The sequence below is a fragment of the Hyperolius riggenbachi genome, chromosome 1 (genome assembly GCF_040937935.1).
Source record: "Hyperolius riggenbachi isolate aHypRig1 chromosome 1, aHypRig1.pri, whole genome shotgun sequence".
NCBI classification, from domain to species: Eukaryota; Metazoa; Chordata; class Amphibia; order Anura; family Hyperoliidae; genus Hyperolius; species Hyperolius riggenbachi.
In genome coordinates, this window is record NC_090646.1 from 318544686 (window position 1) to 318688864 (window position 144179).

Consider the following 144179-nt stretch of genomic DNA (forward strand, 5'->3'; position numbering starts at 1 on the left):
TCAGTGGACATACCCAAGCTATTGGGAATCACTAGCGAACTCAAAGTGGAATGTCGTGTAGGGCCCCCTCAAGTAAAACGCAAAGCTAAAAACCAAGAATGATTATGGCCAGATATTTGGACTTTGCAGACAAGGTAAAGCTGATGACGGCTTAAAGAGCAGCCTCCTCTGATCTAATTGGTCGTTATCTGTTAGCTGATGTGCAACTTTAGTCATATGGGCAGTCATATGGGCCTGTCTTATAATGGCTAACCTACGTGAACTCTGTCTTCACCAGTTAAGCTTTATGTCAAAGCTGTTTGTTTAAAATTATGTTGGCAAACCTTAATCAAAATAATTTTAATGATTACTGCTGTGGGGGTGGGTCCTCAGAGTGTGATGGGGAGATCTGTACAAGGAAGAAGTGAAGTGATTTTGCGGTTATGCAAAGTTTGTATGTTTATTATATTTTTCTGCATCTATGGTGATATGGGAAGGGGGAGAAGGGGGAATTGTCTCTGCATGCTCAAATGGAGTCTGATCGATTTATAAGTGCCAGATACAGTCGCATCCATCAGTAGGACACCGGATAATGAGAGTAATTACCTGGAATGTGAAAGGATTGCAGTCCCCAAGTAAAAGGTCAAAAGTCCTTGCGCACCTTAAAAAGATGCACCCGGACATTTGTATGTTACAAGAAACCCACTTGGGGACTGAACAAATGCATTACCTTAAAAAGGGCTGGGTGGGAGCAGTCTATGTTGCTCCAACGGTGAACAAAAAATCGGGGGCAATCATATTAATAAACAAACATCTCAAGCATCAATGTTTGCAACAAGATCAGGATGTCAATGGTAGATGGGTGCGGCTGCATCTGCAATTAGCCACAGAGCAAATAACGATATGAAATGTATATGCCCCTAATGATGACAACAAGAAATTTTTGACACCCTTGTAGGACAAGTTACTGCAATAGCACATACATCGTTAATCGTAGGGAGTGACATGAATTCAGTTATAGACCATAGGGTAGACAGAAGCTGCTCGAATGCAACTCCACGCCAAACAGATAGTAGACTGACTTCTTTACTAGAAGCAACCACCCTGCTAGACAGCTGAAGGTATCTAAACCCTTTTGATAGGGAGTATACTTTTTTCTCCCCAAAACATAACACATGGTCACGAATTGATACGCTGTTAATAAATGCCAGTATGGTTAATAGAATTGATTCTTGTTCAATAGGAGATATATTGATCTTGGATCATGCTCCAGTGGTCCTAGATCTTTGTGATCTAGCTCCACGAAACTGAATTTGTATGGAGATTCCCCACAACTTTATATGGAGATGAAGCATTCAAACAGCTTCTGCATAGTTGGTGAGGCGAGTACGAGTATGATAATATGCAACACAAGTCAGCACCCGTACTATTTTGGGAGACAGCAAAATCAGTACTGTAAGGATCCCTCCTGTAGCATATTCTGTCCGTTGCAGTGGAGCTGCAAACGGACAGTTCTGGCTTATCTGCTTGCATTCGGTTGTACATTTACAATGGGTCCCATTGTCATTTGCAATCACTCTGCAGTTCTGGGCAGCTCAGGATGCTGTCATCATTCCACCAATTGCTTGTTGCAGCTGAGCTGCGGCCAGATAGCCCTGGATTTCCTGCATGCATGTTGTTACATAATTTTGCATGTATTTCTTATGGGGGTCCTTTGCATTCACAGCCAGCTAGCAAATGGTAATCAAGCCTGTTCAGGATTGAGTGATTACCATTCAGCTGTGTGGAGATTTGCATACCTGCATCCACTGGCTGATGCCGGCATAAAAGTCTGCCTCCCATTTCGAACCTCGCCCATCATAGTGGTCACTACGCTGATCTACTGGGCACCTTGTTACTCTGTATAGTTCTGTTATTGTAGTTCTATGCAACCTTATTACTTGTGCTTTAGCTAGTTCTTGATAAATATATATGCAGACTTGCTAATATATATTTATCCGTTAGTTGAGTAGTTTGTTATTTTTCTTATTATTGTGTATTGCCTAGTTCCATGCTTGATGGACGTTCGCTGCATCCGCGGTGGATCAGTGAAGTCCATTATCCAGATAGTTTGGATTCTGCCATCACCACGTTGGTGACTGGTAGTATTCCTGCTACTCTAGTTTCTGGGAACGTAACTATAGGCTGCAGTTGCTATTAGTTATGTTCTATCCTGTAATCTTGCCTGGGTGAATGGTTGCTGGTGACTGTTGTTAGCCAGCTTGCTCTGCTTCTGTGGACATGACTGTGAGCTGCGGTTGCTACTAGTTACGCTCCAATCTATAGTCCTGTCTTGTACCTGTCTGAATACTTGCTATTGCTCAGGCAGCACAGTGCGAACTAAGGCAGCGCAACATCGCACTGCGCTGCCATTGTGTTTTATTTGTAGCGATATCGGAAGCCCAGAGCTGCAGTTGCTCTGGGCAGCCTGTGTAACCTCTTCCATTATCCAGCTATTAGCCTTGTTGTGCTGGGTGGTCAGAAAGTATGCCCCCCCCCCCCCCCCAGCATTACAGGTACTAAGAGGTCGGTTTATATCCTATGAGACAGCAAGGAAAATACAGCTTACCCAGCAATACACAGAAATGGTTGGTCAAGCTAGGAAGTCACAAAAAAAATTATATGATAAATCCCTCACCACAAGCAAGAGAATGCTGGATGTGAGATAAAGCAAAGGCAGATTTATGGTTCACAATGAGAGCGAATTTGCAAAAAGCACATTCAGAACTATTATTTCATAGATTTGGAAACAAGGCAGGCAGACTAGTAGCAAATATAGCATCCAAGCAGCTCAAGAAGCAAGAAATCCCGATAGCATTGCTAAGCGAGAGCGGTGTTCTTGAACACAATCCCAAAACGGTTAATGATATCTTTGCAAAATTTTATGCTAAATTGTATAAATCAGATACTATGAGCCGACCTGACTTAGATGATATGCTAGCACATATTAGACTGCCCACTGTGACAAGCTCTGAGGCGGACATGCTGAATGCCCAAATAACCAAAGGAGAGGTCTTACAAACCATAAAACATTGGCAAATGCAAAATCCCCAGGACCGGATGGTCTTCCAGCGGAGTTTTTCAAAATTTTAAAGCAAGATGTGGCAGACTGACTGGTACAAGTTTACAATCATATACCGGTACTAAGAACGGGATATTATCCTGCAACAGGTCAACTAGCTTATATTAAACTTATTCCAAAAGATGGAAAGAACCCTACTTATCCGGGGTCCTATTGGCCTATCTCACTATTAAACCAAGATATGAAAATCTTGTCAAAAATATTGGCGGATAGATTAGCGCAGTTAATACCGAAATTGGTGCACCCAAATCAAACAGGGTTTGTACGTAGCAGAGCAGCAGTGAACAATGTAAGAAAACTTCTAACCATCCTAGAATATGTAAAAGCGTATCCACGCACATATAAAAATACAGCTTTCCTTGTGCTTGATGCGGAGAAGGCTTTTGATAACATGGAGCGGGATTGGCTGCAGGTGGTTTTGAGATGACAGGGCATCTCCAGAGCTTTTCTAACTGCAGTACAGGCTATGTATACTAAACCGATGGCCAGAATTGTCACTCAGGGGTATACCTCAGCTCCCATACATCTAACCAAAGGGACAAGGCAGGGATGCCCATTGTCACCGTTGTTATTTAACTTGGCTTTAGAACCACTAGTATCCATTCTGAGACGCCGTATTCCTGGGATACAACACAACAAGCACTGTTTGCAGATGATGTCCTGCTGTTTTTGCAAGATCCTATACAGCAAGTACCAGAGGTATTCCAAATAATAGAAGAAATGGGACCCCTGGTGGGATATAAAGTGAACAAGGATAAAAGTTTTCTTTTTCCACTATCCAGTCAGGCTCAGATAGGACACTGGCAACACCTAGGGGTAGCAATTAACACTTCAAGCTTTAGATACCTGGGAGCAAATATACCCAGAGACCCAGCAAACGTATACACAGAAAATTACTGCCCACTGATTAAAAGCATTATAGGACAATTAAATAGGTGGCATAACCTACCTATAGGTCTAGTGGGAAGAGCCGCCCTGATAAAAATGTTTTTGATGGGTCGTCTGCTATACTCCCTGCAGACAATCCCACTCCTTATCAGACACAAGGACTTACAAATATTAAAAACTGCCTTCACCAAGTTCCTCTGGAGAGGGAGAAAACCAAGAATAGCGTTTGACAAATTGCAATGTTCCAAAGATATGGGGGGTTCTAATTCTAATTATCTTCTAGAAGCTGAAATGGCTTAACCTTGGTCACCAGTGGGTCTGTTGCATGCCAAAATCAAACAATTACCCTTGAGACTAAAACTAAATGCAATGTTCCATGATACTATTGCAGCATGGCAGGCTACAACAAAATTGTTCCAACTCCCTGCACGAATCTCTAAGTATCTACCAATTTGGGGAAATCCCAATTATCCTCCAAGTATACAACAATCAAACTTCTCCACTTGGGACCAGAAGGGAATAAAAACGTTGGGGCACATGCTAGATATCAGAAAAGGAGACTGGAGATCCTTTGCTGACTTGAAACAAATGTACCATTTATCCAGATGTGATATATTCCCATACCTCCAGATGAAATCCTTGGTGCACTCATCACTCCGACAAGTTGAACCTATTGCAGAAATAACTACCTTTGACTCCTTTCTTGGGCCAGGGCAGGGGAGGACTGGGACCTTTTGGCCTGGAGGGAAAACACAAACTAGAGGCCCGGTTTCACAGCAACCCCAGCCCAATTGACGTCACATGCGCCTCAAGTGCTTTATACCGGTAGTCATGTGGTAGTCGCCAATGCAGCAAGGATACTCAAGGGACAGCATGACAGGTAAAGTTTCAATGCACAGGCACCATGGGGCACATAATACACTTTGAGGGACAACGGCCGGGGTTTCCATCGTGTTCATAGTTTGTTATTATCACACTTCATGACCACATCGGCACATCGATACATTCAACTACTTTACACCCAAAATAAGTCAAATTGTTATATGGGCATGCTTGTGGTGGCACAGATTTTCATCCGATTGGATAATAATTATGAAGCGATTGGTGGATCAGCCAGCCCTAAATCATTGAATGAGAGGCAGCCTGGGGGGAAATCTCCCCCCTTCCCCCCTGGCCAGTCCTCCCCTGGGCCAGGGGAAGGCACTAAGTCTTTATCAGACCTATACAGAGGATTACAATCCTAGGTACAAAAAAATAAAAATCAGATCTTTCAAGCATGGAACAGCACATTCCAAGATGATGTCTTACCAGATAAAATAATGTTAGGGTGGAATGTAGTGTGGAAAAATGTTGACAGCAAAATATGGAGAACTTCCCATTTACTATTAATGCATAAAGTGAAGTTCGCATTCAGTATCAAATACAAACAACCACCAGCACATTATAGCCCGTACTGCCCAAAATGTGGACTTAAAGATGCTGACCTATACCATTGCATATGGACTTGCTCTTATATCGACCGGTTTTGGGATAAAGTACTCCAATACGCTAATAGACTATGTGCAAAAGATGTAACGAAAGATAAATATCATTGCATTTTCAATTACGTTCCCGATGAAACAGACAAACCACATTTACGCCCATCACCTTTATTTCACATTTTATTGATAGTCGCCCGGAAAGTAATATTCAGGAAATGGTTAGACCGTGATCCTTCTACTGTGGGCATGGTAAAACAAGAACTTTGCCGCTTGTTTATATTCGACAAAATGAATGCTTTACAGGCAAAAGATAAAAGAACAAGCTCCTTCAAAATTTGGAGAAAGTTCATTCTTACTCAGCTCACGGATACAATACAATACAATAATACAATAACATTTCTATAGCGCTTTTCTCCCATAGGACTCAAAGCGCTTAGGCTCTCTCAGATTCAGTAATTGGTAGTAGGATGAAGTATTCACACAACAAAAGTTATAATTCTGCAAATGCCAAACTGAACAGGTGGGTTTTCAGTCTGGATTTAAACACGGCCAGGGATGGAGCTGTCCTGATCTGTTGAGCTAGGGAGTTCCAAAACGTAGGGGCAGCATGACAGAAGGCTCTGGGACCAAAAGTTTCCAAGTGGACTCTGGGTATGACTAGATTATTAGAACCTGTGGATACAGAGCGTATAGCGCTGATGGGGTACTTTACATATAGCAAATGGTATCTAACAGAGCAACTCCATGGTACTCTGAGGTCACTGGAGGTATCCTAACTCACTATATGTAATCAAACAAAAATATGTTTGAATGGCCAGAATTTGAACAGTATAGCATGCAGAGACAAGAAGGGGGGAGTTTTGAGGTTTTAAGGGGGGAGGGTAGTCTTTCTAGGGAGGTAATGGGTGGGTTGACAGGAGAAAAAAAATTCCAAGGCTCATAACTCAAGGCATAGACAAAGATGTTTGATTTATTATAGACTTTAATTTTCACTGCACAAATGTTGTACAAATGTCTTGATTTTGTGAATTATCTTGCAAATGGGTGTAATGCTTTGGTAAATAAAACGTTTTTGAAAAATTTGCCTGTCCATTGAAGTCTGTGGAGGTTTGCCCAGGTTCGCCCAGATTCCAAAATCTGATGTTCACGACATCTCTAGCCCCGAATAGTAGGTTTAGCGGCTTCCCAGAACAGAAAAATTATCTTTTATATGATCCTTGTTTCCCTCCTTGTATTCCCAACACCACTGCAAGAGGAGTTGAGAAAATCCTTCGTCCTCATACAAGTAGGATGGGAATTTCCAGATAATGTCAGACCCTTTAGGAATTAGCGGAGAGTATTCAATTTGTATGGGGGCATGATCAGAACTAACTAAATCTAAAATAGAAGCCTGGACAATTTTTGGCATAGCTTGTGGTGAAACCAGAAAATAATCTAGTCAAGTCCAGATGTTGTGTGGGGCCGAATGAAATGAAAATCCCTCTCCATCAGGGTGACCTCCAGCTATCTTTTAACCCAGCAGATAAATAATTCTGAAACAAGAGTGATTTAGAAACAGATTACTAGTTGGATTTTTCCTAGATTTATCTTCATGAAGATTAGCTACAGCATTGAAATCACCTCCCTGAATGATTCTAGTAGAAGCAGTAGTTAGGTTTGCAGATAGTAAGGTAGCAAAAAAAGATTTGTCTTCTTCAGTGGGTGCATAAAACATTGATTAATGTTATAATTTCCCTGGCCAGCTGCCATTGGAGGCTTACTCACCTACCCACAGCATCATCTGTTTGAACATTAGCGACTTCTCCTTGTACACTTTTATGCAGCAGTATAAGGACACCTGCTTTGCGCCCTTGTGCTGAAGATCCATATACCTGTCCCACCCATGACTTGGGCATAAAATTAAATTGTTCCTTGGTCAGGTGGCTTTCTTATAAGAAAGCTATATCTGATTTCAGATTTTTTTAAGTGTTGCGGTACTATTGAGCATTTTCCTGGAGATCAGAAGCCTTTCACGTTTCAGGATGTTATACACAAGGACATGATGGCAATAGATGAGAGCAAGGGAGTTGCTAGCCCCAAAGATCAGTGGCACATGCCCTGGATCTATTCTGGGGTGCCTCGGATGTCCCCCAGGCAGCGGGTGGAAGTACTTGGTCTCCTGATGGCCGGCCATTTGGTCTCCTGATTCTGCAGACATCTTCTCTTCTGGGCTTCTCCTCCTAGTGTCTGATAATGGGTCTAATGCTAGAGCTCAGATGCTAGCCAGTGTGGCAGTGGTGCCTCAATGGCAGGCATGCTGGGTGCTGTGGTGCCTCTATATGAGCATACTGGGTGCTGTGGTGCCATGCTGGGTACAGTGATGCCTTTATGGGTGCATGCAAGGAGCTGTAGTTCTATGGAGGCATGCTGGAAGTTGTGGTGCCTCAATGGGAGGCATGTAGGAGCATGGGAGGGGACCCACTAGAAGGTCAGGGAATGCTATGGAGGACTGGCATCAGGCCAGCTCACCCAGCAGAAAGCCAGACCAGCCAGCACAGAAGCCAGGTAACTCTGCCTAGTTATGTTTAACTTATAGAGAGAGCAGGAAAAAAATCGGCACAAGATGTGCGACTGGCAGATCGGGAGATGCAGGTGCCGGCAGACAATTGTGCCTCCAGTGAACAAAATTGGCAGGATCAAAGAAAGAAAAATGTATCCGGGCACCAATCGCTGAAAAAGTCACCTTTTTATTATACTCCTGACACCTTCAGTGATACATACAAAATCTAGCCTTACAGCTGTTTCACTGGAAGACCCGCTTCTTCAGAGGCAGCAGAGGCAGCAGATACGTGTATCTGCTAGATTGGGTATCTGCTGCCTCTGAAGAAGCGGGTCTTCCCGTGAAACAGCTGTAAGGCTAGATTTTGTATGTATCACTGAAGGTGTCGGGAGTATAATAAAAAGGTGACTTTTTCAGCGATTGGTGCCCGGATACATTTTTCTTTCTTTGATCCTAGTTATGTTTAAGTAACACTGCTTATTTATGTGATATGTAGAGATGTCCCGAACGGTTCAACCGTGAACATCGGTGGTTCGCGTTCGCGGCGAACCACAAACTATATGCGAGTTCGACCCGCCCCCTATACTACATCATTGGGCTAAACTTTGACCCTCTACATCACAGTCAGCAGACACAGGGCAGCCAATCAGGCTACACTCCCTCCTGGAGGCCCCCCCCCCCCCATATAAGGCAGCTGTGTCGGCCATTATCTCACTCGATGTGGCTGCAGTAATTAGAGAAGGGAGAGGATCCTGCTGTAGACATAGGGAAAGCTTAGTTAGGCCCTTGTTAGGCTTGTTAGCTTTCTCCTTGCTGATACTTATTGCTAAAAAGCACCCCACAACAGCTATTTTGAAAGATAATGTTGTTCTTGTGATCTGTTTTTGTTTTTTGTTTTTGTGTGGCCCACTGACACTTGCATATACAGCCCTGTCAGTCAGTCACAGATGGCCCTTGGTAATTCCTACTGTGCCACTGCCAGGCCCAGCACATTCAGTGCGTACCTTTTCACTGCACGTGTGTGACAGCTGCACATTTGTAATACCAGTTCGACCGTGCATACCTGTTCACGGTACCTGTGTGTGTGACAGCCGCACATTGTATTGATACCAGTCACTGCATACCTGTTCAGTGCACCTGCGTGACAGCACACAGTGTTATATTATATACCAGTCACTGCATACCTGTTCACGGTACCTGTGTGTATGACAGCTGTACATTTGTAATTCTAGTCACTGCATACCTGTTCACGGTACCTGTGTGTGTGACAGCTGCACATTTGTAATACTAGTAGAGATGGCCCAAACCTCCGATTTTCGGTTCGCAAACCTCCCACAAAAGTTCGGTTTGCGCGAACTTTCGCGAACCGCAATAGACTTCAATGGGGAGGCGAACTTTGAAAACTAGAAAAATTTATGCTGGCCACAAAAGTGATGGAAACGATGTTTCAAGGGGTCTAACATCTGGAGGGGGGCATGGCGGAGTGAGATACACGCCAAAAGTCCTCGGGAAAAATCCGGATTGGACGCAAAGCAGCGTTTTAAGGGCAGAAATCACATTGAATGCTAATTTGCAGGCCTAAAGTGCTTTAAAACATCTTGCATGTGTATACATCAATCAGGGAGTGTAATTAGAGTACTGCTTCACACTGACACACCAAACTCACTGTGTAATGCATCGCAAACAGCTGTTTGTGTAGTGACGGCCGAGCTGGACTGGTGCGCACCATGGCGAGATTGCTCTTCCTCACTCAGTGATATCAGGTAATGTCTGACTGCCTTATCAACTTTTGATGGTTCTTTCTCTACCATTGTTAAAGCTTACATCTATTTTTTAAAATGACATTTTCTACTTGCTGTTCAGTACCTGCAACGAGAATCTATTATGGAGGGCAAGTCTGCCATTGTGACCACGGGTAATGGCCAGGGAATGAGGGTTCGATTCCGGTCCAGAGTGGGAGCCTGAGACCCATGCTGTATAAGTAATGTACCTGCCCTGACCGTGCTTTGCAGACCAGCCATCTGTGGTCAGATGGACCCTTGACCCAGCGCAAGACGAACCAAATCGTAAGCATTTGCCAACAATGTGTTATGGAGGCAAGTCTGCCATTCATTCAACTGTGTGAAACTTTCAATGGTACTTTCTCAGTACCATGGTGACCACGGGTAATGGCCGGGGAATCCTGGTTCGATTCCGGTCCAGAGTGGGAGCCTAAGAAACGGCTACCACCACCACACATCCAAGGAAGGCAGCTGGCACGCTGTGGGCAAAGGAGCAGGAACGGCTACCACCACACATCCAAGGAAGGCAGCAGGCACGCTGTGGGCAAAGGAGAAGGAACAGGCTACCACCACACATCCAAGGAAGGCAGCAGGCATGGCATGCACGTCCCAAGGTAGTGACCAAAAATAACTATAGAAGGACTTTCAAAGCCCTGCTGTATATGAGATGAATCAACTTTAAATCCTTTAACGAGAATCTGTTATGGAGGGCAAAGATGACACCACTTGCCTATAACGAGAATGTGTTATGAAGGGCAAGTCTGCCTTGCAACCACGGGTAATGGCCGGGGAATCAGGGTTCGATTCCGGTCCAGAGTGGAGCCTGAGACCCATGCTGTATAAGTAATGTACCTGCCCTGACCGTGCTTTGCAGACCAGGCATCTGTGGTCAGATGGACCCTTGACCCAGCGCAAGACGACCCAAATCGAAAGCATTTGCCAGGAATGTGTTATGGAGGACAAGTCTGCCAACATTCAACTGTGTGAAACTTTCAATGTGTGAAACTTTCTCAGTACCATGGTGACCACGGGTAATGGCCGGGGAATCCTGGTTCGATTCCGGTCCGGAGTGGGAGCCTAAGAAACGGCTATTATCTCCACACATCCAAGGAAGGCAGCAGGCACTCTGTGGGCAAAGGAGCAGGAATGGCTACCACCACACATCCAAGGAAGGCAGCAGGCATGGCATGCACGTCCCGAGGTAGTGACCAAAAATAACAATACAGGAGGACTTTCAAGACCCTGCTGTATATGAGATGAATCAACTTTAAATCCTTTAACGTGAATCTGTTATGGAGGGCAAATATGACACCATTTGCCTTTAACGAGAATGTGTTAAGGAGGGCAAGTCTGCCATCCATTCAAGTGAAAGGTATGCACTGACTGCCAGGTATAATACAATGTGCAGTCAAAGATGCAGTGAAAGGTATGCAGTGACTGCAAACAGCCATTTGTGTAGTGACAGCCGGGCTGGACTGGTGCACACCATGATGAGAGTGCAGGTGATGGCGGCTTTCCAGCCCATATGGTCGCCGAGCTGAGGTAGCTGAATGACAGAACTGTGACTGTCCAGCTGATCAAATTTGGTCTTTCCACAATGAAGCAACTACCTTATTATCGTGGGTGCAGGCAGAAATGCTGTGTGTGGGGACTGACTTAGTCTTGGGGCGGGCTGTAGCCCTCCGAGATCCATGCCTCATTCATTTTGATAAAGGTGAGGTACTGAACACTTTTGTTACTTAGGCGACTTCTCTTCTCAGTGACAATGCCTCCAGCTGCGCTGAAGGTCCTTTCTGATGGACGCTTGAGGCAGGGCAAGACAGAAGTTGGATGGCAAATTGGGACAGCTCTGGCCACAGGTCAAGTCTGCACACCCAATAGTCCAAGGGTTCATCACTGCTCACAGTGTCTACATCCACACTTAAAGCCAGGTGTGCACTTGTCACACACAGACAGATACCGGACAGGCACAGTGACTCTGTGTGCGCTCACGTAGGTAAGTGGGTGCACTGTGAACAACAGGTAGGTAGGTATATGCAGTAATGGGTATTACAATGTGCTCCTGTCACACACAGACAGGTAGCGGACAGGCACAGTGACACTGCGTGCACTCAACTCACGTAGGTAGGTGGGTGGGTGCACTGTGAACAACAGGTAGGTAGGTATATGCAGTAATGGGTATTACAATGTGCTCCTGTCACACACAGACAGGTAGCGGACAGGCACAGTGACACTGCGTGCACTCAACTCACGTAGGTAGGTGGGTGGGTGCACTGTGAACAACAGGTAGGTAGGTATATGCAGTAATGGGTATTACAATGTGCTCCTGTCACACACAGACAGGTAGCGGACAGGCACAGTGACACTGCGTGCACTCAACTCACGTAGGTAGGTGGGTGGGTGCACTGTGAACAACAGGTAGGTAGGTATATGCAGTAATGGGTATTACAATGTGCACCTGTCACACACAGACAGGTAGCGGACAGACACAGTGACACTGCGTGCGCTCAACTCACATAGGTAGGTGGGTGCACTGTGAACAATAGGTAGGTAGGTATATGCAGTAATGGGTATTACAATGTGCACCTGTCACACACAGACAGGTAGCGGACAGGCACAGTGACACTGCGTGCGCTCAACTCACGTAGGTAGGTTGGTGCACTGTGAACAATAGGTAGGTAGGTATATGCAGTAATGGGTATTACAATGTGCACACCTGTCACACACAAACAGGTAGCGGACAGGCACAGTGACACTGCGTGCACTCAACTCACGTAGGTAGGTGGGTGTGTGCACTGTGAACAACAGGTAGGTAGGTACAGTGGTTTGCTAAAGTATTCGGCCCCCTTCAAGTTTTCCACATTTTGTCATATTACTGCCACAAACATGAATCAATTTTATTGGAATTACACATGAAAGACCAATACAAAGTGGTGTACACGTGAGAAGTGGAACAAAAATCATACATGATTCCAAATTTTTTTTTTAAAAAAACTGCAAAGTGGGGTGTGCGTAATTATTCAGCCCCCTAAGTCAATACTTTGTAGAACCACCTTTTGCTGCAATTACAGCTGCCAGTCTTTTAGGGTATGTCTCTACCAGCTTTGCACATCTAGAGACTGAAATCCTTGCCCATTCTTCTTTGCAAAACAGCTCCAGCTCAGTCAGATTAGATGGACAGCGTTTGTGAACAGCAGTTTTCAGATCTTGCCACAGATTCTCGATTGGATTGAGATCTAGGCTTTGACTGAGACATTCTAACACATGGATATGTTTTGTTTTAAACCATTCCATTGTTGCCCTGGCTTTATGTTTAGGGTCATTGTCCTGCTGGAAGGTGAACCTCCGCCCCAGTCTCAAGTCTTTTGCAGACTTTAAAAGGTTTTCTTCCAAGATTGTCCTGTATTTGGCTCCATCCATCTTCCCCTCAACTCTGACCAGCTTCCCTGTCCCTGCTGAAGAGAAGCACCCCCAGAGCATGATGCTGCCACCACCATATTTGACAGTGGGGATGGTGTGTTCAGAGTGATGTGCAGTGTTCGTTTTCCGCCACACATAGCGTTTTGTATTTTTGAGAAAAAGTTCCATTTTGGTCTCATCTGACCAGAGCACCTTCTTCCACACGTTTGCTGTGTCCCCCACATGGCTTGTGGCAAACTGCAAACGGGACTTCTTATGCTTTTCTGTTAACAATGGCTTTCTTCTTGCTACTTTTCCATAAAGGCCAACTTTGTGCAGTGCACGACTAATAGTTGTCCTATGGACAGATTCCCCCACCTGAGCTGTAGATCTCTGCAGCTCGTCCAGACTCACCATGGGGCCTCTTGACTGCATTTCTAATCAGCGTTCTCCTTGTTCGGCCTGTGAGTTTAGGTGGACGGCCTTGTCTTGGTAGGTTTACAGTTGTGCCATACTCCTTCCATTTCTGAATGATCGCTTGAACAGTGCTCCGTGGGATGTTCAAGGCTTTGGAAATCTTTTTGTAGCCTAAGCCTGCTTTAAATTTCTTAATAACTTTATCCCTGACCTGTCTGGTGTGTTCTTTGGACTTCATGGTGTTGTTGCTCCCAATATTCTTTTAGCCAACCTCTGAGGCCATCACAGTGCAGCTGTATTTGTACTGACATTAGAATACACACAGGTGCGCTCTATTTAGTCATTAGTACTCATCAGGCAATGTCTATGGGCAACTGACTGCACTTATACCAAAGGGGGCTGAATAATTACGCACACCCCACTTTGCAGTTCTTTATTTGTAAAAATGTTTGGAATCATGTATGATTTTCATTCCACTTCTCACGTGTACACCACTTTGTATTGGTCTTTCATGTGGAATTCCAAAAAAACTGATTCATGTTTGTGGCAGTAATATGACTAAATGTGGAAAACTTCAAGTGGCTGAATACTTTTGCAAACCACTGTATATGCAGTAATGGGCATTACAATGTGCACCTGTCACACACAGACAGGTAGCGGACAGGCACAGTGACACTGCGTGCGCTCAACTCACGTAGGTAGGTGGGTGCACTGTGAACAACAGGTAGGTAGGTAGGTATATGCAGTAATGGGTATTACAATGTGCACCTGTCACACACAGACAGGTAGTGGACAGGCACAGTTACACTGCGTGTGCTCAACTCACATAGGTAGGTGGGTGGGTGCACTGTGAACAACAGGTAGGTAGCTATATGCAGTAATGGGTATTACAATGTGCACCTGTCACACACACATGGTAGTCACTGAATGTGCTGGGCCTGGCAGTAGCACACACGCACAGTATGGATTATCAAGGCTGTCTATGCAACACAAGTGTCAGTGGGACACACAGAAAAAAAATAGATCACAAGAACAAGATTAGCTCTCAAAAAAGCTGTTGTGGGGTGCTATTTTAGCAATAAGAATCAGCAAGAAGCAAGCTAACAAGCGTACAAGAGCCTAACTAATCTTTCCCTAGGAGAAAGTCTGCACTGCAGCAGCCATCCCTTCTCTATTTACTGCAGGCACACCAGTGAGTATAATGGCAGACGGGGCCTGCCTTTTATAAGGGGGGGGGGAGTGGCTCCAGGAGGGAGTGTAGCCTGATTGGCTACAATGTGACTGCTGACTGTGATGTAGAGGGTCAAAGTTGACCCCATACCTCCCAACATTTTAAACTGTGAAACCGGGACACTGGCCACACCCCTAACCACACCCCTACCACGCCCCCTACACACGCCCACCATCGTTTTTTGAAAAAAAAATTAAATAATATTTATGCCATTATTTTGTTTTAATTAATATACCCTCACCCTGCCCGTGGGTGGGGAGGGGGGGTAAGGGTGCCCGTGGGTGGGGAGGAGGGTGAGGATGGGTGCACAAAAAAAAATGATCGAGGCGCCAACCACGCGTGGTATGCGGGATGTGGCCATATCATTACTACCTCCCTCCCTCCCTTGAGATCTGCCCCCCCTGTGTCCCCGTTAGCAGAGTGCGCAGCGAGCGGAGCGGGCTGTCATTACCTGCGTCCATGCACGGGTACCGATGTCTTCATCCAGCTTCCTGCTTCCTGTGACGTCACAGGAAGCAGAGTGAAGCCGGACATCGGTACCCATGCATGGACACAGGTAATGACAGCCCGCTCCGCTCGCTGCGCACTCTGCTAACGGGGACACAGGGGGGGCAGATCTCAAGGGAAGGAGGGAGGGAGGTAGTAATGATATGGCCACATCAAGCATACCACGCGCGGCTGGCGCCTCGATCTTTTTTTTTTTTACTGCTGCCCACTGCCGACGGGACTTGGGGGGCTCATACCGTGACAGCGGGAGAGCCCCCCCAAATCGTGACAGTCCCGACGAGATCGGGACGGTTGGGCCCTCTGGTTGACCCTAATGGTGCACTATGGGGGAAAACCAAACTTCCGGAAAAGCTTGCGGTTCTCCACGATTGCTAACCCCGGAAGTTCGCCGGGAACCGTTCACCGCCAAACCGTTCGGGCCATCTCTAAATAGTAGTCACTGCATACCTGTTCACAGTACCTGTGTGTGTGACAGCTGCACATTGTATTGATACCAGTCACTGCATACCTGTTCAGTGCACCTGCATGACAGCACGCAGTATTATATTATATACCAGTCACTGCATACCTGTTCACTGCACCTGTTTGACCGCACTCAGTGTTATATACCAGTCACTGCATACTTGTTCACGGTACCTGTGTGTGTTTCAGCTGCACATTGTATTGATACCAGTCACTGCATACCTGTTCATGTTCACTTCACCTGCGTGACAGCAGCACGCAGTGTTATATACCAGTCACTGCACCTGTTTACTGTACCTGTGTGTGTGACAGCTGCACATTGTATTGATACCAGTCACTGAATACCTTTCACTGCATCTGTGACTGCACATTGTGTTATACCTGGGAGTCAGTGCATACCTTTCACTTGAATGGATGGCAGACTTGCCCTCCATAACAGATTCCCGTTAAAGGCAAGTGGTGTCATCTCTGGCACTCAGCGTTGGGTGAAGGGTCCATCTGACCACAGATGCCTGGTCTGCAAAGCACAGTCAGGGCAGGTACATTACTTATACAGCACATTATGTCCTTCCTTGGATGTGTGGTGGTAGCCGTTTCTCAGGCTTCCACTCCGGAACGGAATTGAACCTTGATTCCCCGGCCATTATGGTGTAGAAAGTACCAAATAGAGTTGACCACACAGGTAAATGGATGGCAGACTTGCCCTCCATAACAGATTCTCGTTAAAGGATTTCAAGTTTACTCATCATTATACAGGGCCTCGAAAGAGTCCTGTATTGTTATTTTTCGTCACTACCTCCCAGAGTCGGGACTTGCGTGCCATGCCTGCTGCCTTCCTTGGATGTGTGGTGGTAGCCGTTTCTCAGGCTCCCACTCCGGACCGGAATCGAACCCTGATTCCCCGGCCGTACGCTTTCTTGAACAATGGTAGAGAAAGAACCATCGACAGTCTGAGCAGCGATGAACCCCTGGACTACTGGGTGAGCAGGCTTGACCTGTGGCCAGAGCTGTCACAATTTGCCATCCAACTTCTGTCTTGCCCTGCCTCAAGCGTCCTGTCAGAAAGGACCTTCAGCGCAGCTGAAGGCATTGTCACTGAGAAGAGGAAAAAAAAAAAGTTGAAGAGAAATCGAGAGCCCAATATGGTGTAGTATGTCAAAATTGATTGGATAAATGAAACAGTGAGATGGTTATACTCACAAACACGGGCTACCACCTAGGTAACCACTCATTAGGCAGGTGAGGAGATTAGACCTGTCCTCACTCAGGATTAAGAAGTCGCTCTCTGTAGATAGGAAGAAAGGGGGTAGATCACCCCTCCACCTGGGGTGGACTCAAATATATTGGTAGGTGAACAGAGGCGCCAGAAGGATAAAAGTACATAAAATTTTAAAAAAAATTGCTGGAAGGAAGTGGTGGACTTGCCTCCGTTAAAGCAGACACCAAGGAATGTAAATATATAGATATACACATTTATTGAAAATACCCCAAAGATGCAAATCTTTGGGGGTATTTTCAATAAATGTGTATATCTATATATTTACATACATTTTTTACATTACATTACATTTTTTACATTAAAAATTTTATGTACGGGGGCGTGGCCTGAAGCTCATGGCGTGAGGACGTGCGGTGGCAGAGCTCCCGTCCAGCGGCACATTTATAAGTATCCTGACCACTTTTAAGCGCATTGTTCCGGCTCATAAAAGTGATTACTACCCTCTCTGAAGCACCGGGCCAGGAAATGGCAGCTTCCCGAGCCTCACAGGCTGCGGCCAAACTAGAAAAGTTCCGCCGAGACCACGACAGCACGAGCCAAGATGGCGTCGCAGCATCAGATCCACAAACCTCAGCCGATAACACTCCTGCTCCAGAGCAACCCGAACCCACCCTCGCTCAGGTCCTGCAAGCAATCTCCGACTGCCAATCGTCCCTGACTTCCATTACCTCCACCCTGGAGTCAGTGAAAACGGATGTTACCTTCCTCCGGCAAGACCTACGCGCCCTAAAAGACCGGGTAGGCCAAACGGAACACCGCATCAGTGACTTGGAAGACTCCGTACGACCTCTACAAAAAGAAATGGGGCAGAGCCAAAAAGGTATTAAATCCATTGCCGACAGGCAAGAGGACCAAGAAAACCGCCAACGCCGCTCCAATGTACGGATCGTGGGCCTCCCTGAAAAGGCTGAAGGCGCCACGCCGGAGCAATTCACAAAAAATCTCCTTAAGAATCTGTTTGGTGAGCATACCTTCTCCCATGTCTTCGTTATTGAACGCGCTCATCGAATTTCTCCTAACGTTCCAGCGCCAGGCCAACCGCCACGCACTTTCATTTTCAAACTTTTGAACTACAGAGATCGAGATGCAGTACTCCGTGCGGCGCGCGAAAAAGGCCCTATCTCATATGAAAACACCACCATTTCCTTCTACCCAGACTCCACTGCAGAGGTGCAGAAACAGCGTGCCAAGTTTATTAATGCCAAGCGTAAACTCCGTGATGCACATCTCAAATATGCAATGTTATATCCCGCACGCCTCAAGATCTTAACCGATGAAAAATCCTTTTTCTTCACCGAACCTGAGGATATCATTACCTGGCTTGAAACCCGTGCCCGAAGTTCCGCCCGCACCTCACCTCACCGCTGAACTCCTACCTTGACCACTGGGTAACTATTACCATAAACACTGGCTTACACACAACCCCTACAGTATGCTTCAATTATCCCCCCTCACTACCACTATGATATACGGCACGATTACAGATGCAAGTATGACTGTCTCACGATGCAACTTGCAGTATTTCAAACTCTGTCAGGTACTGTACCGGGTGGGCTGATCTGCTCATCTCTGAATCCGGATTAGGTATACTTCTGCCCCCTAACTAACGATAAATCCCTGCAACAAACTGGCAGTCTCTGAGTTACACTACTACCTCAGGACTTGATCGAGGTCTCCCCACTTACATACCTCTATCCTTAACAACTACGTTATATATACTTTGTAGATTTGTGTTGCTCTAGGGTTTTTTTTTTTTTTGTTTTTTTTCATAATGTGAATTTACCTACTGTTTATTATAATCGTAATGCTACCTTAAATGTACGCCAAACCTGACCGTTGGTCCCACCTATAACTACATCGGGTCTCTCCTTAGTTAAAAACCTATGAATCAGCCCGCTGCGATACTACTCCTTTTAGTATATATATTTTAGCTCACATGCCCACGTACCTGAGCACAGTGAAACATCACTCTATATGTCCGCTATCATATACGCTCACTTGATTTTAAGACACTAAAGCTAGGTCTTGTATCCCCCTTTAATATGCTGGACGGCGCTGCCTCCTATCGCCCTGTCACCACCCCACCCACTCTCCTTAGTTATATATGAAAGGATATGTAGGTATATATGTATATATATATATATATATATAGTAGTATATAGTATAGTATATAGATCAATTTCATATACAAGCATACATGTATCTATTCAGTGTGATATTAATGTGTCTATAGAACAATCAGCCACCCACACACATCTGTGCAGGAAGAGCTGGCTGGCTGCATGAGGTAGAGAATAGCCAAATTCTTCTCTCTGGGCAAAACCCATAAAATGCCCCAAATGGGGACATCTGCAAGGTCATAAATAACATGTTTTCCCCGTGATCATTGAACTGTGTTAATTCTCGTAAATCACATGACTTTCTGTAATTATGGTGACATATGATGATATACTGCGCATGAGCAAAATCCTGTATTGAGTAGGATATAAGGAAAGCAATTGTAATAAACAACCAGCATAATTTGTGCTCACAGCTCCTGTGTGTGTGTGTTCTGTTAACCTCTTTATGTCCTAGCGCCAGGAAATGAAGTAATCTAAAGCATCTGATATCTGACATGAACTTAAATAGATACCACTCCTTTCAGCTGAGGGCTCGTCGCGGATGGTCTTCTTCAAGAAATCACGTAAGTAATATGACTATATTTCTCTTTTTATTTTTTTAAAGAGAGAGGTGTCTATATTATTTATGTGAAATTTCTGTTGATACCAAAACGAATCCGGTGTTGGAGTTTGTGTTTTTTGATAGTATAATTTAATTATATAGATTATAAGGTTTTTAGAAGGCCTTAGTTTAAAAAAATAAATAAAAATTAGGGAGAAGGTAGACTTTTGGTAAGTCTATTACACTTCTCTTAGTAGGTCTAAGGGAAATATAGATTTTTTGGGAAAAATCTAGCAAATTTGAAGTCTGATCAACTTCAATAAATTTTCTTTTGGTAAGAAAATAGAGTTCATTTGGGAAATGAACAGGACACCATATGGTATAGATTTCTGGGTAGTTGTAGTTCTTCTTAGGTTTTGAACGGGTTTATTATAGGTTATTTTTGTAAGGTTTTTATAATGTCAGATAAGATTCAGATGTTTTAGATTATTTGTCTGTGTTTGTTTTGTAAATAATAATCTGTTTTATTAGTAAGGTTTAAAAAAAAAAAGTTATTAAATTCTGAGAAACAGTTTGGGTTTAGTGAGGTTGTAGAAAGAAAAAAATCCCTAGACAAAGTTTGTTTTGTTCTCAGGAGATGAGAATTATAGAATTATTGATAAATAGTAGTTATTGATAAAAATAGTGTTGATAAATTTTAAAAATATATAAATTATAATTTATCTAGATAAGAATTGTCTATTGGTACGGCAATATCTTATATTTGACACATAGATTTAATAGAGGGCCAATAAATTACAGTATAAAACTGAAATTAGATCAATGGGTCAAAATATTGTCAAAATGTTTCCTATCCCAATCCCTAATATAGATGAAATTTATGAACCTTTGTGTTGCCAGAATATCTGGAAGAAAAATATTTTGTTCATCTTTGGGTAGAATATAATATATTATATTAGTCTTGGGCTGTCATTCCCTTGGGGGGGAGAAAGGAATAATAGTTTAATCCATATACAATTGGTTAAAGAACTATGTCTAACGGTGATTAGAATTATATATGTCCAAGTCTGTCTTGTTTGTGTGTTAATCTTGACTAGTAATGTGTGTTTTATGTCTGTTCTCCGTCTGGTTGCGCCAGCGATGATAGAGTATTATATAAAGTGTTATAAGATCATTACTGTATTTTCTGAAGATTTCTGAAAGATGATTAGTAAAATTAATATTGAAGACACTCATGAAATTCGGATGAGAGCGGTCACTTATCAAAATCTACAGTATAAATTCTATGTACGTACAAACCTGGTTTCAGATGCCATATTTAACAAATATCTGGTTATACTGAGATTTGTAAATTGACCGTCAGAAATTATCTGAATTATCCATGGGTCATTTAATATAAGCTTTTTTGTAAGAGAACATTTCCGAAATACAGTAATGTAATTAATTCCTGTAAATTAAGGTATAGTTATACAATAACATGTATCATAATGTATTCATATGTAGTGAGTACAAATTGACACATATGTGTGTAAATTGAGAGATTGTATTGAGTACATGCTTGTGATATGTATTATAGAAAGGTGATACCCGCAGGGACGTAACAATAGGGGTTACAGAGGTAGTGGCCACACCGAGGCCTTTGGTTCACAAGGGCCCTGAAGGGTCCACCCTCTATAACAGTATTAGCTCTCTATTGGTCCTGTAGTGGTAATAATCACTTCTATAGATGCTTTGAATAGTAACAATCCTTAACACACTGTTCCCAATCCCCTTCTTGTATCTCTGACACTGTACTTTGACAAGTTTTGGCGCCCTGTATCAATTGCTATGTTAGAGTTCTTGAGGGGGGGGGGCCCTAATGTAAAACCTACACCAGGGCCCGCAGCTCCTTAGTTCACCCGTGAAAGTATGTGTTGAAACTATGGGTATAGGTGCCTCATAAAATAGATTTTCTTCTTTCTCATTAGGGAATTACTTCTTTAAATTAGTTATTCTAATTAGACAGATACTGCAGAGTTATGGGTAATGATTTTTTAGCTAAATGCAGATGTAATTTTGAAATAGTCAGAAATACTTAAGTTGGTTTAATAAAAAGTGTTAAAATTCCCCTTTAAGCTTGAAAGGATTAAAAATGAGGACATGTCATTTTTAAGTGATCTAATCTAAACCCGCCAACATCTGTGTGGGTTCCTCTTCTGAAATAGTAGTATTTTTAACTCCTTTTCTCTGTTAATAATGATTTCTGCATATATACGGATGTATTCTTAATAGTTAGAAATAAAAGAGTTAAATTGTATCGAGATAGGTTCGGGTCTGTGACAAAGGATTCATTTTTTTTCTTTAATTGGTGTTTCCGGGTGGCTGCACAAAACACCTGCTTGTGGATTTTTTTTCTTTTGCCAGCAGAGAAAAAAAAGAGGAACTAACGTACTACTTTGTAATTCCTCACTACTAAAGCAGAGAAAAAAAAATGCATTTAAAAGCCTTTCTGAATAATACAATATATCTGTATACACGTATACATGTAATATGCGTATATACGTATATAGGAGTAGAAAGGAATTTTATGAGTTATATTATCGGAGTATTTGGAACAGTGAATAATTTATATAAAAATATTCCTTTTTGTCCCTATCTTTCTTTAATATACCTGCTTCTGTGTTCACTACACACGTGGCAGTCTTTAAATAAGTCCAAAAGTCTAGTATAGGAAGTTTTTTGAGAATGATTTTTTTTCCTGAAACTTAGTGTCCTTAGATTAAAATTAGATTAATTCACTGATACCAGCGGTCACCCCGGTCTATATGTATGTGAATGAAGTTTCTCATATTACAGAATAGATTTGTCTGTGTTTTTTTTGGGTGAGGAAACTGAGTGCCTGGGGGAAACCCATGCAAATACGGGGAGGACATGCGGACTCCTGGCAGATGTTGACCAGGCAGAGATTTGAATAACATTGCAAGGCGAGAGCACTGGCTGCTATGTCACCGTGTTACCTTAGTTTCATAGTGTAAAGTGAATTGAGTTTTTAGTACAACCTAATTCCCTTAGTCTAAAGTGGATTAATTAACTGATGGCATTTGTCACCCAGACTTATACAAGTGAGTAGAGTTAAATCATTTCCCCATGGCAAGGTAGTTTGCCATAAGTTTGATAGAATAATGTTCATATTTGGACAGAATTTATATAGCTTGTAGCTTTGAAGCATATAGATTCAAATGATTTACTCAATAGGTTTCCATGGATAAATCCTTCTTGAATATTGTATCATAGTTGGTAGGCTGTATTTTTTATAAATCGCAGCAGAAAAGGCATTTAATGTTGTTTGCAACTCATTTGAAATGTTACTAGCTCTTGTAACTAAGTGGTGTCTGATTTAATTCTTCACTGGCCTGGTCAACCAGTTGAAGAAATTTTCTCAGCCTCTTCGCCATCTAGAGGTTGATAAGAAAACTGCTCCTCCTCCAAGCCACACTAATAAAGCACAGTTATTGTAACTTCAATATTTCTAAATGCCATGCAACTATTGGAAAAAAAAATAATGCATTGTATACTGTCTGTACTTATATTTTAGTGGATATTGTGAAACTGTGACAGCCATATTCATTTGGGAAAATGTATGGAAAACATTGAGGACATATTAAATAGTCAGGACAGGTATACAGTTTTAGGTCAATTAAGATCGCATGTGTAGTTCTGGGTCACGATTGCTGTTTATTTCATATCACGCTTTAGATTATGGGAATTCCTTTCCAATAGTGGGGTTTTGACCTTAATAACCCCTCTTCCTGTTAATAAATCCATCTCCTTTAAATTAATATCTCCTCTCCGGGTGACACAACATCTTTGCGTGTATGTATTAATGACATATATTAGCAGAGAGTTGTTTAAGGCTCTGACTCTAAGTCACTCGTGGTTTTAGTGAGAATATATGGTTTTTTGTAAGCCCAAAATCCTTGCACGCAGCATAGGAAAATAAGTACATTTTTTATCCTTAGGAAAATAGTTTATTTTAGTTTGCTTGAACTTTTTGACAAACTGTAGAGTTATTTGATGTTGTCATACTATAGATTTTTCACTGTTCTGAAGACTCTAGAGAGAAAAAATGCACTGTTTTATAGTGTGCTGGTTAGAAGCTTTACCTCTGACAGGATTTTAATTTCAGTTCTGCTTGATCTGTAGTTCAGTGTCTGTTTAGTAAGGAGGCCTTAGCCTAGTCTCTGTAGTGCTGTTCTTTGTATATGTGCCTATAGAAGTGTGTCTCGGGGACAACCATAGCTGTAGTACCTTAAGCGCACTATGGGGAAAAGGACACCATAGATGTTCTTTGTATGTCTGTAACTTTAAATCTGAAAGGGGACCCAACCCTATTACAGGGAGACAGTGCTGGCCACTGTTCCGCTGTACTGGGACCCTGCTCATAGTATGCCTTATAGCTTACTAACTCTGACCAGACATTAAAATAACTTTAATGTATGGTCAAATGGGGGAAAGGAGGTATATGGAACGGTCATGTTTGTTTGTTGTCTATACACATGTCCAGCCCTGTCCAGGCCTAGTGATCTGTGTCATGTCATTTCATGTAGTGGTGTAGTAAGAAGGGGTAGTGAGGTAGATATCGCACTAGGGCCACCTAAGTTCTTTAAATACATCACTATTTAGGGTTTGGTATGATTGTGGAAGGTATGATGGAATGAGAGTGTGACTTGTAATGGAAAAATGGGAATTCATTATGGTGTAAAAATTCATTGGGAATTTATCCTCTCTGCCATGTATGGAGTCACATACTCGCACGGGTACAGCGACACGACGTCATGCGAACGGGGTATTGCGAGAGATCCGTTAGGATCATAGAAAGATCCGATAAGTATGTTTTGAAGTTCATGGTGGAGAGTATGAATCATAGTAGTATTACAAGTACTAGGAAAAATAAATGACTTATTGGATTTTTTGGGAAAAACATGATACTCGCACATTTTTCTTTATTCTTTCAGAAACAACTTGCCAGACATCTATCCTGAGGAGGATAAGACTGCCTGACTGGAGTCCATCCGGAGGTAATCCATCCAGATGAATCCATCCAGAGGGAATCTCTGACCAGAAGCTATCCTGAGGTTATCTTTACAGAAGGATTTTCTACTGGTTCCACTGTATCTACTAAGTCCTGAATCCCAAGTAAAGAAAAAGAGACTATTAATCAGGTGGACAGTAACGCGTGCTCTGATAAAAGTTTCAAGGTTGGTTGTGTCATCTGTTGAAGAATGGAACAAGATCTGGATCTCAGACCCAGGAAGATTGTATGGATTGTGGGACATTCTTATGTGTATTGGGCCCGTAGGAAAGCTATTAATAGTAGCTATGGGGAAAACCTTGGGTTATCTAAAAATGACTTCTATTGGTTCAGTACTATAGGGGTGGGCTACGATATTAAGGATATTCTAGATGGAGAGTTAGTTGGAAGTCACATTATGGGTTAATGCTTTCTGAATAGTAAAAAGCCTTTATTTTGCTATATCATTCTTTAAGTAAAGATTAGGATTAGGGTTTTTGTAAGTTAGATAATGGGTTGATATGTAATGAGCTGATATTTTTTTTTATCTCAATTACTAAATAAGGCCAAGTGCTGATTATCCAGGGATTTTTTCTGATTGCCATTTTGGAGTCGGGAAGGAATTTTTCCCTTTCTGGGGCTAATTACACTATGCCCTATAAGGGTTTTTGCCTTCCTCTGGATCAGCAGTGAAATGGGCCGGTGTGGTGCTTTGTTTTGGTTAAACTTTATGTACACACATCTTTCTTCAACCCAGATAACTATAAAATTGTATATTTATCAGACAGTAAAATGTATATATATATACATACATACTCATATGTGTTACTACACATATAATTCAGCAGGCCTGATCTCAGTGGGCGATTTTCAGGGAACAAGTCTCCTACTTTTTGATACCTTGGTCTTTAGTAGATTTAATCTGGCCATAATTGTTTTGTGAAGGGTCCATGTTGCTATTGTGTTTTGTCCTATCCTGATTGTGAGTATAATTGCTGAGTGTCCATATGTGTGATTAGCAGAGTCCTTCTAGTATGGTTAAATCTGAAGGTAGCCATCATTACAGTTGTCCTGTTAGTCCTGACCTTGAAAGAGTATCTTTGGCAGCGGTTGCTATTAGTTACATCTTTTTCTGCTTTGATTTGTAGTGTGTCTGTATAGATATTTACCATTACGGTGGTAAAAAGTCAATTAGTTAACATTCCCTTCCCTTGTTGAATCAGAGTTGTATCTGTTTGTCTGAAGCAAGCATAACAGGCTTTGGTCAGTATGATTGGTGTGATGGACTACAATTTCACAGCAACACAGTTGCCTTGAGCAACCAGATTGGTATATTTAATATGGGATAATTGGAAGGCCAGAGATGTTGATGGTCTCATGCAGCCTTGTTCCCTAGACTTCTGCTGTGATCTGTATTCCCTCTCACAGATATGTCCTGGACTGAGGCCTGTAGCTACGGTTTTGATTTGTTTGGTGAGTTCTGGCAGTACTCCTGTATTTCTGATCTCAGCCTCTGTACTCTGGGCATTAAGACCTGAGTATGATTGTAGTTGGGTTGGTGTCCACCCCCTGTTTTAGCAGGAGTGTGTGACTTAGAGTAAAGGATACAGAGATAGCTTGGAGTACAGTGGCTGATGGAGGGTGGGAGGTCTGCCATGCCTCACAAACAGTTTATGAACTAAATTGTAGAGTCAAGACCACCCTCTCCCAAATATAGCCACCTTATGCATGAGTTAGTTGCTACCATATGGGTTTCTGACCTTGACCTACCTAAGGCCTAGTATTTAGAAAAGTCCTTTTCTAAAATAGAGCAGATGGAAGTTTCTCTTGGAGTAAGTGCTGAGATAAGAAAGCTTCTTATATTGATCTAAGAGAAATATTCCTGGCGCAGGCTAAGTTAAACACATGAGTGTACCCTCACATGTAGTCCACATAAGATCTTTACTAGATCACATCAGGAAAGAGAAATGTTCTTGGTTCTGATCTGGTTCTGATCTGCATCAGGAAAAATAATTATTGGGTTTTTTCCTGAATAATTTCTGATTTGGTTCTTTTCTGATTTTTTTCTGATTTGTTCGGCCATTAGATTGGCCAACATTGTTTAATTGATTATTTAAGGTTACAGGTTAGTTAATCATTTTCTTTGTTATGAGTACTTTACCAAATAGCTATTCGTGGTTTGACCATTAGGAGACTTCGACCAAAATTTTGCCCACTATGATGCTAGCTCTGCCTGTTCTAGGTATTGGTTTTAGTATGGTCATCTTCTTCCTTTGGAAGAAATGACCAAAGGGGGGACTGAAAGGATATGTAGGTATATATGTATGTAGGTATATATGTATATATATATATATATATATATATATATATATATAGTATATAGTATAGTATATAGATCAATTTCATATACAAGCATACATGTATCTATTCAGTGTGATATTAATGTGTCTATAGAACAATCAGCCACCCACACACATCTGTGCAGGAAGAGCTGGCTGGCTGCATGAGGTAGAGAATAGCCAAATTCTTCTCTCTGGGCAAAACCCATAAAATGCCCCAAATGGGGACATCTGCAAGGTCATAAATAACATGTTTTCCCCGTGATCATTGAACTGTGTTAATTCTCGTAAATCACATGACTTTCTGTAATTATGGTGACATATGATGATATACTGCGCATGAGCAAAATCCTGTATTGAGTAGGATATAAGGAAAGCAATTGTAATAAACAACCAGCATAATTTGTGCTCACAGCTCCTGTGTGTGTGTGTTCTGTTAACCTCTTTATGTCCTAGCGCCAGGAAATGAAGTAATCTAAAGCATCTGATATCTGACATGAACTTAAATAGATACCACTCCTTTCAATATACAGAGAGTGTTCTTACACAGATCAGTCCACTTCTGTGTGATCTAGATGAGCCTTAGGCCCTAGATCACCCATCTGATTTGTTATGCGTTTTGATTGGATAGAGGCTTCACTTACCAGTTACAGTGAAGCAGGGTGTTTACTGGGTTTTTTGTTGGTATATTACGTGTTACTCATTGACCAATCTGCTAAAAGTATAATTCCTCTGACTATACCCATTGTACTCCCCCCCTTCCCCCCCGGGACATGTATACTCACTAACTTCCCCTGCACACTTTGTCTCATATACCCTTAAATGGCATCCACTGCTGCTGCTCTTAAAATAATTTGCTGGAATGTGAGAGGGCTTAACGATCCGATAAAGAGATCAATCATTCTTAACTACATGCATAAACACAAACCAGACATATTGGTGCTGCTTGAGACACACATCACTGGCAGTAAATCTAAATCCCTTATGCGCCACTGGGTGGGCAAAGCCTTTCACTCAGACTTCACCCAATACTCCAGGGGCGTATCTATTCTTATTAAAAAATCCACTCCATTTCACCTAATTACCTCCCAAATTGATCAATTTGGCCGATTTGTTTTTCTACATGGCCTCCTGCACGAGAAACTAATCTCCATGCTGGCCTTCTATATTCCTCCCCCTTACTCCTCATCCCTCCTTAAAGAAGGCCTACGCTTTACCTCCAATCTTCCCCAGTGCCCAAGTATATGGATGGGAGACTTCAATATGGTATGCAACCCTTTCCTAGATCGCCATCCACCGGCCACTAATAAGCCTACTGCCTTCTCTCTCCTGATGTCTGAGATGTCATTACATGACACCTGGCGTCTCCTCAACCCAAAAGCTCAACAATTTACCTGCTTTTCAGCAACTTATAACTCTCTCTCCAGACTGGATCACTTTTTTGTGACCAGCTATTTACTGCCACTGGTGAAAGATATAACTTTTCTACCTCGAATTGTCTCGGACCACTCTCCAATATGTCTGTCCCTGGCATGGAATAACTCCCCCACTGATTTTGTATGGAAATTTAATCCATTTTGGCTCACCTTGTTCCCCTCGGAGGACTGGCTCATAGACAAATTACACTCTTACTTTGACGCCCATAGGGAAGAAATTAATAAAGCTCTGGTTTGGAACACTTTTAAGCCGTACCTACGTGGCCTCCTTTCCAGTGCTGTATCTTACTACAAAAGGGAAACCAATAAAACTATTCTAACCCTACAAACCCAAATTCCCTTGTTGGAACAGAACTATGTGGCCGATTCCTCTGGGGCGAACGAGAGAGCATGGAAAAAAGCACAATCTCAGCTTTCCCTCCTGCTCAAGGAAAAATCACAAGCTAAAGCCTTCTTTCACAAACAAACCTTCTACGAGCAGGGGGAAAAGACAGGTACTATACTGTCCAGACTGGCCAAAGACAGATCCACATCAGGACACATTCTCTCCATTAAAAATGACTCCAACATAATGATTACAGGCCCCAAGCCTATAAATGTGTGTTTCGCCTCATATTTCCAGGATCTATACACCGCTAGATCTGAGTTTACACGTGAGGACGCCGAGATCTTCCTTTCTGAAATAACCCTTCCCCGATTATCCCCAGAAAATATGGAAATGTTAGACGCCCCTATTACTTCTGATGAAATTGACTTAGCTATCCACTCCCTCCTTAACAAAAAGGCACCCGGCTTAGATGGTATCCCCAGTGAAGTGCTTAAACGATTTTCCGAAATTATTTCATCTCCCCTTCTGCAAACCTTTCACCATGCATTTGAGCAGGGTATACTCCCCTCCTCCATGCGGACGGCTTTGATTGTGCTGATTCCCAAGCCTGGAAAGGACTTATCACTCTGCGATTCATATCGCCCGATTTCCCTACTCCCAACAGATGTCAAAGTTCTGGCCAAAATTCTTGCCACACGGCTAAACAAAGTTATTCTGTCCCTTGTACATGGAGATCAGACCGGCTTTATGCCAGGCAAAAAAACATCACTTAATATTCGTCGGTTGTTTGCTAACATTCAAGCTCCCCATGGCAATCGAGGCAAGCGCATAGTTGTTTCCCTAGATGCTGCTAAAGCATTTGATGCGGTCGAATGGCCATTTTTACTTGCTACCCTTTCCAGGTTTGGGTTCAGTGACAACTTCATTCGCTGGGTACAAATCCTTTACAGTAACCCTTTAGCTCAAGTTTGTACGAACTCCAATATCTCTGACCCATTTCCTATAGGTAGAGGGACTAGGCAAGGCTGCCCCCTCTCCCCCTTATTATATGCCTTGTCTGCTGAACCACTTGCTTGTAAAATACGGAAACACCCTAATATCATTGGATTCAAAATTGGTGGGCTGGAAGAGAAAATAAGTCAGTATGCTGACGATACTATTTTATACTTAGCCGACCCCCATAAATCCCTAGCCACTGCATTTAATCTTATCTCTGAAATGGGAGCATACTCAGGCCTGTCCATCAATTGGAGCAAATCCGCCATCTTATGCCTAGACAGCCTGGAGATCTTGGCGTCCTCACTTCCCTGTCCCCTGCAAATTGTTCCCTCTTTTAAATATCTTGGTGTTGTGATTCGGGCCTCCCCCTCTGATTACTATCTGGACAACGTGGCTCCCCTTATCCAATACACCCGTGATAAACTCTCTTCCTGGACAAAACTTCCCCTTTCGGTTATGGGACGAGTCAATTTAATTAAAATGGTCTTAACCACTTGATGACCCACCCTTTACCCCCCCTTAAGGACCAGCGCTGTTATTTGTGATCTGTGCTGGGTGGGCTCTACAGCCCCCAGCACAGATCAGGGTGCATCCAGAGCGATCAGATCGCCCCCCTTTTTCCCCCACTATGGGGATGATGTGCTGGGGGGGTCTGATCGCTCCTGCCTGCCGGTGTTGCGGGGGGGGGCACCTCAAAGCCCCCCTCCGCGGCGAAATCTCCCTCTCCTACCTGGCCCCCCTGGTGTTCCGGGCTGCACAGGACGCTATCCGTCCTGTGCAGCCAGTGACAGGACGTCCCCTGTCACATGGCGGCGATCCCCGGCCGCTGATTGGCCGGGGATCGCCGATCTGCCTTACGGCGCTGCTGCGCAGCAGCGCCGTACAATGTAAACAAAGCGGATTATTTCCGCTTGTGTTTACATTTAGCCTGCGAGCCGCCATCGGCGGCCCGCAGGCTATTCACGGAGCCCCCCGCCGTGAATTGACAGGAAGCAGCCGCTCGCACGAGCGGCTGCTTCCTGATTAATCAGCCTGCAGCTGGCGACGCAATACTGCGTCGCTGGTCCTGCAGCTGCCACTTTGCCGACGCGCGGTATGAGTGCGCGGTCGGCAAGTGGTTAATGCCCAAAATCCTGTACATACTGCATAACTCTCCCATACACCTGCCTACTGCCTTCTTCAAACAACTTAGATCTCTGATGCTTTCTATCGTCTGGAATAAATCCCAGGCTAAGCTCAAATATACAACACTACAATGTCCCACTACGCTAGGAGGTGTAGCTTTACCCTCTCCCTTCTTATATTATCTGGCATCCCAATTGGAACAAATTTCCCACTGGTTTACATCCAACTCTCTACAATCCCCTGAACTGTTGGGGTTCTCTGCCACAGAACAAGCAAACAATCTACCGTTTGCCCTCCTCAAAGGCACTCTTACCCATAAAGACCCCACTAACACTATTCTGATCCAAGCCACACGAACCTGGCATGAAGTAAATAAAATAATCCCCACATCCATATGGGAACACTTTACGCCTCTATGGCGGAACCCCAAACTGCCAGAGCTATCTAAGCTCACTAACACCCTACGCTGGTCTGACAAAGGTATACAATACCTTGGCCAGATTCTCCAAAACAAATGCCTCCTTCCCTTTGATGCTCTATCTGCTAAATTCTCCCTTCCTCATCATTTCCAATACATGTACTTCCAATTACAACATGCTATGCAGGCTCAATTTCCCTCAAGTTTCCCATTAACAGGCACTTCCATTATTATGGAAGCCATTAAAGATGGACCATTAACTCACCATATTGGTGCTCTCTACTCTATACTATCAGAACATCTGGCTAACCCAGTGGTAGAACAATCCAAAAATAAATGGATACAACAGGGAACTCAAATAGACGAAGAGGAATGGGAAGATAGCCTCTTAGCTGTCAAACAAGTATCTCCATGTATCAAAGATCGCCTCACACAATTGTACATTACTCACCAAAGCTACCTTACCCCTAGTCGCATCTCTAAATTCAACCCCAACACCTCCAACCACTGCCCTAAATGCAGCGCCTTCAACCCCACCTTTATGCACCTTCTGTGGCAGTGTCCTCCAATAGCAGACCTATGGAAACAGGTAGTCTACTTCCTTCATGAAGTAATGGGATCACCAATTGCCCTAGACATTAAGAGCTGTATACTAAATATTTACGACGAAGACATTAACAAATTTGACAAAACCTTCTTGATAGAATCCACCTTTATGCTCAAACAATGTATAGCGTTCAGATGGCTCTCTCCAACTGCCCCTACATATGCTGATTGGCGTAGTAGGATCAAAAATTCTCTACCCCTTAAGAAACTAGTATACCACCACAGAGGCTGCCCCTCGAAATTTAATAAGATATGGGACCGCTGGATTGAGAACCCAGGCGGTTAACAATATCCAAATCACAATGTTTATGCTGTTGTTTGTTCTCGTTTCCTATCATTGTATCTATTTTCTCGGATACCTCTCTCCTTACCCCCCTCCTTTCCCCCTCCCCTCTCCCCCTCCCCTCTCTCTCCACACCTACACTCACCTCTGGATGCCAACGAAATTTTCCTTCCTGACTTTCCTACCCTCCTTCCCACTTCCCTTTCCCTCTCCTGCACTCCCTGTGAAGTCATGGAGATAGTGGTACTATTGTATAACTTCTACCTGTATACTATTTGTATTACTTACCTGTTGTCCAATTCTTTTCAACGACTGTATACTGTATTCTCTGTACCATCCCTGTTTTATATTTCAATAAAACTTTTGGTCAATGAAAAAAAAAATTTTTTATGTACTTTTATCCTTCTGGCGCCTCTGTTCACCTACCAATATCACTGAGAAGAGAAGTCGCCTAGGTCAAAAAAGTGTTCAGTACCTCACCTTTATCAAAATGAATGAGGCATGGATGCCGGAGGGCTACTGCCCGCCCGAAGACCAAGTCAGTCCCCGCACACAGCATCTCTGCCTTCACGCCGTGTGACTGCCTGCTCCAAGACTAAGTCGGTCCCCAGTCCCAACACAGCATCTCTGCCTGCAGGCCGCATGACTGCCTTCTCCGCCACCACCAACAGGGTCCCGAAATCCAGGCGGATTCCTGAATTTTTAAGGCAGCTGCTAGCAGCGGCCACTAACAAAACCAATAACAATTTTTTTTCTGGTGTGTGTACATGCCTGCCTATTTTTCCTGGCTGCACTGCAGCTGCAACAACAAAACAAAAGGCATGTACAATGGTTTGCAAAAGTATTTGGCCCCCTTGAAGTTTTCCACATTTTGTCATATTACTGCCACAAACATGAATCAATTTTGAGAAGTGGAACAAAAATCATACATGATTCCAAACATTTCTTTTTTTTTTTTTTTACAAATAAAGAACTGCAAAGTGGGGTGTGCGTAATTATTCAGCCTTCTTTGGTCTGAGTGCAGTCAGTTGCCCATAGACATTGCCTGATGAGTGCTAATGACTAAATAGAGTGCACCTGTGTGTAATGTAATGTCAGTACAAATACAGCTGCTCCGTGACGGCCTCAAAGGTTGTCTAAGACAGTGCTGTCCAACTTCATGGGCATGGAGGGCCATTTTTTTTTCAGACCCCATGGTGGAGGGCCGAAGGTTCTTGCTAGAGCCGCAGAACACCCCCCCCCCCCCCCCCGGAACAGAATGCAATTAAAGGACAGTTAGATTGGCAGCACTTTTCACAAAATGCAATTTAAAATAATGGTGAAGAAAACGCGAGGGTTCCGTTGAGCCAGTGGCGCAGGGACCAGGGTCGCAACGGTCGCCTTGGCGACCGGGCCCGGCTCCTAAAGAGGCGGGGGAGGGGCCCGGGGGGCCCATGTTTGTGCGCTATTGGGAGGGGGGGCGCTGTAATGGAGGGGGGGAGCCGCAGCCGCGGGGAGGGCAGCCCGACCTCTCCCTCCCTTCCTCTCCCCGGGCCCCCCCCTCAGATGCAGAGTGACGCGCACGGAAGCGCTGAAGGCAGAACTCACCTCCCTGCGTTCCAATTGCCGCTGGTCTCCTCTCTGCATAGATGCTGTTACACACGCAGCTTCCGGCTAAACAGGAAGCTGCGTCTGTAACAGCATCTATGCAGAGCGGGAGGAGACCAGCGGCTATTGGAACCAGGGACGGAGGTGAGTTCTGCCTACAGCGCTTCCGTGCGCGTTACTCTGCATCTGAGGGGGGGGGGGGGGCGGGGAGAGGTCGGGCTGCCCTCCCCGCGGCTCCGGCTCCCCCCCCTCCATTTTGTGGGGGCAGCTACCTACCTAATCTATCCTGGGGGGGCAGCTACCTACCTAATCTATCCTGGGGGGGCAGCCACCTACCTAATCTATCCTGGGGGGGCAGCCACCTACCTAATCTATTCTGGGGGGGAAGCTACCTACCTAATCTATCCTGGGGGGGCAGCTACCTACCTAATCTATCCTGGGGGGGCAGCTACCTAATCTATCGTGGGGGGCAGCTACCTAATCTATCCTGGGGGGCAGCTACCTAATCTAACCTATACTGGGGGCAGCTACCTAATCTAACCTATACTGGGGGGCACCTACCTAATCTAACCTATACTGGGGGGCACCTACCTAATCTAACCTATACTAGGGGTCACCTACCTATCTAACCTATACTGGGGGGCAGCTACCTAATCTAACCTATACTGGGGGGCAGCTACCTAATCTAACCTATACTGGGGGGCAGCTACCTAATCTAACCTATACTGGGGGGCACCTACCTCATCTAACCTTATACTGGGGGACACCTACCTCATCTAACCTTATACTGGGGGGCACCTACCTCATCTAACCTTATACTGGGGGGCACCTACCTCATCTAACCTATACTGGGGGGAAGCTACGTAATATAACCTATACTGGGGGGCACCTACCTATCTAACCTATACTGGGGGCACTTACTTATCTAACCTGTATTGGGGGCACCTAGCTAGCCTATACAGGTGGCAACTATACTGGCTACCTATATTGGAGGCACCTACCTAACTAACCTATACTGGGGGCACCTACCTATCTAACCTATGCCGGCAGCGCCTGCCTATCTAACCTATACTGGGGGCAACTATACTGGCTACCTATGCTGGAGGCACCTACCTGGCTAACCTATACCGGGGGCAACTATACCGGCTTACCTATGCCTGGCTACCTATACTGGGGGGACCTGTAGCTGGCTATAGGGATTCGGATATGTGTGTGCGTCGGGTGTTGCCGGAGGAGGGGGGGCTGTTGTCGCCGGGGGGGGGGGGGGCCCACATCCAGATTCCGCATAGGGGCCCAGAGGTTTCTAGCTACGCCACTGCGTTGAGCGGCGCGCGTAGCACGCCGCGCCGAAAAATGGGTGTGGCCATGGACCAGAATGCGGTTGTGGCCACGGGTGGAGACAAACTTACATGAACTTAGCAATGTGGGACATTAGATTAGGACAGTGGTGGTGAACCTTTTGGAGGCCGAGTGTCCAAACTGCAACCCAAAAGTCACTTATCTATCGCCAAGTGGCAACAGCAATTTAAACTACATACAAACGTTTTAACTCATACATGAACATTATGGAAAATCCAAGTTGAAGATAAACAATTTCATCCATCCTACTCCTGAAAAATGTATGTATTTTTTTAGAACCTCCCATTTTAATTTTCCGTTTTAAAAAGCTAAAAAAGGTTTAATGCTATTGTCTCATGATGATGATTCAGCTTTTCCATAGTCTCGCAGTTCGCAATCATGTGACCCCCAACAAGACAAATTCAGCAATCATGAGGCCCCCAACAAGACAAATTCAGCAATCATGAGGCCCCCAACAAATCATGAGGCTCCCAACAAGACAAAATCAGCAATCTTGAGGCCCCCAACAAGGCAAATTCAGCAATCGTGATGCCCCCAACAAATGAGGCCCCCAACAAGACAAATTCAGCAATCATGAGGCCCCCAACACAACAAATTCAGCAGTCATGAGGCACATAAATAGAGAGCATTTCACATAAATAGGCAGAATGCCCCTTTAATATGGTAGACACCTCTTACCTGGCTTCTGTATTCTCCTCTACTGGCTGCTGTGCCTGGCTGGCCTGGCAATAGTGTTTTCGGCCAGATTGGTGATGATGTGTGGGCTGAAAGGCCTTGCGGTGCTGCTGTGGCCGGGCTGGCGATGATGCTGTGGTGTGGCCGGATGAGGTAGTAACAGGTGTCCCCCCAGTTAGATAGTGACAGGTCCCCCCCCAGTTAGATAGTGACAGGTGTCCCCCCAGTAAGTGACAGGTGCCCCCCCCAGTTAGATAGTGACAGGTGTCCCCCCAGTTAGTGACAGGTGTCCCCCCAGTTAGATAGTGACAGGTGCCCCCCCAGTTAGATAGTGACAGGTGTCCCCCCAGTTAGATAGTGACAGGTGCCCCCCCCCCCAGTAAGTGACAGGTGCCCCCCCAGTTAGATAGTGACAGGTGTCCCCCCAGTTAGTGACAGGTGCCCCCCCCAGTTAGATAGTGACAGGTGCCCCCCCAGTTAGATAGTGACAGGTGCCCCCCCAGTGACAGGTTTTCCCCCAGTCAGCGTCCATTGCCTCGCTCCTGTGCTCCGCTGCAGCTCAGACCTCACAGATCGCGGCGACTGAAACAAGCAGAGCGCGTGCATAACACCCGCGCGGCAGAACGTCACATGCAGAAGTGATTGATTTTACTTCCGCATGTGACCTACTCCGTGCGAGTGTTATGCGCGCGCTCTGTCTGCCTCCTGTCGCCGCGATCTGTGAGGTCTGAGCTGAGCTGTGAGGCAGCGGGGACACAGGAGAGGCCACACAAGAGGGAGCAGGCATGGCGCCCATAGCGCACGCCATGCCTGCATCTCAGGGAGAGGAGCGGGCCGCAACAGGAGGCCTGGCGGGCCGGATGCGGCCCGCGGGCCACCAGTTGGACAGGGCTGGTCTAAGAGAATATTGGGAGCAACAACACCATGAAGTCCAAAGAACACACCAGACAGGTCAGGGGTAAAGTTATTGAGAAATTTAAAGCAGGTTGAAGCTACAAAAAGATTTCCAAAATCTTGAACATCCCACGGAGCACTGTTCAAGCGATTATTCAGAAATGGAAGGAGTATGGCACAACTGTAAACCTACCAAGACAAGGCCGTCCACCTAAACTCACAGGCCGAACAAGGAGAGCGCTGATCAGAAATACAGTCAAGAGGCCCATGGTGAGTCTGGACGAGCTGCAGAGATCTACAGCTCAGGTGGGGGAATCTGTCCATAGGACAACTATTAGTTATGCACTGCACAAAGTTGGCCTTTATGAAAGAGTGGCAAGAAGAAAGCCATTGTTAACAGAAAAGCATAAGAAGTCCCGTTTGCAGTTTACCACAAGCCATGTGGGGGACACAGCAACCATGTGGAAGAAGGTGCTCTGGTCAGATGAGACCAAAATGGAACTTTTTGGCCAAAATGCAAAACGCTATGTGTGGCGAAAAACTAACACTGCACATCACTCTTAACACACCATCCCCACTGTCAAATATGGTGGTGGCAGCATCATGCTCTGGGGGTGCTTCTCTTCAGCAGGGACAGGGAAGCTGGTCAGAGTTGAGGGGAAGATGGATGGAGCCAAATACAGGACAATCTTGGAAGAAAACCTTTTGAAGTCTGCAAAAGACTTGAGACTGGGGCGGAGGTTCACCTTCCAGCAGGACAACAACCCTAAACATAAAGCCAGGGCAACAATGGAATGGATTAAAACAAAAACATATCCATGTGTTAGAATGGCCCAGTCAAAGTCCAGATCTAAATCCAATCGAGAATTTGTGGCAAGATCTGAAAACTGCTGTTCACAAACGCTGTCCATCTAATCTGACTGAGCTGGAGCTGTTTTGCAAAGAAGAATGGGCAAGGATTTCAGTCTCTAGATGTGCAAAGCTGGTAGAGACATACCCTAAAAGACTGGCAGCTGTAATTGCAGGAAAAGGTGGTTCTACAAAATATTGACTCAGGGGGCTGAATAATTACGCACACCCCACTGTGCAGTTATATCTTTTTAAAAAAAAAAATGTTTGGATTCATGTATGATTTTCGTTCCACTTCTCACGTGTACACCACTTTGTTTCACGTGTTTCACGTGGAATTCCAATAAAATTGATTCATGTTTGTGGCAGTAATATGACAAAATGTGGAAAACAGCAAGGGGACCGAATACTTTTGCAAACCACTGTGCATGTGTCAATTCCCCTTCGTGATCGTTACCTTGCCGCGGTGAAGGGGCTTGCGTATCACAATGAAGCAATGACCGCCGGCTATATGAGTGTGCCCGGGAGGGGGGGGAGGGGGCACACCCAAGATAATAAGGTTGTTGCTTCATTGTGGACAAACTAAATTTGATCAGCTGGACAGTCACTGTTGTTCTATCATTGAGCTAGAAGTACACTAATTACACTCCCTGATTGATGTATACACATGCAAGATGTTTTAAAGCACTTCAGGCCTCCAATTTAGCATGCAATGTAATTTCTGCCCTTAAAACGCTGCTGTGCGTCAAATCCTGATTTTTCCCCGGGACTTTTGGCATGTATCCCACTCCGCCATGCCCCCCTCTAGGTGTTACACCCCTTCAAACATCTTTTCCATCACTTTTGTGGCTAGCATAAATGTTAGTAGTTTTCAAAGTTAGCCTCCCCATTGAAGTCTATGGCAAGTTCGAAAGTTTGCGCGAACCCGAACTTTTGTGTTCGAGGTTTGCGAACCTAAAATCGGAGGTTCGAGCCATCTCTAGTGATATGGTGCATTTTTAGCTTTTTTTGTATTATTGGAGAGGGGGGGCTTCATCCACCATTTTGCTGGGCAGGCCTAATTATGATCATTTGACTTCACTTTTTTCCCAGAAAAAAATCCTCCAACCCAGTCTCCGAAGTCGAGTTCCCACCGCATTTTAGGCTAATATAAACGAGCCATGATAAGAGAAAACTTTGCAACACACGTAGTTCCCTAATAAAATGATGCTTAGAACACAACTTTGTATGAATTAGCTGAGAGTGCTTCTCTTCTCAGCACCCCCTGCTGTCAAAATGTAGAAATATCAGTTATGTAGAAATCAACCAGAATTGCCATCGGAGAGAAGAAAGAGCCTCAATCGCTGTTTTAAAAGTGTGCGTAGTCCCTGTATCATCAATAGTCAGTTATATCAGTAATTATATGTTATAATTATCATCCTGATAAAAATTTAATTTTTGCAGCAGAGCCTGCTCATCCCCCTCCCTATCAATGAGTTGTAAGCCTGGCACAGGCTAATTCAAGATTTTGTTTGTGGTAGAACAAGATGAAGGATAGTATTTAAGATGATAAGAAGAGACAGAGGCGGAAGAATTAGCTGCTCCGGACTTTTTTCATTTTTATGAGTGTATATATCACCATGCAAGATGTACCTGATTCTTCAGAGAGCAATGAGGTTGATCAGGGGTACCCAACCAACGGGCCGCGGCCCACTGCCGGTCCGCAGTGGGTCTGACCTCTCACCCCCCCTTCCCCTGCGGCCGCCGCTCCTGTTACCTTATGAGCTGGCGGCCGCTGCCTCTTTTACATTCTCCCGTAGCCCCTCTCCTCTTTGCAGCATCTCCTATTACAGCAGCTTGTCCTGCAACTACTGTAAGGAGGGAATGAAGCAGGACAACGGTTCTCATGGTAACGGCGATGTTACATAGTTACATAGTTATTTTGGTTGAAAAAAGACATACGTCCATCGAGTTCAACCAGTATAAAGTACAACACCAGCCTGCTCCCTCACATATCCCTGTTGATCCAGAGGAAGGCGAAAAAACCCTTACAAGGCATGGTCCAATTAGCCCCTAAAGGGAAAAATTCCTTCCCGACTCCAGATGGCAATCAGATAAAATCCCTGGATCAACATCATTAGGCAAGTAATTGTAGCCATGGATGTCTTTCAACGCAAGGAAAGCATCTAAGCCCCCTTTAAATGCAGGTATAGAGTTTGCCATAACGACTTCCTGTGGCAATGCATTCCACATCTTAATCACTCTTACTGTAAAGAACCCTTTCCTAAATAAATGGTTAAAACGTTTTTCCTCCATGCGCAGATCATGTCCTCTAGTCCTTTGAGAAGGCCTAGGGACAAAAAGCTCATCCGCCAAGGTATTATATTGCCCTCTGATGTATTTATACATGTTAATTAGATCCCCTCTAAGGCGTCTTTTCTCTAGACTAAATAAACCCAGTTTATCTAACCTTTCTCGATAAGTGAGACCTTCCATCCCACGCATCAATTTTGTTGCTCGTCTCTGCACCTGCTCTAAAACTGCAATATCTTTTTTGTAATGTGGTGCCCAGAACTGAATTCCATATTCCAGATGTGGCCTTACTAGAGAGTTAAACAGGGGCAATATTATGCTAGCATCTCGAGTTTTTATTTCCCTTTTAATGCATCCCAAAATTTTGTTAGCTTTAGCTGCAGCTGCTTGGCATTGAGTACGATTATTTAACTTGTTGTCAATGAGTACTCCTAAGTCCTTCTCCAAGTTTGATGTCCCCAACTGTATCCCATTTATTGTGTATGGTGCTAGACCATTAGTACGTCCAAAATGCATGACCTTACATTTGTCAACATTGAATTTCATCTGCCATGTATGTGCCCATATAGCCATCCTATCCAGATCCTGTTGCAATATGACACTATCTTCCTGAGAGTTGATGATTCTGCACAATTTTGTATCATCTGCAAAAATAGCAACATTGCTCACTACTGCATCTACTAGGTCATTAATAAATAAATTGAAGAGCACTGGACCCAGAACAGACCCCTGTGGGACCCCACTGCTAACAGTCTCCCATTTTGAGTACGATCCATTGACCACAACTCTTTGTTTTCTGTCCATTAGCCAGTTCCCTATCCATGAACACAGACTCTTCCCCAGTCCTTGCATCCTCAACTTTTGCACCAGACTTTTGTGGGGAACAGTGTCGAAGGCCTTTGCAAAGTCCAAGTATATCACATCTACAGCATTCCCAATATCCATATTAGCATTCACTACCTCATAAAAGCTGAGCATGTTAGTCAAACAGGACCTGTCTTTAGTAAACCCATGTTGATGCTGAGAAATAAGATTATTTTCTACTATGAAGTCATGTATAGTATCTCTTAGTAACCCCTCAAATAGTTTGCATACAACTGATGTTAAACTTACAGGTCTATAATTTCCTGGATCAGATTTTTTGCCCTTCTTAAATAATGGGAAAACGTGGGCTGTACGCCAATCCACTGGGACTCTGCCAGTTGCAAGAGAGTCACAAAAGATAAGATAAAGGGGTTTATCTATAACTGAACTTAATTCCCTTAGGACCCGAGGATGCATGCCATCCGGGCCAGGTGCCTTGTCTATTTTTAATTTATTTAGTCTTGCCTTCACTTCTTCCTGCGTTAAGTATTTCATATTACAGTTAGAAGATTGAGACTCTTCTGCCTCTGTAGTTTGCAACAGTGCTGTTTCTTTTGTGAAGACAGAAGCAAAGAAAGCATTTAATAACTCTGCCTTACCTTGGTCATCCACCATTGAGTTCCCATCCTCATCCTTTAGGAGTCCTATACAGTCAACCTTTCTTTTTTTAGAGTTAATGTACTTGTAAAACTTTTTTGGGTTAGATTTGATATCCTTAGCGATTTGTTTTTCAGCTTCAATCTTTGCCTGCCTAATTTCTTTTTTACAATTTTTATTGCACTCCTTATAATTGCTTAGTGCAGCCTTGGTCCCCTCCTGTTTTAAGACCTTATAGGCATTCTTTTTCCTCTTCATTTTATCTTTAACCTTTCTATTCATCCATAGAGGCCTTTTTTTATTCCTAGACATTTTGTTTCCATATGGGATATACATACTACAGTATTGATTGAGTATAAGTTTAAAAGCTTGCCATTTCCCTTCAGTGTCTTCCCCTTGTAGTACATTATCCCAGTTCACCAAACTTAGTGCCTGCCTAATTTGAGTGAACTTTGCTTTTCTAAAATTCATAGTTTTAGTGGTCCCGCTGCCCCTTGGCCTATCAGTCACCAGATCAAACGTTATCATGTTGTGATCACTATTTCCCAAATGTTCTTGAACCTGCACATTTGATACATTATCTGGTCTATTAGAAATGATCAGATCCAGTAACGCATGCCCCCTAGTTGGTTCAGTTACCATTTGAGTCAAGTAATTGTCCTGTAGTGCTGCCAGAAATCTGCTGCTTTTACCAGAATGGGTAGCCTCAATACTCCAGTCAATGTCTGGAAAGTTGAAGTCGCCCATAATTATGACCTCATTTTTACCTGCAGCTTTTTCAATCTGCTGTAGTAATCACAGTTCTGCAGCTTCATTAATAAGAGGTGGCCTGTAGCATACCCCAATAAGCAATTGGCAACTTTTATTTCCACCATGAATATTTACCCAAACGGACTCCACATCTTCGCAATCTTCCTCCATCTCATCGTTGAGGACAGCTGTAAGAGAATTCTTAACAAAGAGACAAACCCCTCCACCTTTTTTCCCTGTTCTATCCCTCCTAAACACATTGTATCCTTTTAAATTAGCTATCCAGTCATGGCTTTCATCCATCCATGTCTCGGTTATTCCCACAATGTCATAGCCTTTGTCATTCAGAATGAACTCTAGTTCGTCTATTTTATTTGCAAGGCTCCGAGCATTGGTTACCATGCACTTTATATTTTTACCACCACATTTACCAATTTTGTTTACATGAATTTGGCTACTTGAATTTTTACCAACCTCCTTAATCTTTACACTGTCCCCACCCCCCTCTCCACCCTCCATAATGATAGGTTCCCACTGTCTTTTTACCTCATCTTGTCTACGTATTGAGACTTTATCCTCCCGCCTCCCCCCAGATCCTAGTTTAAAATCTCCTCCAACCGTTTAGCCATCTTCTCCCCCAATGCAGCTGCACCCTCCCCATTAAGGTGCAGCCCATCCCTGCTGTAGAACCTGTAGCCGACTGCAAAGTCTGCCCAGTTCTCCAGGAACCCAAACCCTTCCTTCCTACACCAATTTCTCAGCCACTTATTTAACTCCCTAAGCTCCCTCTGTCTCTCAGATGTAGCACGTGGCACTGGCAGTATTTCAGAAAACACCACCTTGGAGGTCCTTGCTTTAAGTTTATCTCCAAGTACCTGAAAATCCTTTTTGAGGACCTTCCATCTCCCACTAACTTTGTCATTGGTGCCAATGTGTACCATGACAGCCGGGTCTTCCCCAGCCCCACCCAGTAATCTGTCAATTCTTTCCGCTACATGCCGAACCCGAGCACCCGGGAGGCAACAGACTGTACGGCATTCGCGGTTTCTTCGACAGATTACCCTATCTGTGCGCCTAATAATTGAATCCCCTACCACCAGTACCTGTCTAGCCTTAGCTGCACTCCTATTCCCTTTCTCGTTACAGCAGTCTGCCCCTTGGTTGCTAAGGAGCACATCCTGCTGCAGCATTGCTACTCCTGAATCATCCTCCCCAATATTACGCAAACAAGCATACTTATTAGTGAGGGACAACTCGGGACTAGCCTCCCTGCCACTTTTTCCCCTACCCCTTCTAACTGTGACCCAACTAGCGGCTGCCTCTGCTTCTTGGTCCGGCTGTACTCCACCCTCCTCATCTTCAACGGTTCCATCCAGTGTCTGGATCGTGAGATCCAAGCTCTTCTCCATGTTGTGTATGCTTCTCAGTGTTGCGAGATGCTTATTTAGCTCTGCGACTTCCGCCTCTAACTGAGCAACACGCACACACCCAGGGCAACAGTAAACACCCTCAATCCGCTGATCAAGGCATGCATACATGTTGCAGGATGTACACTGTACAGCATAGTCCAACATGATGACTATTGTGTGGGGAAAAATTATTTAAAGTAAACTGTGGCGGTAAAAGATGAAACGGGAGATTGAGTGTAGCTGGGGAGGAGGAGAGGGAGAGTAAGTAAAGTTGGGGAGTGAGGGGAGGAGAAGGGGGCGGGAGGGGGGAGGGGAGGAGGAGGGGCGGGAGGGGTGGAGGAGTTGAGGTGGAGTGAGTGAAGTTGGGGTGGAGTCCTCAAAATTTAAAGACTACACCACAGCGTGCCTAGCACATTCTAACCAATGCAAAAAAACGCAATATTGATTGAAGGTTTTTTTTTTTTTTTTTTTTTTTTTTTAGTCCTTGCCTACTTCCTCTCACCACTCTCTTTGTGCCAGTGTTGTAACGCCTGTTTTTAACGCCTATGCCACTTGTGTCGCAGCCACTTAGTGAGCAAGCCACAGACTGAGCAAGCTCAGTACTGAGTCCTGAAGCTGACCAAATACCTCCTGTTGCAGCTAGTCCCTCCCCCTAGCCAATTGCCTGCTGCAAAACAAACTAGAGGGAAAAGAAAAAAAAAATTGTACTTTTAAAAGCTGACACTTGCTGCTTAATATCAGATGAACCACAACAGACAATCCACCAGATATTGCAGCAGCACAGCAAAAACAATATACAAACAGCAATGTAATATAATTAGTGCTCACAATTCCCAGCAGTGAAGTGAAGCAGCCCTTCACCAAGATTAGAGGTTTGGCCTACACTTCCTGTTTAATTTAACACCTGTGTTGCAGCTAGTCCCTCCCCCTAGCCAATTGCCTGCTGCAAAACAAACTAGAGGGAAAAGAAAAAAAAATTGTACTTTTAAAAGCTGACACTTGCTGCTTAATATCAGATGAACCACAACAGACAATCCACCAGATATTGCAGCAGCACAGCAAAAACAATATACAAACAGCAATGTAATATAATTAGTGCTCACAATTCCCAGCAGTGAAGTGAAGCAGCCCTTCACCAAGATTAGAGCATGTTTATCACCTCTACAGGAAGCCGCTGTCCTGCTTCGTTCCTACTTACAGCAGCCGCAGGCCACGCTGCTGTAATAGGGGATGCTGCAAAGAGGAGAGGGGCTACGGGAGAATGTAAAAGAGGCAGCGGCCGCCAGCTCATAAGGTAACAGGAGCGGCGCCTGTGGGGGGAGTGCGCTGTACAGGGGCAACTATACTAGCAATACAGGGGCAACTATACTAGCTATACAGGGACAACTATTCTACACAGGGACAACTATACTACTATACTAGCAGGGGCAACTATACTAGCAATACAGCGGCAACTATACTAGCTATACAGGGGCAACTATACTAGCTATACAGGGACAACTATTCTACACAGGGACAACTATACTACTATACTAGCAGGGGCAACTATACTAGCAATACAGGGGCAACTATACTAGCAATACAGGGGCAACTATATTAGCTATACAGGGGCAACTATACTAGCAATACGGGGCAACTATACTAGCAATACAGGGGCAACTATGCTAGCTACTGGGGTAACTATACCTAGATACCCTATGAAGGGGACACTTATACCTGGTGGCTACCTACCTATCCATACATCCCCCCACCCCGGGCCCCAGAGAGAGGTTTGGTCCGGATAGTGGTCCCCAGACTGAAAAAGGTTGGGGACCCCTGAGGTTGATGACAGCTTCTCTTTCAATCACCACCTTAGAACAGAAGGCACAGGGTGGTAAATGGCAAGAGGGTTTGGGCTGAGTTCCAAGTGCGGATCACTTCAGTGGATTTTGAAGCGAGACTGCAGTGACCAGTTTGCAGACTGGAGAATCAGCTGTGGTTTGTTTCTCACGTTGTGGAGTAAGCACGGCACTTGTCTGAAACAGCAAGCCAGGAGTCGGCAACAGAGCAGGTAGTTGGCCAGGCCAAGTTCAGCAATACAACAATCGGACAGTGCTGACTTCTGGGACCAGGTCCTCAGACAAGTCAGGTAACAGAATGGGTAGTCTGACAAAGTAGAGGTCTGTAGTGGATTGGGTACAAAGACAGGCCAGGTTCTGCATCAAACAGCAAACCGTGCAGACAACAGCTCAGGTCATAGGTCAACACTCTAGCTGTAATTCTACAGCAACTTGCAAGTGGCACTCCCCGGTTTAAAATAAGCCTTTTGGTGCGTATATGCGTACATACAAAAAACAGCGCACACAGAATGAGCCTACACCTTTTCTTGACCAGAACTCCAGAGTACATGCACTAAGCATACATGCACACACAGTTATGCACCTCACCTGACAGAAGTTCATATATTGGCACACATATGTGCCAGTTGCTGGTCCCCAAAACATAAGTGACTATGACAGTATATCTGGCTAGAGAAGTTGAATGGCATATTAACTACTCTGTGCTGAGGCCACAGTATATTCACATCATTTTTTTCACCCAATTTGCCAGAAAGATGTGAATGTTACTCTGCAGCTTTTGATGACCACAGTGCATGTGCACCTGTGCTTTTCACCAGGGGCAACAGATGGTGAACTAACCAGGGTGTATTATCCTGGAGTCCCATTAACACCCCAGGCCAGCCTGCCCCCTACCAGTGTAAGTATATCTCAGCCCTGGTTCCTGTGATGATTGACTCTCACTTGTACTAATGCCGGGCTCTTTTGTTTTAATTTACCATACATGCCAACACAAGAGCTTACAGCATTAGGTAGAGGGAGAGCCAGTCGGTGGAGGAACCAGGAGGGACGAGATATACTTATACTATCCTGCTTCCAGCAGCTGCTAAACTTAGCACAAGGAGGGGTTAAGGAGGCATCCACTAGACTGCCAGGGATCGGGGCAACCACTAGACCACCAAGGAATTAAAGGGAAAGTGGGTGATACCATGAGACAACATGGTGATTCTTAAAGGGGAAGGACATTTTACTAGACTACCAAGGTATGCTAAATGGGGCGACCACCAGAGAATGTTAGGGGTACCTTTAGACTACCAAGAAATGTTTAAAGGGGAAGGGGTGAGGAGCACTAGACTACCAGAGAACACCTAGAAGTCCCCTTCTAGTGGGGAGATACCACTAGACAACATGGTCATTCTTAACCACTTGGCAACCTCTGCCACACTTATCTACGCCCCTTTAAAATTCACCTGAGTCACAGGGGCGTAGATAAGCAACTCCTGTTTATTTTTCTGCTGTGAATGTGTGTGCGAGTAGGGCACCTGCTGATCCATGATTGGCTGATGTGAATATGTGTTCACATCAGCCAATCAAAGTGCTTGTAAGTTTGAATGAGCTCTGCCAAAGCCAACTTACATTTACTATTATGAAGAGGCTTTACACTGCAGAACAGGTGGCCGCCATTCTGCAGGATAGCAGCGACAGCAGCACTACAGCAGCAAATGGGAACATTTAGATGAGTCGAATGCTGAATGCAGGGGCGTAGCTAGAAATGACTGGGCCCCATAGCAAAAAAAATGTTATGCCCCCCCCACGACCTTCCAACCCCACGAACCTCGGACCTCCCCCCCCAAACATTCCTCCAGGACCCTCCACCCAAACATTCCCACACCCCTCTAAGTACAGTATAAGTAGCCAGGTCTATAGGTGTCCCCAGTTTAGGTAGTAGTCAGGGGCTTAACTTGGAATCACTGAGCCCCCTTGTGGCAACAGCAATTTAAGCTAAATACTGTACAAACGTTTTAACTCATACATGAACATTATGGAAAATCCAAGTTGAAAATAAACTGTGAAGATAAACAATTTCATCCATCCTTCTCCTGAAAAATATATTCATTTTTTTAGAACCTCCCAGTTTTATTTTCTGTTTTAACCACTTGAGGACCGTGGGCTTTCCCCCCCCTTAAGGACCAGGCACTTTTTTTCCATTCAGACCACTGCAGCTGTCACTGTTTATTGCTCGCTCATACAACCTACCACCTAAATTAATTTTGGCTCCTTTTCTTGTCACTAATAAAGCTTTCTTTTGGTGCTATTTGATTGCTCCTGCGATTTTTACTTTTTATTATATTCATCAAAAAAGACATGAATTTTGGCAAAAAAATGATTTTTTTAACTTTCTGTGCTGACATTTTTCAAATAAAGTAAAATTTCTGTATACATGCAGCGCGAAAAATGTGGACAAACATGTTTTTGATTAAAAAAAAACATTCAGTGTATATTTATTGGTTTGGGTAAAAGTTATAGCGTTTACAAACTATGGTGCAAAAAGTGAATTTTCCCATTTTCAAGCAGCTATGACTTTTCTGACCACCTGACATGTTTCATGAGGGGCTAGAATTCCATGATAGTATAAATACCCCCCAAATGACCCCATTTTGGAAAGAAGACATCCCAAAGTATTCACTGAGAGGCATAGTGAGTTCATAGAAGATATTAATTTTTGTCACAAGTAAGCGGAAAATGACACTTTGTGACAAAAAAAAAAAGTTTCCATTTCTTCTAACTTGCGACAAAAAAAAATGAAATCTGCCATGGACTCACCATGCCCCTCTCTAAATACCTTGAAGTGTCTGCTTTCCAAAATGGGGTCATTTGTGGGGTGTGTTTACTGTCCTCGCATTTTGGAGGGTGCTAATTTGTAAGCACCCCTATAAAGCCTAAAGGTGCTCATTGGACTTTGGGCCCCTTAGCGCAGTTAGGCTGCAAAAAAGTGCCACACATGTGGTATTGCCGTACTCAGGAGAAGTAGTATAATGTGTTTTGGGGTGTATTTTTACACATACCGAGGCTGGGTGGGAGAAATATCTCTGTAAATGACAATTTTTTAATTTTTTTTACACACAATTGTCCATTTACAGAGATCTTTCTCCCACTCAGCATGGGTATGTGTAAAAATACACCCCAAAACACATTATACTACTTCTCCTGAGTACGGCGATACCACATGTGTGGCACTTTTTTGCACCCTAACTGCGCTAAGGGGCCCAAAGTCCAATGAGTACCTTTAGGATTTCACAGGTCATTTTGAGAAATTTCGTTTCAAGACTACTCCTCACGGTTTAGGGCCCCTAAAATTCCAGGACAGTATAGGAACCCCACAAATGACCCCATTTTAGAAAGAAGACACCCCAAGATATTCCGTTAGTAGTACGGTGAGTTCATAGAAGATTTTATTTTTTGTCACAAGTTAGCGGAAAATGACACTTTGTGAAAAAAACCAATAAAAATCAATTTCTGCTAACTTGTGACAAAAAATAAAATCTTCTATGAACTCACCATACTACTAACAGAATACCTTTGGGTGTCTTCTTTCTAAAATGGAGTCATTTGTGGGGTTCCTATACTGTCCTGGCATTTTAGGGGCCCTAAACCGTGAGGAGTAGTCTTGAAACAAAATTTCTCAAAATGACCTGTGAAATCCTAAAGGTACTCATTGGACTTTGGGCCCCTTAGCGCAGTTAGGGTGCAAAAAAGTGCCACACATGTGGTATCGCCGTACTCGGGAGAAGTAGCACAATGTGTTTTTGGGTGTATTTTTACACATACCCATGCTGGGTGGGAGAAATAACTCTGTAAATGGACAATTGTGTGTAAAAAACAAAACAAAAGATTGTCATTTGCAGAGGTATTTCTCCCACCCAGCATGGGTATGTGTAAAAATACACCCCAAAACACATTTTACTGCTTCTCCCGAATACGGCGATACCACATGATTGGCACTTTTTTGCAGCCTAACTGCGCTAAGGGGCCCAAAGTCCAATGAGTACCTTTAGGATTTCACAGGTCATTTTTGTTTCAAGACTACTCCTCACGGTTTAGGGCCCCTAAAATGCCAGGGCAGTATAGGAACCCCACTAATGACCCCATTTTAGAAAGAAGACACCCCAAGGTATTCCGTTAGGAGTATGGTGAGTTCATAGAAGTTTTTATTTTTTTGTCACAAGTTAGCGGAAATTGATTTTAATTGTTTTTTTTCACAAAGTGTCATTTTCCGCTAACTTGTGACAAAAAATAAAATCTTCTATGAACTTACCATACTCCTAACGGAATACGTTTGGGTGTCTTCTTTCTAGAATGGGGTCATTTGTGGGGTTCCTATACTGCCCTGGCATTTTAAGGGCCCTAAACCGTGAGGAGTAGTCTTGAAACCAAATGTCGCAAAATGACCTGTGAAATCCTAAAGGTACTCATTGGACTTTGGGCCCCTTAGCGTACTTAGGGTGTAAAAAAGTGCTACATATGTGGTACCGCTGTACTCGGGAGAAGTAGTATAATGTGTTTTGGGGTGTATTTTTACACATACCCATGCTGGGTGGGAGAAATATCTCTGTAAATTAGTACGGCCACTATATCACGATATCACATGGGCACCAACAGGTTTAAACTGTCCGGTTTAATAGCATAGCTTAGCAAGATGACAATATTGACAGCAATTCCATTCACATTGTGCGTATATACATCACCGCTCTGGTGTCACCACCTACAGACACCCTCCGGTCAACAATTGTTTCGCTTGGTAGCTTCCTCCTGGACCGCTGCTCTCCGCGGCGGGGATAAGGCTCAAACGCCACGGGCAAGTGTGCGTCTAAAAGTACCCCAGAAGGGTATCCGCCCACTTGTTCCTCCCTAACTTGCGTCACCTACCATGTCAGATCGCGTGAGCGTGCATCCTCTCGGAGCACAGCCCATCACCATCCACTATCACGGCAACGTCACCACGCTCGTCGACGCTACCAGAGCGTCGACGCCATGGCAACAAACCAGTCTCCTGGATGCGCTCCACCACCCGGAAGAAGGCAAAACAGCTTTCCTCATCGGGGAAGAGCCAGCATGCCGTGTCATGGAGCCGACACGAGCCAAGGAGGTAATCCAGACCGCACAGAGCATACTGCTCAGGGGGAACCTTTAGTATCTAGACAATATACATCCTATTTAAGAAAAGACCCACAACCGAGAGGAGGCTCAACAAGGCTTAATGACTAACAACCACAAGGCAAAGGACTAGAGAAATACAGAACCAACAGGTGATATCCCTAAACCAGACTAGGAAGCATATATAGAGAGATACAAACATCAAAATATAATAACATGATTAGTTATTTTCTAGGAACACACTTAGTTCATTCCGATCATTGAACCCTAATGGGCCCATAGCTTTGGTTCTTGAGATCCAGGTTGCTTCCTTTTGGGAAAGAAGTCTCTCCCTGTCTCCTCCCCGCCGAGGGGTTACTACAGTAAACAGTCCAATAATCTTTAGTTGGGTGGGGTCACTTTGATGGACCTCTTTGAAATGTTCCACTAATCTTGGAACCCCACCCTTGCCCTTCCTAATAAATCTAATATGTTCTACCAATCTCTCCCTCATGGGACGAGTAGTCTTCCCTATATAGAAAAATAGGCAAGGACACAGGAGGGCATAGACCACAAACTCGGTTCTACAAGTTATGAAATCTTTAATCTGGAGATCAATATCTCCTAATCGTACATTTTTTGTTTTATTAACGTGACCACACGTTGGACAATGTCCACATGGGTAACAACCCTGGTTTTTTACAGATCCTAGCCAGGATTTGTTTTGGGGTCTAACATACTCACTCCTAGTTACCAGGGACCCTATAGTGGGACCTCTTCTATATGCCAGAATCGGTGCGCTTTGGATCCTAGGTCCAAATCCATCATCCTGCTGTAGAATGTACCAATTTTTGTTTCTAATTTCCTTAATCTTGTCGGCCATTGGTGAATAGTCGAAGGTCATAACAAACCTATCTTCTTGCTCCCCAACTTTTTCTTTTAGGAGATCCTTTCTATCTACCGCTCTAGCTTTGGTCAGGGCTATTCTGAGGTCCTGCTTGGTGTATCCTCTTTCAGAAAATCTACTGCTCATCTCCTCTGCCTGCTTCTCAAAGTCCGAGTCCCGAGAGTTGTTCCTCCTCAATCTAATAAATTGGCTGTATGGAATTGCTGATTTAACATGGGGGGGATGGTAGCTAGCATGGTGTAGAACCGAATTAGTAGCCGTGTCCTTCCTGTGTCCCCTAGAAATGAGAACACCTTCGTGGACCTCCAAAGTGAGGTCAAGGAAATTGACCGTATCTCCACCCCATTCACCTGTAAATAACATGTTCCTATCATTTTTGTCCAAATATTCCAAAAAGGAATTAAAACGGTCCCTGGTGGAACCCCAAATGACCAACACATCGTCAACATACCTGGACCATGCCCTCAGATCACTTCTAAAGGGGTTTCTTTCCCCATATATGTATTCCTCCTCCCACTTTGCCAAAAAGATGTTTGCAAATGTGGGAGCTACTGATGTCCCCATTGCCGTTCCAGATGTTTGGCGATACCAAACATCACCAAATCTAAAGGCATTATGTCTCAATACAAATCTTAGGCAATCCCCCAAGAATTCACTTTCTGACTGTTCAACCAACCTAGTGGTATGTAGCATATCCAAGACAGCCTTCACCCCCATCTCCTGCGGTATCCTGTTGTACAGGCTTACCACGTCGATGGTGGCGAGGCTGTCACCATCCTGCCACTTAAACTGCTCAATCATTTTCAGGACATGTGTTGTGTCTTTCAGATAGGATGGAACAAAGGACAACAGAGGCCTAAGGGCATGGTCCAGGTACCTTGAGAGGGGCTCTGTTACAGAGCCCCTCCCGGAGACAATGGGTCGGCCCGGGGGATCCACCAGGGACTTGTGGACCTTCGGTAGGAAGTAGATCACTGGTCTCTTTGGAAATTCCGGGAATAAATCTTCCCCTAGTTTTTGTTCCAGCAGGCCAGACATCACTCCCTCCCGCAAAAGATTACGCAACTTTTTCTGGAACATGGAGGTAGGGTCTTCGTTAAGTTTAACATAGGTGGATGAATCCTCCAACTGTCTCATCGCTTCCTTAACGTATTGAATTGTGGACATTACTACTATGTTCCCTCCCTTGTCAGCCTTTTTGATTGTGAGGTCTGGGTGGGACCTGAGCCATTTGAAAGCTTTCCATTTACCTGACGAGAGATTTCTCTCATCCCGTGGATAGATTAAGGCTCTGGATTCCCTCAGAACCTGTTTTTGGAATATGTCCAGGGTAGAGCCTGACAAGGGAGGGAACGGAGCCACAGATTTGCAGGGCCTAAACCTAGTAGTTCTACCTGTACCCTCTAAGGAATTCTCAATGGGAGTACTGTTCTCTGCAAGTAGCGACTGAAAATCACAAATGGCCACACTATCCTGGAATGACAGGGACGGCATAAAGCCCAATGTTCCTGTAGTTGACTGTGGAAGTGAAGGGGGATTGCCCCCAAACATTCTATACAGATTGATTTTACGAACATTTTTGTAAAGGTCCACCTCAAATTTGGTATAGTCGAAAGATGTAGTGGTCACAAAATTCAACCCTTTTTGAAGGGCTTTGATACATAACTCGGGTAATTGTTCTCCAGACAGATTCAACACCTGCAACTGAGTCTGGACAGTGCCATTCTCTAGGCAAATTCCTGTTGGACAGTCCCTTTCCAGGACACTTTCTTTGCACATGATTCGTCGCTGTCGTCTCCTCCCTCTCCTTGTCTTTTTCCTCCTAAAGGGGACTTCTTAGGTTTTTTCCCTTTGTTTTCTGCTTCTGACTCAGACCCAGAGTCTGAAGTCCAGTAGCCTTTTTTCTTTTTATTAAACTTACGTGGTTTCTTCCTTCTAAATGGACTTTTAGGTTTGGGCTCAGAGAGGGACCAATCAAAGATATGGCCTGTTTTGAAGTCTTCCTGGTCTCTCAAATATTTGTTTAATTTTCTCTCTTTTACTTCCCTTTGAATTGGGATCAACCTCTTATCAATCTTACTCTCTACTTCCTTTGCCTTATCCCCTGTGGCTACAGCATATAACGTATCCTTTAAGTCATCAATCTCTGTGACTATTTTGTCATGTTCCTGTTCCGAGCGTTCTAATGCCAGCTCTGACAAGACTTTTGCATGATTTAAATGTGCAGTGTTCCACTTCTCCATAAACACTGGATTGTCACTGTACTCAGCAGGGGGTTGATAAAGTCGAAAGCCTCGTGATACATACCCCTTTTCCTTGTATCTTTTCAAGGATGCAACAGTCCAAAACACTCGTACCTCTTTTTCAGAGGCCCTGAACAGTTTGTGCTCTATGCGTCTGGTGTTTAGGTCTCTGTGGGTGGGGGTGGCTGGGCTGTTGTCAGAAAAGTAGGTTTCCAAGTTCAGATCTAAAGATCCTCGTCCACTTCCGCGGATATATGCATAGATTCAATTAGCTCTATGGTAGATGTCCCCAGCATTGGTGCAATCTGAAGTAGGCACGTAATAGCAGCATACAGTTAATAAGCCTTAGATGATTGCACACAAACCGGCCTGACGTGGGTTTCACTTTTGCATTGCTAGCATAGACAGACCGTAAAGTTGTGCCTCCATGTGATCAAACAAAAGAAGAACCTTCAACCACTATATCACGATATCACATGGGCACCAACAGGTTTAAACTGTCCGGTTTAATAGCATAGCTTAGCAAGATGACAATATTGACAGCAATTCCATTCACATTGTGCGTATATACATCACCGCTCTGGTGTCACCACCCACAGACACCCTCCGGTCAACAATTGTTTCGCTTGGTAGCTTCCTCCTGGACCGCTGCTCTCCGCGGCAGGGATAAGGCTCAAACGCCACGGGCAAGTGTGCGTCTAAAAGTACCCCAGAAGGGTATCCGCCCACTTGTTCCTCCCTAACTTGCGTCACCTACCATGTCAGATCGCGTGAGCGTGCATCCTCTCGGAGCACAGCCCATCACCATCCACTATCACGGCAACGTCACCACGCTCGTCGACGCTACCAGAGCGTCGACGCCATGGCAACAAACCAGTCTCCTGGATGCGCTCCACCACCCGGAAGAAGGCAAAACAGCTTTCCTCATCAGTACCGATACCACATGTGTGACACTTTTTTGCAGCCTAGGTGCGCTAAGGGGCCCAACGTCCTAATCACAGGTCATTTTGAGGCATTTGTTTTCTAGACTACTCCTCACGGTTTAGGGCCCCTAAAATGCCAGGGCAGTATAGGAACCCCACAAGTGACCCCATTTTAGAAAGAAGACACCCCAAGGTATTCCGTTAGGTGTATGGCGAGTTCATAGAAGATTTAATTTTTTGTCACAAGTTAGTGAAAAATGACACTTTGTGAAAAAAAAACAAAAATCAATTCCCGCTAACTTTTGACAAAAAATAAAACCTTCTATGAACTCGTCATACACCTAACAGAATACATTGGGGTGTCTTTTTTCTAAAATGGGGTCAGTTTGTGGGGTTCCTATACCCCCCTGGCATTTTACGGGCCCAAAACCGTGAGTAGTCTGGAAACCAAATGTCTCAAAATGACTGTTCAAGGGTATAAGCATCTGCAAATTTTGATGACAGGTGGTCTATGAGGGGGCGAATTTTGTGGAACCGGTCATATGCAGGGTGGCCTTTTAGATGACAGGTTGTATTGGGCCTGATCTGATGGATAGGAGTGCTAGGGGGGTGACAGGAGGTGATTTATGGGTGTCTCAGGGGGTGGTTAAAGGGGAAAATAGATGCAATCAATGCACTGGGGAGGTGATCGGAAGGGGGTCTGAGGGGGATCTGAGGGTTTGGCCGAGTGATCAGGAGCCCACACGGGGCAAATTAGGGCCTGATCTGATGGGTAGGTGTGCTAGGGGGTGACAGGAGGTGATTGATGGGTGTCTCAAGGTGTGATTAGAGGGGGGAATAGATGCAAGCAATGCACTGGCGAGGTGATCAGTGCTGGGGTCTGAGGGCAATCTGAGGGTGTGGGCGGGTGATTGAGTGCCCTAGGGGCAGATAGGGGTCTAATCTGATAGGTAGCAGTGACAGGGGGTGATTGATGGGTAATTACTGGGTGTTTAGGGTAGAGAACAGATATAAACACTGCACTTGGGAGGTGATCTGACGTCGGATCTGCGGGCGAACTATTGGTGTGGGTGGGTGATCAGATTGCTCGCAAGGGGCAGGTTAGGGGCTGATTGATGAGTGGCAGTGACGGGGTGATTGATGGGTGGCAGTGCCAGGGGGTGATTGATGGGTGGCAGTGACAGGGGGTGATTGATGGGTGATTGACAGATGATCAGTGGGTTATTACAGGGAAGAACAGATGTAACTAATGCACTGGCGAATTGATAAGGGGGGGTCTGAGGGCAATCTGAGCATGTAGGCGGGTGATTGGGTGCCCGCAAGGGGCAGATTAGGGTCTGATCTGATGGGTAACAGTGACAGGTGGTGATAGGGGGTGATTGATGGGTAATTAGTGGGTGTTTAGGGTAGATAACAGATGTAAACACTGCACTTGGGAGGTGATCTGACGTCGGATCTGCGGGCGATCTATTGGTGTGGGTGGGTGATCAGATTGCCCGCAAGGGGCAGGTTAGGGGCAGATTGATGGGTGGCAGTGCCAGGGGGTGATTGATGGGTGGCAGTGACAGGGGGTGATTGATGGGTGATTGACAGGTGATCAGTGGGTTATTACAGGGTAGAGCAGATGTAACTAATGCACTGGCGAATTGATAAGGGGGGGGGGTCTGAGGGCAATCTGAGCGTGTAGGCGGTTGATTGGGTGCCCGCAAGGGGCAGATTAGGGTCTGATCTGATGGGTAACAGTGACAGGTGGTGATAGGGGGTGATTGATGGGTGATTGGTGGGTAATTAGTGGGTGTTTAGGGTAGAGAACAGATGTAAACACTGCACTTGGGAGGTGATCTGACGTCGGATCTGCGGCGATCTATTGGTGTGGGTGGGTGATCAGATTGCTTGCAAGGGGCAGGTTAGGGGCTGATTGATGGGTGGCAGTGACAGGGGGTGATTGATGGGTGGCAGTGACAGGGGTTGATTGATGGGTGATTGACAGGTGATCAGTGGGTTATTACAGGGAAGCACAGATATAAATATTGCACTGGCGAATTGATAAGGGGGGGTCTGAGGGCAATCTGAGCGTGTAGGCGGGTGATTGGGTGCCCGCAAGGGGCAGATTAGGGTCTGATCTGATGGGTAAAAGTGACAGGTGGTGATAGGGGGTGGGTTGATGGGTGATTGATGGGTAATTAGTGGGTGTTTAGGGTAGATAACAAATGTAAACACTGCACTTGGGAGGTGATCTGACGTCGGATCTGCGGGCGATCTATTGGTGTGGGTGGGTGATCAGATTGCCCGCAAGGGGCAGGTTAGGGGCTGATTGATGGGTGGCAGTGACAGGGGGTGATTGATGGGTGATTGATGGGTGATTGACAGATGATCAGGGAGATAGATGCATACAGTACACAGGGGGGGGGGGGGTCTGGGGAGAATCTGAGGGGTGGGGGGGGTGATCAGGAGGGGGCAGGGGGGGGGGATAAAAAAAATAGCGTTGACAGATAGTGACAGGGAGTGATTGATGGGTGATTAGGGGGGTGATTGGGTGCAAACGGGGGTCTGGGGGGTGGGCAGGGGGGGGGTCTGAGGGGTGCTGTGGGCGATCTGAGGCAGGGGGGGGGAGAAATCAGTTTGCTTGGGTGCGACATAGGGTGGCTGCAGCCTGCCCTGGTGGCCCCTCGGACATTGGGACCACCAGGGCAGGAGGCAGCCTGTATAATACACTTTGTAAACATTACAAAGTGTATTATACACTTTGTATGCGGCGATCGCGAGGTTAACATCCCGCCGGCGCTTCCGTATGGCCGGCGGGATGTTGCGGCGGGTGAGCGGAGACAGGCGCCGGCGGAGGATCGCGTCACGGATGACACGATCGCTCCGCCCATGCCCTTACAAGGACCGCCGCCTCTGTGGGTGAGCTGGTCCTTGCGGGCTCCACTTCCCGGCCGCCCCTGTGCGTTAGGCGGTCGGGAAGTGGTTAAAAAGCTAAAAAAGTAGGTTTAATGCCATTGTCTCATATGATGATGATTTAGCTTTTCCCATAGTCTCGCAGTTAGCAATCATGTGACCCCCAACAAGACAAATTCAGCAATCATTAACCACTTGAGGACCTAGGGCTTTCTACCCCTTAAGGACCGGCCACTTTTTTTCCATTCAGACCACTGCAGCTTTCACGGTTTATTGCTCGCTCATACAACCTACCACCTAAATGAATTTTGGCTCCTTTTCTTGTCACTAATAAAGCTTTCTTTTGGTGCTATTTAATTGCTCCTGCGATTTTTACTTTTTATTATATTCAGCAAAAAAGACATGAATTTTGGCAAAAAAATGATTTTTTTAACTTTCTGTGCTGACAGTTTTCAAATAAAGTAAAATTTCTGTATACATGCAGCGCGAAAAATGTGGACAAACATGTTTTTGATAAAAAAAAACCCATTCAGCGTATATTTATTGGTTTGGGTAAAAGTTATAGCGTTTACAAACTATGGTGCAAAAAGTGAATTTTCCCATTTTCAAGCATCTATGACTTTTCTGACCCCCTGTCATGTTTCATGAGGGGCTAGAATTCCAGGATAGTATAAATACCCCCCAAATGACCCCATTTTAGAAAGAAGACATCCCAAAGTATTCACTGAGAGGCATAGTGAGTTCATAGAAGATATTATTTTTTGTCACAAGTAAGCGGAAAATGACACTTTGTGAGAAAAAAAAAAAAAAAAAAAAGTTTCCATTTCTTCTAACTTGCACCAAAAAAAAATGAAATCTGCCACAGACTCACCATACCCCTCTCTGAATACCTTGAAGGGTCTACTTTCCAAAATGGGGTCATTTGTGGGGTGTGTTTACTGTCCTGACATTTTGGGGGGTGCTAAATTGTAAGCACCCCTGTAAAGCCTAAAGGTGCTCATTGGACTTTGGACCCCTTAGCGCAGTTAGGCTGCAAAAAAGTGCCACACATGTGGTATTGCCGTACTCAGGAGAAGTAGTGTAATGTGTTTTGGGGTGTATTTTTACACATACCCATGCTGGGTGGGAGAAATATCTCTGTAAATGACAATTTGTTAATTTTTTTTACACACAATTGTCCATTTACAGAGATATTTCTCCCACTCAGCATGGGTATGTGTAAAAATACACCACAAAACACATTATACTACTTCTCCTGAGTACGGCGATACCACATGTGTGGCACTTTTTTGCACCCTAACTGCGCTAAAGGGCCCAAAGTCCAATGAGTACCTTTAGGATTTCACAGGTCATTTTGAGAAATTTCGTTTCAAGACTACTCCTCACGGTTTAGGGCCCCTAAAATGCCAGGGCAGTATAGGAACCCCACAAATGACCCCATTTTAGAAAGAAGACACCCCAAGGTATTCCGTTAGGAGTATGGCGAGTTCATAGAAGATTTTATTTTTTGTCACAAGTTAGCGGAAAATGACACTTTGTGAAAAAACACAATTAAAATCAATTTCCGCTAACTTTTGACAAAAAATAAAATCTTCTATGAACTCACCATACTCCTAACGGAATACCTTGGGGTGTCTTCTTTCTAAAATGGGGTCATTTGTGGGGTTCCTATACTGCCCTGGCATTTTAGGGGCCCTAAACCGTGAGGAGTAGTCTTGAAACTAAATTTCTCAAAATGACCTGTGAAATCCTAAAGGTACTCATTGGACTTTGGGCCCTTTAGCGCAGTTAGGGTGCAAAAAAGTGCCACACATGTGGTATCGCCATACTCGGGAGAAGTAGTACAATGTGTTTTGGGGTGTATTTTTACACATACCCATGCTGGGTGGGAGAAATACCTCTGTAAATGGACAATTGTGTGTAAAAAAATCAAAAGATTGTCATTTACAGAGGTATTTCTCCCACCCAGCATGGGTATGTGTAAAAATACACCCCAAAACACATTGTACTACTTCTCCCGAGTACGGCGATACCACATGTGTGGCACTTTTTTGCACCCTAACTGCACTAAGGGGCCCAAAGTCCAATGAGTACCTTTAGGATTTCACAGGTCATTTTTGTTTCAAGACTACTCCTCACGGTTTAGGGCCCCTAAAATGCCAGGGCAGTATAGGAACCCCACTAATGACCCCATTTTAGAAAGAAGACACCCCAAGGTATTCCGTTAGGAGTATGGTGAGTTCATAGAAGTTTTTATTTTTTTGTCACAAGTTAGCGGAAATTGATTTTAATTGTTTTTTTTCACAAAGTGTCATTTTCCGCTAACTTGTGACAAAAAATAAAATCTTCTATGAACTCACCATACTCCGTACGGAATACCTTTGGGTGTCTTCTTTCTAGAATGGGGTCATTTGTGGGGTTCCTATACTGCCCTGGCATTTTAGGGGCCCTAAACCGTGAGGAGTAGTCTTGAAACCAAATGTCGCAAAATGACCTGTGAAATCCTAAAGGTACTCATTGGACTTTGGGCCCCTTAGCGTACTTAGGGTGTAAAAAAGTGCCACACATGTGGTACCGCTGTACTCAGGAGAAGTAGTATAATGCGTTTTGGGGTGTATTTTTACACATACCCATGCTAAGTGGGAGAAATATCTCTGTAAATGACAATTGTTTGATTTTTTTACACACAATTGTCCATTTACATAGAAATTTCTCCCACCCAGCATGGGTATGTGTAAAAATACACCCCAAAACACATTATACTACTTTTCCTGAGTACGGCGGTACCACATGTGTGACACTTTTTTGCAGCCTAGGTGCGCTAAGGGGCCCAACGTCCTATTCACAGGTCATGTTGAAGCATTTGTTTTCTAGACTACTCCTCGCGGTTTAGGGCCCCTAAAATGCCAGGGCAGTATAGGAACCCCACAAGTGACCCCATTTTAGAAAGAAGACACCCCAAGGTATTCCGTTAGGTATATGGCGAGTTCATAGAAGATTTTATTTTTTGTCACAAGTTAGTGAAAAATGACACTTTGTGAAAAAAAAACAATAAAAATTAATTTCCGCTAACTTTTGACAAAAAATAAAATCTTCTATGAACTCGTCATACACCTAACATAATACCTTGGGGTGTCTTTTTTTCTAAAATGGGGTCACTTGTGGGGTTCCTATACCGCCCTGGCATTTTACAGGCCCAAAACCGTGAGTAGTCTGGAAACCAAATGTCTCAAAATGACTGTTCAGGGGTATAAGCATCTGCAAATTTTGATGACAGGTGGTCTATGAGGGGGCGAATTTTGTGGAACCGGTCATAAGCAGGGTGGCCTTTTAGATGACAGGTTGTATTGGGCCTGATCTGATGGATAGGAGTGCTAGGGGGGTGACAGGAGGTGATTGATGGGTGTCTCAGGGGGTGGTTAGAGGGGAAAATAGATGCAATCCATGCACTGGGGAGGTGATCGGAAGGGGGTCTGAGGGTTTGGCCGAGTGATCAGGAGCCCACACGGGGCAAATTGGGGCCTGATCTGATGGGTAGGTGTGCTAGGGGGTGACAGGAGGTGATTGATGGGTGTCTCAAGGTGTGATTAGAGGGGGGAATAGATGCAAGCAATGCACTGGCGAGGTGATCAGGGCTGGGGTCTGAGGGCATTCTGAGGGTGTGGGCGGGTGATTGAGTGCCCTAGGGGCAGATAGGGGTCTAATCTGATAGGTAGCAGTGACAGGGGGTGATTGATGGGTAATTAGTGGGTGTTTAGGGTAGAGAATAGATGGAAACACTGCGCTTGGGTGGTGATCTGATGTCGGATCTGCGGGCGATCTATTGGTGTGGGTGGGTGATCAGTTTGCCCGCAAGGGGCAGGTTAGGGGCTGATTGATGGGTGGCAGTGACAGCGGGTGATTGATGGGTGGCAGTGACAGGGGGTGATTGATGGGTGGCAGTGACACGGGGTGATTGATGGGTGATTTATAGGTGATTGACAGGTAATCAGTGGGTTATTACAGGGGAGAACAGATGTAAATATTGCACTGGCGAATTGATAAGGGGGGGTCTGAGGGCAATCTGAGCGTGTAGGCGGGCGATTGGGTGCCCGCAAGGGGCAGATTAGGGTCTGATCTGATAGGTAACAGTGACAGGTGGTGATAGGGAGTGATTGATGGGTGATTGATGGGTAATTAGTGGGTGTTTAGAGGAGAGAATAGATGGAAACACTGCGCTTGGGTGGTGATCTGATGTCGGATCTGCGGGCGATCTATTGGTGTGGGTGGGTGATCAGATTGCCCGCAAGGGGCAGGTTAGGGGCTGATTGATGGGTGGCAGTGACAGGGGGTGACAGGGGGTGATTGATGGGTGATAGGTGATTGGCAGGTGATTGACAGGTGATCAGTGGGTTATTACAGGGAAGGACAGATGTAATTAATGCACTGGCGAATTGATAAGGGGGGGGGGGGGTCTGAGGGCAATCTGAGCGTGTGGGCGGGTGATTGGGTGCCCGCAAGGGGCAGATTAGGGTCTGATCTGATAGGTAACAGTGACAGGTGGTGATAGGGGGTGATTGATGGGTGATTGATGGGTAATTAGTGGGTGTTTAGAGAAGATAACAGATGTAAACGATACATTTGGGAGGTAATCTGACGGCGGGTTTGCGGGCGATCTAATGGTGTGGGTGGGTGATCAGATTGCCCGCAAGGGTTAGGGGCTGATTGATGGGTGGCAGTGACAGGGGGTGACAGGGGGTGATTTATGGGTGATAGGTGATTGGCAGGTGATTGACAGGTGATCAGTGGGTTATTACAGGGAAGGACAGATGTAATTAATGCACTGGCGAATTGATAAGGGGGGGGGGGTCTGAGGGCAATCTGAGCGTGTGGGCGGGTGATTGGGTGCCCGCAAGGGGCAGATTAGGGTCTGATCTGATAGGTAACAGTGACAGGTGGTGATAGGGGGTGATTGATGGGTGATTGATGGGTAATTAGTGGGTGTTTAGAGAAGATAACAGATGTAAACGATACATTTGGGAGGTAATCTGACGGCGGGTTTGCGGGCGATCTAATGGTGTGGGTGGGTGATCAGATTGCCCGCAAGGGGCAGGTTAGGGGCTGATTGATGGGTGGCAGTGACAGGGGGTGATTGATGGGTGATAGGTGATTGGCAGGTGATTGACAGGTGATCAGTGGGTTATTACAGGGAAGAACAGATGTAATTAATGCACTGGTGAATTGATAAGGGGGGGGTCAGAGGGCAATCTGAGCGTGTGGGCGGGTGATTGGGTGCCCGCAAGGGGCAGATTAGGGTCTGATCTGATAGGTAAAAGTGACAGGTGGTGATAGGGGGTGATTGATGGGTGATTGATGGGTAATTAGTGGGTGTTTAGAGGAGAGAATAGATGTAAACAATGGATTTGGGAGGTGATCTGATGTCGGATCTGTGGGCGATCTATTGGTGTGGGGGGGTGATCAGATTGCCCGCAAGGGGCAGGTTAGGGGCTGATTGATGGGTGGCAGTGACAGGGGGTGATTGACGGGTGATTGATGGGTGATTGACGGGTGATTGACAGGTGATTGACAGGTGATTGACAGGTGATCAGGGGGATAGATGCATACAGTAAACAGGGGGGGGGTGGTCTGGGGGGGTGGTCTGGGGAGAATCTGAGGGGTGGGGGGTGATCAGGAGGGGGCAGGGAGCAGGGGGGGGGATAAAAAAAAAATAGCGTTGACAGATAGTGACAGGGAGTGATTGATGGGTGATTAGGGGGGTGATTGGGTGCAAACAGGGGTCTGGGGGGTGGGCAGGGGGGGGTCTGATGGGTGCTGTGGGCGATCTGGGGCAGGGGGGGGAGAAATCAGTGTGCTTGGGTGCAGACTAGGGTGGCTGCAGCCTGCCCTTGTGGTCCCTCGGACACTGGGACCACCAGGGCAGGAGGCAGCCTGTATAATACACTTTGTAAACATTACAAAGTGTATTATACACTTTGTATGCGGCGATCGCGGGGTTAACATCCCGCCGGCGCTTCCGTATAGCCGGCGGGATGTTGCGGCGAGCGAGCGGTGACAGGCGCCGGCGGAGGATCGCGTCACGGATGACGCGATCGCTCCGCCCATGCCCTTAAATGGACCGCCGCCTCTGTGGGTGAGGCCGTCCTGAAGGGCTCCACTTCCCCGCCGCCCCTGTGTAGTGGGCGGTCGGGAAGTGGTTAAGGGCCCCCAACAAGACAAATTCAGCAATCATGTGACCCCCAACAAGACAATTTCAGCAATCATGAGGCCCCTATCAAGACAGATTCAGAAATCATGAGGCCCCCGACAAGACAAATTCAGCAATCATGAGGCCCCCAACATGACAAATTCAGCAGTCATGAGGCACATAAATAAACAGCATTTCACATAAATAGGCAGAATGCCTCCTTAATATGGTAGACATCTCTCACCTGGCTTCTGAATTCTCCTGTACTGGCTGCTGTGTCTGGCAATACTATTTTTGGCTGGATTGGGGATGAAGTGTGGGCTGAAAGGCCTGGCAGTGATGCTGTGGCCAGGTTGGCTGGCGGTAATGCTGTGGCCGGGTTGGCTGGCGGTGATGCTGTGGCTGGGTTGGCGGTGATGCTGTGGCTGGGTTGGCGGTGATGCTGTGGCTGGGTTGGCTGGCGGTGATGCTGGACTGTGCTTGGCTGGTTGAAGTAAATGCTGGCCTGACTGGTGGTGATGCTATGGCCTTTTTGACAATGATTCTGGGCTGGTTGGCTGGTGGTGATGCTGGGCTGGCTGGCCTGGATAGTTTAGGTAGTGACAGGTGCCCCCTAGATAAGGTAGCGCCAGGAGTCCCCCAGTGTAAGTAGTGACAGGTACCCCCCAGTTCAGGTAGTGACAGGGACCCCCCAGTGTATGTAGTGACAGGAGCCCCCAGTTTAGGTAGTGAGTGGCAGGCACCCCCCAAGTTAGGTAGTGACAGGGACCCCCCAGGTTAGGTAGTGAGTGACAGGGACCCCCCAGGTTAGGTAGTGAGTGAAAGGGACCCCCAGTTAGGTAGTGAGTGACAGGGACCGCCAGGTTGGTAGTGAGTGACAGGCGCCCCCCCAGGTTAGGTTGTGAGTGACAGGGATCCCCAGTTAGATAGTGAGTGACAGGTGCCCCCCAGGTTAGATTGTGAGTGACAGGGACCCCCAGTTAGGTAGTGAGTGACAGGGACCCCCAGGTTAGGTAGTGAGTGACAGGGACCCCCAGGTTAGGTAGTGAGTGACAGGTGCCCCCCAGGTTAGGTAGTGAGTGACAGGGACCCCCAGGTTAGGTAGTGAGTGACAGACGCCCCCCCCCCCAGGTTAGAATGTGAGTGACAGGGACCCCCAGTTAGGAAGTGAGTGACAGGCGCCCCCCAGGTTAGGTTGTGAGTGACAGGGACCCCCAGTTAGGTAGTGACAGGGACCCCCAGGTTAGGTAGTGAGGGACAGGGACCCCTAGTTAGGTAGTGAGTGACAGGCGCCCACCAGGTTAGGTCGAGTGACAGGGACCCCCAGTTAGGTAGTGAGTGACAGGCGCCCGCCAGGTTAGGTTGTGAGTGACAGGGACCCCCAGTTAGCTAGTGAGTGACAGGGACCCCCAGGTTCGGTAGTGAGTGACAGGCGCCCCCCAGGTTAGGTAGTGAGTGACAGGGACCCCCAGTTAGGTAATGAGTGACAGGGACCCCCAGGTTAGGTAGTGAGTGACAGGGACCCCCAGGTTAGGTAGTGAGTGACAGGGACCCCCAGGTTAGGTAGTGAGTGACAGGCGCCCCCCAGTTAGGTAGTGAGTGACAGGCGCCCCCCAGTTAGGTAGTGAGTGACAGGCGCCCCCAGGTTAGGTTGTGAGTGGCAGGGACCCCCAGTTAGGTAGTGAGTGACAGGCGTCCGCCAGGTTAGGTAGTGAGTGACAAGTGCCCCCCAGTTAGGTAGTGAGTGACAGGGACCCCCAGGTTAGGTAGTGAGTGACAGGGACCCCCAGTTAGGTAGTGAGTGACAGGCGCCCCCCAGTTAGGTAGTGAGTGACAGGCGGCACCCCCAAGTTAGGTTAGGCCCCCTGGGCCCGCTCAGGGCCGTTTTTGGGGTGCTGGAGGGGTCACATCATGAGGGGAGAGCTTGGTGGCACGTCGGTGGGTAGGGGGGACGGGCCCCCCTCCCTCACCTCGGGCTCTCCCCTCTGCGCTCCCCTCCAGCATTGAATACTGGGTATGTAGGCGGCGGGCAGCGGCAGATACATACCTTCCGTGTGCTCCACGGATGCTCCTCTCTCTAGCTTCTGACGCGACTTCCGGTATAAACAGGAAGTCACGTGAGACACTAGAGGGAGAACAATTTGCGCTGGAGCGCACGGAAGGTATGTATCTGCCGCTGCCAGCCACCTGCTTATGCGCTCTATTCAATGCTGGAGGGGAGAGCCCGAGGTGAGGGAGGGAGGCCTGTCCCCCCTCCCCACCGACGTGCCACCAAGCTCTCCCCTCATGCTGCAACCCCTCCAGCTCCTAGCGGGGCATCCTGCTGTGGGCCCCCTGTGACAGTAGGGCTCGGGCGGGCCCCATAGCAACGCTATGGTTGCTATGGCGATTGCTACGCCCCTGGCTGAATGGCTACCTATAGAGGACTCTGACTCTTTCTCAGAAAGTGACTCCGATTCTGAGTCCTCTGAGCCACCACCAGTTCAGCCAGCTAGGATAGAGGTGCAGTGGAGAGGCAATGACACCGAAACTGCATCTGAAGAGGGATCACCTGTACCTACCACCAGCAATGGCAGAGGGCTACCAGGCCAAAGTGGAGCATGTCAGTGAGGGAACACTTACCCTATGATATAGCCCACCCACAGTGGTTCTCCTTTAACCACCCTGGCGTTCTGATTAAATCGCCAGGGTGGCTGCGGGAGGGTTTTTTTTTAATAAAAAAAAAACTATTTCATGCAGCCAACTGAAAGTTGGCTGCATGAAAGCCCACTAGAGAGCGCTCCGGAGGCGTTCTTCCGATCGCCTCCGGCGCCCAGAATAAACAAGGAAGGCCGCAATGAGCGGCCTTCCTTGTTTTGCTTAGATCGTCGCCATAGCGACGAGCGGAGTGACGTCATGGACGTCAGCCGACGTCCTGACGTCTGCCGCCTCCGATCCAGCCCTTAGCGCTGGCCGGAACTTTTTGTTCCGGCTACGCTGGGCTCAGGCGGCTGGGGGGACCCTCTTTCGCCGCTGCTCGCGGCGGATCGCCGCAGAGCGGCGGCGATCGGGCAGCACACGCGGCTGGGAAAGTGCCGACTGCGTGTGCTGCTCTTTATTTGATGCAAATCGGCCCAGCAGGGCCTGAGCGGCAGCCTCCGGCGGTGATGGACGAGCTGAGCTCGTCCATACCGCCCAGCTGGTTAATATGGAATCCCCTAACATCCCTCCCTTCATAGCAAGAAGTGTTTTATTAGTTAATACCCAAAATATGCAGCCAATTGATTATTTCAGTCTGTTCATTACTGACACTTTTTTGGACTGTATTTGTGAACAGACCAATCTTTACACTCAACAGAAGATAGCGGCCAATCCCACCTCATATTTGGCAAGAAAATGGGTCCCCACTACTACCCCTGAGCAAAAGGTCTTTTTGGGCTTGACCTTTAAAAGGAACCTAAAGGGCTGGTTCAGACGGGCGTTTTTGTGGCGTTTAACGCAGCGTTTCAGACGCAGCGTTTTTTGGGATCTACTGCCATCCCATGCAAGTGAATGGGAGCGTTTAGAGCTGGCTTTTGCAGGCTTTCATGAAAGCCTGGCAGTAGATCCCAGCGTTGCGTCTAGTCTCAAAAGCAACATGCTGCTTTCAGAGGCAGTAAACGCCAGGAAACAATAGCAGAGACCAGAACTGCTAGCCTTGAACGCTTTTCAAAAGCTTTCAAAAGCTAGCTTTTAAACGCCGGCGTTTAAACGCTGGCGTTTGAACGCAATGCCAAGCAAAAGCTCAGCAGACGCCCGTGTGAACCAGCCCTAACTGAGAGGAATATGGATGTTTCCTTTTAAACAGTACCAGTTGCTTGTCAGTCCTGATCTCTTTGGCTGCAGTAGTGGCTGAATCACACACCTGAAACAAGCATGCAGCTAATCCAGTCTGACTTCAGTCAGAGAACCTGATCTGCATGCTTGTTAAGGGGCTGTGGCTAAAATTATTAGAGACACAGGATCAGCAGGAGAGTCAGACAACTGGTATTATTTAACCACTTAAGGACTCAGCCTTTACCCCCCCTTAAGGACCAGCGCTGTTTTTTCCATTCAGACCACTGCAGCCTTAACGGTTTATTGCTCGGTCATACAACCTACCACCTAAATGAATTTTGCGTCCTTTTCTTCTCACTAATACAGCTTTCTTTTGATGCTATTTGATTGCTGCTGCGAGTTTTAGTTTTTATTATATTCATCAAAAAACACATGAATTTTGTCAAAAAAATGACTTTTTTAACTTTCTGTGCTGACATTTTTCAAATAAAGTAAAATTTCCTATACATTTGAGCGCGAAAGTTATTCTGCTACATGTCTTTGATAAAAAAAAAACATTCAGTGTATATTTATTGGTATGGGTAAAAGTTATAGCGTTTACAAACTATGGTGCCAAAAGTGAATTTTCCCATTTTAAAGCACCTCTGATTTTTCTGACTACCTGTCATGTTTCATGAGGTGCTAAAATTCCAGGATAGTATAAATACCCCCCAAATGACCCCATTTTGGAAAGAAGACATCCCAAAGTATTCACTGAGAGGCATGGTGAGTTCATAGAAGATTTTATTTTTTGTCACACGTTAGCGGAAAATGACACTTCGTGACAAAAAAAAAAAAAAAAAAGGTTTCCATTTCTGCTAACTTGTAACAAAAAAAAATGAAATCTGCCACGGACTCACCATGCCCCTCTCTGAATACCTTGAAGTGTCTATTTTTCAAAATGGGGTCATTTGTGGGGTGTGTTTACTGTCCTGGCATTTTGGGGGGTGCTGAATTGTAAGCACCCCTGTAAAGCCTAAAAGTAGTCATTGCACTGTGGGCCCCTTAGCGCAGTTTGGCTGCAAAAAAGTGTCACACATATGGTATCGCCATACTCGGGAGAAGTAGTACAATGTGTTTTGGGGTGTATTTTTACACATACCCATGCTGGGTGGGAAAAATATCTCTGTAAATGACAATTTTTTGATTTTCTTTACACACAATTGTCCATTTACAGAGAGATTTCTCCCACCCAGCATGGATATGTATAAAAATACACCCCAAAACACATTGTACTACTTCTCCTGAGTACGGCGATACCACATGTGTGGCACTTTTTCGCACCCTAACTGCGCTAAGGGGCCCAGAGTCCAATGAGTACCTTTAGCATTTCACAGGTCATTTTGCGACATTTGGTTTCAAGACTACTCCTCACGGTTTAGGGCCCCTAAAATGCCAGGGCAGTATGGGAACCCCACAAATGACCCCATTTTAGAAAGAAGACACCCCAAGGTACTCCATTAGGAGTATGGTGAGTTCATAGAAGATTTTACTTTTTGTCACAAGTTAGCAGAAAATGATTTTTATTGGTTTTTTTTACCAAGTGTCATTTTCCGCTAACTTGTGACAAAAAATAAAATCTTCTATGAACTCACCATACTCCTAACGGAAGACCTTGGGATGTCCTCTTTGTAAAATGGGGTCATTTGTGGGGTTCCTATACTGCCCTGGCATTTTAGGGGCCCTAAACCGCGAGGAGTAGTCTACAAACCAAATGTCTCAAAATGACCTGTGAAATCCTAAAGGTACTCATTGGACTTTGGGCCCCTTAGCGCAGTTAGGGTGCAAAAAAGTGCCACACATGTGGTATCGCCGTACTCGGGAGAAGTAGTACAATGTGTTTTGTGGTGTATTTTTACACATACCCATATTGGGTGGGAGAAATCTCTCTGTAAATGACATTTTTTTGATTTCTTTACACACAATTGTCCATTTACAGAGATATTTCTCCCACCCAATATGGGTATGTGTAAAAATACACCCCAAAACACATTGTACTACTTCTTCTGAGTACGGCGATACCACATGTGTGGCATTTTTTTGCACCCTAACTTCGCTAAGGGGCCCGTTGGGAAACCAATCCAAAAACATGGCCTGACATACCACTGCTATGCAGACGACACCAAACTATATCTTTCCTTCAAGCCTGGTGTGACAGACCCAACTCTAACTATAAACGCCTGCTTACGTGAACTACAGCAATGGATGAATGACAACTGGCTGAAACTAAATGCAGACAAAACTGAAGTCCTTCTGATTGGAGGGCAGAGCATGATAACAAAACAACTTAACTTGCAGTCTTCACCACTGGGAATAGGAGGCACGGATCTACGCAGCTCTGATCATGTGCGTAGCCTGGGAGTTCTAATTGATGGGGATTTAAACTTCAGAACTCAAATCTCTGCTGTGGTGAAATCATCCTATTTTCACCTGAAGAACATTGAAAAAATCAAGCACCTCATACCCCCAGAAGATCTGCCAACCTTAGTCCACGCCTTCATCACATCCCGACTGGACTACTGCAATGCTCTCTACACTGGCCTTCCAAAAAAGGCCTTGTACCGCCTACAGCTGATACAGAATACTGCTGCCAGACTGCTAACCAACCAACCCCGTCACTGCCACATAACGCCAGTCCTGCATTCCCTTCACTGGCTACCTATAGAATGGAGGGTCCTATTCAAGATCGGCCTACTGACATTTAAATCCCTGAATAATCTAGGCCCTGGATACATGAAAGATATGTTACAGCTGCGTAGCAATCCCCGCATTCTCAGATCCACAGGTTCTAATAATCTAGTCATACCCAGAGTCCACTTGGAAACTTTTGGTCCCAGAGCCTTCTGTCATGCTGCCCCTACGTTTTGGAACTCCTTACCTCAACAGATCAGGACAGCCCCATCCCTGGACGTGTTTAAATCCAGACTGAAAACCCACCTGTTCAGTCTGGCATTTGCAGAAATATAACTTTTGTTGTGTGAATACTTCATCCTACTAATTACTGAATCTGAGAGAGCCTAAGCGCTTTGAGTCCTATGGGAGAAAAGCGCTATAGAAATGTTATTGTATTGTATTGTATGAGTACCTTTAGCATTTCACAGGTCATTTTGAAACATTTGGTTTCAAGACTACTCCTTACAGTTTAGGGACCCTAAAATGCCAGAGCAGTATAGGAACCCCACAAATGACCCCATTTTAGAAAGAAGACACCCCAAGGTACTCCATTAGGAGTATGGTGAGTTCATAGAAGATTTTACTTTTTGTCACAAGTTAACGGAAAATGATTTTTATTGTTTTTTTTTTACCAAGTGTCATTTTCCGCTAACTTGTGACAGAAAATAAAATCTTCTATCAACTCACCATACTCCTAACGGAAGACCTTGGGATGTCCTCTTTGTAAAATGTGGTCATTTGTGGGGTACTATACTGCTGTGGCATTTTAGGGGCCCTAAACCGTGAGGAGTAGTCTTGAAACCAAATGTTTCAAAATGACCTGTGAAATGCTAAAGGTACTCATTGGACTTTGGGCCCCTTAGCGCAGTTAGGGTGGAAAAAAGTGCCACACATGTGGTATCGCCGTACTCGGGAGAAGTAGTACAATGTGTTTTGGGGTGTATTTTTACACATACCCATATTGGGTGGGAGAAATATCTCTGTAAAGGACAATTTTTTGATTTCTTTACACACAATTGTCCATTTACAGAGATATTTCTCCCACCCAATATGGGTATGTGTAAAAATACACCCCAAAACACTTTTTACTACTTCTCCTGAGTACGGCGATACCACATGTGTGGCACTTTTTTACACCCTAACTGCGCTAAGGGGCCCAGAGTCCAATGAGTACCTTTAGCATTTCACAGGTCATTTTGAAACATTTGGTTTCAAGACTACTCCTCACGGTTTAGGGCCCCTAAAATGCCAGGGCAGTATAGGAACCCCACAAATGACCCCATTTTACAAAGAGGACATCCCAAGGTCTTCCGTTAGGAGTATGGTGAGTTCATAGAAGATTTTATTTTTTGTCACAAGTTAGCGGAAAATGACACTTGGTAAAAAAAAACCAATAAAAATAATTTTCCGCTAATTTGTGACAAAAAGTAAAATCTTCTATGAACTCACCGTACTCCTAATGGAGTACCTTGGGGTGTCTTCTTTCTAAAATGGGGTCATTTTTGGGGTTCCTATACTGCTCTGGCATTTTAGGGGCCCTAAACCGTGAGGAGTAGTCTTGAAACCAAATGTTTCAAAATGACCTGTGAAATGCTAAAGGTACTCATTGGACTCTGGGCCCCTTAGCGCAGTTAGGGTGCAAAAAAGTGCCACACATGTGGTATCGCCGTACTCAAGAGAAGTAGTACAATGTGTTTTGGGGAGTATTTTTACACATACCCTTATTGGGTGGGAGAAATATCTCTGTAAATGGACAAGTGTGTGTAAAGAAATCAAAAAATTGTCATTTATAGAGTGATTTATTCTACCCAGCATGGGTATGTGTAAAAATACACCCTAAAACACATTGGTCTACTTCTCCCGGGTACGGCGATAGCACGTGTGGCACTTTTTTGCAGCCTAACTGCGCTAAGGGGCCCAACGTGCAATGACTACCTTTGGGCTTTACAGGGGTGCTCACAATTTAGCCCCCCCCCACATGACAGGACAGTTAACAAACCCCACAAATTACCCCATTTTGGAAATAAGACACCACAAAGTATTCCATGAGGGGCACGGTGAGTTTTTAAAAAAATGTATTTTTTGTAACAAGTTAGCAGAAAAGGATACTTTGTGAAAAACAAACAAAAAAACAACAATTTATGCTAACTTGTGACAAAAAACAAAATCTTCTATGAACTCACCATGCACCTCACGGAATACTTTGGGGTGTCCTCTTTCCAAAATGGGGTCATTTGTGGGGTCTGTCCTGGCATTTTAGGGTCTCTGCAATCATTACATGTATGGCCAGTATTTCTTCTATACTCCTTATATTGGGCATACAGGTAGTGCATTCTGGGCCTAAAGGAAAAATGAACGGCAAACATCCCTTCATTCGCATCGATCAATGTGGATGAACAAATATCTGCCAAAAAAAATGTGAAAAATAAAGAAAAGAAAGAGGGGAAGTCGTCCGCCTGGACATAGGAGCTGCCACCCCAAAAAATCCAAACCCACCAGCTCGTATGCCCAGGCAAACCTGATTTATTCCTCCACATCGATCGATGTGAATGGAGAAATCATTGCTTGAGTTCTTTTTTGATACAAAGTGTTTGCCAAAGCATATGAACCCCAACACCACTCCTTGGCCCATATGCCTCGGCAAACGTATCGTTTTTACTGTGGAGGAGAAATCTCGTCCTACAGCACTGCATGCACCGATTTTGTGTAACCTGACAGAAGCGCAATGCTTCTGTCAGGATGCACCATCAGTGCTGCAGCTGATTGGTCGGTCTGGATAGAAAAAAGAAAGAAGAAAAACGAAAAAACAAAACAAAAAGGAGGGGAAGGCGTCCGCCTGGACATAGGAGCTGCCACCCCAAAAATCCAAACCCACCAGCTCGTATGCCCAGGCAATCCTGATTTATTCATCCACATCGATCGATGTGAATGGAGAAATCATTGCTTGAGTTCTTTTTTGATACAAAGTGCTTGCCAAAGCATATGAACCCCAACACCACTCCTTGGCCCATATGCCTCGGCAAACGTATCGTTTTTACTGTGGAGGAGAAATCTCGTCCTACAGCGCTGCATGCACCGATTTTGTGAAACCTGACAGAAGCGCAATGCTTCTGTCAGGATGCATCATCAGTGCTGCAGCTGATTGGTCGGTTGGAAAAAAAGAGAGAAGAAGAAACAGGGGCGTAACAATAGGCCCTGCAGCGCCTGCGCCCGCGGGGGGGCCCCGGCCCACCCCTGGGGCCCGCTCGGGGCCGTTTTTTGGGGGCTGGAGGGGTGGCAGCATGAGGGGAAAGCCTTGCCCACAGTCGGCGGGGAGAGGGGAAGTTCCCCCCTCTCCCTCACCTCGGGGCTCTCCCCTCTGCGCTCCCCTCCAGCTAGTGAACGTGTGTGGGCAGCGGGCAGCAGCGGCGGCAGGATACATACCTTCTTCCTTGCGTTCCATCGCTGCCTTCTCGCTCTAGCGGCTGACGTCACTTCCGGAAGCGGAAGTGACGTCAGCCGCTAGAGCGAGAAGGCGGCGATGGAACGCAAGGAAGAAGGTATGTATCCTGCCGCCGCTGCTGCCCGCTGCCCACACACGTTCACTAGCTGGAGGGGAGCGCAGAGGGGAGAGCCCCGAGGTGAGGGAGAGGGGGGAACTTCCCCTCTCCCCGCCGACTGTGGGCAAGGCTTTCCCCTCATGCTGCCACCCCTCCAGCACCCAAAAACCGGCCACGAGCGGGCCCCAGGGGGGGAGGGGGCCCGCTCTGAAAATCTGCAGGGGGGCCCGGTGGGGCCTAGTTACGCCCCTGAGAAGAAAAAAAAAAAAAAAAGCAAGCAAGCAGCAAAGCACTTTAATAACATTAACTTTTTAAACTTTATTAAATATGTTCAAACCAAACAATAACATTGGTAACCAAATATTAACTTTTTTGCTTACCTGTTTTTTTTGTTTTTTTGTTTTTTACTTGCGAGCTGAGGATAAACTTCTCCTCCCCCATGGGTCAATGTGCAAAGTGCAAATCGCACAGATATGTGGCGAAGTACATTATGCATTCTGTCCCAAGTGAAAGGAGAGGTTTCTGGCAGGCCAGTGTATTTGGATCTCTCAAAACCTGATGTTTGGGTTCACACTGCATACTGGCCTATCCGGTCGGTCGAGCCCGCCGCACTGTCTCACCCAAAATAGATCTTCAGGGAATACCACAAGAGTAGCATTCGGCCTAGTAATTAACTGCGTCGCCATAGACTAACATGACTTCCGGGCCGACCCAAATTGCCGCAGAAGCCACGCAGTAACGTAGGCATGCACTAGCGTTAAGTCAAGCACTTCCGGCGTAGGGGGGAACCGCAAAGTGTGACTTTTGCTAGGCAATTTGCCCTAACGCATCGCGCCAGTGTGAAATAGCACTGAGAGACCCTTGTGTGCCTACTGTGTGCCTACCCTTGTGTCCCTAGGTTCTAAAAGTGTGCCTTCTCGTGGTACCTCTCATAACACTCCCCTAGGCATAGGCCAGGCTGGTCAAGACAGGAGGGACAGTAAACGGGGGTATCACGCCTTATTCCAGCCCTGCTGCAGACACGACATCTTTTTCTGGGGTTGCGTTGAGTTGAAGTACTGGGAATCGGGTAGGCGTAATGCCTTCCATGCAGCCGGCTAGTTGCATTTGGGGGTTGGGCTCTGGCACCTTCTGGATACAGGATTGCCGAAACGATCTCTTCCTGGAATTGAAGGAAAGATCCAGTTCTCCCAGCCTTACTGTAGAGAACAAAGCTGTTGTACATCGCCAATTGAATTAAATACACAGACACTTTCTTATACCAGCGTCTGGTTTTCCGGGAAATTAAATAAGGCCCTAACATCTGGTCATTGAAGTCCACCCCTCCCATGTTGGCATTATAGTTGTGGACGGCGAGGGGCTTTTCAATGACCTCTTTTGCCCGTGTTATTTGTACTGTCGTGTCTGTGTGAATGGTAGACAGAAGGTAAACGTCCCTCTTGTCCTTCCATTTCACCGAGAGCAAGTCATCAGTATACAAGGCGGCCCTCTCCCCCCGTTGAAGTCTGGTGTTAACGAGCCATTGGGGGAAGCCCCGGCGACTAGGCCGCACAGTGCTACAGCATCGGATTCCTTCTAACTTTAAGTGCTGAAAGAGGGCCACACTTGTGTAAAAGTTGTCCACATAAAGATGGTACCCCATATGGAACAAGGGTGACACCAAGTCCCACACAATCTTTCCACTGCTCCCCAGGTAGTCAGGACATCCGACCAGCTCCAATTTTGAGTCTTTTCCCTCATAGACCCTAAAACGAGATGTATAGCCTGTGGCCCTATCACAGAGCTTATAAAGTTTCATCCCATACTGGGCGCGCTTGCTTGGGATGTACTGTTTGATGCCAAGGCGCCCGGTAAAATGTACGAGGGACTCGTCTACACAGATGTTCTGTTCAGGGGTATAAGCATCTGCAAATGTGGATGACAGGTGGTCTATGAGGGGCCGAATTTTGTGGAGCCGGTCATAAGCTGGGTGGTCTCTTGCATGACAGGTGTCGTTGTCATTGAAATGCAGGAAGCGCAGTATGATCTCAAATCGCATCCTGGACATGGCAGCAGAGAACACGGGCATGTTATGTATTGGGCGTGTAGACCAATAAGAGCGCAATACTTTTTTTTTTGTAATACCCATGTTGAGGAGAAGGCCCAAAAAATTTTAAGTTCGGAAACTTGGAGTGGTTTCCACCGAAAAGGCTGGGCGTGGCAGCTTTTCGGATGGGCGGTTATAAATTGTGTGGCATATAGGTTGGTCTCAGCCACAATTAAGTCAAGGAGATCCTGGGTGAGGAACAGTTCAAAAAAGTCTAGGGCCGATCCTAGTTCAACTGTCTCCACCTGGACTCCAGACTGGGCGGTGAAAGGGGGCAGTACGGGTGCGGCGGGATCAGGGGAATGCCAATCAGGGTTTGCCAGCACCTCTGGAAAACCAATGGGAGTACGGGCCTGTCTACTTGGTGGCTGCGAATCGGATCTTAATTCACGTACCACCGAATCAGTTTCTACTTCCAGGCTGGTGTTCGCCACTTCACCAGGGTCTTCTACGGAAGTACTGGTGTTGATAGGTCCAGGAGATGCTGCGCTGCTGGTGCATGCCTCACCAAGAAAAATCAGATCAGCGCCAGCACCACTCTGCTGCCCTTGAGACTGATCTTCCACCACCTGCAGTCCAGTGACATGAGGTGTGGTACGCCTAGCTCTAGCCGGGACCTCAACCTCGTCATCGGAACTATCGGTCAGAGAGCCACTACTGTCTACAGGATCGTACTCTGAACCAGAAGATTCGTCGAATAAGTCGACCCAATCATCCTCATCCGACTGGTCCATGTACCTGTAGATGTCTTCATTGGAAAACCTCTTTTTTGCCATGGTGGCCTGCTAAATTTAGGAGGTATTCCTCTGAGACTACCCAGGAAAAGAGCACATACCTAGCGAAAGGGAGTACTTGAGAGGTAGAAAGCTGTGGTCACTGAGTTTAGATTAAAAAAAAAAAATCAAAACTGATGTTTACAGTGCCACAGCTAGTGTACAGTGTTTTTTGCAGTGATCAGAAAAAAAAAATTCTGTCACTGCGGTGGGGCGGGCTGAACGCAGTGCAGGCGAACGATCAGGTCTGATCGGGCAAACACTGCGTTTTTTTGTGGATCCTAGTGACCCTAATATAGATCTGACTGTGATCACTAATGATCACTTACAGATACTATATAGTACCAATGCTGATTAGCGACAGTGGGCTGAGCACTAACTGACACTAACAACCCTTTTGCCTAGCTAACTGGCCTAACTGTTACCACTAGTGATACTAAAAAAGTGACAGTTTTTACTGATCACTGTTTTTAGATCACTAGGATAGTGACGGTGAGGGGGAGGGGGGGGGGGGGTTGGGGATCAGAGAGCAATCACAACTAATCAAAAACAATCACGAGGCAATTACAACACAATTACAGCAATCTGCGCAATCAAATCCAATCAAGGAGCAATTGAATCCAATAACACGACAATCAAAAACCAATTACGTGACAATCAAAGCCAATCACATGACAATCGATGCTAATCACAGGGCAATTGAGACAATCGAGACACAGGGCAAAACAGCCAATCAGAGGGCAATTGGCACAATCAAAACCAATCACGGGCAATTGAAGCCAATCACGCGACAATCGAAAACCAATTACGTGACAATCGAAGCCAATCACACGACAATCAATGCCAATAACAGTGCAATTGAGACAATTGTAGCCAAACAAAGCACAATCAAGCCTTACAGACAGGAGATAAGATACACAATGGCAGGGGGAAGAATATACGCAACCAATGCACTAGGAAGGTGTGGGGAGGATCTGAAGGGGTGGGGGGTGATCAGATATCCCTAAGGGGTAGTTGGGGGTCTAATCTGATGGATAGGATGGATAGGAGTGACAGGGGGTGATAGATAGGTTATTGACGGGTGATAAGTGGGTGTTTACAGGGAAAAACAGATGTAAACAATGGACTGCTGATGTGATCGGGGGGGGGGGGGATCTGAAAGGGTGGGTGGGTGATCAGAAGCCCCTAAGGGGCAGTTGGGGGTCTGATCTGATGGGGGGCAGTGGCAGGTGGTGACAGGGGATGATTGACAGGTGACGGATAGGTGATTGACAGCTGATCAGCGGGCAATTACAGGGAATATAGATAGATGCAGTATACGGGGGGGGGGGTGTCAGGGGGGGAGATCTGAAGGGGTGGGGGGTGATCAGATACCCCTAAGGGGTAGTTGGGGGTCTGATCTGATGGATAGGAGTGACAGGGGGTGATAGATGGGTTATTGACAGGTAATAAGTGTGTGTTTACTGGGAACAACAGATGTAAATGATGGATTGCTGATGTGATCACGGGGGGGGGGGGGGGGGGGGGTCTCAGGGGGATCTGAAAGGGTGGGTGATCAGAAGCCCCTAAGGGGCAGTTGGGGGTCTAATCTGATAGGTGGCAGTGACAGGTGGTGACAAGGGTGATTGACAGGTGACTGATAGGTGATTGGCAGCTGATCAGTGGGGAGATAGACAGATGCAGGGGAGATAGATAGGTTATGTATACAGGGGGGGGGGTCGGGGGGGGAGATCTGGAGGTGTGGGGGGTGATCAGATACCCCTAAGTGACAGGAGGTGACAGGGATTTATTGATGGGTGATATGGGGGGTGGTTGGGTCTGATCTGCAGGCTGCAGGGGGGTACAGGGGGGGTCTGATGGGTGCTGCGGGTGATCGGGGGGTCTGTGGGGCTCCTAAGGTGTGCGTGTGTGTTCCTATACTGTGCCTGCTCTCCTCGCTGGTGGTCGATCGCTAAGTGTGACCACCAGCGGGAGGCAGGCAGTATAATACAGTTTGTTACATAAACAAACTGTATTATACGCTTTCTATTGGGCTTTTTGAAAATTTACAGCCCGCCGGCGCTGCTGATTGGCCGGCGGGCTGACATCACAAGGGGGCCGAACAGTGTGACGTAGCGATTAATCAGTCTGCAGCCGGCGACGCAGATCTGCGTCGCTGGTCCTGCAGCTGCCACTTTGCCGCCGCACGGTATGAGCGTGCGGTCGGCAAGTGGTTAAAAAGGAAAAGTCCATATGCTTCTCAGTTTAGGAGCTGGCTGCACAGGCAGACAGCTGTTTGACCATTCCTCTAGTCTGAAGGTTACAGGTCTCTGGAAGAGAGACCTGTCTTTCCTTTGCAAGTTTCTGGTCTGTTCTGCTGAGGAATTTGCATACATTCGTTATGCAAATCCCCTACCTGCCTCCTGTGATGACTGGCACTATAAAAAGCTATGTTTCCCAGAGTCCTTTGCTGGTCATTTCTTCAGGGTTTGTTGTAAACACTCCTAGAGTATCAGCCATGATATTTCTTGTTAAAGTTATCTTAGAGTAATTCGTGGAACTGTACTAGGCAGTTTCCTAGTGTAGTTAGATTGCATATCTGTTTTGTCTGTCTGTTATGATTGTCCTGTCCCAGCGGTGGTCGACAGGAAATTGTTCTGTTTGTCTGGGTGCTAACCGGGGCAGCGGTTGCTACCGGTAGCCCCTTCTGATCTGTCTTGCCTGGATCGCACTAGCCTTGCGCTAGCGCTGTGGATCCTTCTGTTCTGTTTTCCTGGATCACACTAGCCTCTAGCGGTAGTGCTGTGGATCCTTCTGTTCTGTTTTCCTGGATCGCACTAGCCTCTAGCGGTAGTGCTGTGGATCCTTCCGATCTGTCTTGCCTGGATCGCACTAGCCCCTAGCGGTAGCGGCAGTGGATCCTTCTGATCTGTAATATTGTTCCTGAACTCGGATCGCACTCGCTCTGGCGGAAAGAGCAGTGGATCCTTCCTCCCTTATTCCTGTTTTCCGTTTGTCTGTTTTGTCTGATACGCACGCTTGCTGTAGGCTCGGTGAGGTAACCGTTAAGCAAGCGCTCGCGTTCTCTGTTCCGTGTTTGTTTGATGGTGGTTAGTTAGGGTGGCGTGCTTGTCTCTGTTGTGCTTAACACGCGGAGACCGCGCTGTAAACGCGTTCGCTGTTGCGAATGAGTGCGGTGTTCGCGTTTAGTTAGCGTTTGTTATTTTCCTTATCTTTTCATTGTATGATTTGCTGTGCCTTTGCTACTCTCGTGCCTTGTCCTTTTTCTGTCTGGTGTCTCTTGCCAATCGCCATTCTCTGCGATTGCGTTCTTGCTTTGGTTTCTGCTGATGTGTGTTCACTGTCGCTGGGTCGCGACTAGATTGGTGGATACACATTCATCCTATATCTGTGCTCTTTCTCTTTAAGGGCTTGTCTTAGATCTGTATAATCCCCACTGGCATCTGTGGCCATGCAGCGATTGTACTCGTCTGCACTCCACAACGCCATCTGCCGGTGGGAATTGTCCTCTGCTGGTGCATTGCACCTAGCCTGGGTTCCCTTAATTATACGCTTGTGGGGGGTTTTCGTTGTGTCATGCGCATCTTGTGCGCTGACCACGAAAATGATTCCGCAATCGTTACAAGGTTCCCTTTAATATGGGCCTTTCTCCGAAACCAAAACTATGCCAATACTGGTCCAAAAAATCCATTCATTGTATGCCTATCTATTCCACCTCCATGCCTAGAGGCCGGTACACATTGCTGTTAAGCTGCCTGCACTTTAACAACAATGCAGAGCAGCTCCCCCGTGACAACCCAGCCCATGACCGGCTATTCAAATTGTGGCCGATCATCAAACATTTAAATTAAAAATTCAAAGAGGCTTATATGCCTCTTAAGTCAGAAATAAGGCGCCTCTTTTTTTTTGTGAATTTGGATTTTTTTGCGGAAACTACCGACTTTTACCGCATTTTTTACGCATGCGGGTAATTAATGCGTAAAGTTTTACGCATGCGGTAAATTTCATGCGTAAACATTTGTGAATGTCAAGATGTTTTTTTTTCAGTCGGGAACTTACCGCAAGTGCATTTCCGCATGCGGAAAACCATTGAGAATAGAGCCCATAGCGTTTTGCATTTTGCCCAAAAAGTTCCATTTTGGTCTCATCTGACCAGAGCACCTTTTTCCACATGTTTGCTGTGTCCCCCACGTGGCTTGTGGCAAACTGCAAACGGGACATCTTATGCTTTTCTGTTAACAATGGCTTTCTTCTTGCCACTCTTCCATAAAGGCCAACTTTGTGCAGTGTACGACTAATAGTTGTCCTATGGACAGATTCCCCCACCTGAGCTGTAGATCTCTGCAGCTCGTCCAGAGTCACCATGGGTCTCTTGACTGCATTTCTGATCAGCGCTCTCCTTGTTCGGCCTGTGAGTTTAGGTGGACAGCCTTGTCTTGGTAGGTTTACAGTTGTGCCATACTCCTTCCATTTCTGAATGATCACTTGAACAGTGCTCCATGGGATGTTCAAGGCTTTGGAAATATTTTTGTAGCCTAAGCCTGCTTTTAAATGTCTCAATAACTTTATCCCTGATCTGTCTGGTGTGTTCTTTGGACTTCATGGTGTTGTTGCTCCCAATATTCTCTTAGACAACCTCTGAGGCCGTCACAGAGCAGCTGTATTTGTACTGACATTAGATTACACACAAGTGCACTCTATTTAGTCATTAGCACTCATCAGGCAATGTCTATGGGCAACTGACTGTACTCAGACCAACGGGGGCTGAATAATTTCGCACACCCCACTTTGCAGTTATTTATTTGTAAAAAATATTTGGTATCATGTATGATTTTCGTTCCACTTCTCATGTGTACACCACTTTGTATTGGTCTTCCACGTGGAATTCCAATTAAATTGATTCATGTTTGTGGCAGTAGTAAGACAAAATGTGGAAAACTTCAAGGGGCCCGAATACTTTTGCAAGCCACTGTATCTTGATTTTATCTTAGGCCCCTTTCAGGCGGATGGCTGAACTGTGTGTTTGCCGAGCAGTGCCCGCCAGTGCAATTCATGTGCAATTTAAATGCAGGCCAATTGCAGTGGTTGTATCAGGGGCATTTCTAGGGTCCACAGGGGGCACCTGTGGGCACTAGGTGGGGGGTACATGTGGCGCGCACAGCGCGCTGCGGCAAAAATGGGCGTGGCCATGGGTGGGGCCAAATGTACATGAACTTAGCAGAGGTGTAAGCTACAGATAAGGGGCCTGCCCATCGAAATATTGGATGGAGCCCCCTGTCCTTTATTTAGATGATTTACAATCAGTATAGGCATAGATCAAAGATGTATACACACATACAATTTTGATTGGTCAATCACTGACCAATTTTACCACCCGTGCAGTAAGTGGGCCAACAGACAATGAATTTGATGAACAGAGCTAAAATTGGCTAATCAAAATTGTATGTGTGTACCAGGCTTTACAGATAATACTGTACATACTGAAAGTAGCAGGGATCAGCATACAATACAGCTGGTTTACAATCAGTAAAGGCACAGAGTAACACCTTATACTGTACACACTGGAGGTAGATCAGCAAACAGTGCAGGCACTAGAGAACAGCGTATACTGTACATACTGTAGGCAACAGAATTCAGCACACTGCAGCTAGCGCTTGGCGTGCCACACAGAAAAATGGGTGGGCCATGGACCAAAATGTGGGTGTGGTAACGGGTGGAGACAAATTTATACGAGAAAGCAACAGAAACAGGAGGAGCGCTCCGTAGTGTGATACCGTTTAATTAAATGGAAAATGCGCAGTAAAAAATGCACTTACTAGATGTATGTAAACAGCAGGCATTAAGTTTGGCATATAGCCCATAAAAGAAACGTACCCTCATAGAAGAAGAATCTGAGGCTGCAGTGGCCAGTGGCAGCAAGGGTCCAGATGGTGGACTTCAGGTGTCCCTTCCAGGAGACTGTGTGCAGGTACCGTCAAGACGCGTTTCGGCGTGTCCACGTCTTCGTCAGTCAACATACCTGCATGCACACTATGCTCCTTTATATAGTAGGAGTCAGAGGAATGACTTCCCAGAGTAGATGGGGATTAACGAAGGTGAAAGGGTAGGGGGCGGGATTGAGCCCGCATAAGCTAAGAGCCATATGCTGAAACCTCCTGTCAGATGGCTCCTGTCAGAGACCAGCGCATAGAAGCCCTGGTGTGGACTGCCTGGTTGTATCAGGAGAAAGGGGCAGTGTGGCGCATAAGAGTGTCAAAATGTTTCAAACTGTTTCAGGCAGGACACGCTGACAGCGTGCCTGTATGATAAACTGTGTGTTGCTAAGGTAACCATCCTCCAATAGCTAACATGGAGGAAGTGATCTGCTGTGACGGCAGGGGGGCGTGGCCTGCAGCCTTCGTGCATAGAAGTGGAAACCTCAGCTTCCCCGATGACCTGCCGTGACGGCGGGGGGCATGGCCTACGTTGGGGGGGGGGGGGCCTGCAGCCTTCGTGCATAGAAGTGGAAGCCTCAGCTACCCCGACGGCCTGCCGTGACGGCGGGGGCGTGGCCTACGGCGCTCATGTGCGAAGGTGGAAGCCTCGGCTTCCCTGCTGGCCTGTCAAGATGGCGGGGGGAGTGGCCTGCAGCGCTCATGGCGGCGGGGGGGCGTGGCCTACATCGCTTGTACGGTATGTGGATGTGGCAGCCTTGGCTTCCCCGTTGGCATGGTGACCCTCCGTGGGGACTGGAAGGGAGGAGGGCGGGGCCGGGGCCATGCTAAAAAGGGTTGTTATACTTGGTCTCCTAGGAGACGCTTCTGGCAGCGCTGGTGATGTGCGCTGCGTGTGATGGCTGGTGTTGTGCAGCCAAAGAGATTATACTGAAGTGTGCTGGCCACTGAATGTGTCCCCCACAGTAAACAGGGCCGGATCTACCATAGGAAAAAATAGGCAATTGCCCCAGGGCCCCGGAGCCTGTAGGGGCCCCCAAGGTGTCCCTCCCCATCTTAACTGTTGCTCCCCAGGGACTCTGCAGAGTCTGTTAAGTTGGGAGGTGATTGGGGGAGGGTCAGCAACCAGCTCAGGGGCCCAGAAGGGGAAATATGGCTGCAACAAAGGGCCTCTAATGATGCTTTTTGGTCGGGGGTGTCTGTTGGGGGGGGGCCCCCAGGCTAATTTTGCCCTAGGGCCCAATTGTTACTTGAACCGGCCCTGACAGTAAAGGCACATTTATATATATACATATGTGATATAAATTTGTAAAAACATATATAAAAAACACAGGAAAGGAACATTATAGAGGCCCATAGAGAACATTATATTGCCCTCTGATGTATAAATACATCAGAGGGCAATATAATAGCTTGGCAGATGAGCTTTTTGTCCCTAGGCCTTCTCAAAGGACTAGAGGACATGAGATGCGCATGGAGGAAAAACGTTTTAGCCATTTATTTAGGAAAGGGTTCTTTACAGTAAGAGTGATTAAGATGTGGAATGCATGAAGGCGCATGCGCGGCGGATCCGAGATGGCCGCTTAGAGTCAGAGCTCCAGCCCGACCCCGCACTGATTCCACCGCTCTCAGCCACATCTCCGCATACAAAGCGCGGCGACCGCACAGATCAGACTTGGAGCACATACCCGAACAGATGGCAGCCAAATCCAGCCTCAAGACGGCCCCACAAACCGGAGCTATGGACCGGTATGTGCGCACCTCCTCCAGCCAAGATGGCGCCGACCACGCTGACTCCCCTGGCGCTGACACCGCATCACAGGCCTCACAGTCACAGCAGCAGCCTGGCACATCTCCCCAATCATCAGGAGACACCCCGCTGACGGCCTCCATGCTAGAGGTAACCCTGGAAAAACATTATAAATCCCTCCATGACTCTTTACAGCAAGTAATATTATCAGCCATTAAGGATCTTAAAGGGGACATTACTTCTTTAGGGGAGCGTACTAATGTTATGGAGGAAAAAATGGAAGCTCTAACAATTAAGCAGCACGAAATTGAGGATGAACAAAAAATCATACAAAATGACTTAAAAGCCATAAGGGCCGCACAAGAGGATAGTGAGAACAGGGACAGGAGGCAAAACATTAGAATCAAAGGCATGGCTATGACAGTTACACCAGACTTACTGATGCCCCATCTCCTCGAGCTATTCAGATCAATCGTGCCTGACCAACCAGATGAATTCTGGCGTATGGACCGTGCCCACAGGTCCCTGGGTGAAAGACAGGCGACTGTACGCCGTCCTAAGGACGTTATAATTAGAATGCACTATTATGAAGCAAAAGAGGCTCTAATGCGCGCTCTCCGCAATACCTCCAAAGTTCCCTTTAAAGGAGATGAACTCTCTATCTTTAATGACTTATCTCTTATCACTCTGACCAAAAGGAGGGCTCTAAGACCTGTTACACAACTTCTGGCTGACGCAAAAATTCCATATAAGTGGGGATTCCCGTTCCGCCTGATAGTAAATAGGCAAGGCCTCCAATATACGCTCACTGACCTGGACGATGCTCGCCTCTTCTTAAAACAGATGGGCCTTCGTCCACCCCCAAATGTGCCCTCTCAACATACACTCTCACCATCTGTCAGATCTCCACCACGAAAATTTCGCCACACCTCCGATTGGACCAAAACCCCTGTCCGGAGTCTCACCTACCCGGACAGATCAGAGGAAATGGAAGCCCTCCCAAGCTGACTTTCCTTTTCGAAAAAGCCAACAACTTTATGATACCAACCTGGAGATATGCTTCCCATCAGGCTCCCTACATCATATCATATTCTATATTCCTAGCACAAAGATAATCTGATCTATGTAACTATATAATAAGTGCTGGACTTTGGGCTCTGAGGGGTTATTCTCGGACCCCCACATGTACCTCCGGATACCAGCCATTAGGTCTGCCTGGCCCTTTCGAGGACCGGTCACACCTTGGCGGGTCGTTTTCTCACAACCACTTTTGGTTGTCCTGGCATGTTGCCACAACTTATGCAGTGGCTACTATAATCTCATAATGGTTCTTTTGATGTTAATGTTATTGTTCTTAATTCTGTTATATGCATATCTACTGTTTTCTATCCCTTCTCAAATGCTATCCCAAGGTCCTTGCAACCACTCTCAAATGGTTACCAATCTACATTACAATGATATCCTCTTACTAGACAATGGTTAAATTATATACTTTGAATGTTAAAGGCCTCAATGTTCCACAAAAAAGAATGTCTCTTCTGAAAGACCTACAGAAGCTTGATGCAGATTTGGCCTTCTTACAAGAGACACATTTAACTGCACAAGATTCAGTACGCCTAAATAACAGACATTATACAAATGTGTATCTAGCCTCTGGACCCAAAAAACGCGCTGGTGTAGCAATACTATGTAAAAAAGATTTACCTCTACTAATAGATAAAACCATACGTGACGAAAAAGGGCATTATCTGATACTGGTAGGGTCCTTAGCAGGTAAACCAATTACATTGGCAAATGTGTATGCACCTAATACACAACAGATCCCTTTTCTATCCTCTTTCCTTTCAAAACTTCATAAAACTGCCAAGGGTGTCATTATCCTGGGGGGGGGGGACTTCAACTTGGCCTTCTCATCTACGAAAGACAGAAGTAAAACTCCACCCACATCTACTTTCGCTTCACACGAACGAAATTCCCGTAGATTCCGAATATTACTTCGAAAATATGGGTTGATAGATCTATGGAGGGTAGCTAACCCCACAGCAACTGATTTCACTTTCTACTCCCCACCCAATGCCTCCCACTCGCGAATTGACTACTTTTTCGCTAAAGCTCCACTCCTCCCTATACTAATTGACTCCACTATAATTCCAACAGCGTGGTCTGACCACCAGGCAGTAATAATAGAACTTGACTGGCTATCTAACCCACATAAACCATTATATTGGAGGTTAAACGAATCCCTTCTGAGAGACAAGACACTCATTCGAAACTGCCTAGAGGAACTACGTTCCTTCTTTGAAATAAACACGGATTCCGTTTCATCATTTGGCCTAGTCTGGGAATCACATAAAGCCTTTGTAAGAGGTTTTTTTATAGCACAAGGATCTAGGAAAAAACAATACACATCCAAAAAACTGACGGAACTAAATACCTCTCTGGCAAAAGCAATCACTTCATATAAAAAAGACCCGACACAAGAGCACTTTTCAGTTATACAACAACTTAAGCTAGATATCCGCACCCTTCAGTCCTCCCAACTGGAAAAGAGCTTAAAATGGACTAGACAATTATTTTTTGAAAGGGGTAATAAACCACACACCATACTAGCCCGAAAACTTAATCCACAGAGTAGCCAGCAGTTAATTTCTTCAATGAAGGACGATCAAGGAGTCACACATTATAACCCGACTAAAATAGCTAACATCTTCACCTCCTTTTATAAACAATTATACAACTTACAACTCCCCTAGATTGTAAGCCTTTGGGCAGGGTCCTCACTCCTTTTGTGTCCTACCTGATCATGCACCTCTATTACTGTGCACCGATGCTATGCATTTGAGTGAACCTAACTTGCCTAACTCCATGCTCCCATCCAGTGACTGACTAAGCATTACCTTGTACTCATACTGTGCTGTGTGATCTGGTTTTCTTGTATTCCTGTATTGTCATTTTGCTGTTTGTCACCCCTAAATATTGTCTGTAACCTAAATTAATGTCCAGCGCTGCGTAATATGTTGGCGCTTTATAAATACAACAAATAAATAAAATAAATAAATAAATAAATAACTTACCTGATCCTTCCGGAAACTCACAGTACTCAGAGAAAGTATCATCCTTTCTAGAACAGCTTCACCTCCCTAAACTAACAGATGAAGATCGAGCTACCCTCAATGCCCCTATAACTTCAACTGAATTATTAGAGGTTCTCAAAAAATTACCATCATCCAAATCACCAGGACCAGATGGCTTGCCATACTCCTACTACAAACACTTCCAATCAATTCTTATCCCACTCCTAGTAAAACTAGCTAACAAAATTATGAAAGGTGAGAACCCGCCGAATTCTATTCTTAAATCTCTCATCACAGTTATTCCTAAAGAAGGCAAGGACCCCCAGATACCCCAAAGCTACCGGCCAATTTCCCTCCTCAACTCAGATCTAAAAATCATCACAAAAACAATAGCTAATCGCCTTAACCCCATATTAATTAGACTCATAAACAATGACCAGGTAGGCTTTATTATGGGCCGCCAAGCGGGAGATAATACCAGGAGGGCCATTGACCTAATATCACTGATGGGCAGATCCAACAGACCTTCTCTGCTCTTAAGCTTGGATGCAGAGAAGGCCTTCGACCGTCTACACTGGCCCTTCCTATTTAAAGTCCTTGAACATCAAGGCTTCACGGGCCCCTTTCTCCACCTAATTAACTTTCTCTACTCCTCACCAACAGCTTCAGTTAAGCTCCCCTTTACCCCCCACTCACCTTTTAATATACATAACGGCACACGGCAGGGATGCCCCCTCTCCCCTCTCTTATTTGCTCTGAGTATAGAACCACTAGCCTCAGCCATTAGGCAAAACATCAATATCAAGGGGGTTATCCAAGGCAAACACGAACACAAAATATCCCTTTTCGCGGATGATATCCTACTGACCATTGTCGATCCTCTCACTTCTCTCCCAGCCCTGCATGTTACCTTAGCCCTCTACGAATCTTTATCCGGTTTCAAACTAAACCAGAAAAAAACCGAAGCCCTACCAATAAAAATTACTCCAGATCTCCTCATCTCTTTGAAATCAAGTTTCCCCTACAAATGGCAAGCCCACTCCATAAAATACCTAGGAATCTCTTTAACCCCTACGTATACTACTATATATAAACATAACTTCCCGTCTCTTATACAAAAGATCCTACAGGACTTGCACAAGTGGACAGCCTATAAGATTTCCTGGTTAGGCCGAATATATGCCCTAAAGATGAATATTTTACCTCGCCTTTTATACCTATTTGAAACCCTACCAGTACTAGTACCACCCTCCCAATTCAAAATTCTACAATCAGCTTTCGGTAAATTTGTATGGAATCTTAAAAGGCCAAGAGTCCACAAGACCATACTTCTCTCCTCTAGAGAACAAGGTGGCCTTGGGCTTCCGCACCTACGCTCCTACTATTATGCCGCACACTTAAGACAACTCCCTGAGTGGAATAGCCTAAAAGTCCATACAAAATGGGGTCTCATAGAAGCTACCAGCTTGCTACCAATCTCATTAGCATCCTTAATCTGGTCTCAATCCACTCCAAAACTCCCTCAACACCAAATGTTACCTACTATCAAATTTACCCGACACATATGGCGTAATACAGCCACCATGGCTAAGTTGAAGTCCTCCCCCTCACCATTATGCCCAATATTGGGGAACCCAGGTTTTAAACCGGGCCTTTCCGAATTCTTTATGGCTACTTGGTTCAAAATGGGCTATTTTAACCTCAACAACTGGATACACCCTCTTACAGGCAAAATCTATACCAGAACTCAACTTGAGGATAAAATACCCTTTACACCCCAGTTAATCATGGGTTACAACCAAATTACGCATTTTATACGCACCATTATACGTGAACCTGTCTTAACACTCAGATCTTCTCCATTTGAACGTTTATGTGGTCAGAGGGGTTACCAGAAGGGCTTAATTTCCCAAATCTATATACTACTTATTACCAAATCAGGAACCTGGTTACCAGATCACCACTACATGACAAAATGGTCAACCCCACTCTCCACTGTGATATCTATGGAAGACTGGGAAGAGATTTGTGAAAACGCCAAACATTCTTCTATGTGCACACAAATTAAGGTGAACATCTACAAAATTATCTACCGCTGGTACCTTACCCCCGAAAAATTGTCAAAAATCTACCCGGGTACATCTGATTTGTGTTGGAGAGGCTGCAACAACAAAGGCACTTTAGAACACATATTCTGGAACTGCCCCTGTCTATCCCCTCTCTGGAATGGAGTTCAAGAACTCATTACTTCCACAACTGGTGTTACAGTCCCAATAGACCCCATATATATGATATTAGGCAAGCCAATCCCAGAAGTGAATAGACATGTGAACCGCTTAATCACCCATATATTAACTGCCTCTAGGCTAGCTATTGCCTCAGCCTGGAAAAACATTGCCCCTCCAAGCATCTCTGAAGTCATCCTCAAAGTTAACTGGACTAGGTCCATGGAGCAACTTACAGCCTCACTCAGGGATACTGAACGCAACTTTCACAAAATTTGGGATTCATGGCCCTATGCATCACCTATTTATCATCCCCCTTGACCACATAAAATAAATAAAAAATAAAATAAAATGTCTTTCTTAGTCTATTAACATTAGGCCTTTACCTACATATCTACTTACCCAAGCTGTTGATTTCTCTTACAAGTATTGGCTAACCTTTGTGAAACTATGCAATTCTGTACACAGGACCACAATTTTCTCTATTTCTGCTCTACACCTGGTTATCTCTCCCTACCCCCTTTCTTCTCTCACTACTCCTACATATACCTCTCTAACTGCTCTCCTTAACCACAACTTAATACTTATTTGGACGCAGGTCCACTCAGATTCTTCAAATGTTTAATTTTTCTGGGGTTATAAGAAAGCACAAATATTAAGCTTGTAGTCTTTACTCTCTTGTCAAGTAGCGACATAAAGATCCTTCCACCTATACATTAACTATGAGAGGTCTGTACCATCTGTAAACACAATACTGCTCATTCATATGTTCTACTTGACCCTTAAACTGTGCTCATTGATCCTTCTGAAATTTCTTTTGATTGTTGTTCTTTCTTAAAAACTTAATAAAAACAGTATAACAAAAAAGATGTGGAATGCATTGCCACAGGAAGTCGTTATGGCAAACTCTATACCTGCATTTAAAGGGGGCTTAGATGCTTTCCTTGCGTTGAAAGACATCCATGGCTACAATTACTAGGTTATGCCTAATGATGTTGATCCAGGGATTTTATCTGATTGCCATCTGGAGTCAGGAAGGAATTTTTCCCTTTTGGGGCTAATTGGACCATGCCTTGTGGGTTTTTTTTCGCCTTCCTCTGGATCAACAGGGGTATGTGGGGGACGGGCTGGAGTTGTACTTTGTACTAGTTGAACTCGATGGACGTATGTCTTTTTTCAACCAAAATAACTATGTAACTATATATTATGAAAAACATATAATAAAAGAACATTATAAAAATGTTGTAAAAATTATAAAAAACATAAAAACATACAGGTATTTCAGATCAGATGTACGGGCATCAACAGAAAAATATATATATGTGTGTGTGTACACACATGCATCAACTGATAGAAATATGCCTATATACACAGCGCGTAAACATCACCAGCTCTAGAGTGTCGTGTGCTGGTAACCTAAACATAAGTATAAGAGCAAATCAAGTATGTATAGGAAAGGGGGAATCCTCCCAAAGGGAGGAATAAGAGGTCAGGAGAGGTGCATCTGGGGGGGGGGGGGGGGGGGGGAGGTGGGATGTGTGATACGGCAAGTGGATTCAAAACAAATGGGCAAGAGCTAGGTTTGGAGGAAGTCCTGGGAGAAGTTTATAAGACATCAACGGAAGCTCTAGTGAAATCAGATGAAGTTGGCTGTCTCCACCTCCTCATTCAGCCCTGCTGGGCACAGAGTGTTCAATTTGAAGATCCAATAGGCTCCTTTTTCACACAGTTTCCTACATCTCAGGCCTGGGTAGACCGGCGGATATGGCCTCCACACCCATGATTGTTAGATGGTCAGTAGACTGGTCATGGTTTTCAAGGAAGTGGCGAGGGACACTATGGTTTTGTAATCCATCCTCAATACCTCGTCTCTGTTCCCCAAAATGTTCCCGTAACGGACGTGTGGTACGGCCGATGCAATATTTTGGGCAATCACAGGATAATAGGTACACTACGTAGGACGTGCCACAGTTTATGAACTGCTTCACCCGGATAGTATGCTGTTCCGTCTGTATAAGCCTCTGGCGATGTCATATAAAGGGGCAACAGCGAAAATTTCCAGTTAAACCAAACGCATTTGGGCAGGGATTTTTTTCCCCTTTTGAGCCAATATTACTTTTTGCGATCTTATTTTTAAGGGATTTCGCCCTCCGAAAGATGGTGTTGGGTTTCGTGGGTAAATGGCGACTGAGGACAGGCTCACGTAAAAGAAGGGGCCAGTTCGTGCGAGTGATATGATTGATGTTGCTAGCTCTGCTGTTATACATAGTTACAAATTGTGGTCCTTTTATGAGGTTTCTTTCCCCTTCTGTCTTTTTTCTTGTAAGAGTGTTTATCTCTGAATTCTGATCTTGCCTTCTCTATATTGGTTATGTCATGACCTTTATCCAGGAATCTCTGTGTTAAATACGCCCCCTGTTTTTCATAATCTTCCTCGATGGTACAGTTTCTACGAAGACGGCAGAACTGACTCCTTGGGATGTTACTGATCCACCCTGGGTGGTGACAACTTTCTTTATGTAGGAAAGAATTCCCGGCAGTGGGCTTGAAATGTGTTCGCGACGTTATGTGGCAATGATCATCATGGCCTAATTCCAGATCTAGGAACACTATGTTGTTTTCATCAGATATTGAGGTGAATCTTAAACCAAAGACATTGCTATTACAGTATTCCACGAATTTTTCAAATGTATCCTCAGGTCCTTCCCATATCATGTCATCTATATACCTAAGGTATAGGCCGAGGTTTTCCCCCGAAGGGTGAGTTAGACCAGATGCAATGATCCTCCCAATAGGCCATATACAAATTATCGAAACTCAGGGCAAACCCCGCCCCCATCGCTGTCCCGCAGGTCTGTAGGTAGAAGTCTCCAGCAAATGTGAAATAGTATAAAGAAACTGCTGCGCTCTCCAGACCTGAAATAAAATCAGACTCCACATAGGGTAATAACGTTCAGAATATACAAATAGTTCCACTACTAATGACACTATTTTGACTTTAGCAGAAACCGGTGCATGAACAGAACCTCCGTGCCTGTAATCTCACTCAGTGATCACTCAGTGCCAATCCCCAAGGAAATATATGCCAAAAGGCTCACCAGATGCTGCCCACCTCCGCTTGCAGGTGGAAACAATGCTTAGATTAGCTGTCAATCAATAGCCTAGAGCTGGTGTTGTAAATTTTCTTTTAACCACTTCAGCACTACAGGGTTTTTTGCTTAAAAACCAGAGCAATTTTCACATTTCAGCGCTCCTCCCATTCATTCACCAATAACTTTATTGCTACTCATCAAATGTAAATGATCTATATCTTGTTTTTTTTGCCACAAATTATGCTTTGTGAGGGTGATATTTGCTTTTAGTAATTATGTTATTATCTGTGCATTTTAAAGTGAAAAATGAGAAAAAAAAGAAAGAAAAAATACACTATTTCTCAATTTCCATCCACTATAGTTTTCAAATAAACATCGTTACCATAGGTAAAACCCACACATTGTATTTGCTAATTTGTCCTGGTTATCTCAACATTTAAATAATGTTCCTAGTACAATGTATGGCAATAATATATTAGTTTCTGTATTGTGTTTTTTGTTTTCTCATTGTCCTCTATCAGTAATTAAAAGCCCTTATCTTCATGATTAACAGCAATACACTCTCATGGCATACATATTTTAAAAGCTAAGTCCCTAGGGTAACTATGTATTCTCTTTTCAATGCTGTCACTTTTGGTTTTTTTTACAAGTATTTATTTAGGGGTATAGAGTACATGAAAATAACAGTTTTATTGCTTTTCATTCAGTTTTCTGGGAAAAAAAATCAGTTGTCAAACAACACAAAATCTATTCTCTCACTTGTCACGGTTAAAATGATACCCTATATACATAATCAGATAGCTTATTGGGCATACAGCACACAGTTTACCACAAGTACGCCTATCTACTCCCCTGAGCTTCAGATGAAGTTTTGTGGGGAGTAGATAAGCGTAGCAAGGGATTCAAAGTGGTTAATCCAATCAAGTTATCTCAATAAAAAAAATATAAAAAGGTACATAGCGTAATCCTGTACAGTTAGCCTCTGGGCGCATATAAAATTGCACTTACGCGTCCCGGAGTTTATTCAGCACATGTAAACCCTTGCCGCTGCCCATCCGCTGGGTCTACGCAATGAAAGGAGGACTTCCGCGGTGTTCCGCTCCTGGTCCTACCCTCAGCCGCAGGGTCTATCCCTCGTATGCGCTTGCTGCTCCCGACCGGCCGGTCCGTTCGCTTCCTGGTGCACGTAACCACGTCAGATGTTAGCTCCGCCCTACGCGCGTTTCGTCCTCACGCCAGACTCATCAGGGGCTACGCCTCCTGACGTCTGACGCCATGTTAACATAGTGCCTGCTGGCTGCTGATTGGTAGAGAGGCCCCACTTGCGCAGGATGGGCAGCGTTCACAAATTTAATACAAAGCCGCAACATTGAATAATTTCTGAGCGCGCCCAGACTGGTGATGCTGCTCTCTAAGGCTGCTCCAGACATTACATCTCATTTCTGCTACCTTAAACCTCTTAATGGAAAGACTGGACTGAAATTTCAGTGGATTCTAATGTAGCACTTCTCAAGCAACACCTATAACCTTTCAGAACACCTGGATTACTTGGGATGGCAAAGATTTAAGCTGGATTGGATCTTCCTTGGTATCACACACGGCTGAACACTGCACACCTTCCTTGGAATTGACCTGAGACCTTAAAGACTTTCTGCCTCTTTGTGCCCGCCCTCTCCCATCCTGTGAGTAACTTTCATCGATTATCTACAGCATCTAGACTATATTTTTCTACATATATTATACATTATGGCCTCGATTCATAAAGCATTACCTCATGCGGTAATGCTGAAAACAGCAGACTTTAACGACCACTTAGCAAAATGTCAATTCATAAAGGCTGTTACCGCATGAAAAGCTGACATTACCAACCAGGGAGCTAAATTACCGACTTGGCTGCAGTTACCGACAACACATGTCAGTAAATTGTCAACAAATCTCAATTCATAAAGCCTTCAACATGCGGTAAGCTTGGCGGTAGTTACTGACACCTCTGGTGAGGTCTTAACAAGTTACCGACAGCTCTGACAGCTCTGATTAATGCAAAGTGCAGAGATCCGAAAGTCTGTTTGATTCATCTGTGGAGAGAGCCAAAGAGCCCTCTGTGTGAATCATTTCAGCAGCCAGGGAAAGACTGTGTGACTCATCTGTCTGAGTCATCAGTGGAAAGAGCCTTCTGTGTGAGTAATTTCTGCAGGCAGGGAAAGACTGTGTGACTCATCTGTCTGAGTCATCAGTGAGAGAGCCGTCAGTGTGATTTATTTCTGCAGGGCAAAGAGGGAATCGGGACACTGCTCTACTCTACCGCTCAATGGGCTGGGGTAATTTACCGACCTCCAAGGGCAGCTGGGGAAATCTTTATGAATTAGCACACAGACCGGGAAAATACCGAGTGCGGTATTTTCCCGACAAGATTTTTGTTATCGCACTGCTGTTTATGAATCGAGGCCTATATCTTCAAATTCCAAAACAAAGGACTGTGTTTTCAAATCCATGCTGTCCATCCATACATCTCTGTGTAAGGACAATTCAGTCTATACAGGCCCTTTGATCTCTGCAGGATATCAGCCACAGCTGAGAAAGTTCACACCTTGACTCTAAATAGGGCCTTTCTCAGCAGGAGCCATGAGCTGTCTCTTGTCCATCCTAATGTGTAAACATCAATATTCAGCAGAGAGACTTTTAGCTGTATACCAACCAAGAAATATTTATCCAATTGAAAAATCCACAATAATTCTACTTAAGTCTGTTGGAATCTTCAGAAAGACAAAGAGAGGATCGAGAGGACATGGGAAAAGACGTTCTTCACCGCAGAACAAAAAAAAAAATCTACAGAGTACACCCAGCCAACAACCCTAATAGCTCCAGCACAATCCAGCAGAGATGACAGCCACACATCTGGAGACTGTACTGTCCTGGAGTCATCAATCTCAGACCCTAGCTCCCAGGGTAGCCCCATCAAGGCTGTCCTCTGTAACGTCAGATCGATAAACAACAAAACAGCAATCATACATGATCTAATAGAGTCTTCTGATCTGGCCTGCCTGACTGAAACCTGGCTTTCTGAACCAGTTGGCTCCACCCTGGAGGCCGCCGTGCCAACAAACTATTCTGTGATATACTGCAACAGGAAAGAACACAGGGGAGGAGGGGTTGCACTTTGCTTTAGATCAGCTTTGAAAATCAGACCACTTACTGTAAGTCCTACCAACTCGTTTGAATGCTTGGGGGTGCAACTTTCAGCTGAGAAAAACACTAACATATTGCTGATCTACCGCCCACCAGAAAAATACTCAGACTTCCTTAAGGAACTTGTAGACCTCCTATGAAACCTAACACTGGAACACCCCAGATGGATTGTTCTTGGAGATTTCAATACATGGGTGGATGACTCCTCTTCAAAATTTGGAATAGAGCTATCTCGTGCCTTACATGAACTGGGCTTCCTCCAATCAATCAGCTCTGCTACTCACAGGAAAGGTCACACTCTGGACCTTATATTCCATACTGGGCTGTCAATAGCCAATGTGGAAATTAATCCTGTTGCCTGGTCAGACCATCACACTATCCACTTCTCCCTCTCAATACCAGCTGTCAAACACCAGGTCAAGAATCAAATAAAATATCGCCGCTTAAAAGGGCTAACACCTCAACATATCCGAGATAACTTTAGCTTTGATGAATTGACTGACTCCAGCTTGGACCCTGATACTCTGGTGTTTAAATACAACAAATGTGTGTCCTCCACCTTTGAGACCATTGCTCCTCTGCGCACCAAATATCTTACTCGACACCATCATGCACAGTGGTTTGATAACGCTATAAAAGAGCTGAAAAGACAAGGCCGAAAACTTGAGAGACTGTGGCGCAAATCTCAGTCCCCAGAAGACAAACATGGCTTAATCCTCCACTTGACGAGCTACCAAAAGGTAATCACGGGAAAAAAAATCATCCTTTCTATCACAAGAGATTGCAAATGCAGTTAACAAACCAGCCCAACTGTTCCGCACAGTGGAAAAACTCTGCAACCCGGCATGTCAAAAAGTCTTCAAAGGACCTCTGTGACCAATTTGCCCATTTCTTCACAGACAAAGTCTCCGCTATAAGGTCCGCCATCCAACTTACAGCATCTGAGCCTAATATAGCGCCGAAGACCATTAGCAGAGACAATGTAACACCTTGGTCAAACTTCAAAGAAATTGATGAAGAAGTCACATCAAGCATCCTCCTTCACGTCCGCCTAACTACCTGTGACCTGGATCCTGGCCCAACACAGTTCATGTTGAACTGCCCCGACCTGTTCGTACCGGTATTCCTAAAAAATGTTAACTTTTCCTTAAAATCAGGGATATTTCCTGCTTTACTGAAGGAAGCAATCATCAGGCCTCTCCTCAAAAAACCCTCCCTGGACCCAGATGCAATGACCAGCTACAGACCTGTCTTTAACCTCCCCTTTCTGGGCAAGCTAATTGAAAAAGCTGTCTACCTCCAGCTAGAAGCCAAAATCCTACAAAACAACAGTTATGACCCATTCCAGTCTGGCTTAAGGAAACACCACAGCACTGAAACTGTCCTCATCCAAATATGCAACCACCTGCTCATGGCAAGAGACAGAGGAGAGTGCTCGATCCTCATACTGCTAGACCTTTCTGCAGCCTTTGATACAGTTGACCATGACATCTTGATAAACAGGCTACAGGAATACTGCGGCATTGATGGCATAGTTCTTCAGTGGTTCCAATCCTTCTTGAGTGGCAGAACCCACAAAGTGTCTATGTGGCCCTTCCTGTCCACCCCTGTATCACTTAAGTATGGGGTGCCCCAGGGCTCAATCCTCTCTCCCCTGCTTTTCACGATTTACATGTTACCGCTGGGAAAACTAATCCAAAAACATGGCCTGACATACCACTGATATGCAGACGACACCCAACTATATCTTTCCTTCAAGCCTGGTGTGACAGACCCAACTCTAACTATAAACGCCTGCTTACGTGAACTACAGAAATGGATGAATGACAATTGGCTGAAACTAAATGCAGACAAAACTGAAGTCCTTCTGATTGGAGGGCAGAGCATGATAACAAAACAACTTAACTTGCAGTCTTCACCACTGGGAATAGGAGGCACGGATCTACGCAGCTCTGATCATGTGCGTAGCCTGGGAGTTCTAATTGATTGAGATTTAAACTTCAGAACTCAAATCTCTGCTTTGGTGAAATCATCCTATTTTCACCTGAAGAACATTGCAAAAATCAAGCACCTCATACCCCCAGAAGATCTGCCAACCTTAGTCCACGCCTTCATCACATCCCGACTGGACTACTGCAATGCTCTCTACACTGGCCTTCCAAAAAAGGTCTTGTACCATCTACAGCTGATACAGAATACTGCTGCCAGACTGCTAACCAACCAACCCCGTCACTGCCACATAATGCCAGTCCTGCACTCCCTTCACTGGCTACCTATAGAATGGAGGGTCCCATTCAAGATCGGCCTACTGACATTTAAATCCCTGAATAATCTAGGCCCTGGATACATGAAAGATATGTTGCAGCTACGTAGCAATCCCTGCATTCTCAGATCCACAGGTTCTAATAATCTAGCCATACCCAGAGTCCACTTGGAAACTTTTGGTCCCAGAGCCTTCTGTCATGCTGCCCCTACGTTTTGGAACTCCTTACCTCAACAGATCAGGACAGCTCCATCCCTGGATGTGTTTAAAGGGGCACTATGGTGAAAAATTTAAAAATTTTAAAATATGTGCAAACGTACAAATAAGAAGTACATTTTTTCCAGAGTAAAATGAGCCATAAATTACTTTTCTCCTATGTTGCTGTCACTTACAGTAGGCAGTAGAAATCTGACAGAAGCGACAGGTTTTGGACTAGTCCATCTCCTTATGGGGGATTCTCAGGGATTTTTCTATTTTCAAAAGCACTTAGTGAATGGCAGTTGCTCTGTCCAACTGCCAAAAAACTGTGTAGCCAGCAGGGAAGCCGGCCAGCATCTTTGTTTAAATCCTTTTTAGAAAATATCTGTAAAAAGAATAAAAGCCTTGCTGAGAATCCCCTATGTCACTTCTGTCAGATTTCTGCTATCTACTGTAAGTGACAGCAACATAGGAGAAAAGTAATTTATGGCTCATTTTACTCTGGAAAAAAATGTACTTCTTATTTGTCTATGTTTGCACATATTTAACATTTTACAATTTCTCACCATAGTGCCCCTTTAAATCCAGACTGAAAACCCACCTGTTCAGTTTGGCATTTGCAGAATAATAACTTTTGTTGTGTGAATACTTCATCCTACTAATTACTGAATCTGAGAGAGCCTAAGCGCTTTGAATCGTATGGGAGAAAAGCGCTATAGAAATGTTATTGTATATTGTATAATCAATTTAAAATAGCAATAATTCAATATATACAAAAATTGTGAAATTCATATGTATCCCTTTTAGTGAAACCCTAAAACCTGCCATCTAGTGGTATTGTTTCTAATAACTCTCAGCTATATGCATATACTTGCTATACTATACATAAACACCACCCTCCTGTGGCCATTTTAGGACATTACAAGCCCATTAGACTTGTTAAATAATTACAGTGAAGGACACGCCATCTAGTGACCAATTTATAGAACTAAGTGCCAGTTTTAGTGTTTTATACCTTAGTGTACATGTGATTAAACCTCAACTCGGAATTAATATTAGTGCCAGGACATTCATTCAGCCTCATATCAATTCTACACATAAATAGTTAATAAAGAGATGGTCTCTTGGTGAATAAAATTAATATGAAAATATGAAGATAGAATTAGCTTAGTCAAAGTTTATATAATAAACATATTATGATTCCATCTATATTTATAATGGGGCCTACATCAACTTATTTGGCTAGAACCAGTCAGATTTAATTAATCTATATCAAAACCTCATATGCCTAAGTTTTTAATATACCCTAATCGTTGGATATATGGCAGTTCAGATCAAACTCTATATTCAATCCGTCTGGGGTCATAGTCTTGAGATTAAAGATCCATTTTCCTTCAGCTTTGGAGATTTCCTTTGTCAGATTTGACCCTCTCCATTTCTTCATGTATTTTTCAAGGGCCATAAACTTCAACCCAGCCAGATCCTTATTATGATGTGTTCTGAAGTGAGTTGAAACACTATGACTAACCAAACCCTTCTTGATGTTATTAACGTGTTCTCTAATACGTTTAAAAAGTTCTCAAGTGGTTCGCCCTATATATTCTAACCCACATGGGCACCATAATATATACACAACCCCTTTAGTTCTACACTTAATGCATTGTTTAATCTTAAACATTCTTCCAGTGTTCCTTGATAAAATCTGATTGTCACATATTCCATTGGCTTCTGTACACCCCAGACATCCTCTACATGGAAAAAAACCAACTTGCCCCAATAAGTTGCTTTCTGATGTTCTTGTAGGCTCCACACAACTCGACACCAGAGTAGATTTTTGTGTTGGGGCCTTTCTGTAGATAAACTGTGGTCTGTCTGGTAGTACTTTCTTTCTCAGTATTCCGTCTGCTTTAATGATGTTCTAGTTCTTTTTAATCAATCTCTCCAGATCTCTGTGCTGTTGATTGAAATAAAAAATAATAGAATATTGTTTGTTCACTTTATCCCTTCTAGAGTTGTCAGCTAATAAATTTTGTCTGGAGAGCTGTCCCACCTGTAGTTGTTCTGTTCTCAGTGCCTGCTCATCGTATCCCTTCTCCAAGAATCTATTGAGAAGTATTTCACTTTGTATCAGGTAATCTTCCATATGTGTAACGATCGGTGAAGCACAGAGAGGATCTGATTACCGGTGATCTGCAGTATCACTGGGAATACAGATATATACCAGATTATAAGTGATCTGCAGTATCACCAATAATCCGATATATCAGCTAACGTCTGTTCACCTGAGTAGAGTGTAGTGTTAGGTGCAACAATAACACTTAGAGGACTAGGCCTCAGCGCAGTAAGGAGTACTGCATGGATTCCTTCCGAAGACCTGAACTCTCCAAGGCGGGAGGAGTCAGGTCGAGAGTAGGAAGGATTGTCTGAAAGTGACACTCAGGAGGTAGTGTCACTAACAGGACGGGGAACCGCCTCCAATAGTAAGGTCGGTTCTCGAGGTCGGACAAGCTAGGTCGTAAACACACGGACAGATAAAGTACAGATTCAGAAGGCAGAGGCGAAGTCTAGGTACAGGCAGGGTTCGGCAACAGGGTATCAGAAATATCGAGGTACAAGATCAGGAGGCAGAAACAGAGTCTAAGGACGAGCCGGGGTTCGGCAACAGAGTATCAGAATGGCAAGGTACAAGATCAGAGTTCAGGAGGATAGTCAGGCAGGCAAAATGTCATAACAGATAATCACAATCAAACTAGTACTTTAGCTATCAACAGAATCTAGCTAAGTGTAGGATTACAGCTCCAGCTGGTCCCGGCACACTTAAGGATCTGACTACAGGTCTGAGTGCTCCCACGTATGTGTTCGCAACGCCAGACAACCAGCAACTGAACAGCTGGCAGTATATATACACAGGTATCCCTCCAGCACCTCCCTAAGTGCTGGACCAATGACGAGTGGAGCCAGAGTCAGCTGACCAGCCTGGTCAGCTGACTCATTTCTGGCCATCATATTTTCCCTGCCTGAGTGGGCGCACGCGCCTCACTCTAAACCTAGAGGGACTATGTGTCCCAGCCACACCAGCACCGCTCTGTGGTGCCTCAGTAATGGGGCCATGCACGCTAACCGCTGCGTCCAACGCGGCGGTTATTCCGCGCTCCGCCATGCCCTGCATGGGGACAGCCGCCTCAGACTGAGTGGAGGCGGCTTCCTCCCCGTGCTCTGCCCGCCGTGCGCGGAAAGAGCCGCCTGCCGCTGACTCATGGCGGCGGCTCTTCCGCGCTTCTTCACAGTACCCCCCCCCCCCCCCCGAGGAGTGGACTCCGGACAACTCCTACCAAGTTTCTCGGGATGTAAGGCGTGAAACTCCTTCCTTAATTCGTCCGCATGCATGCGGTTCCCAGGTACCCATTGCCTTTCTTCAATGCCATACCCTTTCCAATGCACCAGATATTGTACCGAGTTCTGTACTATGCGTGAGTCCAAAATTTCCTCTACTCCGAACTCAGCTTGACTATCCACTATGACAGGAGGAGGAGGAGTAGGACCCACATGGACTGCTGGTTTAAGCAGGGATACAGGAAAGGACCTTACCCCACGCATGCTGACGGGAAGGTCAACGGTATAAGTAACGTTGTTGATCTTTTTCGCTACCGGGAACGGACCGACAAACCTGGGGCCGAATTTGTCTGAAGGTTGTTTTAGAGTCAAGTGACGTGTGGATACCCAAACTAAGTCTCCTGGTTGGAATTTTCACTCCAAAGAGCGTCTCTTGTCAGCTTGACCCTTCTGACTTCGGAACGCCTTTTCCAAGCCATCTCTCACCCTCCACCAAATGTCTTTAAAAGACCTTTGCCAGGCCTCCAGAGCTGGAAACAGCTACTGGCAATGGTGAGAATTTGGGCATTCTTCCAGACACTACCTGGAACAGAGAGAACCCAGTGGAAGAACTCTTTAGATTATTTTATGCAAATTCTGCGAAAGGCAGAAATTTGACCCAGTTACTCTGTGCTTCTGCAACGTAGCACCTCAAAAATTGCTCCAAAGACTGACTGATTCTCTCCGTTTGACCATTGGTCTGTGGGTGGTAGCCCGATGAAAACGACAGCTTCATGCCCATTTGTTGGCAAAATGCCCTCCAGAATCTAGAAACGAATTGGACTCCCCGATCCGACACTATGTTTTCCGGAATGCCGTGCAGCCGGAACACGTGTGATAAACAAGTCGGCCAATTCCTGGGCCGAGGGGAGTCCTTTCAAGGGCACAAAATGGGCCATTTTACTGAAGCGGTCGACTACCACCCAAATGACCGACATACCCTCTGACCTGGGAAGCTCACCCACAAAATCCATGGACAAATGAGTCTCACTCGGGGTGGGTAAAGACTGCAAGGTACCCACAGGTGCCAGCCGGGAGGGTTTACTTTTTGCACATACTGCACACTCCCTAACGAACTCCTTGCAGTCTGCTGCTAAAGAAGGCCACCAAGCACACCTGGATACCAGATCCTGCGTTCTAGACGCCCCAGGGTGTCCCGCATTCTTGTGAGAATGAAACATCTGCAAAATGCGGAGACGAAAGGGTAAGGGCACAAACATAACCCCTTCAGGTTTCCCTTCGGGGACATCCTGCTGAAAGGGACTCAGGGTCTCTGTCCAGTCCTCCCAAGTCTCAGTTGCCACAAGCACTAGCCTCTGTGGGATAATGGACTCTGGGGGCAGAGGGCTGAGCTGTCTCCGGCTCAAAACATCTGGACAGGGCATCTGCCTTAATGTTCTTGCTGCCTGGGGTGTACGTAATAATGAACCTGAACCTTGAAAAGAACAATGACCATCGAGCCTGTCAGGGGACTTAACCTCCTAGCCCCCTAGATGTATTCCAGGTTTTTGTGATCAGTGTACACTGTAATCGTATGCTCTGCTCCTTCCAGCCAGTGACGCCATTCCTCAAAGGCAAGTTTAATGACAAGGAGCTCTCTGTTGCCGATATCGTAGTTTTTCTCCGCCGGAGAGAACCTACAAGAGAAATAGGCACAGGGATGTAATCTTCCCTGCAACCCTGACCGCTGAGACAGCACAGCCCTTATACCGACCTTCGAGGCGTCCACCTCGACAATAAAGGGGTAAGAAGTGTCAACGTGCCTCAGGATAGGTGCTGAACAAAACAAGTCTTTCAGAGTAGAGAATGCTTGTAGGGCTTCTGGGGTCCAGTGGTTAGTATCTGCCCCTTTTTTCGTGAGACTAGTGAGGGGTGAGATAACAGTGGAGTACCCCTTTATGAACCTTCGATAATAGTTAGTAAAGCCCAGGAATCTCTGCAAAGATTTTAACCCCACGGGTTGGGGCCACTCTAACACAGCAGAGACCTTGGCAGGATCCATTGACAGGCCCGAGGTGGAAATGATGTACCCCAAAAAAGCAACAGATGTCACCTCGAAAATACATTTCTCTAATTTTGCATATAGCATGTTCTGCCTCAGTTTGTCCAGTACAATTCGGACATGTGTTCTGTGCTCAGAGAGGTTGTTGGAAAAGATAAGTATATCGTCCAGGTATACTAACATGAACCTGCCCAACACCTCTCTGAATACCTCATTAATCAATTCCTGGAAGACGGCCGGGGCGTTACACAGCCCGAAGGGCATCACCAAGTACTCATAGTGCCCGTCGGGCGTGTTAAAGGCCGTCTTCCATTCATCGCCCTTTCGGATCCTCACCAGGTTGTATGCGCCCCGTAAGTCTAATTTTGAAAATACTTTAGCGTTGGTAACTTGTGTAAAAAGGTCATCTATCAGGGGTAAGGGGTAGCGATTCTTTATCGTGATCTTATTCAGGCCCCGGTAATCTATGCACGGCCGCAGACCCCCGTCTTTTTTTTTAACAAAAAAGAACCCTGCACCAGCTGGCGACCGGGATGGTCGAATGAACCCCTTTGCTAAATTCTGACGAATATACTCTTGCATGGCCAGTTTCTCTGGCCCGGACAAATTGTAAAGATGACCCCTAGGGGGCATACAACCAGATTGGAGATCAATGGGGCAATCAAATGGGCGATGCGGCGTTAACTTGTCAGCGGCTTTGGGACAGAACACATCGGCATACTCAGAATACTGTACTGGAACCCCTTCCAACTGAACCCTGGTCTGGCCCAATGTCACCTTCCCTAAGCACTGCTGGCGACAATGATCAGACCAGCTGGTTAACTGACCTGTGGCCCAATCAATCTGGGGAGAGTGGAGGCGCAGCCATGGCATACCAAGTATAATAGTGGACGTAGACATGTGTAGCACAAAAAACTGTAATCTCTCCCAATGTAAAACCCCCACTGTGATCTCTATCTCTGGTGTCTGAGACAGCGGATGATTCCTCTGCAGAGGAGAATCGTCCACTGCAGGGCCGGATTTACAGCTCAGGAGCCTATAGGCACAGAAATGTTGGCGCCCTAAACTCCGCCCCTCATCACAGGCCACACCCCCTTTTTTGATCAAATAATTATCGGATCGAAGGAGATTTAGAATCTGCACCACAACACGGTCAGCCCATCGGTTTCCGGTCAAAAGGATGGATCATGCTGGAAAATCTTGGTTGCAAGGGCTGGATTGCGTGTGCGGCGGTAACGGCAAACGCCATTCAAAATATCCCGACGACCTACAGTCCTCTGAAGTGTATATGCCAGGTGCATTGTTGAAGGCTCACCTGTCATGCAGTCACAAATCCTGGCCTTCTCCGGTGTCCATCGTTACCGTTACCTGCCTGAAACCACATGTAGGATGTCATTACATGCTCCTGGTGTCAAGTGGTACAGGCACTGGCAGTGACGCTGGTCAGCGGAGGCCAGGATTTGTGCTGGCATGTGATAGGTGATCCTTTAACACTGCACATGGGGTTGTGGGGTGACCATATACACTAGGGGGTGGCAGCAGGGTGATTTCCAATACATTTCATGCTGAAATCAATTAGAAATCTGTGTGCAGCCAGTGTGTGAGCATCAAATTCAATCAGAGAGGGATCTAAGGGACAATCTTAAATAGTCTGTACAGAAAAAGTATACATCACATAAAAACAATAAAAAAGTCACCAATGGTGCCAGGGCATGGAGATATATAAATATTATAACAATTAGGTACATTTATACACCATCTGCTTGCGAAGCTGAGTAGCTTTAACCTCCTTAGCGGTAACCCCGTGTGTGACACTCAGTAAGCCGCCGGAGGGTGCCGCTCAGGCCCTGCTGGGCCGATTTAAATAATTTTTTTTTTGCTGGACGCAGCTAGCACTTTGCTAGCTGCGCCAGCACCCCGATCGCCGCCGCTGCGCGCCCGATCGCCGCTATTCGTTGCGGCGCGTGCCCCCCAGACCCCGTGCGCTGCCTAGCCAATCAGTGCCAGGCAGCGCCGAGGGTTGGATCTGGAGTCCCAATGACGTCCCGACGTCGCTGACGTCATCCCGCCCCGCCGCCATGGCAACGGGGGAAGCCCTCCAGGAAATCCCATTCTTTGAACGGGATTTCCTGATCGGAGATCGCCGAAGGCGATCGAAGCGGGCGGGGGGATGCCGCTGAGCAGCGGCTATCATGTAGCGAGCCCTGGGCTCGCTACATGATTTAAAAAAAAAAAAATTAAAAAAAAACTGCTGCGCTGCCCCCTGGCGGAATGTTTCATACCGCCAAGGGGGTTAATAAAGAAAATAAATAACAACACTGCCGATAAAGCCACTAGTACCATGAATTAAAAGTTGTCACTACAAAAATTCTGCATCAACGACCATTAATTTACAACACATAAGACATACATTAGACTGAAACCTTATAAGGTGCCCAAAACATGAATGAAAAATAAAGCGCACTAAAATTTGTAAACACCAGTGCAGCAATGGAGCAACTGAATATAGAAGCCAAACAGCTGTAAGTGAGTAAATGACCACACATTGCCAAGTGCTTACATTCAAAGAAGAGGATCATTCCAAGGGTCACTGGAAGGCTGTCGGAATTTTAAGAATGCCATGCACAGTAAGAGGAGACGAGACCGAGGTGGATAACGGCACGGAGCTCTAACACAGAATCAGAATCAGAATCAGAAATTGGTTTATTCGCCAAGCACGACTGGGTCGTGCCCGGAATTAGGTTTGGCACAGGAAACAGCACATATGACAATAATAATAGGAAGAAAAAAAAAAGTACAAATCAAGAACATAAAAGTAGAGAGTAAGAACAGATTTCAACGATGTGTGGCCACACATCGACACAGATACAGCATGTGACTGAGCATCCACCAGCCAGGGAGAAGCTGTGATTCAGACTGCAGCGACCGGGTTTGCTACTCTACAGGACTTCACATGAGGAGCGGCAGCCCTGTAGAGTAACAGTAGGCAAATCTGATCGCTGCAGTCACTGTCAGACTCGCAGCTTCTCTCTGGCTGGTGGATGCTTGTACTCACAGGCAGCATCTGCATTAGAACTCTGTGCCGATCTCTTCAGTCTCCTCTCCACATGGTACTACTCACACACCGGCTGTTCGGCACTTCCCCCTTCTTCTCCGCTTCCTGGCCCTCCACTTCAGCTCCTCCTACATCCTGAAGCAGGCCTCAGGAGGGCGGATGCAGACGCGATCGCTCCTTCACTGGCATGGTCGGGGAGAATGTAGTGCAGAGCGCCCCGCCAGCTGCTACTTCCGCCTCTGACCACATGGCGCCTGCAGGCACGTGTCTATAGTGCCTAGTGGTAAATCCGGCCCTGGTCCACTGCCGTAACCTGAATGGGCGGTTCCACCGCAGTGAGCGGTATACCCAATCTCTTAGCAAAATCAAAATTCATAAAATTAGCTGCGGAGTCTGAATCAATGAAGGCTTCCGTGGACTCGGTCTTATCCTCCCATGTAACCGTACAGGGAAAAAGCAACCGTTTTTCTTCGAGGGGTATGCATCGGGCGCCTAGGGTGTTACCCCTTACAACTCCTAGGCGGTAGCGTTTCCTGGTTTACTTGGCTTTGTAGGGCAGTCTCGTACCCTATGCCCAGCTTCACCACAGTATAAACATAATTGTTCCGACATTCTCCGTCTTCTCTCCACTTGGGTCAACTTTGACCGACCGATCTGCATCGGCTCAGGTGGAGGCAAGACCGAAGAAGATGAGACAGAAGGAGATGGAGTTACTAGGGGTGCAGCGGGAGGCGCCGCGTAGGATGTCAACCTGACACGATGACTGCCCCTAGTCTGTCTCTGATGACGTAGCCTACGGTCGATTCGAATGGCCGATGAGATGGCCTCATCGACTGTTTTGGGCTCGGGTAAACTTAACATTAGGTCGGAGACCTCATCCGACAACCCAGACAGGAAGTAATCCAACAGGGCATAGGTGTCAAACCTGGCTGTAACTGACCACCTACGAAATTCGGCCGCATAATCTTCGACTGGACCCTTGCCTTGCCATAAGAGCTTAAGCTTCCGCTCAGAGGTCGCAGCAAGGTCTGGGTCGTCGTAGATTACTGCCATGGCTTTAAAGAATTCCTCTACCGAGGTAAGGGCTAAGTCACCGGCGGGCAAATTGTACGCCCAGGTCTGGGAGTCACCAGTTAACAAAGTTTTAATAAAGATGACCCGTTGGGTCTCAGTCCCCAAGGATCGGGGTCTCAACTCGAAATAAGAGAACACTCTACTCTTAAAATTCCGGAAGTCAGATTTGTGTCCGGAAAATTTTTCAGGTACGGGCATACGTATATCACCACTGAGAGGGGATCGCACCTCATCAACTGACGTCTGGAGGGTTTGTACAGACCCTGATAGGGCATCAATTAAAGCTTTGTGATGGCCCAGTGCTTGATGGATGTTATCCACCGAAGTGGCAAGCACACCCAAAGGGTCAGCGTGTGCATCCATCGGTCTTTTGGTCTGGCATTCTGTAACGATCGGTGAAGCACCGAGAGGATCTGATTACCGGTGATCTGCAGTATCACTGGGAATACAGATATATACCAGATTATAAGTGATCTGCAGTATCACCGATAATCCGATATACCAGCTAACCTCTGTTCACCTGAGTAGAGTGTAGTGTTAGGTGCAACAATAACACTTAGAGGACTAGGCCTCAGCGCAGTAAGGAGTACTGCATGGATTCCTTCCGAAGACCTGAACTCTCCAAGGCGGGAGGAGGAAGAGAGTAGGAAGGATTGTCTGAAAGTGACACTCAGGAGGAAGTGTCACCAACAGGACGGGGAACCGCCTCCAATAGTAAGGTCGGTTCTCGAGGTCGGACAAGCCAGGTCGTAAACACACGGACAGATAAAGTACAGATTCAGAAGGCAGAGGCGGAGTCTAGGTACAGGCAGTGTTCGGCAACAGGGTATCAGAAATATCGAGGTACAAGATCAGGAGGCAGAAGCAGAGTCTAAGGACGAGCAGGGGTTCGGCAACAGAGTATCAGAATGGCAAGGTACAAGATCAGAGTTCAGGAGGATAGTCAGGCAGGCAAAATGTCATAACAGATAATCACAATCAAACTAGTACTTTAGCTATCAACAGAATCTAGCTAAGTGTAGGATTACAGCTCCAGCTGGTCCCGGCACACTTAAGGATCTGACTACAGGTCTGAGTGCTCCCACGTATGTGTTCGCAACGCCAGACAACCAGCAACTGAACAGCTGGCAGTATATATACACAGGTATCCCTCCAGCACCTCCCTAAGTGCTGGACCAATGACGAGTGGAGCCAGAGTCAGCTGACTCATTTCTGACCGTCATATTTTCCCTCCCTGAGTGCGCGCGCGCGAGTCGCTCTAAACCTAGAGGGACTATGTGTCCCAGCCACACCAGCACCGCTCTGTGGTGCCTCAGTAATGGGGCCATGCGCGCTAACCGCCGCGTCCAACGCGGCGGTTATTCCGCGCTCCGCCATGCCCTGCACGGGGACAGCCGCCTCAGACTGAGTGGAGGCGGCTGCCTCCCCGTGCTCTGCCTCGCCGTGCGCGGAAAGAGCCGCCTGCCGCTGACTCATGGCGGCGGCTCTTCCGCGCTTCTTCACAATATGGTAGCAATTTCGTCTAATTCTTACGAACTGGCCCCTAGGGATGTTCCTTAACCAATTACTATAGTGACAACTCTCCATCGGGATTCAACATAAGGTTATGCAACATTTTAAACTGAGCATCCAGATCATCAGGGTTATCATTCATAACATTTTCTTTAGGAAAAATAGATTTCAAATCAATATTACCCCTTGATCTAAGCATAAACGCATCCATTATTTGTTATACCTCCAAACTAGGCAGCAATGAAAATAGCTGGAATACTATTAAAACAACAATTAATTTAAAACACTGCGCCACAGTTCCAAAAAAAAGGAAAAGTCAATTGTTCACCAGTCCCTGGGATCGCTGCAGAAAGTCCAGATTAGGATACAATAGTATAAAGAAACTGCTGCGCTCTCCAGACCTGAAATAAAATCAGACTCCACATAGGGTAATAACGTTCAGAATATACAAATAGTTCCACTACTAATGTCACTACTGGAACAACTGGAAGTACAAGAGGGGGATCTTCTAGTCACCGGGGATGTGGCCTCATTATATACAGTAATCCCCCACGAGAAAAGTTAAAAAATTATTAAAGAGACTCTTGACACAGATGGATCCTTGAAAACAGCTCAGGTTGAGTTTATTATAGCACTATTACATTTTTCTCTCAATTACAACTACTTCTGGTATGAAGGTTCATACTATTTACAACAGACAGGATGCGCAATGGGTGCGAAATTCGCTCCCAGTGTGGCGAATCTATACATGGGGGAGTGGGAGAGAAAGGTCCAAGAGCTTGCAGAATATGAGAAGGTAGTATCATGGTCAAGGTTTATAGACTACTTTCTTTTTGTGTGGAGAGGTTCAGAAATAGCACTGGAACAATTCTGCCAGGACTTGAATCAAATTTGGCCAGAAATAAATCTAACAGTCACTACTAGTAAGAAACAAGTACATTTCCTGGATCTACAGATCAGGAAGGAGTTTAATACACTCACTACAAAGACGTATTTTAAAAGTACAGATCGCAATGGCTATATCCCGATGGAGAGTTGTCACCATGTAATTGGTTAAGGAACATCCCTAGGGGCCAGTTCGTAAGAATTAGACGAAATTGCTACCATATGGAAGATTACCTGATACAAAGTGAAATACTTCTCAATAGATTCTTGGAGAAGGGATACGATGAGCAGGCACTGAGAACAGAACAACTACAGGTGGGACAGCTCTCCAGACAAAATTTATTAGCTGACAACTCTAGAAGGGATAAAGTGAACAAACAATATTCTATTATTTTTTATTTCAATCAACAGCACATAGATCTGGAGAGATTGATTAAAAAGAACTAGAACATCATTAAAGCAGACGGAATACTGAGAAAGAAAGTACTACCAGACAGACCACAGTTTATCTACAGAAAGGCCCCAACACTAAAATCTACTCTGGTGTCGAGTTGTGTGGAGCCTACAAGAACATCAGAAAGCAACTTATTGGTGCAAGTTGGTTTTTTTCCATGTAGAGGATGTCTGGGGTGTATGGAATATGTGACAATCAGATTTTATCAAGGAACACTGGAAGAATGTTTAAGATTAAACAATGCATTACGTGTAGAACTAAAGGGGTTGTGTATATATTATGGTGCCCATGTGGGTTAGAATATATAGGGCGAACCACTTGAGAACTTTTTAAACGTATTAGAGAACACGTTAATAACATCAAGAACGGTTTGGTTAGTCATAGTGTTTCAACTCACTTCAGAACACATCATAATAAGGATCCGGCTGGGTTGAAGTTTATGGCCCTTGAAAAATACATGAAGAAATGGAGAGGGTCAAATCTGACAAAGGAAATCTCCAAGGCTGAAGGAAAATGGATCTTTAATCTCAAGACTATGACCCCAGACGGATTGAATATAGAGTTTGATCTGAACTGCCATATATCCAACGATTAGGGTATATTAAAAACTTAGGCATATGAGGTTTTGATATAGATTAATTAAATCTGACTGGTTCTAGCCAAATAAGTTGATGTAGGCCCTATTATAAATATAGATGGAATCATAATATGTTTATTATATAAACTTTGACTAAGCTAATTCTATCTTCATATTTTCATATTAATTTTATTCACCAAGAGACCATCTCTTTATTAACTATTTATGTGTAGAATTGATATGAGGCTGAATGAATGTCATGGCACTAATATTAATTCCGAGTTGAGGTTTAATCACATGTACACTAAGGTATAAAACACTAAAACTGGCACTTAGTTCTATAAATTGGTCACTAGATGGCGTGTCCTTCACTGTAATTATTTGACAAGTCTAATGGGCTTGTAATGTCCTAAAATGGCCACAGGAGGGTGGTGTTTATGTATAGTATAGCAAGTATATGCATATAGCTGAGAGGTATTAGAAACAATACCACTAGATGGCGGGTTTTAGGGCTTCACTAAAAGGGATACATATGAATTTCACAATTTTTGTATATATTGAATTATTGCTATTTGATTCAATGTTGCGGCTTTGTATTAAATTTGTGAACGCTGCCCATCCTGCGCAAGTGGGGCCTCTCTACCAATCAGCAGCCAGCAGGCACTATGTTAACATGGCGTCAGACGTCAGGAGGCGTAGCCCCTGATGAGTCTGGCGTGAGGATGAAACGCGCGTAGGGCGGAGCTAACGTCTGACGTCGTAACGTGCACCAGGAAGAGAACGGACCGGCCAGTCGGGAGCAGCAAACGCGTACGAGGGATAGACCCTGCGGCTGAGGGTAGGACCAGGAGCGGAAAACCGCGGAAGTCCTCCTTTCATTGCGTAGACCCAGCGGATGGGCAGCAGCAAGAATTTACATGTGCTGAATAAACTCCGGGACGCGTAAGTGCAATTTTATATGCGCCCAAAGGCTAACTGTACAGGATTACGCTATGTACCTTTTTATATTTTTTTATTGCGCAGAAAAAGTGGGATCAGCGCATCACCAGGCCGCCTCTGAATGGCCTCAGCTCAGAGATGCGCTGAGCCCCCCCAGGAACTACAGACGCACCTTGAACCCAAACAGAGGCTCTGCATATACACCAAAGAAAAACTAACAAGTGGGAGCAGCTGACCAGAATTAAATCAAACATAGCAAAGAAATGAATAGCGCTACTTAAAAACAGATGAATGCTTACCTGCATGGAGGAAAGACTTCTTCGACAGTGGGAGGGACGAGTACCTAACAAATTGCATTGCAAGCTGTTAGTGGAAACTAACATCCTCCAAGTGGTAGACAGGTTGTATGTGTGCTCATTGTGTATTTGTATCCCATGAGTGGGGTCTGCACTTTTTTGCAGGTAAGCATTCATCTGTTTTTAAGTAGCGCTGTTCATTTCTTTGCTATATTTTTTTATTGAGATAACTTGATTGGATTAAAAGAAAATTTACAACACCAGCTCTAGGCTATTGATTGACAGCTAATCTAAGCATTGTTTCCACCTGCAAGCGGAGGTGGGCAGCATCTGGTGAGCCTTTTGGCATATATTTCCTTGGGGATTGGCACTGAGTGATCACTGAGTGAGATTACAGGCACGGAGGTTCTGTTCATGCACCGGTTTCTGCTGAAGTCAAAATAGCGTCATTAGTAGTGGAACTATTTGTATATTCTGAACGTTTACCCTATGTGGAGTCTGATTTTATTTCAGGTCTGGAGAGCGCAGCAGTTTCTTTATACTATTGTATCCTAATCTGGACTTTCTGCAGCGATCCCAGGGACTGGTGAACAATTGACTTTTCCTTTTTTTTGGAACTGTGGCGCAGTGTTTTAAATTAATAGCAAATGTGAAATGATTGTGAGTGAGGGAAAACTCTAACAGATCAAAAACAAATTGGGCCTGAGTGTGATGTATGGAACCATCAGAGGTCAGAAAGTAACTCACAGCATCTAGGCCTTTCGCATGTGGGATACACGTATAGAGCGAGCTGACATCCAATGAAGCCCATCTATAGTCTTTGCTCCATCGTACATTCTCGAAGAATATCTAATACGTAACTTGAGTCTCTTGTGTACGCTTTTGTATTCACCACTATTGGTTGTAAGAAGTGGTCCACATACTCTGATAGGGGGGCTAGGATCCCATCCATACCCACCACTATCGGTCGTCCCGGAGGGTCATTTTCATCTTTGTGAATCTTGGGTATGTGGTAGAAGTACGGAATTAATGGGTGCTCATTGATGAGAAAACGGGATTCGTCCTTACAAATCGTTCCAATCTCCAGGGCTCGTTTGACTAGGGTTTTGAGTTCTGTCAGGTATTCCACTGTGGGATCTTTATTTAGTTTCAGATAAGTTGAGGGGTCTCCCAGCAGACGTAGCCCCTCTTTGAGAAATTTCATAATCTACAACCACTATACTTCCCCCCCCCTTATCCGCCTGACGTATCACAATATTGTTATTTGGGGTGAGTTGGTTGAGGGCATCCCTCTCTTGTCTGTTGAGGTTATTATGTTTTGTTTTGATGGTTTTCGTCTCTTGTGCCACATAGTGTTTTAAATTGGCACCAGACAGCTTGATAAAAATTATTGATATGGGGGCCTTTAGCGTAGGTGGGGTTAAAGATAGACCTGGGTTTGAAGCCACTGTGTTGTATTTCTGGATTAGTCCTCAATTCTAACCAGTCCTCTACTTCACTTTGAACTTCTTGCTCAGACAATAAATCCTGTAGGTCCTGTAGTACTCCAGATTCGTCCCCCATAGAGCTGTCATCGCGTGGACTGGGGTCAATGGTGCATGGTATCGGAGGTGGTTCCCTGTTGTGTGTTTCCTTCAACCCGTAAAACCTTTTTAACATCAGGTTCCTAATGAATTTATTCAAATCCTTGAATAATTGAAACTCATCTGGCCCCACAGTTGGAGCAAAATTTAGTCCCCTGTTCAATAAGGTAATTTCGCTGTCAGTTAGGGGGTGGGAGGACAAATTGAAGATCTTTATTGTGTTAAGTTGTCTGTCCCTGAGTCTTCTCCGTTTTTTCCTTTTTTGGACTTGACGCCCACCTCTTGTTCCTCATCGGACATAGGTCTTTTCTTTCCCCCTGTGGTCGGTGTGGGCGGGGAGATTATCCCTAAAAAATGGGCATTGACGTTGATGATGTCTTGGTGAGGATCTCGCAGGGCATCAGATGTGGATAATTCGGGGAAGCTGAGGCTTCCACTTCTATGCACGAAGGCTGCAGGCCACGCCCCCCGCCGTCACAGCAGGTCACTTCCTCCATGTTAGCTATTGGAGGATGGTTACCTTAGCAACACACAGTTTATCATACAGGCACGCTGTCAGCGTGTCCTGCCTGAAACAGTTTGAAACATTTTGACACTCTTATGCGCCACACTGCCCCTTTCTCCTGATACAACCAGGCAGTCCACACCAGGGCTTCTATGCCCTGGTCTCTGACAGGAGCCATCTGACAGGAGGTTTCAGCATATGGCTCTTAGCTTATGCAGGCTCAATCCCGCCCCCTACCCTTTCACCCTCGTTAACCCCCATCTACTCTGGGAAGTCATTCCCCTGACTCCTACTATATAAAGGAGCATAGTGTGCATGCAGGTACGTTGACTGACGAAGGCGTGGACACGCTGAAACGCGTCTTGACGGTACCTGCACACAGTCTCCTGGAAAGGACACCTGAAGTCCATCCACCATCTGGACCCTTGCTGCCGCTGGCCACTGCAGCCTCAGGTTCTTCTTCTATGAGGGTACGTTTCTTTTCTGGGCTATATGCCAAACTTAAAGAGACACTGAAGCGGAAAAAATATATGATATAATGAATTGGTTGTGTACTATGAATAATTACTAGAAGATTAGCAGCAAAGAAAATATTCTCATATTTTTATTTTCAGGTATATAGTGTTTTTTCTAACATTGCATCATTCTCTAATATGTGCAGATTACACAACACTCAGCATTCAAAATGATTCTTTCAGAGCAGTCTGTGAACTAATGACCTCTCCTCTGCCAGAGAAAAGGTAAATAGTTAACTAACAGTTGAGATAATAAAAGTCAGAAAACAGCCCTCTCCACCCCTTTGAAAGTCGTAGAGATAATGGCTTTTTTGTATAGAGATAACAACTGGAGTTTCTTAACTCTTCCTGTACTGGAAACAATTAGACTTATGTATCTGATCTTAATGTTTTATTTCTTAGCTGTACTACACATACAAATCATAATATCATAGTTTTTTTTCTCGCTTCAGTGTCTCTTTAATGCCTGCTGTTTACATACATCTAGTAAGTGCATTTTTTACTGCGCATTTTCCACTTAATTAAACGGTATCACACTACGGAGCGCTCCTCCTGTTTCTGTTGCTTTCTCTTCTAGTAGTCCGCTTACAGCCGAGCGTTCAAGGAGCTGCCACTGTGTGATCAGTTCGTGGTCCACATTGACCATGTGTCTGCAGTAGCGCAAGATTTTACATCTCTCTTCTTACAAATTTACATGAACCTAGCAATGGTGGGACATTAGATTAGGACAGTGGTGGTGAACCTTTTGGAGGCCGAGTGCCCAAACTGCACCCCAAAAGTCACTTATCTATCGCAAAGTGGCAACAGCAATTTCAACTAAATACTGTACAAATGTTTTAACTCATACATGAACATTATGGAAAATCCAAGTTGAAAATAAACTGTGAAGATAAACAATTTCATCCCTCCTACTCCTGAAAAATATATTCAATTTTTTTAAAACCTCCCAGTTTTATTTTCTGTTTTAAAAAGCTAAAAAAGTAGGTTTAATGCTATTGTCTCATATGATGAGGATTCAGCTTTTCCCATAGTCTCACAGTTAGCAATCATGTGACCCCCAACAAGACAAATTCAGCAATCATGAGGCCCCCCATCAAGACAAATTCTGCAATCGTGAGGCCCCTATCAAGACAAATTCAGCAATCATGAGGCCCCCAACAAGACAAATTCAGCAATCATGAGGCCCCCAACAAGACAAATTTAGCAATCATGAGGCCCCCAACATGACATATTCAGCAATCATGAGGCCCCCGACATGACAAATTCAGCAATCGTGAGGCCCCCGACATGACAAATTCAGCAATCGTGAGGCCCCAACATGACAAATTCAGCAATCGTGAGCCTCCCAACAAGACAAATTCAGCAATCATGAGGCCCCCAACAAATCATGAGGCTCCCAACAAGACAAATTCAGCAATCTTGAGGCCCCCAACAAATCATGAGGCTCCCAAGACAAATTCAGCAGTCATGAGGCACATAAATTGACAGCATTTCACATAAATAGGCAGAATATGGTAGATACCTCTCACCTGGCTTCTACTGGCTGCTGTGCCTGGCAAATACTGTTTTTGGCTGGATTGGGGATGATGTGTGGGCTAAAAGGCCTGGCAGTGATGCTGTGGCCGATGCTGTGGCTGGGTTGGCTGGCGGTGATGCTGTGACCTGGCTGGCAGTAATGCTGGGCTGTTGAAGTAAATGCTGGCCTGACTGGTGGTGATGCTATGGCCTTTTTGACAATAATTCTGGGCTGGTTGGCTGGTGGTGATGCTGGGCTGGCTGGCCTGGATAGTTTAGGTAGTGACAGGTGCCCCCTAGTTAAGGTAGGGCCAGGAGTCCCCCAGTTTAGGTAGCGACAGAAGCCCCCCAGTTTAGGTAGTGACAGGCGCCCCCCAGGTTAGGTAGTGAGTGACAGGGATCCCCAGTTAGGTAGTGAGTGACAGGGACCCCCAGTTAGGTAGTGAGTGACAGGGACCCCCGTTTAGGTAGTGAGTGACAGGGACCACCAGGTTAGATAGTGAGTGACAGGGACCACCAGGTTAGGTAGTGAGTGACAGGGACCACCAGATTAGATAGTGAGTGACAGGGACCCCCGTTAGGTAGTAAGTGACAGGGACCCCCATTTAGGTAGTGAGTGACAGGGACCCCCGTTTAGGTAGTGAGTGACAGGGACCCCGTTTAGGTAGTGAGTGACAAGGACCACCATTTAGGTAGTGAGTGACAGGGACCCCCGTTTAGGTAGTGAGTGACAGGGACCACCATTTAGGTAGTGACAGGGACCCCCATTTAGGTAGTGAGTGACAGGGACCCCCGTTTAGGTAGTGAGTGACAGGGACCCCTGTTTAGGTAGTAAGTGACAGGGTACCCCATTTAGGTAGTGAGTGAAAGGGACCCCCGTTTAGGTAGTGAGTGACAGGGACCACCATTTAGGTAGTGAGTGACAGGGACCCCCAGGTTTGGAAGTGACAGGGACCCCCAGTTAGGTAGTGACAGGAGCCCCCCCTGGCTGCCGCTTCCCAATCCTCACCTCTCGCAGCCAGCAGCGTCAGACCTCGATCAGCGTGCGACCCGACCAGATAGAGCGGGCGCACCACACTGTACATGTGGAAGTGATGTCACTTCCGCATATCAGCGGTGTGCGCTAGGTCCTAGCGCAGTGACAGGTGCCCCCTAGTTAAGGTAGGGTCAGGAGTCCCCCAGTTTAGGTAGCAACAGAAGCCCCCCAGTTTAGGTAGTGACAGGCGCCCAGCAGGTTAGGTAGTGAGTGACAGGGACCCCCAGTTAGGTAGTGAGTGACAGGGACCCCCGTTTAGGTAGTGAGTGACAGGGACCACCAGGTTAGATAGTGAGTGACAGGGACCACCAGGTTAGGTAGTGAGTGACAGGGACCACCAGGTTAGATAGTGAGTGACAGGGACCCCCGTTTAGGTAGTGAGTGACAGGGACCACCATTTAGGTAGTGAGTGACAGGGACCCCCGTTTAGGTAGTGAGTGACAGGGACCCCCATTTAGGTAGTGAGTGACAGGGACCCTGTTTAGGTAGTGAGTGACAGGGACCCCTGTTTAGGTAGTGAGTGACAGGGACCCCCATTTAGGTAGTGAGTGACAGGGACCCCCGTTTAGGTAGTGAGTGACAGGGACCACCATTTAGGTAGTGAGTGACAGGGACCCCCAGGTTTGGAAGTGACAGGGACCCCCAGTTAGGTAGTGACAGAAGCCCCCCCTAGCTGCCGCTTCCCCCCCTTACCTCTCGCAGCCAGCAGCGTCAGACCTCGATCAGCGTGCGACCCGACCAGATAGAGCGGGCGCACCACGCTGTATATGCGGAAGTGATGTCACTTCCGCATATCAGCGGTGTCCGCTAGGTCCTAGCGCCCGCTCTATCTGGTCGCCCGCTGATCGAGGTCTGACGCTCTGGTAGCGGGAACAGCCGGGGGGCAGCGGGCACCCCTGGGGAACAGATCGGGGGCACGGGCCCCCAAAATAGGGCTAGCGACGCCCCTGGGTTGTATCACCACGTGTGTCAAGCGATGACACGAAGTGATGTTACTGGATGGCAGAGATCTGTGACATGTTGCTCAGATCTCACTCTGTGGGGGGTGGCACCTGTACAGTGGCAGTACTGGGTTAACTAGTGCCTGGACAGTGCAAAAGAGCAGCTGACAGGCAGTGACTTCACCACTTGTTAGCTGCCCGTGTGAAAGAGCCCTAAAGGTGCCTTCACACCTTCCTGTGGTAAAGTGGACCTGATCTCTTGCACAGGGCAGAAGGAAAACAGAGAAATGCAACCTGTATGTACTTTATTTAGAGAGTTTAGCCTGTCTAATTCCCCCTCATCTGTGACTAATCACAAGTTGTAATTTTATCTCGTAGCTGTGTCAGCCAGGACAGAGCAGCTAATTTGTAAACAGTTGGCTGATGGTGTAATGGTTAAGGGCTCTGCCTCTGCCTCAGGAGACCTGGGTTCGAATCTCAGCTCTGCCTGTTCAGTAAGCCAGCACTAATTCAGAAGGAGACCTTTGGCAAGTCTCCCTTACACTGCTACTGCCAATAGAGCGCGCCCTAGTGGCTGCTGCTCTGCTCTGGCGCTTTGAGTCCGCAAGGAGAAAAGCGCAATATAAATGTTATTTGTCTTGTCTTGTCTAAACATAGGGTGTTAACCCTACGTCGGCTTACAGAAAAGCAGTAAGTAGGCACACTGCAGATGTATTGCAGAATTTGTATTAGCTGTAACAAAGAAACGTTTTTCTTTAAATGTTATTATGCTTTTGCTTATCTTTTAGAGCCTGAGGGGAAGTTCTAAGTGTAATAAATATTTGTTGGTTACTATGGGCAACAACACTACACCTTTGTTCGGTACCATATCACAGAACGTGTGATAACTTGACACTCATCACAGCAACAGCACAGGAGATAGAATTGCTTAGACGTCTTCAAAGTTTAAGGAGTTTATTCAGCAAACAGATACAGTGGGATGCGAAAGTTTGGGCAACTTTGTTAATCATAATGATTTTCCTGTGTAAATCATTGGTTGTTACGATACAAAATGTCAGTTAAATATATCATATAGGAGACACACACGGTGATATTTGAGAAGTGAAATGACGTTTATTGGATTTACAGAAAGTACACAATAATGGTTTAAATAAAATTAGGCAGGTGCATACATTTGGGCACTGATGTCATTTTATTGATTCCAAAACATTTAGAACTAATTATTGAAACTCAAATTGGCTTGGTAGGCTCAGTGACACCTGACCTACATACACAGGTGAATCCAATTATGAGAGAGTATATAAGGGAGTCAATTGTAAGTTTCCCTCCTCCTTTAATTCTCTCTGAAGAGTAGCAACATGGGGGTCTCAAAACAACTCTCAAATGACCCGAAGACAAAGATCTTTCACCATCATGGTTTAGGGGAAGGATACAGAAAGCTATCTCAGAGATTTCAGCTGTCTGTTTCCACAGTTAGGAACATATTGAGGAAATGGAAGACCACAGGCTCAGTTCAAGTTAAGGCTCGAAGTGGCAGACCAAGAAAAATCTCGGATAAACAGAAGCGACAAATGGTGAGAACAGTCAGAGTCAACCCACAGACCAGCACCAAAGACCTACAACATCATCTTGCTGCAGATGGAGTCACTGTGCATCATTCAACCATTCGGCACACTTTAAACAAGGAGATGCTGTATGCGAGACTGATGCAGAGGAAGCCTTTTCTCCGCCCACAGCACAAACAGAGCCACTTGAGGTATGCTAAAGCACATTTGTACAAACCAGCTTCATTTTGGAATAATGTGCTGTGGACTGATGAAACTAAATATTAGTTATTTGGGCATAACAAGGGGCATTATGCATGGAGGAAAAGCAACACAGCATTCCCAGAAAAACACCAGCTACCTACAGTACAATATGGTGGTGGTTCCATTAGGCCCGGCCCTAGACTTTTTGCCGCCTGAGGCAATCTTTAAAGAAATCGCCGCCCCCCCAAGCCGTGGGTGTGGGGGGCCGCCCGAGCTGGAGGGGATAGCGGGCAGGAAGGGGGTATTGGGCCTAGCAGCGGGGAAAGGGGTCGGACCCCCCCCCCCTCCCTCGCCTGGGTTCCCCGTCCTCCGCTTCCCTCCAGCTTTAAAAAGTTACGTTGCTGCAGCTAGCTATTGTAAGAGGCAACGGGCGGGGTCCACTCACTTTTTCCTCGTTCCATCGTGCGCTCCACTGGCGTCACTTCCTGCTACGCCAGCGGAGGACGGGGGACCCAGGCGAGGGAGGGGGGTCCGACCCCCCTCCCCGCCACTAGGCCCAATATCCCCTCCTGCTCGGGCGGCCCCCCACACCCACGGACGGGCGGGTGCCGCCCCCCAGAAGTGCCACCTGAGGCAAAAGTTTCACCCCGCCTCATGGGCAGGCTGGCCCTGGGTTCCATCATGCTGTGGGGCTGTGTGACCAGTGCAAGGACAGGGAATCTTTTCAAAGTCAAAGGTGAGGGACGCATGGATTCCACTCAGTATCAGCAGATTCTGGAGACCAATGTCCAGGGATCAGTGACAAAGCTGAAGCTGCGCCGGGGCTGGATCTTTCAACAAGACAACGACCCTAAACACTGCTCAAAATCCACTAAGGCATTCATGCAGAGGAACAAGTACAATGTTCTGGAATGGCCATCTCAGTCCCCAGACCCGAATATAATTGAAATACCTTCAACCAGAATGCAGACTCTCATTGGAACCTACAGGAAGCGTTTAGAGGCTGTACTTTCTGTAAAAGCAAGATCTACTAAATATTGATTTATTTTCTTTTTTGTGGTGCCCAAATTTATGCACCTGCCTAATTTTGTTTAAACAATTATTTCTGTAAATCGAACAAACTTAATTTCACTTCTCAAATATCACTGTGTGTGTCTCCTATATTATATATTTAACTGACATTTTTTATCCTAACAACTAACGATTTATACAGGAAAATCATGACCATTAATAAGGTTGCCAAAACCTTCGCATCCCACTGTATACAGATGTGTTCAGCAGCAATCTTATCTTCGTTACAGGTTCGTTACCTCAGTAAAGCAATTGGTCTGTAGTAAGTCATTTTAAGCGTTCCTGCTCTTGGCCCATTCCTTGTGAATAAACCAGGCCTTATCTTATGAACATCTATGCTAAGTGGCACTTAGGCCTATATACAGTATAGCCTCATACACATGAGGCACAAATGTCTCTATAGAGACAAAAAAAAAAAAAAAAGCACCAACAGTCCGTCGCCAGGTCCCTCTCTGCAGCAGCCGTACACACGGCGCACAGAGGGACAGAGATGCGGCGGAAGCTGTCGCCGAGGGTTCCACCCTCCCAGCGGAAGCTCCGTCCATGGGTTGCTGTCGCTAGTCCGCATACACATGCAGTACGCATGGCGGACTAGCGACAGTTGCGGCGACAGCTCTGACTAGCGACGGTTCGTAATAGAAGTAAAGTTGAAGTTGGAAGTCAGAAGCGAGCTCTGTAGCTCCTGGTCTAGATTTATTTACCAGCCTCTAAAGAGTTAAATGTGACATCACCCAGCAGGGACGGCCCAGTCCCCATCGCATGCAATTGGCTGATAATAGCCCGTGATGGAGGACACGGTCCGTGCCTGCTCAGATGGGAAAAGCCAAATAGGGCTTTTCCTCCCCTAATACCCCAAAGTGAAGTACTATTGTCATGATCGCTGCTGCAGCAGGTATTGCTGGAAGTAGTAGTGCTGCAGCTCAGGTAGTTCTGATCTCTTTCCATGCAAGCTGAATAGCTTTGTCTGCCTTTCCCTGCTGTCAGCTTGTGACTGATTATCATTCACCTGTGTGGGAATCTGCATGTCTGCTCCCATTGGATGACCTCAGTATAAAGATCTGCTTCCTGCAGGACTCCTCGGGTTTTCACAGCTTCAGTTTAAGCCTGTCTTGCTGTCGCTTCAGCCCCCGATCGTGTTTCTTGTTCTAAAGATACTTTGCTGGTTTTGCATCATATATTGGTTCATTGCCCATATATATGCATACCAGCACGTTTATTATTTTCCTTGTATTTGTGTTACGTTGATACATCAGTGACGCTGATATATACGTACACGAACTGTTTATATCCTGTGTTCAGCTAGTCAGTTCTAGCACGTTGATCACCCGTGCTGAGCTAGTTATCCTGTTCCTGGTCCTGTTTGTGGATTGCGTTCATCTCTGCGAGGAGATAACGAATCCTTCTGAATCCTGTCCTGTTACCGTTTGTGGATTGCGTTCATCTCTGCGAAGAGATAGCGAATCCTTCTGAGTCCTGTTCCCTGTATCGTTCCAGTCCTAAGTCAGTGTTCCTGCTTATGTCATATATCGGTTCATTGCCGATATATACATGTCAGACGTTACAAATAGTTTCATTGATAGCTGTAATTGAAATACGCTAGGAAATCATACTATTTGTATATTTATCTGTGTTACGTTCATCTATCTTGATCCTGCTAATTCCTGACTATCCTGTCCTGTCTTTGTGAGGCACGCCATCGCCGCTACGCTTTGGCTGCCTCATTCCAGTCTGTCTTGTTGTGGACGCTTGCTGTCACTAAGTAGCGGCTAGCTAGCAAGCGTTCATTCTATCTACCTGTCCTGATCTCCTCAGTTCTGGTTTATGCGCTCAGCGCTACTTTGCGCTGAGACGTTATAGCGAAAGCATTGTTTGTGGCTGTCGGATCTGCACCGGCTCTGTGCGCCACAATCTCCTTTTGGAGTCAGTCCTCCCCTCCACTATACTAGGGATAGCCTGTTTCCTTGTGCTAGTGTGTGTACCTCCTCCACGTCAGCTCATGCGTTGCATGCTGACTGTGGAGAATACACCACCAAGCCTTACATTATGAAAACCCCATTACCAATCCCCATTGTGGGGGGGATTCCCAGAAAGTATGACACTGTTAATTATGGTTCCTGTTCCTTTAAGAAATTTGAAGAACTTAACTCTGAAACAGAAAATGAGTTTTTCTCTGAATGTGCCAGGTTCCTGGCCAATCCCGATCTCCGAACGACTCCTGTTTCAACCTGGGCACTCCAGCTAGTTTATATTTTGTTTAAAGGGCAATTGTTTCAGTGGGCATTTGATGTTCTCAATCATTCCGATTTGAAAGAGAGACCGCTGGAATTTCTAGCGTTTGTGATCCATAACTGGTTGCGCATAGATCCATTGCCTTTTCCTCTAAATGAACTCCTGGCAGCAGGCCAATCAGCTTCCCCTTCAATTGTTTGCAAAAATGATCAGCAAGCAGAGAGTGTTCCTGATAATTTTCCTGCAGCCTTGAATAGATCACCAAAAACAGCAGGGTCTAAGGCAAAACGCAAACGTTCTAAGAAACGTGTCCGATCTGCAGAGTCGTTATCCTTAGCGACTGAGACCTATAATGAGATTCTGCCATTAACAGATAATGAAATGCAATTGTCTTTCAGGGGAGTTAGATGGACTTATGAAACTACTAATGAACTTTCATCACTGGCTAGGGAAAATAAAGATTTTTGTTTAAAAGAATTATCTGAGTATGATTATGAGGAGATATTACAGAGTATTGAACAAATCAACTTATTTGTGAAGCAAGGAAAGTTTGCATACACTACAGTTCAACACTTGCTACAGGTATTGGAGATTCTTAAGAATAAGGAATCTGCCAATCACCTGCTAATTAACCCAATATATGTCCCTGCCACAATCATATCTGCAAACTGTGATCTGCCTGTTAAGTATGCTTGGAATCCTCCATTTGAGAAAGGAGAGATGGAAGCTCTGGTCAATGAATGGAAGAATGATTCAAGTTCATTTTGTCAATTTTACAGTGCAAAAAGTGAAATGGTATTGAATGCATGCATTAAGTCAGCCTATAACCTAATAGAGACTGGTGTGTGTAGGTATGACTGTGTGGCTCCTTTGATTGATGTGTGGGAACTGATTGTGGATGATTTTTATGTGACTCCGAATTCGCAAATATGGCGTTCTGACCCGCCTGCTTCAGCACCTTTCGCTGATTCAGCAGGTGATTCGGAGCTCTTTTTGTGTGAAATTGAAGTTCCTGCAATTCCACCCTGTACCATGGATAACTCAGTGTTACTTCCCAGTAAAACAGAAGCCACTGATACTTTCTTAACCTTGCCCTGCACAAATTTCTCAGCAGAGAATCCAGAGGTCCTGCTGACTTCCGAGTCCAGTCTAGCCAGTACTCATGAGTCTTTGTTCAGTGAAACAGACACCAGAAAAATCTTGCCTGCCTCTGCAAACACTTCTGCAGAAATTACCTGTGTTAATAAAGTTCAACTCCTGTCTGATCCAGCAGATGCCAATAGATGCACTACATCAGTTTCCGAGTCCCAGCAATCCTGTCTAGAAACCTCAGAACCCCAGCATCTGAATTTTCCAAATTTACAAATGAATGGTGATTCAGATGCGCAAACATTGTGTCTTGATCTTCCTGTTTCTACACCTCGCTCTAGTTTCGTGAATAGCTCAGAGCATCTGCTATGTGAACCTGAAATCGCAGAATTATTACCTTGTTCAGAAAATGTTCCAGTAAATTTGCCCTGTATCGTGAATAGCTCAGAGCATCTGCTATGTGAACCTGAAATCGCAGAATTATTACCTTGTTCAGAAAATGTTCCAGTAAATTTGCCCTGTATCGTGAATAGCTCAGAGCATCTGCTATGTGAACCTGAAATCGCAGAATTATTACCTTGTTCAGAAAATGTTCCAGTAAATTTGCCCTGTACCATGAATTGTGCAGTAGATCTCTCCAATGAAACTCAGGTCACAGAATCATTATGCTGTCCAGCAGGTGCTTCCATGGTTTTGCCCTGCAATATGGACAGTGATCCTGTCCAGTGAAGCTGTGGTCGCAGAGTCTTATGCTTCACCCAGTACTTTGGATACTTCAAACCCTCTAGCAGAGGAGTCTGAGGCACTGCTTACCTCAGTTGGTGTTGCAGTAATATTCACTTGTCTAGCAGCTGTTTTGGAATTACAGTCTGCTCTAATAAAACTTGATGAATTTCTGCCCAGCAAAGCAGAAGCCATTAAAATATTGTCCTCGTCAGCAAGTGTGTTAGATACCTTGCCCTGTACACAGTCTGATTTAACCAATGTTGTTGAGTCCCTCTCCAGTGTTGTAACAGCCGAGGAACTCCAGCCCTGTCCTCTGAATGTTTCAGAAGTCTTGCCCTGTAACATGGATAATTCTGATTCTCTGGTCAAAATAATAGAAATCTCAGAATTTCAGTCCGGTCTGATGAGTGTTCCTGAAACCCAGCCCTGTATCCTGAAAGATTCTGGTTCTCTGGTCGCTGTGGCAGAGGTTCCAGAGTCCCCTTCCTGTCCAGGGAATTCCTCAGTTTTGCCTAGTCCAGTGGGGGCTGCTGCAATACTGACTTGTTCTGCAGCGCCTCATGAGCTCCAATCCAGTGTATTAGATGAGTCTCTGTCCAGTCCAGAGGTAGTTGTGGAGTCCCTATCTGGTTCAGTGCATACATCAGAAGATTTGTCCTGTCTTGTTAGTGCCCCTGAATCTGATTTGTTACTGACTTTGCTGGAATCAGCGACATCTAAGTCTGATCCTGCATTCTCGTGTAAAAGTCCAGTAGTTGCGAAGTCTAGTCATGATGATTTTTTTTTTGGCCAGTCCTGGTTTTGGTCCTGTCTTGGCTGACCCTGAGGCTCACAGTTCCTTGACATGCCCAGAGGTTTCTCTTGTGCCAGTGTGCCCAGATGTTCTTTGTGTGCCAGAATGCCCAAGTGTGTCTAAGGTGTTAGCATGCTCTGATGCTTCCTTAGTGGGAACATGTTCTGATGTTGCCAGTCTGCCTGCGTGCCCAGAGATGGTTCTGGTCCCTGAAAGCCCTGATCTTGATGTTTGTCCTTGTGGCCCTGACTCGGGAATTGCCCTAGGTTCCATAGAGGTTCTTGATAGTTCTCCATGTGAGCCTAAGGGGCATTCTGACCTATGGGGATCTCTTTGGAGCTTCAAGGTGTTCTGGGAGGTCTCTGAGAAAACTTGTCCTGGTGCCTTGGACTGGTTCAACAGTGGGTTTTGTGTTGGTAAAGACAGTCCCGGTGGGCATTGCAAAGGCTTTGGCGTTTTTGAACGGTTCCTGGAAGGCGGTGGGTATCGCTCAGGGAGTTTCGGAGGGCTTTCTTCTGGAAATCATGGTTCTGATGGGTGTCACACTGGGGCTTGTAGTACTGATGGGCATGGTTCTGTAGGTTTTGGTTCTGATGGGTCCAGTCTTGTGGGGACTGATTCTGGAATTCGGTCTTGACGGGCTGTCCCGGTCATCATGAATTATCAGTCAGACTGTTTTGTTGGGAATTTCAGTTTTGAAAAGCGTCTGGAATCCGCTTTTAAGGGCGGGGGTACTGTCATGATCGCTGCTGCAGCAGGTATTGCTGGAAGTAGTAGTGCTGCAGCTCAGGTAGTTCTGATCTCTTTCCATGCAAGCTGAATAGCTTTGTCTGCCTTTCCCTGCTGTCAGCTTGTGACTGATTATCATTCACCTGTGTGGGAATCTGCATGTCTGCTCCCATTGGATGACCTCAGTATAAAGATCTGCTTCCTGCAGGACTCCTCGGGTTTTCACAGCTTCAGTTTAAGCCTGTCTTGCTGTCGCTTCAGCCCCCGATCGTGTTTCTTGTTCTAAAGATACTTTGCTGGTTTTGCATCATATATTGGTTCATTGCCCATATATATGCATACCAGCACGTTTATTAGTTTCCTTGTATTTGTGTTACGTTGATACATCAGTGACGCTGATATATACGTACACAAACTGTTTATATCCTGTGTTCAGCTAGTCAGTTCTAGCACGTTGATCACCTGTGCTGAGCTAGTTATCCTGTTCCTGGTCCTGTTTGTGGATTGCGTTCATCTCTGCGAGGAGATAACGAATCCTTCTGAATCCTGTCCTGTTACCGTTTGTGGATTGCGTTCATCTCTGCGAAGAGATAGTGAATCCTTCTGAGTCCTGTTCCCTGTATCGTTCCAGTCCTAAGTCAGTGTTCCTGCTTATGTCATATATCGGTTAATTGCCGATATATACATATGTTAGTCAGACGTTACAAATAGTTTCATTGATAGCTGTAATTGTAATACGCTAGGAAATCATACTATTTGTATATTTATCTGTGTTACGTTCATCTATCTTGATCCTGCTAATTCCTGACTATCCTGTCCTGTCTTTGTGAGGCACGCCATCGCCGCTACGCTTTGGCTGCCTCATTCCAGTCTGTCTTGTTGTGGACGCTTGCTGTCACTAAGTAGCGGCTAGCTAGCAAGCGTTCATTCTATCTACCTGTCCTGATCTCCTCAGTTCTGGTTTATGCGCTCAGCGCTACTTTGCGCTGAGACGTTATAGCGAAAGCATTGTTTGTGGCTGTCGGATCTGCACCGGCTCTGTGCGCCACAATCTCCTTTTGGAGTCAGTCCTCCCCTCCACTATACTAGGGATAGCCTGTTTCCTTGTGCTAGTGTGTGTACCTCCTCCACGTCAGCTCATGCGTTGCATGCTGACTGTGGAGAATACACCACCAAGCCTTACAACTATGTCCTAAGACCATTGTTGAATGTACTATGAAAATGTTTTCATAACAATGGCTCATGTTTATCCCGCTGCAGCCAGGATGTTGGTACATCTCGAGTTGATATCCCCTGCTCCAGCCTTGGAGACACAGCACAATGTTCTACTGAACATGGTGCTTCCAGAATTTGCCTCTATTTCTCTGAATAGGGCTCTGAATTCAAGCACATCATACTTAAATTCCAACAATCCCCCCTAAAATGGCTTGATCTGCAGATCTCTCACCTATGCTTCATATAGCACCCATGATTATGTTTCACTATTCAATTCTCATGCTCACACACTCTCTTTGCTCTAGGTGGTTGTCCCTGGGAGAGAGAGCAAGACCTCTTGGCCTCCATTAACCCGTCTCTCTGGGGATGCCCTACTTCTAGGTCCCTGTTGACTTAATTCTCAGCATCCGCGTCACATGCGTATCACTTACAAACTTGCATGTTCATGGAAAAGTGAAATTTGTTTGTCCGTTAAGCAAAGGAACAGTGCCAGGTGTCTTCTAAAAAAAAGCCTTCAAAAAACCAGCTCCATCATAGGTAGAATCAGAATCGGTTTTTATTCGCCGAGTGCGCTGTTGGCGCCCTCAGAATTGGTTGTGGTACACATGGCAATGGCGGAGAAAACCATACCGCTGAAAGCTAGAAACCTAACCTTGTATAATGTAGCTTAGCTTGGAAATATTGGTTTATGAGATTGTGTATCTGACATTAATCTTCTAACATGTTGATTTATTTGCGTAATTTCACACACAAACCTGTGCAATGATGCCTATGATTGTAATCCCCATCATCATGACCAGTGGGTGTAAAAAAAAAGTTTTGAACTGCAGAGGCCCAGTCTGCGTGTCCCTGGAACATCGCCAAAAACCTTTTCCACCAGGTCAGACTGGAACTCACCTGATTGTATTTGTGTTCAACCTCTTTAAGATCTCCTTGATCATGATGAAATATCACCTTTAGTTTACATAGTTACATAGTTATTTGGGTTGGAAAAAAGTCATACATCCATTGAGTTCAACCAGAGAACAAAGTACAACACCAGCCTGCTCCCTCGCATATCCCTGTTGATCCAGAGGAAGGCGAAAATCCCTTACAAGGCATGGTCCAATTAGCCCCAAAAGAGAAAAAATGTCTTCCCGACTCCAGATGGCAATCAGATAAAATCACTGTATCAACATCACTGGGCATTACCTAGTAATTGTAGCCATGGATGTCTTTCAACGCAAGGAAAGCATCTAAGCCCCATTTAAATGCAGGTATACAATTTGCCATAACTACTTCCTGTGGCAATTCATTCCACATCTTAATCACTCTTACTGTAAAAACCCCTTTCTAAAATAAATGGCTAAAACATTTTTTCTCCATGCGCAGATCATGTCCTCTAGTCCTGTGAGAAGGCCTAGGGACAAAAAGCTTATCCGCCAAGCTTTTATATTGCCCTCTGATGTATGTATATATGTTAATTAGATCCCTTCTAAGGCGTCTTTTCTCTAGACTAAATAAACCCAGTTTATCTAACCTTTCTTGGTAAGTGAGACCTTCCGTCCCATGTATCAATTTTGTTGCTGGTCTCTGTACCTGTTCTAAAACTGCAATATCTTTCCTGTAATGTGGTGCCCAGAACTGAATTCCATATTCCAGATGTGGACTTACTAGAGCATTAAACAGGGGCAATATTATGTTAGCATCTAGAGTTTTTATTTCTCTTTTAATGCATCCCAAAATTTTATTAGCTTTAGCTGCAGCGGCTTGGCATTGAATACAATTATTTTGGTGCTATTTGATTGCTGCTGTGATTTTTAGTTTTTAATATATTCATCAAAAAAGACATTAATTTTGTCAAAAAAATGATTTTTTTAACTTTGTGCTGACATTTTTCAAATAAAGTAAGATTTCTATATAAATGTTTGCCCAAATTTATTGTACTACATGTCTTTTATAAAAAAAAAATCCAAAAAGTTTATATTTATTGGTTTGGGTAAAAGTTATAGCGTTTACAAACTATGGTGCAAAAAGTGAATTTTCCCATTTTGAAGCATCTCTGACTTTTCTGAGCACCTGTCATGTTTCATGAGGTGTTAGAATTCCAGGATAGTATAAATACCCCCCAAATGACCCCATTTTGGAAAGAAGACATCCCAAAGTATTCACTAAGAGGCTTGGTGAGTTCATAGAAGATTTTATTTTTTTGTCACAAGTTAGCAGAAAATGACACTTTGTGCCAAAAATAAAAATAAAAAAAAAATTTCCATTTCTGCTAACTTGTGACAAAAAAAAATGAAATCTGCCACGGACTCTGACAAAAAATAAAATCTTCTATGAACTCACCATACACCTAACGGAATACCTTGGGGTGTCTTCTTTCTAAAATGGGGTCACTTGTGGGGTTTCTATACTGCCCTGGCATTTTAGGGGCCCTAAGCAGTGAGGCGTAGTCTAGAAACCAAATGCCTCAAAATGACCTGTGAAATCCTAAAGGAACTTATAGGACGTTGGGCCCCTTAGCGCACCTAGGCTGCAAAATAGTGTCACACATGTGGTATCGCCGTACTCAGGAGAGGTAGTCACACATGTGGTATCGCCTCAGGAGAGGTAGTATAATGTGTTTTGGGGTGTATTTTTACACATACCCATGCTGGGTGGGAGAAATATCTCTGTAAATGACAATTTTTAGATTTTTTACACACAATTTTCCATTTACAGAGATATTTCTCCCACCCAGCATGGGTATGTGTAAAAATACACCCCAAAACACATTATACTACTTCTCCTACGGCGATACGACATGTGTGACACTTTTTTGTAGCGTAGGTGCGCTAAAGGGCCCAACGTCTTATGAGTTCCTTTAGGATTTCACAGGTCATTTTGAGGCATTTGGTTTCTAGACTACTCCTCACTGCTTAGGGCCCCTAAAATGCCAGGGCAGTATAGGAACCACACAAGTGACCCCATTTTAGAAAGAAGACACCCCAAGGTATTCCGTTAGGTGTATGGTGAGTTCATAGAAGATTTTATTTTTTGTCACAAGTTGGTGAAAAATGACACTTTGTGAAAAAAAACCAATAAAAATCAATTTCCGCTAACTTGTGACAAAAAATAAAATCTTTTATGAACTCCCCATACACCTAACGGAATACCTTGGGGTGTCTTCTTTGTAAAATAGGGTCACTTGTGTGGTTCCTATACTGCCCTGGCATTTTAGGGGCCCAAAACCGTGAGGAGTAGTCTGGAAACCAAATGCCTCAAAATGACTGTTCAGGGGGTATAAGCGTCTGCAAATTTTGATGACAGATGGTCTATGAGGGGCCAAATTTTGTGGAACCGGTCATAAGCAGGGTGGCCTCTTAGATGACAGGTTGTATTGGCACTGAAGTACAGGAAGTGCAGGATGTTCTCAACAGTGGCGTAGCTAAGGAGCTGTGGGCCCCGATGCAAGTTTTACATGGGGCCCCTCAAGCACTCTATACATAACAATTGATACGGCGCACCAAAACCTGCCAATAACAACTACAGTGTCAGAGGTGCAAGAAGGGGATGGGGAGCAGTTTGTTAATGATTACCACTATTCAAAGTATCTATAGAAGTTATTATTATGAGCACAGGATCAATAGAGAGCTAATACTGTAGTTGAGGGAAGGCCCTTCAGGGGCCCCGATGCGGTCGCAACCTCTGCAACCCCTATTGCTACGCCCCTGGTTCTCAAATCGTGACCTGGACATGGCTGCAGAGAACATGGGCATGTGATGTATTGGGTGCGTAGACCAATAAGACCGCAATACATTCTTTTTGACTAGACCCATGTTAAGGAGAAGGCCCCAAAAAATGTTACGTTCAGAAACTTGGAGTGGTTTCCACCGAAACGGCTGGGCATGGTAGCTTCTTGGATTGGCGGTTGCGTATTGTGTGGCATAACGGTTGGTCTCAGCCACAATTAAGTCAGAGAGACCAGCAGTGATCAGAAAAAAAAAATTCTGTCACTGCAGTGGGGCGGGTGAGGGTTTGGCCGGGTGATCAGAAGCCCGCATAGGGCAGATTAGGGCCTGATCTAATGGATAGGAGTGCTAGGGGGTGACAGGAGGTGATTGATGGGTGTCTCAGGGGGTGATTAGAGGGGAGAATAGATGCAATCAATGACTGGGGAGGTGATCAGAAGGGGGTCTGAAGGGGATCTGAGGGTTTGGCCGAGTGATTAGGAGCCCACCTGGGGCAAATTAGGGCCTGATCTGATAGGTAGGTGTGCTAGAGGTGGCAGGTGGTGACAGGAAATGATTGATGGGTGTCTCAAGGTGTGATTAGAGGGGGGAATAGATGCAATCAATGCATTGGGGAGGTGATTAGGGGGGGGTCTGAGGGCGATCGGAGGGTGTGGGCGGGTGAATGGGTGCCCGCAAGAGGCAGATGAGGGTCTGATCTGAGGGGTATGATGGGTAACAGTGACAGGTTGTGACGGGGTGATTGATGGGTGATCAGTGGGTGATTAGAGGGGAGAACAGATGTAAATAATGCACTGGGGATGTGATAAGGGGGGGTTTGAGGGCAATCTGAGGGTGTGGTCGGGTGATCAGGTGCCCGCAAGGGGCAGATTAGGGTCTGATCTGATGGGTGGCAGTGATGCAGGTGGTGACGGGGTGATTGATGGGTGATTGACAGGTGATCAGTGGGTGATTACAGGGGAGAATAGATGTATACAGTATACAGGGGGGTCTGGGGAGGATCTGAGGGTGTGGGGGGTGATCAGGAGCCCCCAGGGGGCAGTTTAGGACCTAATCTAAAAAATAGAGTTGACAGATAGTGACGGGGGGTGATTGATGGGTGATTAGGGGGGTGATCAGGGGGGGGGGGTCTTAGGGGTGCTGTGGGCGATCAGGGGGCAGGATAAGTGTTTGTGTGTGCTTACCAGGGGGGCTGCCTCCTGCTCTGGTGGTCCCTCAATCACTGGGACCACCAGGGCAGGAGGCAGCCTGTATAATATGCTTTGTATACATTACAAAGCATATTATACGCTTAGCTTACTATGCGGCAGATCGGGGGTTAATAACCCGCCGGCGCTGCGACGTCATGGGTGGGCGGAGCCTAATGCCGGCGGATGCGCGCGCACCGCACTGGTCCTAGGGGTGCCACTTTGCCGCCGCCAATTGGCTGTGGGCGGTCGGCAAGTGGTTACAGAGGGCTTGGATGCTTTCCTTGCATTGAAGGGCATCCATGGCTATGATTATTAAGTAATTCCCAGAAGAGTTGATCCAGGGATTTATCTGACTGCCATCTGGAGTCGGGAAGGAATCTTTCCCTTTTAAAGAGACTCTGTAACAAAATGTTGAGCCTTATTTTCTTCTATCCTATATGTTCCTATAGCTGTTCTAATGTGCTCTGTCTTACTGCAGCCTTTCCTATTTGCACAGTGGCTGTACTATCTCTGTTATATGATCTAATCTTCAGGGCAAGGAGAGGCAGTTTTAAAAAAAATGCACATCTAAAGGGATGCTGGGGCTGCCCCTTTTACAGTAACTCTGTCTCTGCACAGAGAAAATGTATCAACTCAGCCAGCACCGCTAGTTTAGTGCGGGAATTCCCCAACCTTTCATCGCAAGTGTAAACTTTTTTATGAATTAGCACACAAAAGTCTAAAATACCGATGCGGTGTTTTCCCTCCAAGATTTTTTTTCCTCAAATGTTTTATGAATAGAGCCCTATGTAGTATCAGAGGTGATCCATAGGTCAACAGTCTATAAAACAAGTTTGTTTGAGAATTAAATTATGCTTACCCTCACCAGTCCCACACTTCCATACCTAATCTGTTGATGACACTTTCGTACTTCTCTGAATTTTGACTGAATATTGATAAGCCCGAATTTATGCTTAACGGGCTTGTCAGCCCAAAAGGGGTAAAGACTTAGCTGCCTCCCTGAACTTAACGTATCAGGACAAATATGTGAAATATCTGGGTATTAATTTATCTAAGGATCCTGCCAAACTTTATAAATATAATTATCCTCCAATTTATTAAAAAAAAAAATATCATAGGACCTGCACACCTTTAGCAGATATATCCGTGAAAATGATCCTGCTTCCTTCGGACCCATATCTGTTCCGGTTTCTGCCAATGTCTGCTCGTAGATATTTCCCTCTGTGGGTCAAGCTTGAATCAGATCTCCTGTCCCCACTCTCCTTTGACGGTTATTGTGGGCTTAACAGTTGAATCTCCCACGTAGTTGATCAAGGACCCTGGCATCTGCCCTATTCTTAGCCCTATGGAAAGCTAGCTGCTTCAAGTACTCGCTTCAGTCTCCCACCTACTTAATGACAGAGTGCCTTAGAAACCCTGACTTTGAGACTGGACACTACCCTAGCATCTTTCAATTTTATACCTATAAGTAAATGTGTAAGACCCTTCAAGTTTATGACCCCTCCATGCTTTATACAAAATTGCTGCCCACCTTCCTGTGAGGCCTTTCAAAACCTTGAGATTTTAAAATTTCTTTAGCACCTTTCCAGCTCCCTCTGGTAATCAAACCTATATTTTGTTTGAGGCAATATGTACAGATAACCCATTAGAAAAAGGCCTAATGTCCTATGTATACTCCATATTAAATGACTCTGACCCATTGGATAAACACCCTTTTATCTGATATCGGAAGATTTCTGTCAGAGAAGAGTTGGGCTCACTGCTGCCAGACTCTTTCCAAACACAGTGGACCATATGCAATTAACTTTTTCTCCTGAGTTTTTTTCCTAGGGGATATTTTTTCATCTTGTATTTAATGGACAACTGTAACAGGAGTGTTATGGAGGCTGCTATATTTTATTTTTTTTTTAAACCATACCAGTTGCCTGGTGTCCTGCTGATCCTCTGCCTTTAATACTTTGAGCCATAGACCCTGAACAAGCATTCTGCAGATCAGGTGTTTCTGACATTATTGTCAGAACTGACAAGATTAGCTGCATGCTTGTTTCTGGTGTGATTCAGACACTGTTGCAGCCAAATAGACATGCGGGGCTGTCGGGCAACTGGTATTGTTTAAGGCTGGTTTCACAGTGGGACGTTACAGGCGCACGTTAGAGCAGCCTGTAACGTACCCCACCGCACAGCAATGAAAAATTAATGGGCCGTTCACAGTGCCCACGTTGCGTTACACAGTAACGCTGCGCCATTACACAACGTACTGCATGCAGTACTTTGTAAGCGGCAGAGCTGCGTTAGACTGCTTGGACATGCGCAGTAATGTTGGGGAGGAGCGGAGAGCGGCCAAGCACATGGCTAATTAATATTCACTGCACTCAGTGACGTGCAGTGTTTACTTTCTGGAGCGGCCGCTCTGTGCGGCGATTGGCCGGGCGGGACCACGTGATGCCGCATGCATCCAAGAGTGCGCATCACGGCATCACGGACGCCAGAGTGAGCTGCACAACGTGGCTCACTCCGACGTCCACCTTAGAGAGCACCAGGCGTTGCGTTAGGGGCACGTTATGCGACCATAACGTCCCCTAAAACGCAACGTCCTGGTGTGAAACTAGCCTAAAAGGAAGTAAATATAGCAGCCTCCATATTCTCACTTCAGTTGTCCTTTAAAATAATTTTGCAGCACTCTGCAATTGAAAAGGTTTAAAAAAAATAGGTGAAGAGGTGCTATCAATGTTATTTTGAGTATTTTCTTGCTTTCTGGTGGTTTAAAGGCAATTTATTTACAAGTTGTGAAAATATCACCTAGGAGAAAATGTAGGAGATAAATGTAATTGCATATGGACATGAATGTACTTTTCTACCCTAAAATCTTCCCTCAACCACTTGAGGACCGCAGTATTAAACCTCCCTAAAGACCAGGCCATTTTTCTGTAAATAGGACACTGCAGGGCTGTACAACTCAGCACACAAGTGATTCCCCCCCCCCCCCTTTCTCCCCACCAACAGGGAGCTGCTGGAGCTCATCCTGTACTTCGGACAGAGAGACTAGAGACATTGGCTATCATTCATTAAAGAGAATCTGTATTGTTAAAATCGCACAAAAGTAAACATACCACTGCGTTAGGGGACATCTCCTATTACCCTCTGTCACAATTTCGCCGCTCCCCGCCGCATTAAAAGTAGCCAAAAACAGTTTTAAAAAGTTTGTTTATAAACAAACAAAATGGCCACCAAAACAGGAAGTAGATTGATGTACAATATGTCCACACATAGAAAATACATCCATACACAAGCAAGATCATTTGTGTGTTTACCTTCTGTCCCCTTCTTCTCTCATGCACTGAACATTACAGGCTTCCTGCAGACAGCTCTGCCTGTGCCTGTGTTTGTAATTCCTCAGTATGTGTCAGCCAGCTACTTTCACAGCCTCCAGAGGAGGATTTTTATCCAGCTCTCTTCTGTCACTGATAAGATAGCAGAGAAGCTGCTGGCTTATGTAAATAAAACACACACTGGAGTGTGCATAGAGGAACAGACCAGCACAGAAGAGTTGGCAGCCTTCCAGACACAGGCCGACAAGTCTGACAGGGGAAAGATACATTGATTTATTACAGAGACTGTGATAGTACAAAGTGCTGCAGTGAGCCAGAACAGATTAGAATAGGTTTAGGAACTTGTAGGATGGTAGAAAAAACGTTGTAATTTTTGTTACAGAGTCACTTTAAGCATTACCGCATGCGGTAATGCAGAAAACAGCTGACTTTACTGAGCATTTAGGAAAATGTCAATTCATAAAAGCAGTTACCGCATATAAAGATTAAATTCCCGAGCAGTGTAGTAAATTACTGACTTGCGTGGTAATTACCTCAACACGTCAGTAAATGTCAATTCATAAAGATTAGAGCAGGCGGTAATGGCATGAAACATACTGCCTGCTTTGAAGAGGCGATAAGAGAGCAATAAGAGCAAAATTAATTGAGACGCAGAAGCAGTGAGATCTCCCCCAGGCAGCAGCAGCAGCAGCAGCGAGAGCGGAACAAACAAGGCTTCACCTAAATACCTTAGGTTGTGTTTTTAACCTCTTGAGTTCCTGCTTTTAAGATGTGTATTTCACATCAAAAAGCCTGCCTTGTGTAAAGTTTCTTGAAGCTCCTCTACGCTGTGGCAATTAAATAGATTGTTAAGAAAGACTGAGGGCTTGTTCACACTGCAGGCTTTTTTTTTTTTTTAAGATTTTTCAAAGTCGCCCTTACAAAATGATTCTCTATGAGAAAGTTCATATCTAAGCGGTTCGTTTCCGATCCGTTTAGATAAGCTGTGCTTGAGCCATTTTTGAGGCGATTCCGCCTCAATAGAAGGTATAGGAAAAGTGCAAAACGCTCACAAAACCGCTTTGTGGAGCAATTGCGTTCGCGTTTTTAAGAATAAATACATTGTATTTATTCTTTTCCGGATCAAAGAGTTCACTTCCTGACTTGTGTCAGGGAGTGAATTACCAAAACGCTCAGGGAAAACGTGTCGGAAACCGCTCAACATAATAAAAAAAAAATAAAAAAAATCGCCCACCCAAGCGCCGGGGAGCGTAAAGAAAAAATGCCTCAAAATTAGCCCACCACAGACAGACACGCGAGCCGAACGCAATGTGAACAAGACCTGATAGACAGATACAAAGCAGATTCAGGGCAAGCAGAGGCAGTATAAAAAAACCTGCACATCTAAAGGGAAGTTGGGGATGCCTCTTATTGTAATGCTCTTCTCATGTTATGGACAGTTGGGCTTCGGTAAAACACCACATTTTTATCACAGCTGTGAAAATGTTTATGAATTAGCACACAAAAGTCTAAAATACTGAATGCGGTATTTTACAGACCAGATTTTTTCTTACCGCACAGCCTTTTATGAATGATATCCATTGCCAGCGTCAGATCTATTTGCCAGAGCCCTGTGTGTGGCCCGGAGTAAGGTGTAGTGGAGCTCAGGGAGTGAGTGCTGTTCGTTGGTCAGTGTGCACACCTCATGAGTGCTAGTGGCCAATGTAATGCACGCAGTCAGGGACCTGCCAACATGCTCTGATACTGTACATCTAATATTATTAGTAGTTATATAAAGCAAACATCCTCTGCAGCGCTTTATGAAGTATATAAAGGCCTTGATTCATAAAGCATTCCTGCATGCGGTAATGCTGAAAACAGCTGACTTTACAGAGCACTTAGCAAAATGTCAATTCATAAACCCTATTACCGCATGAAAAGCTGAAATTCCCGAGCAGTGAGGTAAATTACCGCCTTGTGCGGTGAACACCTCCAGCACATGTCAGTAAAACTTTGTTCACATCTAAAAATCGCAAAACGCTAGCGATTACGGGATCGATTTTTCCACAATTAACTAGTAAAAATCACTGGACACTGTAGCCTTTTGGGAGTGATTGCGATTAGCAGTTCTGTGCATGCTAATCGTGATCGCTTAACCACTTGAGGACCACAGTCTTTCTACCCCTTAAGCAAATTCAAGTTCAACACACTGCGCTGACCGATATGAGAGTTCCGCTTTTAAGTATATGGTGGTGCGCTCCTTAAACAAACAAAAAATACATACACATAAAAAGGAAATAGCGCTCCTGCTGTGTCCACAGTCCAAAAGGTCAAAATGTAAAGTCCTGTGTATCCAGTTCTGAGCCAAACTTTATCTCCAGAGAGCAAATGGAATGACCACCACCACCTCACCCTCAGAAGTGGGCACTCACCCTTAGAAGATGACCCTCGGCTAGATGGGTCTCAAACGCTCAAACGCCTCTGGGATATTTTCAGGCAATCCCCTGCCTATATTGGCTCCTTGAACAGTACTTTATCCGACAGCGAGTCCACAGCATTCACCTCAAATTAAACACATGTTCCTTCCCATAGCGTAAAACCATACGAAAAGTTTAATTTATATTAAAAATGCACACTCACATTCCAGTAGTATTTTGAAGAGCATGGAGTTTTATAGGGCTCTACCCCTTCACGTTGGCCACCTGGCTGGCTCTCTGTGTCCGCATGGATAACCGTTCCTTGGTCTCCCCGCACGCCACGCCGGCTAACTTCCGCTTCTGCAGGCCACGCCCTACTAGTTTCGTCCTGTTGGACTCATCAGGAGCATGCGCAGAAGTTTCCGTAACGCGTATTTATAGCCGCATACCCGCCCCGTTCCTCCCTCAAAGCCTAATTGGCTCTACCGCTGCTTCCGCGTTCTAGCCACCTTGGAGCGCAGGCCGCCAATTAGATGTATTATACGTACCCTCCCACTGAGGGGACGTATGTTAAAATCCCTCACTCCCACTGAGAATGGAAATTCGTTTTCTCAAAAAACGCATGAGACGCTTAAAAGATGCTTAAAAAGACGCATAAGACGCCTGCAAAACGCTTAAAAAACTTAAAAGACTTAAAAAAAAGTTTGCAGAATTAAATTATTGCTACAGCAAATCCTGGAGCCAGCCAATCTGGCCCTCATGAAATGCATCAAGGTTACAGTGTACATATACAGTCCACATCATTTCCCATCTTCAACCCGCCCACTTCTACCAATACATACACAGTCCGGATCTCCCAATTTCTCAAATTTACATACACATAAGATCCAAAACAATAGCGATGCCCAGTAATTCTAGTATGCAAAATTATAGTGGAAAAAGACACTCATAATCAAAACTGATTCCCCAACATTAAAAAAAACTCACTAATTTAATTCTGCAACCTTTTTTAAGTCTTTTAAGTTTTTTAAGCGTTTTTCAGGCGTCTTATGCGTCTTTTTAAGCGTCTTTTAAGCGTCTCATGCGTTTTTTGAGAAAACGAATTTCCATTCTCAGTGGGAGTGAGGGATTTGAACATACGTCCCCTCAGTGGGAGGGTACATATAATACATCTAATTGGCGGCCTGCGCTCCAAGGTGGCTAGAACGCGGAAGCAGCGGTAGAGCCAATTAGGCTTTGATTTACCCGATTTATCCATTCACACCGATCGATGTGGATGAACAAATCATTGCCAGAGTTCTTTTTTGATACAAAGTGCTTGCCAAAGCATATGAAACCCCAACACCACTCCTCGGCCCATATGCCTCGGCAAACGTATCTTTTTGACTGCGGAGGAGAAATCTCGTCCTGCAGCGCTGCATGCACCGACTTGTGTGTAATCTGACAGACGCGCAATATTCTGTCAGGATGCACCATCAGTGCTGCAGCTGGTTAGTCGTTCGCTCGGTCCACCTGGAAGGTTAATAGATGGAAAAAGAGAAAAAAAAATACAAAAAAAAAAACAAAAAACAAGCAAGCAGCAAAGCAATTACTTCATTAACATTAATAAACTTTGAACTTTTTTAATAAAAACCTTAACATTGCAAACCAAACATTAACTTCTTTGCTTACCTGTTTTTTTGGTTTTTTTTTTTTAACTTACCTCCCGAGGACAAACCTCTCCTCCCCCATGGGACAATGTGCGAAGTGCAAATCGCACAGAGTTGTGGCGAAGTACATTACGCATTTTGTCCCAAGTGTCTCGAAACCAGATGTTTGGTTTCACACTGCATATTGACATATCGGGTGGGTCGAGCCCGCCGCACCGTATCGTCCAAAACAGACCTTCAGGGAATACCACAAGAGTAGCATTCGGCCTAGTAATGGACTGCGTCGCCATAGACTAACATGACTTCCGGGCCGATCGAAATTGCCACAGAAGCCACGTAGTAACGCAGGCATGCACTAGCATTAAGTCAAGCACTTCCGGCGTAGGGGGGGGACCGCAAAGTGTGACTTTCGCTAGGCATTTTGCCCTAACGCATCGCAGCAGTGTGAAATAGCACTGAGAGAGCCTTGTGTGCCTACCGCTGTGTCTGTAGTTCCCTACTCTCTAATAGTGTACCTGCTCGTGGTACCTCTCAAAACATGCCCCTAGGCATAGGCCAGGCTGGTCAGGACAGGTGGGACAATAAACAGTGGTGTCACGCCTTATTCCAGCCCTGCTGCAGACACGACAACATTTTCTTCGGATTCGGTGACCTGGGGTACTCGGAATTGGATAGGCGTAATGCCTTCCATGCAGCCGGCTAGTTGCATCTTGGGGTTGGGCTACTACACCTCCTGGATACAGGAGTTCCATAGTGATCTGTCTCTGAAATTGTAGAAACGATCCAGTTCTCCCAGCCTTACTGTAGAGAACAAAGCTGTTGTAAATTGCCAATTGAATGAGGTAAAAAGACACTTTTTTTTTTTTTTAAAGATTCTTTATTTATGAATTTTCACTAAGAACAGAACAAACAATAGGAAAAAAAATGCAGTTGGCATAACATCTTCAATCTCAAATTCACATTCTACAGAGTAAGTGAAGCACGAATAATAATAAAAGACATTTTAGCATGGAGGGCCAGGCTGCGGCACCCCTAATAACCAGTGCAGCTGTAATGTGGTGCTCCACTTTTAGAATCATCATAGAAGGAAAGATCATATTAGGCTTATAAGAAAAACGAGAAAGATTACTACTAGGTATCCATTTGGTTAAGTTAGATACTATCCATTCCGGACATTACATAATTGCACATAGCTGCCCCTATGTGCAGAAAGGTCTGGGCCTCTCATATAATGTAGGTATTACAGCCAAGGCGTGGGCGGGGCACCGGGGCCCAGAGGGAACATACACCCAGCGAACCCGTCCCCGCCAGCTATCGAATAAGGCCCAGAGGAATATCTGGAAACATACGTAAATAATCTTGTGTCGCCACATAAGTTCAGAGATGAAGATGTGGTGGCGCTATATATGGACAAAACAAAACAAAACAAAAAAAAAGAAGACAAGAAAAAGAGAGAGGGAGAGAAAGAGAGGAGGTAGAATAAGTAGAAGGTGAGAAGAAGAGGAGAAAGGAAGAAAGAGAGAAGAGAACACTCCAGGTCGGTCATCACGGGCCTATCTGGGGGGCCCAGAGCGTAGGGCTCTTGTATTCTTAACCAGCCAGCAGATATAGGTGACGCTGCGTCAACGACAGGGGGTCTATGGGGTATTAAGCCATATTCGGAATCATTAGGTTCTTATGTATACCAGCGTCTTGTTTTTCGGGCAACTAAATAGGGCGCTAACCTCTGGTCATTGAAGTCCACCCCTCCCATGTTAGTATTATACTCGTGGACGATGAGGGACTTTTCAATGACCTCAGTTCGCCGTCGAATTTCAACTGTCGTGTCTGCGTGAATGGTGGACAGAAAGTAAACGTCTCTCTTGTCCTTCCATTTCACCGCGAGCAGGTCGTCAGCACACAAGGCGGCCCTCTGCCCCCGTTCAAGTCTGGTGGTAATGAGCCGTTGGGGGAAGCCCCGGCGACTAGGCCGCACGGTGCCACAGCATCGGATTCCTTCTATTTTTAAGAACTGAAAGAGGGCCACACTTGTGTAATAACTGTCCACAAAAAGATGGTACCCCTTCTGGAACAAGGGTGACACCAAGTCCCACACAACCTTTCCACTGCTCCCCAGGTAGTCAGGGCATCCGACCGGCTCCAATTTTGAGTCTTTTCCCTCATAGACCCTAAAATAAGATGTATAGCCTGTGGCCTTTCACAGAGCTTATACAGTTTCACCCCATACCGGGCGCGATTGCTTGGGATGTACTGTTTGATGCGAAGGCGCCCGGTAAAGCGTATGAGGGACTCGTCTACGCAGATGTCCTGGTCAGGGGTATAAGCATCTGCAAATCTGGATGACAGGTGGTCTATGAGGGGCTGAATTTTGTGGAGCTGGTCAAAAGCAGGGTGGTCACTTCGATGACAGGTTTCGTTGTTATTGAAGTGCAGGAAGCGCAGGATGTTCTCAAATCGTGTCCTGGACATGGCAGCAGAGTACAGGGGAACATGACATGCTGGGTCCGTAGACCAATAACCGCAACACATTCTGCTTTACTAGTCCCGTGTAAAGGAGAAGGCCCAAAAAAATTTTAATTTCGGAAACTTGGACTGGTTTCCACCGAAAAGGCTGGGCAAGGAACTTTTCCGGATTGGCGGTTATATATTGTGTGGCCTTACGGTTGGTCTCTGCCACAATTAAGTCTAAGAGATCCTGGGTGAAGAACAGATAGAAAAAGTCTAGGGCCGATCCTAGATTATCTGTCTCCACCTGGACTCCAGACTGGGCGGTGAAAGGGGGAAGTACGGGTGCGGCGGAATCAGGGGATTGCCAATTTGGGTTTGCCAGCACCTCTGGTAAACTAGGGGTAGTACGGGCCCGTCTTCTAGGTGACTGCGACTGGGATCTTACTGCACGTGCCACCGAACCAGTTTCAACTTCCATGCTGGTGCTCGCCACTTCACCAGGGTCTACGGAAGTACTGGTGCTAGGTCCAGGAGATGTTGTGCTGCTGGTGCCTGCCCCACCATGAAATCTCAGACCAGCACTAACACCACTCTGCTGCCCTTGAGGTCGATCCTGTGCCACCTGTGGTCCAACAACATGGTGTGTGGTACACCTGGCTCTAGCCGGGCCCTCAACCTCGTCATCACTATCGGTCAGTGAGCCACTGCTCAATTCAGGTTCAAACTCTGACCCGGAAGATTCGTCGAATGAGGCGTCCCAATTGTCCTCATCCGACTGGGCCATGTAACAATAACAATAATATTTATATAGCGCTTTTCTCCCTGGGGACTCAAAGCGCTGTGACCCTGCATTATGCAGTCTCAAAGGCTAGGGAAAAGAGGTGAGGTTATTAGCCTTTTTTTAAAGCTGTCCAGAGAAGGAGCCTCTCGTACTGATTGTGGAAGTGAATTCCATAGAGTAGGGGCTGCATAGGAAAAGGCCCGAGCACCAAATGTTAAGTGTATCCTGGGAATAACCAGCTTCATCTTGTTGGCAGAGCGGAGGGTGCGTGGAGGGGCATAAAGTTCCAATAGATCCGCTATGTATTTGGGTCCCATGTGGTGTAGAGCCTTGAATGTCAGCAGGCAGATCTTAAAATTGATTCTCCATTTTACTGGCAACCAGTGAAGAGTTTGCAGTACTGGGGTGATGTGTGAGCTGCGGGGGGCATTGGCTAGGAGTCTGGCTGCAGCATTCTGTACTAGCTGTAAGGGGCG